The sequence below is a fragment of the Lycorma delicatula genome, chromosome 8, assembly GCF_047948215.1.
Source record: "Lycorma delicatula isolate Av1 chromosome 8, ASM4794821v1, whole genome shotgun sequence".
In the NCBI taxonomy this organism is placed as follows: domain Eukaryota; kingdom Metazoa; phylum Arthropoda; class Insecta; order Hemiptera; family Fulgoridae; genus Lycorma; species Lycorma delicatula.
In genome coordinates, this window is record NC_134462.1 from 63472942 (window position 1) to 63612929 (window position 139988).

Sequence of the window (139988 nt, forward strand, 5' to 3'; positions counted from 1 at the left end):
TTTGGTTGTTGGGTTTCAATTAACCACACATCTCAGGAATGGTCGAACTAAGAATGTACAAGACTACACTCATACATATCATCCTCTGAAGATTATCTAAACGGTAGTTACCGGAGGCTAAACAGGAAAAAGGAAGACTAGTTACTATGGTCAGAAATTGCATTTCTTGATTGACAAACATCCGTTGTTATAGTGAAATAAGAAATTTGGCATAATAGAATTCATTAATTTTTTCCTGCTCTGAAAGTTGTAATGCAGTTTTTGTAACAATCTTTAAACCCTTCATCTTCTACAACAGACGGAGGCTGTAAATCTTTGAAAATCATTCTGCCACTAAATTACAAATTTTATTAACTTTCTTTACAGACAAAAATTTGGATTTGCAGAAAATAATACTTTTACTTATATACCGGACCTTAATAGATTACACCGAAACATAATTATAAAATAAGGAATTCAATTTTTTAAATAATTACAGATGATTACTGTCTAGCAAATTTTAAAAACAGCATAAATTATAATTAAACACGTTGCACTAAATAAGGAGACACGACTGTTTATTTAAGCGGATAAAAAGAAAACTATGATGGAATATTAATAATGGGAGGGAATGATTTATTTGTAATTAATTGCACAATGATGAGCAAAGCAGACGTAATCTGAGTTGCGTATGGGTACGCCTTGTTTATTGCTATTTACTGTAAACGACTACGACTAACTATTTAAACTGGTTGTTCCACTCGACTTGGAACATGCTGTCCGACTAATATTAGTCGAAGTAGTCTATTAAAGAAATTAATCAACGGTCCATGCCTAGCTTACACAAACCCGAGACATAAGTACGCTGTGTATTGCCAACAACACAATAAATAAATTATTATTTTAAAGAGGAAATGTTGAAAAAATATAGCATCGTAAAATGTGCAGTATTCACTTGCCGTTATTTACGTGGATATGTTTATTCTATATACATATTTAAATAGATTTTCTTAGATGGATCAGTTAATAATGATAAATTGGTTTATAATTCCATTGAAGAAACTTAAGTACAATATATCTTATTCAGTATGCTGTTGGCATATGTTTGATACAAAATTGTTGAGGCTGTGAAAGAACTTTTATAATACCACTGATCTCTGATTAATGCTCACGTGTCAGCTGATTTCCTAGCCTATATTAAATAACTTATTTTAGTAGTGACTTTTTATTGTGCGCGGTAGAGCGAAATTGTTTTTGTTGAGTGAAACTTTTCCTAATGTTTATTACAATTTTTGAGTAAGTAAAAATGACCAGTATCACTCCTAGTAATAATTGCAACTGTAATGCTTTCTCATCTAAGAAATTGGACGAACAAACTGTTTTGGTTCGGTTCCTAGAAGGATATATGTGTGACACATTAGATAGTTTTAAAAATGAAATATTTGAAAAAATTAATGATCATGAAAAAAAAATGAAAAATTTTATAAGAAACGTAAAACGTGATATAAAAAAAGCGGTATCTTTTAAACAGAATGAATCTCTGCAGTCAAAAAAGAGTATACATTTTTTAAATGATCAGAATTACGGTTTAAAAGTACTTGATAATAATATATGTGATGACATTAGTTATTACTCTGATAACGAAAAAGAAATTGAAGATGAATCTTTGAATAAAAATTATTCGAATGCAAGTCATATTAGCAATGATCAATCCACATCATTGGAAATGATAAATAAGGATACAAACAAGCGTTTATCCAGAGATGCACCTTTAAAAGTGATTGAAGATGATAAACCAAAGGATTTGGAATTGCAGCAATGTTCATTAGAAGGCAATATTACAACTGGGGATAATGTTTTGAAAAAAGAAACAGATTTGAGGGTTAATTTCCAGTTATTACGTCAACTTAATGATAATATAACTAAAATACTAAATTTAAAAATATTTTATCAAGTTCCAGGTTCAAAAACTGATATTGGTTCCTTAGGATCAGTAGAAGTATCTAACAATAATGAAGTTGCAGAAACTAGTTGTAAAGAAGTTATTAATGAAGTAGATACAGAAGTGATGGATGAAAAAAAGACTGGCACTAAGAAAAAAGTGTTAAGTAATGGTTTGAAAAAGAATTCCTTACAAGCCCATGCCAAAGACATTCAAACTGTAGAATCAGAAGAATTAGGAGAAATTTTAAAAGATTTAGCTAGCATTCTTGATGTTAAGTATGAGAAAGCTACTATAAAAGTCCACTGCAAACCAAACAATATTGTTATTTTTTTCCAACATGAGGAAGAATTGGAAAGATGGCTGAAAGCTGCAAAGCAAAAATGGGTAAGCTGCATTTAGATTATACTATTTATTATAACATCTTATTTACAAATGAATTCACTTTTATTTTATCTTTAAATTAATGTAATCTATCTATCCTATTATCTATATATTTTCAGTGGGTTTCCTAATTGTAGGAAGAGATTACATACTTAAATTTGTAAAACATCTTTGTTTTGCTGCTTTGCCTTAAATATTCATATGCTGTCCTGCTCTGTGAAAATTTATATTTTTATTTACTTCATCAGAATTTATTTTTAAAAAATTCTACATAAAAAATGCAGACAAATTTTTTTTATCAATTTTGTATCCAAAAGATTTTCACGACCTGCACCATCTGCTGCCATCGACTTGTTTATGTCTTCACACCTGGGAATTTTATGTCCTAGCTCAAGTAGATGTGCTTCATTTTTCTGATTTGAACTTTTTACAAAATTGAAGGTTGACCACATTTTTAACCAAGATTTTCTTAAACACTACTCAGAGATAGCGTCGCATGATTCAGCTACCCAATTAACAACATCCTTAATGTTCACTTGTTTTTATTTTCCAAAAAAAATCTGAACTTGAATTCTCTTTTGTGAGGTTTCTTTGGAATTTTTTCTATATGCAAGTGCAAGCTTTAATGTTTGCAAAATACCCTGATCCATAGGTTGTAATGAAGGTGTACCGTTAGGAGGTAGGAAGACTGCCTTGATTTCACCACAAATTAGTACTCCGATGTTGTGATAAGATGGAGCATTGTCTATTAACAGAATTGCTCTTGCTGCTAAATCATTTTCTTTATTAAAATGTTTTACTGTAGAAACAAATTGGTTTTGAAACCATTCCTTAAAATAATTTCCATCCATCCAAGCCTTCTTTTGGTTGTTATAAGACACTGGAAGAGTCTTCATATTCATGTTTTTGAATGCTTGAGGCTTTGCAGATTTTCCAGTCATCATTAAAGGTAGCTTGTGATTTCCCACAGCATTACTACAAGCCATTTACATAACACGGTCCTTGCTTATTTTAAAGCACGGGCTTCTTTCTTAGATATCAGACTTTTTGTTGGTAATGCCTTGAATTTCAAGCCAGTTTCATCAGCATTGTAGACTTGTTGGGGAGAATATTTTTTCTGTAATAATAAGTCAGCAAACTGTCTCTCTCTGGTACTCCTGAGCTGCAGTATGATCTGCTGACAGCTGCTTCATTGTGATAGTAACTGGTGAATCCTATGACGTTTCTTCCACTTGTCTAACCAGTTGATACTTGCCATAAATGAATCGTCACCATTTATCAATTTATTGAACTGAATTATCTTCTCTTGAAAAAGGGGTCCACTTAAGTAAGGGCATGCCTTTTTCTCTCTTTTCTGTGTAAACCACAGAAAGGGGGCTTTATAAACCTTTTCGTACTGTGACAGTCTTGATGTATAACATCCTTCAAGAGCTTTTTTATTGAAGAAGATTCACAGAATTGTTCAATTTTTGTACGGTTTTTCTTCCAATCATTAATTGTGGCTTTTCCTATACCAAACTCCCCGGACGATTTTGTTGGAATATCACCTTTATCTAAATAATTAAAAACTTCAAGCTTACCTTTAAGTGTAGTACGCTTCTATTTGCTAGCCATTGTACCAACCACTAAATGTTACAAATGCAGTACGTACAGTAGTCACATAAAGATTAACTTCGATGCTGAAACTAAATCCTACCAACATGTACAAATTTACGTGACTTTAAGGTATATCCTAACTGAAACAACAATAGCAGACTACTGAAGTGATGTATTGGAAAATATCAGTTGAGAGGCCAAACTGTTTTTCTCAGAAAAAAGCAACATTGTTTTACTTCAGTACAAACTGTTTAAATCATTTGATGTACTTTATGTATGTATCATTTCATTTTATACACTGTATTGTAAAAGAGATGCTGTACTGTATTATAAACATGCATGTTATGTACAGTACTGTATTTCTAATTTGTTTTATATTGTGAGGAAAACAAGGTAAAAATAATATAAAAAAAGGTAGTACATAAAAAAAAGTCATAAAACTGTCAAATCTTGTGATAAAATGATCTATGGTACAGTATGATGAATGCAAGCGACTCACCATTCTTGTCACTGACCTTAAGCTGTGTGCATGCACACACTAGTGAACTCGTTTGATTAGAATTGAATGATTTTTGCTTCTTTTCCTTGCTACTGCATTACTGCAATTATTTATATTAATCTGAAAATTTATCAGTTTGAACTGGACTCTGTCTCAATTAGTTTGGATTAGCTGGACTGTACTCATATATATATATATATCGGTAGCATGCAAATTAATCCAAACATGGATTTTTTTGTTGTGGCTATACTGCTTGATCACATCCATTCTTTATGTTGGTTGTATACTTTGAGGTTATTGTTATTTGGTTATTTAGCAGTTTTCAAGTTTTAAATAGTGTTTTTGAAAGTTTATTTCATTTTTTATTACAAAATCATATTTTCATATTTTTTTAATATATAATAATGGACATAACTTCAAGAAAGCATTTGAAAATTGTATTTCTTTCTGAGCATACCAAATACCTTCTGAATGTGTTGTTAGACTAGAAAAAGCAAATGCTATTTTAAAACAATTTAAAGGAACTGGTTCCTTTTCACCTAAAAGTAAAGGTAGATCTGAACATAAAAGAAAAATGCCATAACACAGGATCTGTTATTAGTGAGAATTATTCTCTATTGGGTAGTGTCATCTTTGAAAATGGAGTACTGCAAGGAAGTGTATTAAGTACCACCTTATTTTCTATAGCCATCAATAGTATTACTAATGTGTCCAGCCACCTGTTTCATGTTCTTTATTTGTTGATTTTGCTACATATTGTTGCGTGGGTGCGGTGTGCGTTCCGCATGGCTCGATCAGGATATTAAGAGGTTCTTGATAATTTATAATGTTTATATAATTATAGTTTATTGATTTAAAATGTACAAATTACAATCAACCAAAGTAATAATAATAAGTGACAATAATAAAACAGTCAATGAACACAAATATTAATATAGTAATTACAACCACAATAATAGTGGTAAACGATCAAACAAAGTATACATGACATCAAACAAATCAGAACAATAAAAGATAAACAAAACAAAGATAACAATGAAAGTTATTACATGTAAATAACACATCAGATAGTGATAGTAATAATTATAGATTAAACAAAAAGAGAGTTTAAAATACATAATCATTTGGAATTTATTTTAGGTATATAAACAGAAAACAAGTATTCAGGCCCATTAACAATGAAACTGCAAGTTTTAACCCTTTTTAACCACTAGTCTTATATTAACAAACTGCAAGTTTTAACCCTTTTTAACCACTAGTCTTATATTAACAAACAGTCTTATAAAATTCACTTGCAAATCCCTTTTGTTGTCTACCTAACAGTTTATGAATGAAGTCTATTGCATTATTTCAATTATACACTTATAATTTTACTATAACTCACTGTTAGTACTTTCTTGGTTACTGTATTACTCATGGCGTTACCTTAATCATATTAAACTGGATACCCTCCTCGCTGGACTGACGTCTTGCATACTCATCTTGCTGACTCATACCTGTGATTCCACACTGGACCGTCATTGTACATCTCGCAGACTGGTTCGCAGAACTCTGCCAAACTCACACAACTCACAGCCTATCCTCGCAGAACTGCCCTTGTGGGACTGATATCGTCTTGCAGACTGTTTCATGGATTTCCGCCGAACTGATTTTTAGCTGGTCTTACTGGGCTATTTATACTGTTAGCCTCTTTACCTGTATATAGGATTGGACTCAAGTCCAAGAGTGAGAAGAGTCAACCGAGGCTTTGTTCTCATAAATTCCAAGCTTGGTCTCTTCTCACCATACAACAGGTGTGCATTATGTGTTAGCAGACAGTATAACAAAAGACAATTGTAAAACGGATCTATTTTTTACAAAAAGGGTTCTCCTTTTTGTCCCTATATGGATTCTTACTAGTTAATTACATTTTCTGTTACTTTTATAATTGGCAGGAATCCATTATTCAGGCCCACTATACCGGTCTTGTTAAAATATATATTATGTCCTGTTCAATAGCCACAGCATAGAGACTACTACAGAACACTATATGTCACCTTACAACAGCTTGGTCCAAGGTTTACTGGCTTCACTTTTTCACCTGAGAAAACAAAATTTGTAGCCTTTTCTAGCCTTCAGGACACTTTTATTCCACAAGTCTTTCTCAGTGGAAAATTAAGTGCTATCTCTCCTGATGTCAGATTTTTAGGTTTATTTTTTGATAAACCACCTTATGTGGGTCACATACATCAAAGAATTAAAAACAAAATGATCCAAACTTTTAGATATGCTGCGAGTCCTTGGCAACACCAATTGGGGAGCCAATCGGTCATGTGTTTAATGTGTTTATTATTCCTTAGTTCGTTCCCATTTAGATTACTGTTGCTTACTCTTCAGAGCAAAATACTGGATGCTATACATCATGCTTTCCTTCGGTTTGCTACAGGTATCTTTAGATCAAGTCCTGTTGTAAGCATTCTTGTTGACTGCGTTTGGCCATCACTTTGGGATAGACAGGACCAGGTTTTAGCATCTTATTTTGCCTGTCTTAAAGGACAGCCAAATCACATGGCTTTTTACGCAGTCCTTGGGAATCCTAATTTATGCAGGTATGAGGTATATCCTATTTATGCATGTTATACCGCACCTGTAGGTGTTCGTACTTGATGCTTACTGCACCTAAATGTTGACACACCTATTTGTACAATATATCCCAGTTCATATTCTCCATGAGGAATCAACCTTATCCAGTATAAATTTTATGTTCGACCTTATGATATACAATAAAGAATCAACACCACCTACTGTCTTTCAGCAAATATATCACTATATTCTCTCAAATATAAACCCAGATGCAGTAGTTTACACAGATGAATTGAAACAGATTGATATTGTTGGATGTGCATTTGTTGTTAATGACAAACTTCTGAATATGTTTACTGCTGAATTATACACTACAAATAAGGCTCTGAATATCATGAACCCTAAGTACCATCGTAGCCTTATTTGTAGCAACTCGTGTATTGCTCTCCAAGCCTTAGAAAATTTTTATTCCAGACTCCTATCATCACTGAAATCTACAATGCAATTGCAGAGTTAAACCATCGCAACACCCCAGTGAGTTTCTGCTGGATTCCTAGCCACGTGCTGATTCCGGGTAATGAACGTGCAGATTTTGCTGCTGAGGATGCATGTAATCAACCTTCTTTCACTACTCGTGTTATTGCATCCAACTTTACTAACTATGTAAAACTCACACTTCGCACAAAGTGGCAAGATGACTGGATTGTCACACTAGACAACAAACTTAAACATATCAAAGAAATTGTGTTACCATGGGATTCCTCCCACAGGAGGATGAATTCATTCTTAAACTTATTTCAATTCATTCTTAGTTTTAATCAATATACAGATACACAATTAATATTTAATAGTAAAACTTTATTTATTTATTCAGCATACATAATCATTACATTAAGTTAAGTAATGAATATTAAATTGTATTATAAAACAATGTTAATATTGGTTCTAGACTATGAATAGATAACCTTAGAGTACAATTATAATTAGTATTAGGATTACTCCATTAATTATTAATTTTGTAAAAATGAAAGAAATAAAGTTTGAATTTGAACATAACTTATTTTTATTATGTGAATTGCAGACTGCTTAAGTTAGATACTTTGTGAACTTTGTCAAATTTTAACCAGGGATGTGTGTGTTTTATATTATAATGAATTGCAAATAAATATACACAAATCTATAGATAAAGTGATGAGACTGATTCAATAAAACTTTGCACTTATTTTTTTACTATAAATAATCATCTTGAACTTTGAACTTATTCCTTCAAAGATAATTCCTGTTGGAAGATACACACTGCCGTAAACATCACTCCCATTCTTCAAAGCAGTGCTTGATGTCTCTATCTGGAATCACTTTTAGTTGATCTGCTTCCTCACTTTTCCATCATCACAAAATTGCATCCCTTTAAGTGTATATTTTAGTTTGGGGAAAAGAAAAACTTCACTGATTCATATCAGTTGAATCAACTGAATCAACTGTTGGATCAAGAGAATTTTAATGACTTTTTTTACGTGGGATAAACCAGTCGTTGGTTTTCTCAGTTGGAAGGACGAGAATTCATTAGAGATGTACCCTTTAAAATGCTTTGTGCCACTTTAACACAAAACATACCTGTTTCATTTTTATTAAAAAATTTATCAGCAAGGTTTTACCAAGTTTGGCATAACATTTTATTGCACATCATTGTTCAAAATTACTTTCTACCATTTCTATGACAAAATAAACCAGTTCATGAAAACACACTAATAATAACCTGAGTTTCTTAAAGCTTATGCTGAAGGTCCATGACTAATAACGACACATGAAGGTTGAGCCCTTAGTATTCCATAATATGCACTTTGTGAATGATCTCAGTACATTGTTTACATAAATGTAAATTTCATAAATCATTGTTTCTGTATGATTTATATTCTAAATCTCATTAATAGTTTTTGTTTGTTAATTTTGGTTTATATTTTTTTGTTTATTATACTGTGATATATAAAAAATATGAAGTGTTGCTTATTGATCTAACATGACCCATTGAGATTTCTGTATTTCTCATGTTTTAAATCTCCGACCCCAAAAATATAAAAGTCATGGCTAAAACAAAGTTATTAAATGACTTTTTCAAAATAATGAAACATTTTGCCAAAGAACTCCTTGGAGTTAATTGACAACTTCTTTAGTGAAATTAGCAGTAGCAGTTTTGTTAAGTTGCTTAATTAAAAAATTTAGGAAACCCCTTAAGTATGTAATTGAATATTATATTTAAGCTATGTTGTTTGTTCATATAATATGATGTTTGTGTCAGATTTTACGACTTTGTTTATCATTGTGCTAGTATGTTGAGATTATTGTGTCTTAGTCCAGTAGTTCCACTAAATACTGCGTTAAACAAACTGAATGCACATTCATCCGTAGATGATAAGGAACACATAACAGGCTCTCAGTGCCTATATGTTACAACAGTATTAAACTTTGTAAATCATTTCCATACATAATGCACAGAAAAAAAGACTTTACCATAACAGTTAGTGTATGAAATTCACCAACGTACACAAATTTGACATAAACAGAATATAGTGAAAATATTATTTCATAGGTTATTTATAATTAATACTAACCTTATAATTCTAATTTTATAACTAATTTAACTAACCTTTTAAAGTTAGAAAATTTCTAGTAACAGGAGATATTGACAATTAGCTTCCTAAAGTTTTTTGAAGAAAACTATTTTGATTTAACTTAAGTGTAATCCCTCCTCTATGAATCATGAGACCTTGCCGTTGGTGAGGGGGCTTTAGTGCTCAGGGATACAGAGTAGCTGGACCGAAGGTGCAACCATATCGGAGAGGTTTCTGTTGAGAGCCAGACTAAGGAATGATTCCTGAAAGAGGGCAGCAGCTCTTTCAGTAGTTGTTAGGGGCGTGAGTTACAATGACTTAAACGGCCATATCAACATCACTCAGTCCTCTGAGTACTGCGCAGCTGAAAGCAATGGAAAACTACAGCTTTTTTTTTCCCAAGAAAATGTGGCTCTCTGCATTTTCACGTAGAAATAATGGAGTCGCCTTCCTTGGTAAAATATTCCGGAGGTAAAATAGTCCCCCATTCGGATCTCCGGGTGGGGACTACTAAGGAAGGGGTCACCAGAAAACTAAAAAATAACATTCTACGAGTCGGAGCGTTGAATGTTAGAAGCTTAAATAAGGTTGGTAGGCTAGAAAATTTAAAAAGGGAAATGTATAGCGTGAATGTGGATATAGTAGGAATTAGTGAGGTTCAGTGGGAAGAGGAAGGCGACTTTTGGTCAGGTGATTTTAGAGTAATTAACTCAGCGTCAAATAATGGGCAGGCAGGAGTAGGTTTCGTAATGAACAAGAAGATAGGGAGGAGAGTGGAGTACTTCAAGACGCGTAGTGATAGAATCATTGTAATAAGGATAAAATCAAAACCTAAACCGACAACGATTGTTAACGTCTATATGCCTACAAGTGCCCATGATGATGATGAGGTAGAGTGTGTATACGAAGAGATTGATGAAGCAATTAAACACGTAAAAGGAGATGAAAATTTAATAATAGTTGGAGATTAGAATGCAAGCATTGGAAAAGGCAACGAAGGAAATATAGTGGGTGAATACGGGCTGGGCAAAAGGAATGAAAGAGGGGACCGACTTATAGAGTTTTGCACGAAGTATAATTTAGTAATTGCCAACACCCAATTTAAAAATCATAATAGAAGAATATACACTTGGAAAAAGCCAGGCGATACTGCAAGGTATCAGATAGATTATATCATGGTTAAGCAAAGATTTAGAAATCAACTTGTTGACTGCAAAACTTACCCTGGAGCAGACATTGATAGCGACCATAATTTGGTGATAATGAAATGTAGATTGGGGTTTAAAAACCTGAAGAAAAGGTGTCAGATGAATCGGTGGAATTTAGAGAAGCTTGAGGAAGAGGAGGTAAAGAAGATTTTTGAGGAAGACATCGCAAGAGGTCTGAGTAAAAAAGATAAATGTAGAAGAAGAATGGGAGAATGTTAAAAAGGAAATTCTTAAATCAACAGAAGCAAACTTAGGCGGAATAAAGAGAACTGGTAGAAAACCTTGGGTTTCAGACGATATATTGCAGCTGATGGATGAACGTAGAAAATATAAGGATGCTAGTGATGAAGAAAGTAAAAGGAACTATCGGCAATTAAGAAATGCTATAAACAGGAAGTGCAAACTGGTGAAAGAAGAGTGGATTAAAGAAAAGTGTTCAGAAGTGGAAAGAGAAATGAACATTGGTAAAATAGATGGAGCATACAGGAAAGTTAAGGAAAAGTTTGGGGTACATAAATTAAAATCTAATAATGTGTTAAACAAAGATGGTACACCAATATATAATACGAAAGGTAAAGTCGATAGATGGGTGGAATATATTGAAGAGTTATACGGAGGAAATGAATTAGAAAATGGTGTTATAGAGGAAGAAGAGGAAGTTGAGGAGGATGAAATGGGAGAAACAATACTGAGATCTGAATTTAAGAGAGCATTAAAAGATTTAAATGGCAGAAAGGCTCCTGGAATAGACGGAATACCTGTAGAATTACTGCGTAGTGCAGGTGAGGAAGCGATTGATAGATTATACACACTGGTGTGTAATATTTATGAAAAAGGGGAATTTCCGTCAGACTTCAAAAAAAGTGTTATAGTAATGATACCAAAGAAAGCAGGGGCAGATAAATGTGAAGAATACAGAACAATTAGTTTAACTAGTCATGCATCAAAAATCTTACCTAGAATTCTATACAGAAGAATTGAGAGGAGAGTGGAAGAAGTTTAAGAGAAGACCAATTTGGTTTCAGGAAAAGTATAGGGACAAGGGAAGCAACTTTAGGCCTCAGATTAATAGTAGAAGGAAGATTAAAGAAAAACAAACCAATATACTTGGCGTTTATAGACCTAGAAAAGGCATTCGATAACGTAGACTGGAATAAAATGTTCAGCATTTTAAAAAAATTAGGGTTCAAATACAGAGATAGAAGAACAATGCTAACATGTACAGGAACCAAACAGCAACAGTAATAATTGAAAAACATAAGAAAGAAGCCATAATAAGAAAGGGAGTCCGACAAGGATGTTCCCTATCTCCGTTACTTTTTAATCTTTACATGAAACTAGCAGTTAATGATGTTAAAGAACAATTTAGATTTGGAGTAACAGTACAAGGTGAAAAGATAAAGATGCTACGATTTGCTGATGATATAATAATTGTAGCCGAGAGTAAAAAGGATTTAGAAGAAACAATGAACGGCATAGATGAAGTCCTACGCAAGAACTATCGAATGAAAATAAACAAGAACAAAACAAAAGTAATGAAATGTAGTAGAAATAACAAAGATGGACCACTGAATGTGAAAATAGGAGGAGACAAGATTATGGAGGTAGAAGAATTTTGTTATTTGGGAAGTAGAATTACTAAAGATGGACGAAGTAGGAGCGATATAAAATGCCGAATAGCACAAGCGAAACGAGCCTTCAGTAAGAAATATAATTTGTTTACATCAAAAATTAATTTAAATGTCAGGAAAAGATTTTTGAAAGTGTATGTTTGGAGTGTCGCTTTATATGGAAGTGAAACTTGGACAATCGGAGTATCTGAGAAGAAAAGATTAGAAGCTTTTGAAATGTGGTGCTATAGGAGAATGTTAAAAATCAGATGGGTGGATAAAGTGGCAAACGAAGAGGTATTGCGGCAAATAGATGAAGAAAGAAGCATTTGGAAAAATATAATTAAAAGAAGAGGCAGACTTATAAGCCACATACTAAGGCATCCTGGAATAGTCGCTTTAATATTGGAAGGACAGGTAGAAGGGAAAAATTGTGTAGGCAGGCCACGTTTGGAATATGTAAAACAAATTGTTAGGGATGTAGGATGTAGAGGGTATACTGAAATGAAACAACTAGCACTAGATAGGGAATCTTGGAGAGCTGCATCAAACCAGTCAAATGACTGAAAAAAAAAAAAAAAAAAAAAAAAAATGTGTAATCACATTTCATATCTTGTTTAATATCAAGATACTGTGTTTGTATTAACTTCAGTGTGTACATGCATGCAAACAATTTAGACTGCATTATAAAATTTATTGTGATGTGTGTGTATTGAGGAAGTGATTTAAAAAAAAAATTATACAGGATAAGAGAGTGGCAATATTGAAGGATTTAGAGCAAAATTGAAATTTAGACATTACTGTGCCAATAATTTATCAATCATTACAGGGAATTTGCAGTGATGGTATTGTAGATCACAGCACCATATAGCATTACCATAAAATTTAGGAAGCACAGAAAAATACAGCGTATGAGCCACACTCTGGTCAACTTTCTATTGCTATAAACAGCACAAGTATTGCTGTTGTTGCCATGGTGATCAAACAAAGGTGATGCAAAACAGTGAGAGAAATCAAAAATGAAACCAGATTACCAAAAACTACAGTAATTAAAGGATCAATTGTACAAAAACAGTGTGCATTGTGATTGGTACCACTCAACTGAATGAGCAACAAATAACTGCTTACATGTTATGAAAGGGAAGGCTAGCAGTTCTTGAATCAAATAATTTATCTTGATAAAATGTGAATACATGATTTTGAACTTGAATTGAATTCGCAAAACAGTGCTTGAAAGAGTCTGTACTCTACAAGGCTAAAGAAATGTCATCCGATGCAGTGAAAAGTGAAGCAAATGATGACATTTGTTTAAGATAAAGATGGTGTTATTGCTGCAGAAATAGTATCAAATAATGTTAGTGTTATCTACTTACTATAGGAACTTCATTCAGAAGATTTTGTGATTGAAAGTTTGAAAATGCATCCAGAAAAAGTTGACAATGTACGCCCACTTATTGCAAGTTCTATCATTGATATTTTTATTGATTATATTTGGGAAATGCTTCGCCATCCATCATACAGCTTTGATCTCATACTGGACTTGATCTCTTTCTAAAACTGAAAGTATCACTCTGAGGAATTCATTTTGAAAGAGTTGTTAGCTGCTGTGACCCAGGAAATTTGACACCTCAACAAAGATCGTCTCCTGACATGAATCCAGAAGCTGCCAGACCATTGGCAAGCATGCACTAAGCATGGGGGGGGGGAATTGTATTGAAGGTAAACTTGACTTTGAGTACAAATAAATTTTTGTTTGAGTACTGATAACCGGATTACCATTATTTTTCGGACAGCCTCATATGTGTTTGCTGTGAGGCTGCCCTGATATTAAACATAAAAGTAAAAAAGTTTTTTTTTACTTGTAATGTAGCTCAAGAGCACTGTTTACAGACCTGCAAATGTCAGACTCATAATCCACCTGATTCCACAATTTCACATTCTGGTGACCATGTTTGTAGGAATGACTTTCATAGCTGCTATTTATTCTTTGGTGCAGGTAGTTAAGTGATTAGATTTTTTCTCAGTATACAATGTCTTATACGTAGCCCCCCAAAAGAAGATATCCGTAGGCAACAAATCAAAACTTAGTGGTACAAAGTGAGTTGTCCAGCCTTCTGAGAACCTGTTGTTAATACACAGTCTGCACAACGTTTGCTTTATTCCTACATATTTTCAATCTATGGAAACACACAGTCCTATTACATGCCTTGCAATATTCTTCTTATGGAAAAAAAATAAAACAAAAATTTGAATATGCATGATACCACACCAGAAATTCACTTTCAGACTGTTGAATTCCACCAATTTGTTTGGATTTTCTGAGTCCATACTCAACAATTAGGGCGATTCATGACTCTTATGAACATGAAATGATGCTACATGAGAAAATAAAATGCCAGGTAGTTTTCATCAGCAGAAATGAAGTCTAACAGATCGTTACATATTGAATTTTTTATGGCATGTTGTTATGTTTAATTTCAGTAGCTTCAGTTTACAAGTACAAAGTTTCTGTTGCTTGTGAACAACATCATGGACAGTGCTTTTAGAAATATTTAGTTGACGACTTACACTACAAACTGAATGTTTTGGACTTAATTGGAAAGACAGTAGAATTTTTTGTTTGTATAATTGTTTATAATTTTATTTTAATATTTAGTATTAAAATATAAATATTAAAAATTATTTTTATTATAATTTCTTTTTTCATATTAAATTTTACATCAACTACTCTTTCTCACTGAAATTTAAGTTGTTTTTTCTACCTTAACGTGAACTGTTTTAATACTTTATGACTGATAGTTCTTACACCTGAAAATTTAATCCTAATAAAGCTTAAATTTTAATAATTAATGTGTTGCTCTCTTTAATTAAATAGCTGCAGTTTTCATTAAGAGAGTTATGAAATTAAATAGGCATCATTGCAACTCTTTATTTTAGGTAGTTTTCATAAGAAAGCTACTTATTATAATGTGTACCATGATTCGATTTCCACATTTATCTATCTCTTTATATGTATCACTTTCTTGTGGACATGATAACTGCCATCATTTTGCCCCAGTCACTTTCACATTGTTCCCTAAAAGTATCTTGATCGAGGTAACAGTCAAAATCGAACTATGGGGGTGGAAATGGGGTGGTTTTTTAAAAAAAACAAAATATCACTATAACTTTTATTAAGTAAAATATTGAATTCATTTAAAGTTCCCTACTATTCTTTGGATAAGGGTCTAAAACTTATCTAAGTAAAATTTTTTGATATCACCAACCATTGGCCCAGGGAGTGAAAAAATGTGGTTTTGAAGATACTTACCTAGTAAGGTAAGGTAAGCTACATATTTCGATAAGGTACCTACCTACCTACCTTAATAGGCACAGTATTGAATTGGTTTAAGGTGGTCGTTAGTCCTCTAAACATTACGTAAAACCTTTGTCTGAAACAATTTTTGATATGATCAATCCTTACGGCAAGGGATGACGTAAGAATTCCAAAAACATTTCAAAATGTTGGAATTGTAAGATGGTACTTGTATGCTAAACATTTGAAACTTTTTTCACATGCAACCATTGTTGTATTGAATAAAAACTTAACATTTTTTCTTAACATTTTTATGTCAATTTTTTTATCCCCTACTTAGCACTGGTGAAATACCTCCACCTTCTGGCATGCCAAAAGGGATTTTTTTTTTAGTACAGAAATACTTTGAAAAAGTTTCATTCTCTTAATCAGAAACTTTTCATAATTATATTTTTTCAGTTTAGATTCTGTTATAAGTGTTTTGATTTCAGGAGAAAAGTAAGTTTTCATATAAAGAGTTGTTAGAATTGGAAGATGTAGATGTCATACTTAATACGGAAAAATTTGAGTGTCCTGTCTGTTACACAGAAGTTGGTGTTGGTGAGGGAATAGTTTTAAGGGATTGTCTTCACTTATTCTGCAGGTATTATTTTATTATAATAATTTGATTTAGGCTATATATTCATTATTATAACTTATTATTTCCTGAATTTATGTATAAAAATTATATTTTTATTGTTTATTATAGCTGGTTGCAGCTATAATATGAACACTGTACAACAATGCATCACTCATGTTATGGGTAACAGTGCAATGTGGTTAACTTGTGTTAACAATGTTAACAATGTGGTAACTGTGGCTGATCAACTTTTTGTCTTTTTATTATTTTATGTACAAGTTAACTTAGGTAGTAGTCAGTTAGTGGTGGCAGAGTGTGACACTCTTGTTTATATTTATCTTAAAGTGTGATGAAAATGATGTTTTACTGCTGTAATATTTGTTAACAATGGATTGGTGTTCTGTTTATATTGTAGCTGCAACCTTACTGAATCTTTTTATTTTTAATAGGCAGATATGTTTGACAATATCTTTGATTATATGATCATATGATCAAAACAGGGAAAAGCTATTTTTTATAATAATATTTTGACTTATACACACACACACACACACACACACACACACACACACACACACACATACATAAGGTGAACTGTACATACCATAATATGCATTTACCAGCACACATTAATCTTCAAAAAATATTCTATATTGCTTTGCAGTTTTTAAAATGAGTTTTGCATTAAAAAAAATCACTGAACACATCATTCAAGTTATAATCAAACCATTGTAAATTTTATTTGTTCACCTCCATCTGTATTGTAATATTTATTTTATAAATATAATTTAACCAAACTTAACTTACACTCCCTAACTTTGACTAATTAACACAGTAATGTTTTGAGTATTTAAATGATAAATCCAGTAAATATTTATTATTTAAATAACCAAAACATTACTGTTAAGTAGTCAAAGTTAGCAAGCGTAGGTTAAATTTAGTTAATTTATATCTATAATTATAACCAGTAATGCTTATATCTTTAATATGTAAAATATGTTAATGATCCCATAACTTTGAAGTAGTTTCAAAGTGCAGGATCATTATGGTTATGGTCGATGGGCTAATACGTAAGTACCCATTTTTTTACATTTGTAATTTTTTAGTAAGAACCTGATCACATGATTCTTTTAATATGTTGTACTCTTCTGCTATCACAAAATGATCAAAACCCATTATTTCACAAACGTTAGCAGCATAAATGTTATTTAATGACTGAGGGTCATCCTAAATGTTCATGGTTATCATCTGTTGATTGATCACTGTATTATTACTTAATATTTATTATTTCTTCAATGTTAATTGTTTCCCAAAGCTTTAAGAAGAATTTAATTCTGATTTCTTGCCCATGAATATCAGTCATTTTGAATATGCAAGACATACTACTTGCCTGTGGGCAAATATCACAATGAATAACCACAGTAAGGTGATTCAACCAACAGCAAATTTCTCTTGCATGATGCCACTGCACACTATTATATACTTAGTCTACGGTATCTGTTTTAAGATGGGCATATTTGTGATTTTTCTATTTGATTGCTAATTTTTGCCTTAAAGCCTCCAGAATTCATCAGAAATGATTATGTGCCAGTTGAAAAAGATGTACTTAAATTTTTATTAAACAAAATGTACAAAAAAAATGCAAAATGATCCATTTTTTCCTATTTCCCTAGATAACTCAATAAATGTTCATTTTAGAGAAAAGATTGAGAAAAAAAGGTTTTGTTATTAAATTTTACACACAATATCATAGTTGCAAATAAAAAATACATTATTATTGATACAAAAATAGCAACAACTGTCAAAAAAATCTGATGTGGACACTACCTGTCTTCCTTGTGCACCTATTAAATTACATTACACATTTTTTTTAAATGAGCAAGTACATAAAATTTTATTTCATTAATAACTTACGATATTTTTTCATATATTTTTTATATTGTTATTATTGTAATTTTTTTTTACAATCAGGTTATTAATTTTATTAATAAATCAATATATTTAAATGAAAAAAAAAAGGTTAAAAAAAAGGAAATGAAGTCTGATTTGAACCGATGTGCCTTCCACTTGTAAATATTTCATTAATTAAAATTTTATTTGGCTCTTAACTCTGGAACCAATGAAAATAAGTCCCATGTTATGGTATATCATTGAAAAGCTCTCAGTGAGAACTTATTACTGCAGTTAGTCCAAAATCCAAATTTTTTGGATTTTTTTTCAAAAGGGAAGGTGCACAACTAGATTTTATAACATCCTAAATCCAAAATTTCAACATCCTGCAGCTAATTTTTTTTGAGTTATGCAAGATACATACATACGTACAGATGTCACGCCAAAACTAGCAAAATGGATAGTTCCATTGAAATCTGAAAACCAAAATTTTTCACAATCATAATACTTCCTTTACATCATACAAGGAAGTAAAAAATGAAAAAAAATTGTTTTTGGGAATTTTTTCGAGTGCCTCAAAGAACTTTTTGATATAATAAAGCAACATGCCAAATTTCAACAAAATCGGTCTGACAGTTTTTGCACACTAATTTTGCAATCCAGATTTAAAAAAAATGTGATTTTTCCAAATTGTGTAAAGCCTGAAGTAAAATCTCTGGATACTTGAAAATTTAATCATATATAAAAGAGCACTCAAACTTTCAAATACATTTTGAAAAATTTAAATCTTAATTAGGAGAGCCTAGGGAATTTCTCAAACTTGAATTTTTTTTGCTTTTAAACAAACTGAATATCTTCACAAATTTTTATCTAAATTAATTTTAATAAGCTTAGCTTAAAAGTACTCGGAAAGACGCTTCTTTAAAAAAAAAAGTTTAGATTTATTAATTATCTCCAGAGATACAACCGATCAATGTTGATGCCATTGTACAACTTTTGGAATAAATTAATAGACAGATATCTAGCAATAATTTGTGTTAAATTATGTATGATATTTGAACTTTCTAGCTTACAAGACATTGATTAAAAAAAAAAACACAATAATTTTATTAGTTAAAATTGCTTGTTTGTTTGGAAACATATTTTTGAAAGCATAACGAAATAATAATTTCTGATGATATTCTGGAGGCATTAAAGCAAAAATTAGCATTCATGTATAGAAAAAGTCCAACCCAAAAGAGATACTGCCCTGGACTAACTGCTATAGCAATGGTATCACTTTTGCTTGCAAATTAAAAAAAATTCTGGAGTAGTTCAAACAGACCTTAAAAGTAAAAATCACTTCTAATAATAGATATTGATTTCTTAATTGTCATCTGAGTATGTGAGGCATGATTTTAAAGTAACATCCGTTTTGAATTAGCCAATTATATACACTGTGTAAACAAATGGCACTTGCACAGCTCAGTTATTTCAGTCAATCAGCTACTAACAATAGTTTAGTTATTTTGTTGTTAGTATTTTTATATTCATCCATTTATAATGAGTGGAATCTAATGATTTGAAAAAAATTGACAAATAATTTCTAGAAAACTGGTGCTTCACCATTTGTCTTTTACAATATTTGATATTTTATAATCCTTGATTTATGAAGTTCTGACTGAAAAACTGGGCAAAAAAAAAATTGTGCCGGATGGATGCTGATGATGTTAAACAACACATACAAGAAAAAACATCATGCTGCAGTGCATAAATTTTTATGGCGTTCTGAAAATGAAGATAATGAATTGTTTGATCACATTGTTATTAGAGATAAAACTTGGATTTCTTATTCAAATTTTGAGACAAAACAGTAGTCAGTGCAGTGGTGATATTCATTATCTTCTAGATTGAAAAAGTTCAAACAAGAATGTTTGGTAAAGAGGCTTATGGCTGTGGAGAAAAAGGATGTCTTGTTTGTCAAATCACAGTATTACTGCGAATTAGATATATATTGTGAAACATTAGAAAACACAACTACATGGGTGGTATCCAGGGATTTTATTTTTGCATGATAATGCCTGGCCACTAGATAAATCAGACTGAAGCAAATGGGAGATTTTTATTATAAAATCTTCAATCATCTGCCCTATATCCCTGACTTTTAGGGATTTTTTGATGATCTTGTCTGATTTCTGAAAAAGAGTGGTCCTGATGATGGCAAGGTGAATGGAATGCTACCGTTGACAATGAACTTTGTCCTGTTAAGAACACTATTACCATGGAACTCCTCATGAAGGAATAACTGTTGAGAGGAAGTTATTTGCCATATGCAAGTAGTGCACACTAGGCTCACTCATGGATATCTAGTGACTCAGACTGTTGCACCCATTTGTGTTCACTGCAACTGCCAACTAACTTAACACCACATCCTTTTCAACTGTGTCTTATGTGGCATTCCATGGGAAGTTTAAAGTAGGTGCTAACTTCCGAAATATCTTGGAAAACAATGAGATGATATTATTGAATGTTTTACAATTTCTTAGAGCCATCCGTCTATATTCAAATATTTGATTTTTACTATAGTATGTTTCAGCTATTTATGCAACTTGGCATATGGCAGATGGTGATTTTGTTGTTTTAATTTAAATTATTAATGTAATATTTCATTGTGGTTTTATTACGTTTTGGCATGCGTCATAGACGCTTATCATTTACACCATGTTTCTGTATTACTGGGCTTTAGTTTTTAATTTAATCTTTCATATTTATTTATTTACCGTATAAATATTGTGTTCGTGTGCGACACTTCGTTGTGTGACCAGGAAAAAAGTTTAATAATGATGTAAAGTGAAAAACAGCATGATTTAAGTCATGATGGAATTTCTTGGAGAGGGAGTGAAGAAGTAAATGAAACTGAAAAATGTGTTGAAATGTGTAGAAAAGTAGTATAAACTGATAGTTCTTATGTGTAAGTAATACAATTTTTTATTTTTCAGTTTTGGTTTTAGTTTAAAACAGAACTTTAAAAACATGCTTTGTAGATTTGTAAAGCAAACTTAAATAAATCAAGATTAATAGTGATATCAACCTAACAATTTTTATTATTACAATAATAGTTTTGTTCTTATCAGTATTGCTATGTTTTTTGATAAATGTAATAATAATAATTACATTTATATTTGATTTTAGTAAATATAAATTCAAAAATTAAAAAAAAACCATTAAAAATAATTGTAAAGTTGTAAAATAAAACAAAACTGAAATTAAAAATTTATTTTATTTAACTAATTACATATAGAAAGCAGTGTTATTTTACACTGTATCTGGTGAAATTTAAAAAAGGTATAATTTTTCTAAATTTTACAGTTGCTTAGGAAAACTTCTAGATATTCTCTAAATGTTTAAACAGTTTAGGAGGGAGTGTTGAATGCCTATTAACAAAGATGAAAAAGTATTTTATTTCTATTGTAGGATTAAAGAATTCATTTAAATTCCATGTTAATCCTTTCAAAATGTTGTATTATAGGTCCAGCATATGTGTGAAGTGAAGTTTTATATTAGAATAAATGATATACTTTGTAGGATTTGTTAAAGAAAATAATATTTTTTCTGCAAAAAATATTTTTTTTTTTAACCTTTTCTTGTTACACAGTATTTGGTTTATAAAATATGATTGTATGTGTTTCAATTTTTTTGTTTAAAAATTCTCTTAATCTATTTAAATTTCCAAACAAATTTTATAAAAGATATTCTTTTATTGAAACAGTATCACTCTGCTGAATTTTTAATAACACTAATTAAAAGAGAATTCCACACACTTAATGTTCTCTGAAATAAATAAATAATTTATCAGTTATGATTTTAGTATTTGTATTTTATTTTGTACTGTTTTAAAATGTTATTAATTTTATGTAATAGCTTCATTGTTATTTCATATACAGTATTTCTTTTATTTTTATTTTTTTTTATGGACTATAATACTTATTCAATTTGTATTTAGTAAGTCTGCTGTGATCAAGGTTTTTCATGCTTGATTCATGTAGGCAAATCTTGGAGAACGTCCTATTTGTTATTTATCTTCTATCATTATTTAATACTGCTATTCTATTATATCTTTGTTAACCCTTTGTGTACCACAAACTTTTTTAAAAAACTTGAACTAAATGTGCTAGAGATCACTGTAGATGCATCTCTATGGCTACCTATGTTTCACTAATTTGTCGCATTTTATTTTTAAACTTATTGAGTCATTGATTTTTTTTAATTTGTTCATAGTTAGTTAACAATTTAACATGCAACACTGACATGTTAGGTATGTTTTTGTAGGCTCTGCGAAGTTGGTGTTTTGTTTACGGCTTTAACAATTTACACCATTCATCCTTATTGGATGTTTTTTGCATGGGTTGGATTTGTGTTTTGTGCTAGTAATTTAGGGTGTGGCTCTAGAATTTTTTAAATATTTATGGATTTTTACTGGTGGTTAGTCAGTCTATGGGCTATCCTAGTCAGTAGGTTAGTATACATGGTAGTTTTGTTTAACCATCCTTACTGGAACTGGGCTTGTGCTGTGTTATTGAGGTACTTAAAGGAAAGCGTGAGGCTTAGTTTATTTCATTAGCAACCCGAGGTCTTGTTCGTAAATTTAAAGGAAGGGACTGTGGCAAAGACTAGCAAGCAGATGAAGGATGACTTTCAAGACATCCTGCATGCCAAGAGGTCGAACCTAAGGATTCGGAATATCAGAAAGGGTTGGTTGTTGTCGCAGACAACAAGGATACTGTGAAGGTTATTTCGGACTCTCTAGAGGTTGGTATGTCTGACATGAGAGTTGCCCAAAATGACTAAGGCGCTCTAGAGTTATTATATACGATATCAATCAATGATGGCTATCTTAGGATGAGCTGCTGACTCTTTTGTAAACAAAAATTGTAAACAATTGGCAGTGGTCTGTACACATTGTGGAGATGAAGGGCATCAGCGTGAGGGGGTCCTATTTGCATTAATTGCAAGCATTTTTGCCAGAACCATAAGCACTCTGTGAACTGCAAAGAGTGTCCATGTTATCAGAGATCTGTAAACATGTACTGTAATTCAATAGATTTACAAGGTTAGTTTTGGTCACTTGAATGCACAGGCTGCATATGTTGTTCAGATAGAGCTTGGTGAGGTTGCTCATTGTAGGAATTTGGATGTTGTTTTATTGCAACATCCCTACATTTTTTGATGATTTGCCAGGTTTCTCTCATTTGAAATAAATTTTTCATAGTTCTAATAGTATGTTCGCTGTTCTATGCAGAGGAGTGTTAAATTGTGTTTTTATATGACGGTTCTCTAATGAGCATCATGTTGTCATTTGTTTGGCTATTCTGAACTTGCATCTTTATGCAAGTTCATATTTTTAGTACCATGACCCTGCTGATGATAATCTTGAGGTCTGGGGTAGGATCCTTAGATTCTCTGGTCTGAGTCCAATTCTCATTGGTCAACGCTAAGTCACATTTGTGGCATAGTGGTGAGTTGGTTGAGGGCTTTATAGCCCAACATGGTATGCAGGTTTTACTCAACCTGGTGAGTTGCCCACTTATGCGGTTGTGGTGGATGAGTGTTGTTGTCTGGTGGAATGATTGTTGGGTAAAGTTAACAAAAAACACACAGCTAATATTTGCCAAAAGAAATTGGACTTTATTGAAAGTGAAACAAATGAACTTATGTTATAATCATAACCTTAAAACATAAAAGGAAATTATGAAATTAACATTACTCAATGATATTTAACATAACAGCTGAATCAACATATGAACAATGATGTTAAATGCAAAAATACATGAATAAACATATTTAAATACACAATGTAACAAAGCCTGAAAACAAGAGAACATAAAACACCTTATTGTCAAATTAGATACTTAAAACATAACATTAATAGAAAGTGGAACTGGAAAACAGTTGCACTACTAACATATACTGTACTATGAAAATTAGCAATGAACAGATTTCATTAGCTTAGAAAACATTAATTACAATAATTTCAGTATAGAAGGCGTTAATTACAATATAATCATATTAAAATAAGTAATAATATAAATGGAGTTTATTTTGATAGATAAGCATTCTTGAAAATACAAAAATCACAAAGTCCTAAAACATACCTGCACATCAGGAGTAATTTGCTTTAGGTTAATTTACGAGAAGTATTATGAATACAGTGCATAAGTAGCAAAGAATTAATCTCGGCGATCAAGTTACACAAATAAATTATAGAGTTAATTACAATAACAAATCGTAATAATTAAGCATGTAAAATAGCTAAGCCACCTATCATGATTGCACTTAAGTGAATAAATGGTTTTATTTTAACTAAACTTGAAATCGAAAGGCATAAGGCATGATGAACTGAATGTTCCACAAATTTCAATCATAAAATAACTGTTTGACGTAATAATGAAAATTGAACTTGCCTGTAGCACACAAATAATATCAAGATACGAACTCGTGAATGAAGGTACATGAATACATACAGTAATCCTGGGCGTAGTCCGCACTGGTGTATCAGGAATACAGAGGTGTGATGTGGTTTAGTGGTAGAATAATGCGTAGCGTCTCAGATATGTAGCGGCGAGTTTGGAGATTCTGCATGGATGAGAATATTATCACAAAGTTTGCAAGAGAAAATGGCCATAGGGACTGTACAGAAGGAATGTTGAATCTATTCTGCCGTAAAGATGGCGTGAAAGAAAAGAGGGGGAAACCAGATCCAGGTAGTGGACAGGAGAGAGTGTGTGTAAAAAACAAGAGATGTGTGCATTTATTAGTATGGGAACGAATGAATAACGGGTGTATGAAAAGGTTAGTCAAAATTAATTCGAGACATGAATGCACGCGGTCACTAAGGATGACGGAGGGAGATAGTCTGGCTGGCTCCTGAAGTGTCGAACACCAGAACAAATAATCAAACAGGTACAAATGACAAGCCCAAAAATACGAAACATAGTAAAATTTAACATGCCTGTAACAAACAACAGGACCCAACCCTAGCTTAGAATTCATTGAAAATAACGGAAACTTTACGCTAAATGGCGTAAACAACGATCATTGATGTTACCGTTTGTAGGTATATTCCTGCCAATGTTTGCAACTGGAGAGTGGTTGACAATTGCTCACCACATATACAATTAACCAATGATCAAGATCATTGGTTAATTGTTTATGAGATCGTTGGTGGTTTGCGTGATCGTTAATGATGTAACATTCCGGTTGAGATGGGTCGGCTTCTGCACAGGCGTGCAGATTGGAAGAAGTTTGTTGATCTTTTGTCAGCCAGACTTTGCATTTTAGATCAGGGTTTGGACGTGATTGGAGAGAGGTTAACTACTAACAGTAGCTTTAATGGTGCCACTGAGTACTCTATTCCCCGCAGTTCTGGTCAAGGGAGGTTGGCTCCTTTGTGGATTACAGAGTTATCTAATATGAAGAAAGCTGTCTGTCGTTTATAGAAAGCCTCTTAACGTGAGGGTGATTTTGAGCCGCGGGCAGTTCTTATTGGCGAATACAGAGATCTAACTATTTTCATAAAGTCCAAAGTCCAGACGACCAAGAGGGACTCATGGGATTCCTTTGTGGACGAACTCAGAAACAAGGATCTCTGGGGTTTCGTGTATAGGGTTCTAGGACATAGACATAGAAAGGACGTTCTGTCCGCTCTCTTGACCTGGCAGGACATGGTTTCAGATAACTCCAGAATTTTACACAGACTACTCGATGATATTCTGCCTGGTAATAGTAAAGCTCGAGAGATCGCTTACCATCTTTGGGTATGGCGTGAGGTTGCTCTTTTTCACAGGGATGCATTATCTATGGAGATGGCGCTGAGGCCGAAGTACATCAAGCCATCTGTAGTCTTGGTTGAGGTAAGGTGCTTGGCTTTGATGGACTGACGGTTGGAGTTAATGGGGAATCATCACACACGTGATTAATAAATTATTGTTTGGCGGGTTCTTGCCAGTGTGCTGAAAGAAAGGGATTGTAAAATTATTGTTTAAGGGGGATGACAAAGATCCGACTGTTAGTACATCATATTGACCCCTGACGTAGTTACCAGTTATCGGTAAGGTTTTTGAAGTGTTGTATCTTAATATAAATTAGAGGTTGGCCACATGTGGGTTGCTGGTGGAAAACCAAAGGCACTGAGGATGCCATACTCGTGTGATGTTGGCCAGTGAGGCGGAATATGTCTTTGAGATATTCTTCCTAGACATTTCCACAGCATTTAACAATCTATGGTGGCTCTCTGCCATTTTCCAAATGACAAATGAAAGAACCTTGAAAGATGAAACAACTTTTGTTGTCAATGAAAGAACTTATATGTTTGGTCTACCCGGTATTACGAGTGTGTTACCGCTGAACTACACGCTATAAAGAAGGCTCTAAATATCATTAACCCTAAATATAGAAACATTCTTATTTGCAGTGACTCGTGTAGTGCTCTCCAAGCGTTAGAAAACTTTTATTCCAAACATCCTATTGTCATTGAAATTTACAATGCAATCGCCGAGTTGAATAACTGCAACACAAGTAAGTTTTTGCGGGGTCCCTAGCCATGTAGGGATTCCAGGTAATGAACAAGCAGATTATGCTGCCAAAAAAGCATTATTCAACCTCCTTTCACCACCTGAGTTACTACCTCCGATTTTATTAATCGTGTAAAACAATCACTGGGAGCAAGGTGGCAAGGTGAGTGGACGACTACTGTTGATAATAAACTCCGTTAGATTAAAGATTCTGTGTTGCCATGGGACTCCTGCAGAAAAATTTGACGTGAAGAAGTCAATTGTGGATTGTTTTTCGATTATGGATAGGACATACGAGAGTCACACATGAGTACCTAATGTCAGGAGGACATGCACCACGATGCACATGATGCAACTGCCGCATGACTGTGCACCACATACTAATAGACTGCATATGTTATGTGGCGTTGCGTCGTAAATTTAATCTACCCAGAAACATCCGTGGTATCTTGTACAATGATAATGAAATTTTGAACCGGATGTTTGTAGTACTAGGTTACTGCAAAAAATTTAATATTTTTGAGAAGAAGAGTTTAATCATTTTTTTCCTTACTTTCAATTTTGATTTTTTTGGTGTCTTTCTATGTCTTTAATTTTATTATCCAATTAGGAGGGACCCTTTTGCACTTACTATCGGAATTAGTTAAATTTTATATAGTTTCCTTTTTCTATTTTAGCTTTTATATTTTAAAGACTCCATCTGTGATATTAGTTTTGAGTTTTATTTCACTTTTTTAATTTTTTTTTTAACTTAGTTTTAAATTTTTTATTATAGAATTTATATTAGTTTTAAGCCTTATTTATTTTTATTATTTTAGTGTTATTTTACCTTTTTATAAAAAAAATTCCAGGCGATAATGCACAGGCATTTGTCACCCCCCCCCCAAAAAAAAAACAAATTCCAAATACAAAGATAAGGATGCACTGAAAATGAACTGCAGGTGTTGAAAAGTTATTTCAGTCATCAGGATGTGTTGCTCCATGAAGGCAGTCTTGAAGTAGGAAAGATGTCTAAGGATTGTCCCCAAGGCAGTATGTTGGGTCCTCTCTTTTGGGTGGTGGAGTTTGACTCTCTTCTGCAGCTGAAGTTGTCTTGTTATGTTCTATGTCATATGTAAATTTTAATGTTTCTTGAAAAGAATTAATTTATTTAAAATTATTTTGTGTTCATTATTTATTCTTCATTCATATATAACTAAAAGATTATCTACATATCTGATCCATAATAAAATTTTATAAACATGATTTATACCATAGACAATTTTACTTTCAAATTCTTGTAGATAAATTTCTGACATCGTAGGTAAGGGAAGACCACCCATAGGTAACATTTTCTTGTGTATGACATTTACCATTAAATTCAAAATAATTTTGTTTACAAATATTTCTAATTATAGTTATAATATTGTTAATAAATTTTTGGTCTTCACCTGTATTTATTAATTTGTTTTTTATTAACAAAATTGTATAATCAGTGGGAATACTGAGGTATATGTTAGTTATATCGAAACTTATCATTTTTGTTTTATTTGTATTTAATTTTTTATCTAATTATTTTATCAATAATTTTAGTAATTATAAAACTGGGAATGGTCTTGAAATTAACGGTCTCATAGGGGGATACCTTCTTTACGTAATTTAGGCAGATCAGTAAGTTTTGGGGCATAAAGTTTATATGAGTACAATCTACCATGGTATTTTAATTTATTATTATAATTAAATATTTCTTTGTATTTAACTATGAAATCTTTTGTAATTTTTAGAAATTTATTAGTTGGGTCATTTATTCTATTTATTGAATCATTATATTCATCAATAGAAATAACGGAGTTCCTGTCTTTATCAGATTTACATTTTTTTTTTTTTTTACATTTATTTTTTTTTTAGTTTATATAATTTATTTTCATCCATTATTAATTTTTTTCTTTTTTTTATTAAATTTCTTTTATCAAATTTGTTTTTAAAATTAATTTTATTACTTATATCATTTTTATTTTATCTTTTTCTTCATTAGTTTATATATTATATATATATATATATATATATATATATATATATGTGTGTGTGTGTGTGTGTGTTTTATTAAGAGAATATGATTTTCGTATTTAATTGATTAGTTTATTTTCATTATTCTGCATTCTTTGCAGGAAATTTATATAATTTTTTATTTCCACTTAGTTATTTTCTAAGATTATGATTTTTTTTTTTTTTTAAGTATAATTTTAGTTTATCAGTGGCCTTGGCTAGTGCAGTATTTGATAATTTTCAGATTTTTATTTTGAAGTAATGTTACTTATGATCATAATTAAGTCCTTTTAACATGTTATTTTTTAAAGTTTTTTTAAACATTAAGTGATGTTATCTATATTTTTTTTTAAATACAAGTGCATTTTTTTGTTATAAAAGATAAAAAACAAACAAATCACTATTCCATATTCCTTTATGCATATATTTATGTCTGTTAGATTTGATCTTAATTGATGCTAATAATTATAATAAAACTCAGCTTAAATATTTCACCTGTTTAACCAAAAATTATCCCGTAAACATAACAATTTTACAGGGAACCGCCTAATACTATTTTTCAATGACTCCATGCCATTTAGTATTGATAACTTGTTCACAAAATATTTAATTACTTTAAACAAAAAATTTATTATATTATAAATAATTTGTTTCCGGATAGTGTTCTGAATATGCAACCTGTGATAGCCAAATTTTGTCTTAAGCATAAAAAGGGAGAGAAAGAAATTCTCTTTTAAATTGTATATATTTAAAATAAGATGTTTTTATTTGCTTCTAAGAAGTTTGTAAAGATTAGTTATGAGATCAATTTTTTTATTCTACCCATTATTCAGTTCCATGAAAACAGTAAAAGTACCTTTCCATACCGATAAAAGTTCTCATGCCATTTGTTTTTAAATCTTCTCATGGAGATTTAAAGACTGTTACAGAATTTAATGATGTATCAGTGTTTGGTAAATTATGACCCCTGCCTCATGATGATCCTGGTTGCCACACCACCTAGCCCTGATCCTAGTGCCTAGCTCTTATGGTCGTAGGTCATCTTTTATACCCTCTAACCAATAACACATCATTGCCATCAGTTTGGCCTCTTGTCAGGATGCCACCAATGCAAACTGATTGGCGGAAGTGCCAAATCATTATTTGATTGAATCTTTTAAACACCAAAAATACTATTCTTATACCAACAAAAGAAGTGTTGATTGTAGCAACAACAATTTTGTCTTACAATTCAACCTACTCAAATTCTTCTTGATGAGTAGATAGAAATTTGACTGAGCAGATCGTTAACTTAAAACACTGGCCTATCATTTGCCATGTATTACATTTAAGAACTCAAATTACCAGAAACAATCCAGTTTAGCAACCAGTGTTCTAACTAACTCCTAGAGTTAACCTATTTGCGTGAGTGCACACCACTTATACACTTATAGTGGTGTGTGGACATAGTGACACACACCACTTGCTTCATGTCCCACCGCTCACTTATCATATATTCTAAAATGGGTAGGCGCACCCCATCAACTACTAAAATATATATGACATTCAATAAATTAAATTTATCTTGCCAAGACAGCTGCCATGCCTAGGTCACTGAATGCCAGCAAGTACCTGTCCACCAATATTAAAGCGCTTGGAGCTTTAATTGGCTAGCGGCTAGCCATAGCTCTCAAGTAGCTTCCCTAAAATAAACTACTGATGCCAGTTGAACAAACCAGCGGCATCAAGGAACATCCACACAGTCCAAAAATGCAGCTCACGCCACTTTGACTTGCCACTTATGAGTGGCCGAATTTTCTCCTTGACCTCTAAGTTCAAGGGTGGCCTGAGTTCTGGCCCCCCAAGAGCTGGGTAGTCGAACATCATATGTTCATTTGACTGGACCTCCCCGCAGATGCACAGCTCGTTAGCTGCCAGGCGGAACCAAAATACTGGTTCAAGTTTGCGTGGCTGGAGAGCACCTGGGCACCTGTTGCCCTTAAAAATGGAGGGGCATATCATCCCTTCAAGTCCTGTATAAATCTATACAAGGACCTTCCCTTAGTCGTGGGGTTATTCTTGCTGCTATGCATCCATCGCAAGGCTTTACAGCCTTCCTTGCAATGGATCCAAATAGTCACACACTACGGCCTGTATGGCTACGGGAACATTCCAGCGTTCCAACTCATAGAGGATAGAACACCAACACAAGGAAGGAAATGCTGCCTCTATGTATATAAAAATTGCCAAAACATATTTACAGTCGGCACACTTTTCACCTCGGCAAAAGCATTTAACATGCAATCCTCAGTGCTAACCCCTTTCATGAAGCCATATTGTTCTCGATTTCGAAGAAAGTTCATATCGATGCATTCCCAGAGCCGTTACAAAACCAGCCTCTCTAGCAACTTGCCGATTACCGGCAGGAAGCAGATGGGTCGATAATTGCCGACCTCACTCTGATCCTTTCCTGGTTTTAAGAGCACCCTCACCAAAGCCACCTTCCAAAAAGTAGGAAAGCAACCCCAGCTAAGCGATTATTGAACAAGTTGTTCAGCAACCCCAGCTAAGCGATTATTGAACGACAAGTTGTTCAATATCCGGTGCCTTTCTCAGTGGCATTCGAGAAATCACGCGGTCTATATCCACGGGATCCACAGCCGGCACGACAGGGAGTGGTGTGTCGCCCACCCTGCCACCGACTTCTGCTTCACCCTCCGGAGCATCTGGAAACAGAGTATCCAGGAACGCCTGGTAAGTCGCCACCGATGTTAAGATGTGGTCCTGACACCAAACCCGCACCGAACACTGGACAACACGTGCAATGGTTTTGGCTGGTAAAATGACTTCGCAAGCTGCCAGTTGTTGTGCTGCAATTCGCGCATGGAGTCTTGCCAAAAATTCAGTTTGGCTTCCTTGATGGCACTACGGACGGTAGACACGCAGGTCCTCATTGCGCACGTCATCAACTACATTCCCCGTTAGAGGGTGACCATCATATTTTCTACGCGCAGATCTCATCCTTGCCCGTAGCACACTCAGGTCAGAACCCCCGCCCTTTCCCGGGCCGCCGTCATGACCTCCCGAGAGCGGAGGTCATGATGGCTCCAGACACTCTGATCAGCGGACTGGCCATTACTCAAGGATCCGTCCATTGGCCGTTGCTGCCGTAGGAACCTATCCCAGCCAGTCTTAATGACCCGGCCGAATTGTTCAGCCATCAATTCCACCTCTTCACTGTGCTCCATGCGCCATTCCAACCCCTGTAAGGCAGCCGCGTACTCGTGCCGCAGCCTGTCCCGATCCAGGTTTCATAAGTTATAGCGACCGGGATCTGGAGCTCTGAGACCGCCTCCGTACGCGATCTCATAGGTTATAAGCCCATGATCGCTCACACTGGCCTCGGGACAGATGGTCCAACTACCTGTATACCTAAGCAAATCGGCCGTCACCAAGGTGACGTCGATGTTACTTTTCCCCCAGTTCGGAAGAGAAAGTCGGCGGTTGTTCTGCCTCGTTAAACAAGTAGAGGTTCCTGGCTTCAACGAACTGTTCGAGACCAGCGCCTCTGGGTCACCTCTAAGAAAAGAGACGCCGTTGCCCAGCGGAGACCACGTGGAGGTAGCTCTCAGCAAGTCCAAAAGTTACCCCTACATCCCGATACTTCCTATTCGTTAGATCTCTTACCACCACGTATTAACACAGTCAAATAGTACATGGGCACTAGACTCATCAACTCCGCATTCGTCGCAGAGTGGGCTCTCCTTAAGAAAGAGGTCGAACAATTTCTTATTAAAGTTGCCATAGCCAATCAGGAATTGTATAATGATCCCAATCCTGCCACTTTAACTTCATTCTCTCTGCCACATTAAGGAAAAACCCGTAGGTCACTCGACCAGTAGTCGCGTCATCCCAGCGATCCTGCCAAGTTTGTAGCGTCAGCTCTCGCTGTTCTTTGAGAACCGAGCGCTTAGTCTCACCGTTTTTAACCCTCCTATAAATTTCCGCACGTTCAATAACAAGTAAATCGGCAGGGATCACCCCCAAAGAACTGGGAATGCAGCCGTCAAAGTTGTTTTGTACGACTTGCACATGGTGATGAGAGCGAGGCGCTGAGCTCGCAATAACTTTTCCCGGTAAGGCCTTTTCTTTGCTATGTCACTCCAGCTGTGTGACGCGTACGTCAGTATCGCCTCAAATACTGCACGGTAAATACCCGGCACGCCCAGACTTTCGGGCCCCACTCTCTATTGCACACACTTTTCAATTTAGTAAGGGAACCGATCGCGTTGTCAGAGGTCTACATTGAAGGAGAAACTACATTCTTCCCCAATCCAGACACCTAAGTACTTTACTTTCTCCGCATATGGCAGCGGGACACCATCCATTTTAATATTTCGTCTTCCTTAGGCTGATCAGTTTACTTTTCTCCGGTGGGAACTGGAGCTTAGCCCCGCGGCCCCAGTTCGAGACTACGTATAGGGCTCGTACATGTCCAGGCCTCCATTTCGGCTCTAGTGTCGTCTTCTACAAGCAGCAGTATGTCGGAGCGCCTCTGAGGTCAGTGAGTGGTGAACTCCAGGCGGAAGACTTGGCGTAAGCGTACGGAGCAACCAGCACTCTGATGCCCGAGAGACGGTTCAGAATCCGCCCCAACTTCGCCAACAAGTCATCGATACTCATCCAAGCTGGAAGTATCCCGACACCAGACAACATCGAGCGTACTCCTCGTGACTCGCACGACGGAATTGCTGATTGCTGAATTGCTCATCAAAAAACTGCGGCATCCAGAAGACATCCAACGAGACCGAGCCGACTACGATCGTTCCTCACGAGAATGAATAACATTAACCGTTAAAGCCAACTACCCTATCTACACCGTGTACGGCTGCTGGACCAAGAGGACCTCGAGGTCGTACTCAACAATCCTCATGGCTTCATTGGTGGTCGCCGGGGAACGATGCAGGTTTCCCGGGCGAAAGCGTTCAATATGGTGACGATCGTCCTCGAAAATTTCCCCCAGTTCAGGCGTCGCCATACGCCGTATTATATTCGATCTTGGCCTGGGCTTTATCGTGCGACCTGCATAGTTTGCTTCCGACCTGGTGTCTGGCATCAAAGCTTTTTACCAAGGCACAAGGAGCGCACTTTGCAGGCGCGGTCTTATTAGGGCAGTTAACTGCCCTGTGCCCAGCAAGGACGCAATGACCACACATCTTAGACTGTGCTCTACAGCAGAGAGAGGTGTGACCAAAGACACATTTGAAGCACCGGGGTACTTCTGTATGATCTACGACCTTTCAAGAGGTCCACCCTCTTGAAGGAACAAGGAACCGCCGAGCACCGGCCACCAAGACATGCCGGATCTTAGACAGTCTCAATTACCCAGTGGCTCTTTGAGGCTTCTTTCCGCTCCAACTACCGGACCACCCAGGTTCCCTTGAGGAAGTTCTTGGCACCCATATCCAACGCTGGATTTTGGCTCTGTATCGCCTTGAGCATTTCGGGTTCCTTTGCCCTTGGCAAATCGTACACCAATATTTGTTACCTCTGCTCGGCCAGCAAGTAAGCCTTCAGCCTGTTCTTTTTCAGAACGCCGACCTTCAGCAGCCGCTTCGCCTGCTGCTCGTTCACGACCTCCAGGGCCATTCCATGGTCCTTTGTTTTTGTGACCCGGGAGATCTGGAACATTTCTCTCCGCGGGTCCAGGATCTTTTTCAGGGGCAGCTCCGTCACCGCAGAAGAAGCCTCGGACTAGAGGTTACTGGTGCCACCTTAACGGTGGCCCGCTTAATTTTGTTAGCCGGCGCCTGGACTGGTGGCGGGGGGACTAACCCGCTTAGACCTAGGTGATGCTGTTACCGCAGCGAAGGGGACAGGCTTTTTTACCTTCTCCTCCACCCGTTTCAAAGAAGTGTGAATCTCACCAAGGACCCTCTCCGTTGCCGGTTTGAAGTTCCTGACTCATTCCACCACCTTGCCCGACAACCAATCAACGACTGAATCTAAGACACGGTTAACGCCCTGGAGGCCCTCATATTTTAACGCCTGCTCAGCAACCATCGATCTACATTCAGACAGGTACGATACGACAAGCTGCCGAAATACGCGACTCCTTGGAGGAGATTTTGGACCGTGTGGCCCGCATCTCCTCGATCCATCTAAACTGTTGGGACCCGGCTTCTCCCCGGAGACCTTCCGCTGAAGCCAGACCCCACACCATTGTCATCAGCCATCCTCGACTTCGCAAGAGGACGCACTTCCGACATGGCTCGCCCCTCGCCACCGTGTTCTCCTCTTGCAGTTCTAGCTACCGCCTTCCCTGCAAAACTCGAAGCAGAGGCTAACGCAGGTTTTACGTACTATAATCACGAGAGGCTAGGGGTACCTCCCCCGCGTAGACCAGGGGATTCTAAGCCGGAGCCCGCGGCCTCGGCGGTAACCTGCCGATTGACCTTCGCGATACGAAGGGGTCAACGTCTATCCCAACCCCGTAGGGGAAGAACCTTGTGACGTTACCGGTCGCCATCATACGACCCCTTCGGTTTTAACCCTTGAAGAGCTTTACCGGAGGACGTCTTTAGAACCTCTAACTGATTACATGTCACAGTCATCAGCCAGGCCTTGCCACCGATGTAAATGCCTTGGCAGACATTTACATCAGTAAAATACAAATCAAATTTTGCCTTCACGTAGGCCTCAAACGGACATCTTCACATCCAACCTAACTGACTCGAACTGACTGACTAGGCGCGGATTCGCGGAAGCGCGAACTCCGCGGCTAGTACAGATTTGACAGAACCGTAAGTGACTGAATGCCTCAGAAAACGAACGAGTTGAAAGTTAAATCAGTGCTACGCTCATATCAATCAAAATTATGTTTTACGCAACATAGAAATTCAGACCTACACACAAATAAGTCGATCAATTTAGGTCACGTAACAAGGGGAACGTAATCTCATTCCGGTCTGCGCAGGTGCCAGTGACAAACCCCGCACCCCACCCGGTCCCTTCATGGAGTCTCGTACGGCATTACCAAATCACGATCAGTACCGCCACCGGCGGAACGAAGCCACGCCCCTGATCGCACGGGCTCTACCATACCCCGGCAGCGCAGCCACCCCCACCAGCGAGAGCCCCAAATCGAATCGCAAACAACAACAATATGACCGTGCCACAATGCCAATGCGCCTACCTCCAACCAATCCAATCCCTAGGCTGGAATCCTAGCCACCCAGGATCCTATCATGATAAAATACCTCGATTATACCCCCCCTGCAGACCTAAAAACCGCAAGGATGCGAAGAAAACCAGACACTATAGACCACTCCTCGCGGATCATCCAGTTAATATGGAGATCCAGAGAGGAATGTATCTCTCAAGTTTCCTAACAGCTCGTGAACGTTTGACCTCATATCGGGTACAGATGTAGAGGACGTGATCCACTGTATCATCAGTCCCACAATCATTGGCACTGGCTCGAATCCACCAAACGAAACTTAGTCAAACTCGCCCGAAAGACACCATCCCCGGAGAGAAACTGTGTGATATACCGATTGGAAAGACCCATCCAATCCCACCTAAATCAGACAATATAGGAAATATACCATGCATGTAACGACCTGTGGGGGATTCCTCCCACCTAACCTGCCAAAGAGGCAAGGCCCGGTCTTCAATCTCCTGTTTTTGTTCTGACGTCAATAAGTTATTTACTTTGGAAATGTAGTGTTCGTTATGCTCATTGGCCATGATATCTATTGGTTTGACTCTGGCTATAACACAGACTGTCCCGCAAGACTGTTCTATAATCGCCTATAACAAGAGGAGTCACTGGGCTCGCAGAAAAATGTCCTTGTAATACCTAAAAGCCCAGCGGTGAGCCCATACAGGTGTAGCATATAGCAATAATAGCCTCACTGACACCTTTGTAAAGGATACGCATGATATGGTAATTCAAACTCCAATCGGGATGAATGACTCTATGGATTCATAAAATGCATCAGCGGCCTTTTTTGCCACATGTTCCTTAAACCGAAAATTCTCATCAAGGATAACACCCAGGTATTTTTGATCTGTAACGTACCGAATAGGGAGACCAGCCATCTGAACTCGGATTCATCTGGAAGTAGCCAATTAAGCAAAATCATTGTGGTTTTCTCTGGGTTGAAAATCATCTTATATTGGAGACTCCACAGTTGGGAGTGTCTCACAAGAATGAGCAGCTCAGAACTCTACCTTGTTACGTGTATCCCCTTCATTCAGTAGTATCAGCATAAGCGACAACACGACAACCACATGGCAACCTCAAACGCAGTGTGGAATTGAATTCTATGATCCAATGAATGGGACTCAGAACATTGCCCTGAGGGCATCCTTTAAAGGTCTTATGAACCTCCGAGCTGCCATTATGCAGGGAAATGGTCCAATGGCTGAAATAACTTGAGCACTTTTAATTCATTTTGTGTACACTTACGCTTCTGGTCCCCAACTGAGTTCCCCTTACTGAATTCTGGTCCCCCCAAGAGCTGGGCAGTCGAACATCATGTGTTTGTTTGACTGGACCTCCCCGCAGACGCACAGCTCATTAGATGCCAGGCGGAACCAAAACAAATACTGGTTTAAATTTACATGGTTGGGGAGAGCACTCGGGCTTTTGTTGCCCTTAAAAACGAAAGAGAGGCATACCATCCCCCCAGATCCTGTATAAATCTATACAAGGACACCTTCCCTTACTTGTAGTGTGCCTCATCGCATGGTAGATGTTGCTTTCATAACAAGGTCTACATTTTCTTCAAAATCAGTTTTTTAAATTTAATGGCAAATGTCTCTCCACTTTCACTGTCAGCAGAAAAGTTTTGGTTTCTAATATGTTACCTCTTAACACCCATTTCTTTATTTCTTTTATTTTTCCAATCACCTAATCACCCAAGGTTGAGAGAAATTTCCATTTTCCAACAGTTAATGGTTGAAAATCTTGTCTTGCATAATAATTTTGGGCAAGAAATTGACCAATCCTTTTAATATGTACAGTAGAAAACCATAAATACAATCTCACATTTGTTTTTTCCGATTTAAATTTCCATTTACATCGATGGAATTTGATAGCTTTTTTGAAAATTGTTTCTTTTAACATCATGAGTTTAACTTTTTCAGCTGCATTTTCAGTTACCAACAGTTACTGACATTTTTAGATTTTTCAAAGTAACTTTAAGAGTTTGCCGTAATCTATGGTAGCATCTTATTTTACTCTTAGTACTAATGGAACATAGTTTCTTTAAATTTTAAAATAGGCTAAATACATTTAATTTAAAAAAGAAATACAAAAAAGTGATCGTATAGTGTAAAGTTATATGCATCAGCAGCACTAGATTAAATAAAATCAATTTGAATTTACAATTTTATTTAATATATAAATTTATATGTACTGTATTACATTGAAACTAGAAGCGTTTTTGTTTAATTCATAGGAACAGTATAAACTAAGCAAATGTCAGTATGTATTAGTACTACATATAGCCATAGATGGGTGACTCATTTCCTTTATAGTTAATGATTTCACACTGCGTGATTAAAATTAAGAGATAAGAAAGTATATTTTGTAATTCTGTTATCAGTTAAAAGTAAACATTTATTTAAAAAGGCATTTTTAATAAAAGATGATTTAGATTTCTGATATTATATTGTAATTTTTAATTCAATTTAAATCTTATTTATTGCATTTTAATGTATTTTTTTATTTGAAATTGACAGTCTTTTAAGAAATAAATGTTCTTTTACATTAACAAAAGTAAAAATTCTATATAACAAAAGTAAAATATATATATATATATAAGAAAATGTGATATGACCTAAAGAGTTGTTAATAAACACTTTCAGTTAATCTTATTTAATATGTTATATCTTTAAAGTAAAATTAATTTAGTTTTTGTGGTCAAAATAATTAATTTTTGAAATTCTTATTAGATTATTTTAGAATATGAATGATGCGTGTTTCTTGATCACCCAGGTTTCAAGAGCATGTACAGAAAGAACTAATTAATGATAAGGTAAATAATATTTCAGTATCCAATCACATATAGAGAGAAAGTCATGAACATTAATATATGCACTTAACCTGATTGGTGTAGGTAATCAATTGCCTTATCATTTTATATAGCAGTTATATTATTTTTTATTGTTAACTTTTTATAGTATACTAATAAAATGTTATTTTCAAAACTGTTATTACCTAAGCTTGTTGCTTTGAACTTCTATTAATATTAGTGATACAGAATTAGTGAATTGTAGCTCGTAGTGTTTTGTTATTAAATTATGTTGTTTTAAAATATTAGGTATTTTAAAGTTATAAATATTAACAATAATGAGTTAAGCCAGTATTTTATTTCAGATATTACTTTATTATTCAGTTAGCAGTTGTTTGTTCCCCAGATTAAATCTCTGTCAAAATTGTGAAAACTTTGTTTTAGAAAACTGTAATAAATTACATTCCTTTAATTCTTGCTCCCTTTCCCTCCTATGAAATGATTTACTAAAAACATAAATCAAGTATATCACAAAAACTTGTGATATGCAATTGAGGAATAAATTTCCTGTTTGATATTTCATATAAATTTCTTTGAAAATAATTAACAATTTTATTTTTATTTCATTTTTATCATTTGAAAGTAGAAGTATTACAGAAGTCACGCACTCTGGACTACCATCATCCACACTGGCTTTACTGGACTACCATTGTCATAATTTTTTATTATATTTGTTTTGGTTTGCTTTCCATCATTTTTACAAGGTTGGCACTTGCTTGCAGTCATTCAATAAGATTTCCTTACATATAGACCACTAAAGTTTTACCGTGTCTTTTATACAAACTTTTTGCTGGGGTTTTTTTGTGCATTTTAATTTTAAATGTGCTTTTTTAAGCGTAGTGAAAATTATTCAAGAATATTTTAAGTAATCTAATTTCAAGACACGATGAGGTTTAAATACAAGTTAACTTATCAGGTAAGTAAATTATTATAATTTATTTTTTTGATATGTAGTATTTATTCTTATTATTTTCTGAGATAATTTCTTGTCTTTTTTATTAATTTTACCATAATTTTATATTTAAAAATCAGACTATATTGCTCTTGATTTTTCTTGTACTGTGTTACCTTACTTTTTTCTTTTGATTACCTTATAACTTTTTCAGTTTGTTAACCATTATCATTTTTCAAATAAAACACTGTTTCATTATTTTTAAATTCAATGAATTTGTTGATATAGTATTATTTGCGTATATAAAATTTAGAAAATTGAAATGCAATAAACCTATTAAATCTAAAAAAAAATCAAATTTTTTATATTTGATTCAAACTATTGTATTGTGATACTATTTATTACTTATGCTGTATAATGACATTTATTTACTATATTCAAAAGTGCACAGAAATACAAAAATTTGTCAAGTCTGTTTCATGCTTGCTGAGAATACAAAAACTTATGTTATTGTATAACATGAAAGATAATGCTTTTATTAATAATTATTTTTAGGATGCCTCTTAGACAAGGAGGATTAAAGAGTTTGCATTCCAGAATTCAAAATTCACCACCATTTGAGCCAATAACATCAACATCAGTAGGTACAACTTCAACCTCAATGACTTAAGATTGGATAGAGAGAAATATAATTTGAAGCATCAAAGAACTACAAGCTCTTCTTGAAGAATGTGACGATGGACACTCTCTCTACATGGATAACTACTACAGTAGTGTTGGTCTAGTCCATGAGCTTTTATAAAGGAAACTTAAACTTGGTACAGGCACCTTAAGATCAAACCATAAGGGGAACCCATCCGATGTTTGCAAAAAAATTAAAAAAGGTGACTTAGAAGCCTTGTTTTCAGATGATGCTGTTTGCATGTTGAAGTGGAAAGACAAATGAGATGTCATTATGATCAGTTCTGAATTTGAGAATGAAATGATCAGTGTCCTGAACAAGTGAGGGAGTGAAACCCTTAAACCATAGGCTGTGTTTAAATGTAATGAATTAATGGGAGGCATTGATTGTTTAGATCAGATGACTTCCTGTTATCCAATAGGAAGAAATATCCTAAAATGGTATTAAAAATTGGGAATTCATATTATGCCATCAGATTTTGATGAATAGCTGTTTTTTATTTTTTAAATCACACCCTAATTATTCCTTACAAAAATTCTATGATTCTGTTATTAGATCCCTAACCAACATCCAACACCTGTTCCTTCTCAATGAAAAAGTACTACTATCCTACAACATATCCCAAAAGTTTTCCTTTTTAAATAAAGACAGAAGAGTACCCCAAAAGAAATTTAGGGTATGTGCAGGTAAAAAGATCTACAAATAAAAAGGGTTACCAGCCTTGTGTCTCAGTAAATGTTTTGAAGAACATCACAGATCTATTCTATAAACATTATACCTGTTTTCTGCCTTTTTCTTTCTTTTCAATATGTTGTTTATTGTGTGCTTTATTATAATATCTATATCTTTTCAAGACCCTTTATACCTGACTTGAAATAGACATAAATAGAGCAATAAATTATCTAGATGTTAGTTTTGAAATTAATAAAATTATCACTTCATTATATAGGAAACTCACAGCCAATGAAATTACAATTCATTAAAAATCAAAATCATCCTTGCTCTTAAAAATTAACACTTATGCAAATTGTTAATAGAGCGAACATTTACACAAAAATAATAAAAATAAATTAAACAGAAATAATATAAAACAAATTGCTATTCATAATGGATATAGTAAATTATTAATTGATAATACAAATTTCAAAAATTAATAATATAACTAAAACCAATAAATAATACACAGGAAATTGATAACGTGTATTTAAAATATTCATATACTAATTGCATTATTGAAAATAAAATTAAAGTTTATGATAATAAATTTAAACCTGCATATAAAACAAATAACCAAACAATTAAATATAAAAAATTTATGTGGAATTTATAAAATAAAATGTAATGCCTATGATCACATATATATACATTTTTATATTGGTATTTTTAAACTATTTTTTTAAATATAATTTATATTAGTGTGTGTTTTTTGTATTATGTGAATAAGTAATTCTGTTTTTTTCATTTATTTACAAAGTAAATGAAAATATATATCAAATTTAATTATTACCAAATTATTTTTATTTACATAGCAAATGTAATAAAAAAATCAATAAAATTATCAAAAAAGAATTTGTCAGGAAAAAAAGAAATTTATTGAGCACTTTCAGCCTGAAGACATTTGCAAAATCTATATATATATATATATATAAACTTCAATGTATAATTTACAGTTAAGACATAAAAACATTGATAAATAGTTTTAAAATTACAGGGGAAAAAATTGTTTATTGTTGCATTCACAAAACATTGGGAAGTGTGATGGGTTAGCATGGACCATCAGTCATTGGCTAAAGTTACGAATACCATTGACTACAGATGACCGTCATAGTTCATTATAATAAAATACAAAAAAATTGAAAACAATAATAATAATTGGTTTTATTTAAATTTAAGTATCCCTTTATTGGAAAAAAAAAAAAATAGAAAAAATTAGTAGTCCAGTAAAATTTTTATTTTTTGGCAGTGTAAAAAAAGGGTTAAATTAGATTGCAGTATTCAAGTGTGTACCCGTGAAAAAAATGTATATAATAAGATAAAAGTGAAATAATATGCTTTTGCTTCAGTTGTATAGAACTGATGTCTTTTACGTTTACATGTCTCAGCTGTCTTTCATGTTCACATTACCTTGGTAGTGTGAATGTAAAAGACATTACCTGAAGACAGAATTTACCCATTTATGTGTTATATATACTGTAGTATGTAGATAACAATCTCTATAAAAAATTATCACTACCTATCTATCAAAATTGTAAAGCGATAAAAATTTTATATTAAAGTTTAGATATCTTGAGAATAGTTTATCCAATTTTTGAAGATGAAATACCAAAATAAAGTTCATTTATTTTCTAAATTTCATTTGTCAGGAACCACATAGGTATTTGGTAAATAATGTAATTAAGTTTACGACTCAAAATAATATTACATGAAAAATTACTAAAAATACATTTTTTATAACTTATTGCTAAGCCAATAATGTTGATATGCAGCTAAATTAATGAGTAAAGTTTTGCAAAACCAGTGGTAAAATTCTTAGTGCAAAACCAGTGGTAAAATACTAGATCGTGGATACCGGTGTTCTTTGGTGGTTGGGTTTCAATTAACCACACATCTCAGGAACGGTCGAACTGAGAATGTACAAGACTACACTTCATTTACACTCATTACATATCATCCTCATTCATCCTCTGAAGAATTATCTAAACGGTAGTTACCGGAGGCTAAACAGGAAAAAGAAAGAAAGAAAGTGGTATAATTCTTATTGGCCGATCAGTTCCTGATTTGGAACCAAACTTTGATTCAAATAAAGCATCCATACAGATATTATAATGTACATATTCACATGCACGTATACATTTTGGTATACATATAAGATTATTTATTCATGTATATTGTTAATTAATTTTTCATTTCACCACTTGTGCAAAGTTTTTATTATGAAGGGTTGATAATACTTTTTTTTTTTTTATTTTATCTTGGAGTTATGTATACTTTATATTTCCAGATCGCCAGAAAACAGTGTTTAAAAAAATTTCTATTCATCATTTTCAGTTTTTAGTATGATGCTTCTCTTTGAATTAAGAAAAATTAAAATTTTAATATTTACATCCAGTTTAATTCAAAATCACAATGCCTTCTAATTATCTCATTTCCAAAATTTCTGGGGACTGGTCTGAATGAAGACTGTTAAAAAAGAAACATCTGTGTTAAAGTTACCACTGTAAATACATCACTTTTTCACTAAATAAAGTGATGGGGATATATAAAATTCCTCCAACAAATAATTCTGCACCAATCTAGAAGAATTTTTCAGCCCAGAGTGATAAAACATTAAAGTGGGTATATCCTATATTTAATTAAAAGCGAAAAAAATAACATTTTTCAAAATTCATAAAAACAGTGCAACCATATAGATGTCATGGACATGAGCCACATGTCAAAAGGTTGGTCTAACCAACAATGAGCTACTAACATTTTTCATGAAGATACTTTTTTTTTTTTTTTGAGTTTTAAGATTGAGGATTACTATTAGAATTGGTCATCATAAGAAAGCATCTGAAATTTTTTGTTGGAAACTAAAAAAACATTAGTTCAAGGGTGTTTGTAATGGAAGATTCTCTAACTTGACCAATGGGGGTGTTGGCATGTTGCAGAAATCAAATCTCTTTTTTGAAATTGCATTGGTGGGAAACCAAACTCATCCGCAATACATCCCTAACTTCACCCCACTGATTTCCACTGTGGAAAGTTAAAGAAATAATCAAAATATTCTTACAGGAATTGAATAAAAACTTTTTTGCATTTGATGAACTCGTTTACCACTGGGACAGAAAGTTGGTTAAGTTTACTACTAACAAGTTTTGGTGATCATATAGAAAGTGAAAAAAAGATTTGTATTTTAATTTTTATTTCCTTGTACGAAGTAAAGGAAGTATTCCAATCATGAAAAATTTCAGATTCTAACAGAAATGTCCATTTTGACCATCCCTGAATTCATTTTGACTATTATTCAGCATGGCATCTGCCCTTAGGTATGTATTCTTGCATAACTCAAAAACAATTAGCCGTAGAATGTTGAAATTTTGGAATTAGGACTGTAGTAACTTCCAGTTGTGCACCTCTCCGTTTGAGTGCAATCAACTTAAAAAATGTGTATATGTGATTTAATAGGTGTACAAGAAAGTGATGTGGTGTCCACATTTTTTCATTGATTTTTGTGTATATCAAATAAAAAATGTAAATTAAAAATGAATGATGAAGTAACTTTATTTCTTGCAAAATAATTTAAATCAAGCTTAATTCTAATTTACATGATTTGAAATTAGAAACTTGAAATTATATCCAAAAGGGATACATTTAAATATTTACATTTTAATATTTTTTTGTTAACGCTACTCTTAAGAGTAGTTGATTTATTAAAGCTAAAAGTAGAAGATATAGTGAGAAATTGGGTACTTCTGAAGGTACTTGTATATGGAATACCGGCAGCATGAATTCTGCGTACACCGCACAATACTAAAATTTAATGAATTTGTATTTATATTTCATTGCATATCATAACTGTACTTGTACATTATTCCATTATACCAACAATCATGCACCATAGTGGTTACACTTCGCCTTATAATTAAATTTTGTTCATATTAAGGTGGAGAATAGAACAAAAATGCAGTTTGAGAGTACTAAATCAGATTAAGACAATCATTTGTTCTCAAAGTGGGCGATAACATCCCTTTGTGGGTGCTGGAGGCCTTCAGGGGGGTTGGTATAAGGCCCACAGAAAATTGGGAGTGTTCAGGCGGTCTAGGAAGGCCTGATTAAGAAAAATAAAGCAAAAATTATGTTTACCTGATCATTTCAAACTAAAATTAAATGCATACTACACTAGTACAAAAAATTAAGGGAACCTCTATATATTATGATAAAGAATGACTATTGTATTAAACTACTTTAGCTTAGTTAATGTAAGTGTAATTTTTCAATTGAAAGCTTTGTTTTAATTATTGTATTGAATATGCTATCACTATTGTTATATAACTATGTGGATACAATTGTAATTTTTTTGAAAACAACTTTAATAAAAATACTTCCAAATATGATTGTGTGTTTATCTCTCATTCCTCTCATTTAAAATGTAAGTTTCAATTCAGAAATAGGATAGCCACATTTAAAAACAATAATTACAATTGCCATTTTTAAGAGCGCACCTTATAAACAGAAAGTGAAATTATTATTTTTAACAGATGGTTTAAAAATTTTGAGGTGTTGGAAAATTTTTGATTCTCAATGTGGACGGCCGGTGAAATGCTTGAGAATCGATGCTCTAGACGATAGAAAACAAAATATTTTGATAAATTCTAAATTGGGTATTGGGTGAGACTAGATAATTGTGAGAAAAGTAATTCATTATCATTACTATCCAGAAGCCATTTCTTTAATGCGCTCCTAAAAAATGTATTTGCTTAATGTGTCTTATATTAATTATTTGTGCTACAATTAAGGTCAAATCCCGATTGCAATTTTAATATCATGATTAAGGATGTTGAATTATATTTCTGATAAAAGAGGAGTAAACCAGTTAATTTTTTTTTACTTTACTTTTATTTGTAACGAGTGTTTTATTAATTTTACTATACATATGACTGAACAAAGGATTACTGCACAAAATTCCTGACAGAGAGTCTTATTCTTTAAGACTGGAGGTTGGCTTCCCCATGACCCTAGCCTCTGCAGCTTTTATTCCTATTACACACAGAGTTGTAAAACACTGATTTTAATAGTGTTAAAATGTTTAACTATTTTAACACTATTAAAACACTAATTTTTTATTACACATACATTCTGTGGTGTTGTGACACCTTACAAAACATACCCGTAACCCAAAGTGGAAGCTGTCTTGCCAGTGGTGGATGGCTCTATGTAGTAAGTCTTGAAGATGTCTTCTGGGCACCTGGGCGAACCCAGTTTAGTACAAGGATTCCTTTGATGATTATGACAAGAGCGGTAGCATGATCTACCTACTTGCTAAGTTTACATACCAGATTCTTGATAGCGCGAATGCGCTATCAAGAATATATATGCGCTATCATCACTTTAATATCTGGAAAGCCAAGGTGGCCTGCTGTTCCTTGGTGGGATGAAGACTGCAGGCGGGCACTAAGGGATCAGCATAGGGCTTTACGTAATTTCAGTCGAAGACCTACAACTGAATTGCTCTGCAGCTTTCACAATACAAGGGCTATTTCCCATCGAGTGTTTCGGTGTGCTAAACAAAAAGCATGGCTGAATTATGTTGAATCCATTTTTCGTGCAACACCATCATCTATTCTATGGAGAAAGGTTCAAATCATGTGTGCATCGGTGCAGTTGCCGCCACTAATTGGGACTGCAGAGTGGCGAAAACCTTGTTACTGCACCAGTTGATGTAGCATCCACATTTGGAAGATCGTTTAGAACAATTTTGTTTACATCATCGTACTGCCCTGAATTAGTTAGATATAAGTTGCAGGTAGAACGTATCCTGTTGTTGATTGAAGACTCACAAAATGAATTTTAACATACCATAGCATGAGCTAAGGTATAGCCTTGAATAATTCTCATGACACTTCATCTGGAAATGATAATATCAGGCTCAGTATTTATCACACCTCCCAGATAGCACACTTCAACATCTTTTATGTTTCTATAATAGAATATTCTCTGACCAGGTGTTTCCAGCTTTTTGGTCAGAGGCACTGGTGATCCACATGATGAAACCTGGTAAAGATAAATCATGCCCCATAAGTCATCATCCTATCTCCTTAACCAGTAGCCTGTAAAGGAGATGGAACAAATGGTGAACCATCGTCTAGTGTGGTAGCTTAAGAGAATGCCCTAATAGCCCCAGAACAGTCTGGTTTTTGCCATTGTAGATCATCTATTGATCATGTCGTTGCCCTGGAAGCTGCTATACAAAACATCTTTTTATTCTGCCTTCATTTGGTTGCTGTATTTTTCAATTTGCAAAAGGCATACGACATGGCGTGGAGGACAGGAATCCTAAGTATCCTAAATGAATAGGGTGAACATGGTAATCTCCTCGTTTTCATCAGGAGTTTCCTTAGTATTTGAAAGTTTCACACTAGAAAATGGAGTGCCTCAGAGAAGTGTCCTAACTTTGCAGTAGCCATAAATAGCATAACAAATTGTCTGCGAAAACCAGTTATGTGTTTATTTGTATTTGATTTTTCTATTTATGTAGCATGTAGGTCATCAGCTACTGGTGAGAGGCTGCTTCAAAACACAATAGAATTGTGGTGTAAATTTACTGGATTCATGTTTTCACTGGAAAAAACAAAAGTGCATTTGCTTTTCCTGGTTGAGAGAACATGTTGACCCTCAACTGTATTTACATGGTGAACCACTTGGAGGCATGAACGCAGATTAGATTTCTAAGAATGTGGTTACACCAACAACTAACTTGGCAAATACATTTAAAGGAGCGGATGGTAAAATGTTTAAAAATGTTAGAAATTCTGAGGGTTCTATCTAATACCTGTTGGGAAGCTGATCATATATGCATGTTGAACTTCTACCGACCTCTAGTACGTTCCTGATTAGACTACGACTGCATGGCTTATTCCTCAGTGTGGCTACAGCTCTTAAAGATGCTTGATCCAGTCCATCATTCATATTCATCCATCTTGCCATGGGTGCTCAGATCCCATGGTAAGTCTGCCGGTGGACAGTGGTGAGCTATCTGAAGATGGAAGCAAATGATATATTGCTATGTGGTTCGGATGAAAGCGCAACCTACTCATCCAGCCTTTGATGCGGTATTCTTCAACCAGCGTGTTAATTGCTACCAGCAACAGCTGAGTTCCATTACTGTGCTAGGCATCAGAGCTCAGCGCCTTTTCTCAGCTCTAAATATACATTACCTCCGGTCCTTAGCATTGCTTCATGTTATTACCCCCCTTGGCAGCCTTCTCTTGTTAATTACTCCTTTGAGCTTTGTCAGTATAATAAACAGAACACAAATCCGGTTATTTTGCGAAACAAATTTTATAATATTATAAGTAGCCTTATGCCTGATACTATAGTATAAAACGATTACTCTGTGAGATGTGCTTTTGTGGTTGGCAACAGAACATACATGTTTAGCCTTCCAAGCATTGCCAGTATTTTCATCACAGAGTTCTTTGCAATTAATAAGACCTTAAATATAATTAGCCCAACATTTCAACATGGATTATTTTGCGCTTAATTCCACGAGTGCCTTGCAGGGAATTACTGATGTGTATTCCAGACACCTTTTGTCTGTGAGATTCAGCATGTTATTTTGCGAAAGAACCTCCTTAATACAACTGTGAGCTTCTGTTGGATCCCCAGCCATATTGGGATTTCAGGCATTGATTGTGCTGATAGGCGTCTAAGGAGGCTTGTTACCAGCCTCCTTTCACTGATCACATCGCTTCAAATGATTTCATGAAGAGGGTGTTCATGATTCCTCATGAGAGTGGCAAAGTAATTGGAATACTACCATGAATAACAAACTTCACCCAACATCTCACCATGGGGCTCCTCATGCAGAAATAACCGTTGAGAGGAGGTTATACCTGCCGTTTGCGAATAGGGCACACTAGGCTCAAACAGCCTATCTGGCTCAGATACCATAGGCAAACAGCCTATGGTATCTGATGACTCAAACAGATGCACCAGTTTGTGCTCACTGCAACTGCCGACTGATAATGCACTACAAGTTGTGGATTGCATCTATTATGCAGCGTTGCATCGTGAGTATAAACTAGGGACTAACATGCAAATATTTTAGGAGATAATGAAATGTTTTTATCTTATCTAATTTAATACAAAAAAAAAACAATGGTTCATAATAGATTAAAATAAACTTAAAAAACTATGTTTCATGGTTTCTTAGGTCTGTCTGTTTATACTCAAATATTTAAATTACTGTAGTTTGTTTCAGTTATTCATGCCATTTGCCATATAGCAGTTGGAAATTTTAATTGAGATATAAAATGTGATATATGTTTGTTTATATCAATAAATATATCATGTGTGGGCAATAATAATAGAAGCATTTATCACACAGAATAAAATCATTAAAAAAAAAAACTACGCAAATATTGCATACACTACCATGTATTTACATTTGCAGACTATTCAAGTGGTGACATTACTTTTTTTCATCTGTTTTCAAGAAAGCTTAAGTTCTATTGATATAAAATGTTGTTCATTTTGTAAAATGAAAAAAGAAACGGGTTTCCACTTTCAGGGTTCAAGTTACAAAATGTTTCAATCATAACTTTTCCAATTTTGATATAATTGTTTTGGTTTATTGTAATATAGATCACTTAATTTTGTTCTTATTTTTATGCAGGAAAGAAATTTTTACAAAATTTAAAAAAAATAGCTAAGTTCTATTCTCAAATAAATCAACAAATTACGCACACCCTAACCTATGATTGTACAGTTTGGCTAATCATCACAACACAAACATGTTGTATCTATATCAGCTAACCACAAAGAGAATTAAACAGTAGAATATATAGTACTTTTTATGGCTACACCACACTTAAAAGGAAAACATTACATAAAATTTAGAACGAAAACACAAAAAGTACTTAGTTTTACTTCAAACATCATTTATATAAATTACCTTCACTTTATGGAATGAAAAGAACAGTGTTGATTTCAAAACTACAAATTAAATTCATTAGGTTACACAAAAAATTAGCATAGCACCCAACAACTCACACACATAACAATCCAGGAGCATCTAATTTTAACTGCATGAATCCATTTAACTGGTAGATCAAAGGCACATTCAATTATAGGTATGATCGTATAAGCATTGTAGTGTGTTTTAGAAACAGCACAATATTAGAATTAATCTTTGCAAATCATATATGTACATGTATTAAGATAGTCAGTTATACGAGGTGCTACAATAAAGTAATGAGACTGATTTTTCTTTGCAAGATGTGGCAACCCTGCAGCTTGCGTAGGCACACCATCTTTGACCTTGGTGTATAAGCTACTTCTAGTCCAAGCGGCACATTGATGCAACTGCTCAGTCGTGAATTGTCCTGTAATAAGTGAACACGTGTTTGTGTCTCTCGTCACAGTAATGAAACTGCAAAATATTGCGCAACAGTATGCCATTTCTTTTTGCGTTAAATTGGGTGAAAGTGCAACGACAACTTATGTTAAGCTTCAGAAGGCTTTTGGAGAGGAGGTTATGTCAAGAGCTCAAGTTTTTAGGTGGCATAAAATTTTTAGTGAAGGCAGAACGAATGTTGAAGACCGCAGTGGACGACCATCAACCTCACGGACAGATGTCAACTTGACCAGGGTGCATGAAATCGTACGATCTGATCGAAGATTATCCGTGAAAATGATTGCAGAAGAACTCAACATCAATCGAGAAACGGTTCGTCTAATATTAACTGAAGATCTTGGTATGAGAAAGATTTGTGCAAAAATGGTCCCCAAAAAACTCACACAACAACAGCAAGAAACACTGAAAAAAATGGCAGCCGATCTGTTACAGCAAACGGAAATCAATCCAGATTTCTTGAGCCGTGTTATCACTGGTGATGAAGGTTGGTTTTTTCAATACGATCCAGAGACAAAACATCAAAGTTCGCAATGGTGCTCAAAGGGATCACCCAGGCCAAAAAAAGTTTGCATGTCAGAGTCAAAAGTGAAATGCATGCTTGTGTGCTTCTTCGATTCCAAGGGAATTGTTCATAAAGAGTGGGTGCCTCCTGAACAGTTAACCAATATTTCTACAAAGAAATTTTAGAAAGACTTCGTAAATGAGTTCTTCGTATCCGTGCCAACATTGCTGATAATTGGATTCTGCATCATGATAATGCGCCATCCCATACTGTTCTGTCAGTAGAGCAATTTTTAACCTCAAAACAAATTTCAGTACTACCACAGCCACCTTATTCACCAGATATCTCTCCGTGCGACTTTTTTCTATTTAAAGAGTCAAAATGGTGGTCAAGGGACACCATTTTCAAACCACACAAGATGTCCAAAAAGCTCTGACGAGGTACACAAACACATGTTCACTTATTACAGCACAACTCATGACTGAGCAGTTGCATCAATGTGTCGCTTGGACTAGAAGTAGTTTATAGACAAAGGTCAAAGATGATGTGCCTACACAAGCTGCAGGGTTGCCACATCTTGCAAAGAAAAAAAATCTCATTACTTTATTGTCGCACCTCGTATATAAAATAAATTTTATATATAGCTCAAAAAAGTTGTTAATTCAACTTGCTTGAACTCTTTTTTGTTGAGCCTTTTAACTGATATTTGGTTTTCTGTTTGTTTAATATCTTATACATATATTTTATTTACTTTTGATGACTAACTATGATATATTATCTTACAGGAACTGTATTGAAAATACAGTGAAACATAATACTGAAATGGAAGTTTTGTGTCCTTATGCAGATAACGACTACGTGTGTTCAGGGGTTATTCAACATCGAGAAATCAAACAGGTGTAGATAATTGTTACAGTTAATTTATTGAAACAGTATTATATTTATTTGTATATTATTATTATTTAATGTTTTTTTACTGCTTATTTGACTGGTTTGATACTGTTGTTAATTATTTACTGTAAATTTTTAATATCTATAAGTCTGCATTGCATTCTTAGTCATCTGTCTCATGATTGCAGTCTTTGTCCCCAGTTTTTAATATCTACAATTCCTTTTTCAATAAAAGCAGGTATTGTGTAACTTTTTTTTTTTTAAAGTAATAAATCAATATATTTCAATTAAAAAAAAAAGAAAGACGTTGGATTCAAACCGAAGTGCCTTCCCCTTGTACCATCCAAATATTTCATTAATTAAGATTTTATTTGGCTATAACTCTGGAACCAATGAAAATAAGTATCACTTCTGATATATCGTTGAAAAGCTCTCAATGAGGGCTTGTTATTGCAGTTTAAGAAAAAGTCCAAAATCCAGTTTTTTTTATTTTGGGCTTTTTTTTTATTTTGCATTTTTTTTATTTTTTTTGGGCCCATTTGATTGCAATCAAAAGGGGGGGTGCACAACTAAATGTTACAACAGTCCTAAATCCAAATTTTCAACATCCTATGGTTAATCATTTTTGAGTAAGGCAAGATACATACGTATGTATGGATGTCATTCCAGAACTAGTCAAATTGGATCCAGGGATGGTTAAAATGGATATTTTGATTGAAATCTTAAAACCGAAATTTTTTATGATCACAATACTTCCTTTACTTCATACAAGGAAGTAAACAATTATTGTCCTTTATTTTATTTGCATCAGCGACTACGCTGTGCATGCCAATCAAACACCACAATCAAATGGACCAGCATGAAGATCATGACATTTTTGATTGTATTGTATTTAGTGATGATTAAACATGTCATCTTGGTGAAAAAGATAACACGCATATTGTCCATATCTGGGAGTCAGAAAATAACGATGAACTCTTATATTGCAAATGCAACTCTCCAAAATTAAATGTTTTCTTGCAGTATCCCAACAAAAGATTTACAGATTATGTTTTTTCTCGGAAAATAACCATGAATAACAATGCAAATGGATCTTCCTTAAAAAATATTTTCTGTAATATCCGCACAAAAATTTACAGAATTTTTTTGCTGAAGCTAGCGTAACATGATTCGCTTATTTGGATATGCAGCATAGATGGCTCTTTCCTCAACTGCAAGATGGACCGAAGAATTTTATTTGGCAACAGGATTGGTTGTATGATATTTTCTTCAGTCGCCGAATCGGTTGATATGAACCCAATGATAGAGCTATTGCGGTGACCTTCAAGATCACCCGATCTGACCCCATGTAACTTTTTCTTTGGGTTTTATTAAGGATCTTATGTATGTGATTGTGCTACCTACTGATCTACCCAATTTGAAGCTCAGGATTGAAACAGCTGTCACTTCATTACTTCAGAGATTTGGTTAAAGTTTGGGACGAACTCTCCTACCAGTTGGTTGTGTGCCGCATGACAAAAGATGCTCGCATTGAAAATTTGTAGGGTAAAACTGTAAAAGTTGCTCTTGTTTTATTTATGATTCATTATTATAAGTCAAAGTTTAGAGATTTGAAAATCTCAATATTGTTTTTTGTATACCCCGAATGTCATAAAACGAATATTTGTGTAATAGTTTAAATTAAACAATCCAAATAAGCAATAACATATGGAGCTGGTCATTTAAAATTAAAAAATGAAATGATTATTTTTGTTTATTCTTTCTTCAGTCTGTATCATTAAAGATATTACAATAGCAAAATGTTATTTATTATTTTTCACTTACATTTACTACTGAGGTAATTATTAGGAATATTACACAATTTATTTTATCAAATAAAATGGTGCTTGACTTTTTAACTACATACTAATATTAAATCTATAATTATTAAATGATTAGAGTTACGACTGAAATTTGATCAGATAGTATGACATTTAAAAAAAAATTAAGACTTAATATTTTAATGAAAAAAGAAATGAATATAATATTTTTCTTTTTTTCTCTTATATATTTTATGTTAGGTTTACAAATAAAACAGGTGTAGATTCATAAACATAGTTATTACATTTATTTACATATTTTCCTCATAGCTTTATGAGTTAATTACTTCAAAGAAATAGAATTGATTTACAAAAAAATGCACCAAAAATAAAAAAATTGTTTTTCAATTCTTTAAATTTAAATGTTTTTAAATTGACACTTCAAAATTTGAAATTTAGAAAGTCAAAAAAGCATTACTACCATTACTTAAATTTTCTTTTTTTTTTTTTATCTTCTGTCATTTGACTGGTTTGATGCAGCTCTCCAAGATTCCCTATCTAGTGCTAGTCGTTTCATTTCAGTATACCCTCTACATCCTACATCCCTAACAATTTGTTTTACATATTCCAAACGTTGCCTGTCTACACAATTATTTCCTTCTACCTGTCCTTCCAATATTAAAGCGACTATTCCAGGATGCCTTAGTATGTGGCCTATAAGTCTGTCTCTTCTTTTAACTATATTTTTCAAAATGCTTCTTTCTTCATCTATTTGCCGCAATACCTCTTCATTTGTCACTTTATCCACCCACCTGATTTTTAACATTCTCCTATAGCACCACATTTCAAAAGCTTCTAATCTTTTCTTCTCAGATACTCCGATTGTCCAAGTTTCACTTCCATATAAAGCGACACTCCAAACATACACTTTCAAAAATCTTTTCCTGACATTTAAATTAATTTTTGATGTAAACAAATTATATTTCTTACTGAAGGCTCGTTTAGCTTGTGCTATTCGGCATTTTATATCGCTCCTGCTTCGTCCATCATTAGTAATTCTACTTCCCAAATAACAAGATTCTTCTACCTCCATAATCTTTTCTTCTCCTATTTTCACATTCAATGGTCCATCTTTGTTATTTCTACTACATTTCATTACTTTTGTTTTGTTCTTGTTTATTTTCATGCGATAGTTCTTGCGTAGGACTTCATCTATGCCGTTCATTGTTTCTTCTAAATCCTTTTTACTCTCGGCTAGAATTATTATATCATCAGCAAATCGTAGCATCTTTATCTTTTCACCTTGTACTGTTACTCCGAATCTAAATTGTTCTTTAACATCATTAACTGGTAGTTCCATGTAAAGATTAAAAAGTAACGGAGATAGGGAACATCCTTGTCGGACTCCCTTTCTTATTATGGCTTCTTTCTTATGTTTTTCAATTGTTACTGTTGCTGTTTGGTTCCTGTACATGTTAGCATTGTTCTTCTGTCTCTGTATTTGAACCCTAATTTTTTTAAAATGCTGAACATTTTATTCCAGTCTACGTTATCGAATGCCTTTTCTAGGTCTATACACGCCAAGTATGTTGGTTTGTTTTTCTTTAATCTTCCTTCTACTATTAATCTGAGGCCTAAGATTGCTTCCCTTGTCCCTATACTTTTCCTGAAACCAAATTGGTCTTCTCCTAACACTTCTTCCACTCTCCTCTCAATTCTTCTGTATAGAATTCTAGTTAAGATTTTTGATGCATGACTAGTTAAACTAATTGTTCTGTATTCTTCACATTTATCTGCCCCTGCTTTCTTTGGTATCATGACTAACATTTTTTTTGAAGTCTTGACGGAAATTCCCCTTTTTTGTAAATATTACACACCAGTTTGTATAATCTATCAATCGCTTCCTCACCTGCACTGCGCAGTAATTCTACAGGTATTCCATCTATTCCAGGAGCCTTTCTGCCATTTAAATCTTTTAATGCTCTCTTAAATTCAGATCTCAGTATTGTTTCTCCCATTTCATCCTCCTCAACTTCCTCTTCTTCCTCTATAACACCATTTTCTAATTCATTTCCTCCGCATAACTCTTCAATATATTCCACCCATATATCGACTTTACCTTTCGTATTATATATTGGTGTACCATCTTTGTTTAAGACATTATTAGATTTTAATTTATGTACCCCAAACTTTTCCTTAACTTTCCTGTATGCTCCGTCTATTTTACCAATGTTCATTTCTCTTTCCACTTCTGAACACTTTTCTTTAATCCACTCTTCTTTCGCCAGTTTGCACTTCCTGTTTATAGCATTTCTTAATTGCCGATAGTTCCTTTTACTTTCTTCATCACTATCATTTTTATATTTTCTAGGTTCATCCATCACCTGCAATATATCGTCTGAAACCCAAGGTTTTCTACCAGTTCTCTTTATTCCGCCTAAGTTTGCTTCTGCTGATTTAAGAATTTCCTTTTTAACATTCTCCCATTCTTCTTCTACATTTATCTTTTTTACTCAGACCTCTTGCGATGTCTTCCTCAAAAATCTTCTTTACCTCCTCTTCCTCAAGCTTCTCTAAATTCCACCGATTCATCTGACACCTTTTCTTCAGGTTTTTAAACCCCAATCTACATTTCATTATCACCAAATTATGGTCGCTATCAATGTTTGCTCCAGGGTAAGTTTTGCAGTCAACGAGTTGATTTCTAAATCCTTGCTTAACCACAATATAATCTATCTGATACCTTGCAGTATCGCCTGGCTTTTTCCAAGTGTATATTCTTCTATTATGATTTTTAAATTGGGTGTTGGCAATTACTAAATTATACTTCGTGCAAAACTCTATAAGTCGGTCCCCTCTTTCATTCCTTTTGCCCAGCCCCTATTCACCCACTATATTTCCTTCCTTGCCTTTTCCAATGCTTGCATTCCAATCTCCAACTATTATTAAATTTTCATCTCCTTTTACGTGTTTAATTGCTTCATCAATCTCTTCGTATACACACTCTAGCTCATCATCATCATGGGCGCTTGTAGGCATATAGACGTTCATTACTTAAAAAAAAAAAAAAAATTAGGGCTTATTGCCTTTTTATTATTTTCCAGTAATACCAATGTTCCACTGATAACTGAATCCAAGGCCACGTGGAACCCATATACCACTATCACCAACCTCCCCACAACCCACATAAGCAGCGTTGCCAACTGAAAATGGGTGACATTAATTGCCACATCCTCCTGTACATCAAAAAAAGGAAGGCTTTCAAAAAAAAAGTATACATTATATATTTCGTAAAAGAAAACTTTAGGAATAAAAATTATTCTTTGAAATATTGTGTGTTGTCTAGAAACTATATAGAGAAACATCAGCAGTATTAAATGTTTAAAAATTACATTGATTTTCAATCTGTCAATTTTAAAATTGTTGTATGTTTTTTATATTTCATAACTTCATTATTTATTTTATTTTTACTTTAGATAGTTTCAAAAGAAATCTACGAACACTACTTAGATAGGACTTTTACTATTGTTGGAAATAAGTTGAGTAACACGCTACATTGTAACATACCAGATTGTAAGTATTTTTACATTTGTGAAGAAGAGATTTCAGAGTTCAGCTGTCAGAAATGTGGACAAATTAATTGTGTTCCTTGCCAGGTAAGATTACATTCACTTAAATGTTTTTTTTTTTTTTTTTTAAATTAGTTGTTATTAATTATTGCTTCATATACCTATAAAATAAATAGATTAAATATTATATATGGGAAAAGAGATGTGTATTAGGAGTTGTTTTACAAAGTAACTAGCATAAATAGCACATCGCAGGAATGGTCAAACTGAGACTGTACAAGATTACACTTCATTTACACTCATTCATCTTCTGCAGTATTATCTGAAAGGTAATTACCGGAGGCTAAACAGGAAAAAAACTAGCATAAACAGTATTTTCCTCCTATGATAGAATCAGCTTCTAGAATGAAGCTGATTTTAAAAATAACAGAGTACTCAGCTTGGCCATAAACTGCTATAATCTAAATACACCAATACCTTTACAAAGTATGTATTTTTATAGGAAAGTAAGCTATAAGTCATTGTATACAACATATATATCATCTGTTTGTTTTTATGCATAATTTTTAACAAAATGAAAACAGTTTTCTTTTTCATGAATTGTTTTATCCAGTGTACTTCATAGAAATGCTTGTAAAGGTTAACCTAATAAAGAAGGTAACAGAACTAACTATATATGAGATATGTAACATGTGTATGTGAAGAATAAGTATGTTTAATTTCTACATTCAACGATGGTATAGAAAAGAATGAAGAGATCAGAATAGAAAGAAATGTGAATTATTTATTTTATAATATAGGAAATATATTATGATGTTTTAAGAGATGAAGCAAAGGATATTTAATAGATTGTTTCATTAGAAGACCTTATGAATAGAATATGGCAAGAAAGTGAATGTTATGGAAACAGAAGCAGTGAAGATAGGGATATTGTGTATCTATACAGAAAAAATTAATGGTTAAATTATTAGTAAAACATTGTTTGTACAAGTTAGTTACCCTGTTAAAAAAAAAAAAAAAAATTGAAAATGAAATAAAAACCTCAGTATCAGTACTTGAAAAAAAAACTTTAAATAGAAAAAAATATGTATTTTATAGTAAATTGATGTTAGTTTTGTAAAAAATTGTGTAAGAAAGTACTGAATATACTTCTGTATGGATGCAAACATTGACCCTGAATTAGAGGAAAATAGTAATAATGTGTGTTTGATTTTTCAGAATGCCAATACAATATATATTTTTAACATGCAACATAACATAATTTAATAGAGTACAGAATTCATCACTTTTTGTAAAATCCATCTGTAGGCCTAAGAGAGGCTTAGTAGAGTTCATCTGGTGTATGCTAGTTGAACAGTTATACTACTAAAAAAAAAAAAAATGGCTTATTCTCTGTAATCTTTCTACTCATCTACCAAAAATAAAAGAGTGAAGCTCTTTGTAATATAAATATGAAGAAAATTGGAAAAATGTAGTGGACAGATGGAGTGAAAAATGAAGAAAGTAAATAACAGTAGGAACTTATTCAGTGTAAGAAAGGTAACGGGCTGAGACATGCAAGAGAAGAAAAGTTTATTAAAGAAGTGCTGGAAGGATTAGAAAATAAGGTGCAATAAAAGAGGATAGAAATGAGAAAAAAATACCATCTAAAAGAATGTGAGCTATCAGGAACTTAAAAATTTAGCAAAAAAAAAGAAGAGAATGCAGACAAACATAGTCCAAAAGATGCAAGAGATCTGTATGTGATTATGATATGTAAATATATTTTTCAAACTTGCTGTTTAACAATTACTTTTTATTTTTCATAAGATATAAACTCTTTTTTTAAGTGGAAAAATTATGCTTTTTTTTCTATGAATTTCAAGCAAGAAACTAATATTATTATTTATGTTGCTCAAAGATTTATAAATTTTAAAATAAAGAAAAATATCTGAGTTTTTTATCACATTTCAAAAGAGATTGAAGAAAACTAGTATTAATTGAACCATAACTACGAGGGGCGTCGGAAAAGTTCTCATACTGACACATAGATTGCACAGTTATGACCAAATGACTATGATCCTTTAGATGGCATGCTGAAAATTTTCAGATAATCAGATAAAGCAAATTAGTTTTGACATTTTCTGATAAATGAACTTTGTTTTAAAAGTTTTAACAATAATGGACATACAGAAAGCAATAGATTCCACCTTAAAGTATTCTTCTTTTTGTTTTTCACAATAAATATGTAGGCTGCTGAATGGATGGACATATATCCATTTGATAAAGAACTTTCAAGACCCCAAAATCCACTGTGATTCCAGTGAGTTTCTTTGATGTTTTATAACAGCAAATTAAACATTGATTTACCATTACACACCAAAGATCAATCAGTAAGGGAGCGGTGAAAGTGCACTAAAGAAAAAGAAACGAGATCCTTTTGCAGGAAAAGTCATGGCTGTAGCTTTTTGGGATTTTTGTGGTATGGTGCTCATAAACTACATGGCAATAAGCAGAATAATTACAGATGCTTCACTTCTGGACTGAATGCAGGATGCTAGTCAGGCTGAACATCAACATCTGCCCAGAAAAAAGTACTCCTTCACCAAGATAACGCATCTGCAGACACGTCTAGGTTGTTGCTGCAAAACACCATCACGTATGCTTCGAAGGGCTTTCACATGAACCATATCCAGTTCTTCGTGATTATTTCTTCTTTACAAACCTGAAGAAATAGCTTGCTATATGAAGATACACTTCAAACAGTGAGACCTAAGCTGAGACAATTGCTTATTTTGCAGAGCTGGATAAATCGCATTATAACTGAGTGTTTTTAAAAGTTGGAAAGTCGTTAGTCTAAATTTATAGAATTGGAAGGTGGCTATAGTGAAAAATAAAAATTGAGAAAAATTACATTTTCTGTGTTAGACCAAGAATATCCTGAACAGCTCTTGCATATAACAATTAAAGTGTACTTTTTTTATAAAAAACATTTTATAGTTTTTGAGTAGTAACAAATCTCTTTCACAAATATACAGACTTTAGCACATTTTATGATATTTTTATTGTAATGATTTCACAAGTTTAATAAATATATTAAATACAAATTAATGTTAATTTTATATTTTGTTTATTTTAATACAAATTAATTTTTTGTTTAAATTTAAAATAAAATTAAATATTTATTTAATTTTCATGAGAGATACTTACTTGACTAGGTTTAAATCCTTCAAAAATCACAAAGAACTAGAAAAGATGGTTATTGATTACAAATATTCGTTGCTGCCACTACCAGATATCAAAAGCAGTTGAAAAAATGTATATGCTTCCTTTATATATATAAAACTGCATATATGAAGAAAACTGTACTCTCAGTTGTCAGCATAGACCTCTTTAGCAATCTGTTGAAACGTCTGTGTAAAACAAAACTTATTATTGTAATTTTACTTTTTTTTATTTTATAAAATGCTTTATCCCCTGTATGTTTAAAATGCTGTGAGACTGTTAAATTTTAATGAATTTAGTTTACTGTCTAGCCCATTACTGTAAAACTTCCCAGCTTGTTGCAAAACAAGTTTCATATTCATCACTAAATTATGAATTAATAATATTGATGATGTATTTTTTTCAGGCAGTGCATACAGGAATGAATTGTAAAGAGTACCAAACTGAACTTAAGTACCTCTCAGAAACTGATCATAATGCTAGAGAAACTCTTAAAACATTTGAGGTAATTTCAAAATGTTAATTGTGTGGTTAAGTAAAAAGTGTTATTTTGTTTTTTATTTTATGTGACTATTAGAGTGAATCAGGCTACTGATGTTGATGCTATTTTAGATGAATTGCATAATGAAAAAATGAATAACTAGAATGTAGTAAAATCATATCAAACCTGTATATCATTTTATTAAATCAGTTACACTTATTAGATTTGTCAAAAGTGTATTTTTCATTTCTTATCTAGAAATGTTATATACCACAAGCTAATTTACTGTGCAGTAAATGAATTGGAGTACTATACATCATGCTCCTATCTGCTATTAATAATTGTTAACAAAGCTATTAATTAATAGTCTTTAACACTAGAAACAACCGGCACTCTAAAGCTTAGATTTTAGTATTTTAATATTACACACCAGTTTTTATAATCTATCAATCGCTTCCTCACCTGCAGTGCACTTGTAATTCTACAGATGTTCTGTCTATTCTTGGAGCCTTTCTGCCATTCAAATCTTTTAATGCTCTCTTAAATTCAGATTTCAGTATTTTTTCTCCCCTTTCATCCTCTTCGACTTCCTCTTCTTCCTCTATAACACTATTTTCTAATTCATTTCCTCCGTATAACTCTTCAATATATTCCACCCATCTATCGACTTTACCTTTCGTATTATATATTGGTGTACCATCTTTGTTTAACGTTCGATTTTAATTTATGTACCCCAAACTTTTCCTTAACTTTCCTGTATGCTCCGTCTATTTTACCAATGTTCATTTCTCTTTCCACTTCTGAACACTTTTCTTTAATCCACTCTTCTTTCACTAGTTTGCACTTCCTGTTTATATTATTTCTTAATTGTCTATAGTTCCTTTTACTTTCTTCATCACTAGCATTCTTATATTTTCTACGTTCATCCATCAGCTGCAATATATCGTCTGAAATCCAAGGTTTTCTACTAGTTCTCTTTGTTCCACCTAAGTTTGCTTCTACTGATTTAAGAATTTCCTTTTTAACATTCTCCCATTCTTATTCTACATTTTTTACTTTATCTTTTTTACTGAGACCTCTTGCGATGTCCTCCTCAAAAATCTTCTTTACGTCCTCTTCATCAAACTTCTCTAAATTCCACCAATTTATCTGACACCTTTTCTTCAGGTTTTTAAACCCCAATCTACATTTTATTATCACTAAATTATGGTCACTATCAATATCTGCTCCAGGGTAAGTTTTGCAGTCGACGAGTTGATTTCTAAATCTTTGCTTAACCATGATATAATCTATTTGATACCTTGCAGTATCGCCTTGCTTTTTCCATTAGTATATTTTTCTATTATGATTTTTAAACTGGGTGTTGTCAATTACTAAATTATACTTCATGCAAAACTCTGTAAGTCGGCCCCCTCTTTAATTCCTTTTGCCCAGCCAGTATTCACCCATTATATTTCCTTCCTTGCCTTTTCCAATGCTTGCATTCCAATCTCCAACTATTATTAAATTTTCGTCTCCTTTTTTGTGTAATTGCTTCGTCAATTTCTTTGTATACACACTCTACCTCACCATCATCATGGGCACTTGTAGGCATATAGACGTTAACAATTGTTGTCGGTTTAGGTTTTGATTTTATCCTTATTACAATGATTCTATCATTATGCACTTTGAAATACTCTACTCTCTTCCCTATCTTCTTGTTCATTATGAAACCTACTCCTGCCTGCCCATTTGAGACTGAGTTAATTATTCTAAAATCACCTGACCAAAAGTCGTTTTCTTCTTCCCACCAAACCTCGCTAATTCCTACTACATCTACATTTATCCTAACCATTTAAATTTTCAACTTCTAAAATTCCATGCTCCAACTCTTAGAATGTTATTTTTTAATTTTCTGGTGACCCCTTCCATAGCAGTCCCCACCCAGAGATCCGAATGGGGGACTGGTTTACCTCCAGAATATTTTACCAAGGAAGGCGCCTCCATCATTACTATATGAAAATGCAGAGAGCTACATTTTCTTGGAAAAAAAGCAGCTGTAGTTTTCCATTGCTTTCAGCTGTGCGGTACTCAGTGGACTGAGTGATGTTGTTATGGCCGTTTAAGTCATCCTGACCTATGCCCTTAACAACTACTGAAAGAGCTGCTGCTGCCCTCTTTCAGGAATCATTAGTCTGGTTCTCAACAGATACCTCTCCGATATGGTTGCACCTTCGGTCCAGTTACTCTGTATCACTGAGCACTCAAGCTCCCTCACCAACGGCAAGGTCTCATGATTCATAGAGGAAGAAGAGCTTATTAACAATATTTAAATAATGATAGTTCATTTATATTTGTGTCGCATAATATTAATCAAAAAATTTTACTAAATTTTATATCAAACATTGAAAAAAAGATTATCTTTGATAATTTCCTCTAATAAGTATATAGGAAGAAAACTAAAGCTGAAGACCTCACAGTTGATTGATTGAGATCTTAGAATGAAGTCATATATGAATCTGGGAAGGGGGAAGAATATTTCTGGAGGTAGTGGATTTAAACATGAGAGAGAACAAGTGTGTGTGTGTGTGCACGCACGCTTGCTTGTGAGATTACAGTTAAGTTGTCTACTACCTGAATGAAATGACATATCTGTTTATTTTCATGAATGAAAATGTCTGATAATCCTCCTTGTCTGTAATAAAGCACTAGAAGAATAAAATTCCCAATAATGCCTAGCACTAATAAAAACAGTAATGTTTATTTATTTATTATCAATTTGAGTAAATTTAAACAGATTACAGAACAACTGTAAAATTAAAAGCTGAAAATTTTTCTTAGTTTAGAATCTTGGAACGGAAACGATTTCATTTAAAATACATTATGTGGTAGGGAATGAGTGGGGGGGGAAAGGTTATTAATGAAATTGTCTCTTTGCTGTATTAAAGCATTCCTGTGTAGATTGTTATTCTAAAAAGATTTGTATTTCTACAGAATTATTAAGTTTCTGTAGATTGTCAATTTTATTGATTTTATTTTGTTTTATTTTTCCACTTTATTGAAAACACTCAGAGATGTTTTCCAGGCGTATGAAAATGTTGCCAATCTTTTTACATCACTTCACATTCAGTCTGTAATTCTTCAAATTCCATCTAACATTCACGATCGCTGGCAGATTCCAAGAACTTAAGTTTACTTCATTATTAAATTCACTTAACTTAAAACATATTTCGTTGTAGAAACAGGGTAAACAATACCTGCCACATAATAAGTTGATCCAGTAATAGTAATGATTGTTACTATAATTAGTTGTAGTTGACAAAATGCAGATTCTTGTGGTACAGGATTTAATTATAGTTGACTTTTTTTATAGAATAATCCAAGAGATATGATTATTTTATAAATTGTAATAAACAGTGTGCCATAATCAGATAACTGACGTGAATATTTTTACGTAACAAAGAAGAGTAAATATTACCAGAAAAATAATTTTCTAAAATGTTCCCATGATAAGACAATGTAAAAATTTAACAATTGGTTGTATAAAAAAATTTGTACCATTTCTTTTGAATATATATATGTATATTATATATATATATATATATAAATATATATATGTATTTTATATATATATATATATATAATATGTATATTTAATAAAGTACCTCCCTTACCTGAAGAGTTGTCATGTACCAGATGTTGTTTGGATATGGGAAGTATTATATTTAAAGAAATTGCCACTCAAAATGCAACCTAAAAGCAAATATATGGTTGGGAGTATTTTAATTTTAAAATCTGGTTTTCAGGTGCATTACTAATGCTCATTGTGATAAAGACATAGTCTAATCGTTTGCTCTAGATACAGTAAAATCAGTTGTATTGCTCATTGTATTTGATTACCTAACCCTAACCAAATGTAAACAGAACCTGTACTGCTCTCTTATCCGGATAAATGATGTGCTATGTTATGCAGTAAGTATAGGCAATGTTTTTCATACAAATGTATAAATTTATATATAATTTACGTTGATAATCATTATTATTATTATCATAAATAGTTAAGAACTGTACTATAAAGAAATTAGACAATACAGATATTATAATATTATTATCACATTATATTTATTAATTTTTGTTTGTGGTTTCAGGCAATGATTGCCAGTAAAGAAGCTATGAATTGCCCAGGTTGTTCAGTAGTAATTATGAAATTGGAAGGCTGTGATTGGATGCAGTGCTTAATGTGCAAGACTGAAATATGTTGGGCTACACTTGGTCCTCGTTGGGGACCTGAGGTATGACTTATTATTGGAATATTTACTCTGCTAAAATATATAGTTTGTAATATTTATAGATTGTAATAACAGATGCCGATATTTATGATAATACAGATATTTACAAGGTGTGGCTTAAAAAAAAAAGGATTAGTGCTACAAAAAACATTATCCCCTTCAATATACTCCCCTCCAAGATCCCTAAACTGCTTCATGCGAATTTTCCATTGGTCAAAACAGTGTTGGTCATTTTCAAAAAGCATGTTCATGGTCTCCATTGCTTTGTTTTTCACAGCATCAACTGTCTCAAATTTTTTGCTTTCACTGCTGATTTCACCTTGGAGAATAGAAAAAAGTAAAATGGGGCAAGATCTGGTGAGAAGGGTAGATTTTCCTACACAAGGATCCCATGCTTAGCTAAAAATGTCTTGACAAACAATACAGTATGAGCCGGGGCTTTTCCTGATGAAGAATCCATGACTTGTTTTTCCACAGCTCAGGTCACTTTCTTCTTACTTGTTTATGGAGAGTAGGTTGGACCTCTTGGTAGTAGTGTTGTTGATTCACAGTTTGACCTTCAGGTATCCAATTTATGTACACAACCCTATGAATGTCGAAAAACATGGTTGTCCTGGGTCATATTCTTTCTCTTCTCATCCCTCTTTGAACTGTTTAAACTATTCAAAAACCTGAGTGCATGATAAACATTCATGGAGAGAGGGGATATCACGTGACGGCCATGTGCCATTTGAGTTTCATGAGTGCAGTGTTTGTCTACAGATTGATCAGTCTGGTTTTTTTTGGCCACACCTTGTATATAGGAATGTAGCCATTTAGAAGTTAAAATTGACCCCATGTTGAGCAATTAATGAATAAAATGCTAGTCTCCTTGGCTGAGTAGTAGCTTTTCAGCCTTACATCCAGAAGGTCGTTCAAGGTATTTCATATGCAACAAAATCTCATTAGTGTGGTCACAAAAAAAGAAATTATTGTAAGGAACAAGTTGGAATTCATTTTTTTATATACCTCATATTATCAATTGCGGTCACAGATTTTGTATTGATATGGTTGTATGCAGGATGTGAATTGAATAAACAGCATAATTTCATGATGTGATTTTATTCTATTATAAGTAAAAAGGTTTTAATAAATGTTTGTATTAAAAAGGTTTGTTTTCTATCAGTTTTTTTTTTTTTTTTTTGTAAACAGAAAATTACATTTTAATTTGTTCAAAAAAACAAATTAAAATACCCTACTATAATTCAGTGTACATGTTATGTCTGGAATTTTTTACAAAATCAATATCTCATATTTTTAAATGTTCAATATCATGGCCATTTTTGATTTTTTAATTGTTAATGACGACTTTATATCTATCATTCTACTCAAATTATGTTCTGTTAGTTAGAATCTGAATCACTTTATTTTGAAGAAAACAGCAAATCACTTTATAATTTCAGAAATTTGTTTTAGTGTGTCAGTGCTCCAATTCCAAAACAGTTATAAAGTGAGATTGAATGTTGAAGCAGATGTCATCTATCATAAAAAAGCTACTTAATAAATGAGCTGTGTAAACAATTTTTTCTTCTCAGGAATCACAATTGCTTCAGAGGATGAGATGAAATGGCAATTTTGCTATTTCATCATTATTATGAAAAATGCCATGCCTGACAGGATTCAAACACGTGGCCTTTGGTTGAAAGGGCAAGACAGTAACACTTGTGCCATAAAGGCTGGCTGTAAATGCTTTGAACTTTTTTAAAAAAGCCATTTTTATTAATCCCTAAATGTAAAAGTTCATTTCTCTGTTAGTATATCATCCTATTTGACTATCCATGTTTTTTCTTAAATTTTGAAACTAATAAATATTTTTCTCCCAGGCTCCCTTGCAGAAAACTCAAACAAGTAAGCCACTTTTTATCCCGTTTCCTTTCTTAAAACCAAACTGATAATTTACTAGATATAATCATTTATATTGTTTTCTTTGCCAAAGAAAAAGGAAAGATCTGTAATTAATAATTTAATTTAATTAAAAATTTCTCTTGCTACTATACCATTTTGCATTTCTTGGAAGTTCCCAGACTACCACAGTTTACTCTGTTCAGTACTTCTTACTCTCATTACTGTACATCCTAAGTCTTTTCTTATCATAGTGTTCTTGCCTTATCTCTTTTCCTAATGCCGTGCTTCGTGTATTTTCTCCATTGATGAACATTATTATTTATCTGTTTTCATTATTCTCTTTTTATTTTTACATTTGTTACTTATTATTTATTTTTATTTGTTATTTATTATTTATTTTTTATTTGTTACTTATTTTTACATGTTTTTTATTAGTTTATATATTGGTAATGGATTTTACACTCATCTTAGTTTAATTTTTTCTTCTGCTTGTGGATCCTTTTACAACCACTTGATTCTGTTACCTTGTATGCCATTACTTCCAAAATTGTTTTTATGCCTCTTGATTGTTTGAATTCTTTTTGCAATTGTTTTTCAATTTACTTCAACAGTTTTGTTGTGTTTTTTGGCTGATTATTAATCTCTCTTGTCTGTCTGTAACCAGTACCCTTTTTCTTAACTTCTATTTCTGAATTTTATTATCTTATCTATCAATGACTTTTTTGTTGTATTCTTGCTTTTTTTTTACTTAGTTTCTTAGTTACTTATTTCTTAGTTTTTCCTATATGTATGATTTTTCTACTATTCTACATTTTCTATTTCTTCACGTAGTTCTTTCATCTATTCTTCCTGAATCTTATATGCTCTTTCTTAGTACATTATTTTCTTTTCTGTATTGTTCTCATTGAAGTTACTCAAAATTTTTAAAACAAATTTCATTTATTTCTTCTGATTTTTGTCCTCCATCTCCAGCTCTTTTTAATTGCTTCTTCAGTACTTTATAGATTTCTTTCTTTGCTCACTCAATTGATCTAAGAAAAATTTGCAGTTTTTCTTTTCAGTTCTAGTAAAAGATGCTAATATTCATTTTACTCATATTCTATTTCCTGATTTGTCCTTTTTCTTTGATACAAAGCTTAATTTTCTTTTATGTCTGCTATCTGCAAGTTGTGATCAGTTAATTAGCATCTGCTCGAGGTAAGGTTGTAAAAATGTAAATGTAAAAAAATAATTAAGAAAGGGTAGGCAAGAAAATTGAACACTACAACCTTAAGCTTGTTTCTGTCACTCTTTGAATCAGTATTCCAGAATGTTTTGTTATTACAATCTAATAATAGAATGTAGCTGGGAACAGTATTGAAGAGCCAATAATGTTTAACTATATTGGTTTAGCTGAGTTCAAACTGTCAATCCCCAACATGGGAAGTTTGAAAACCTCTGCACTATCTGAATGTGCTGTTATGTCTATAATCATTAATGTCAAGAAATAATTTCTGAAACTAATGTTTTAGATTTCAGTTAATTTTTTTTTTTCATCTTTTATGACCACACATGATCACTTTTACTCTGTCCATTATCCATATCTCTTTGTAGGGACTGTGGGCCTTACAGTCAGTCCTCCCAGTATTTTTTCATATGTTCCGATCTCCATGTCTTTTCTGATGTTAAAAATGTTTATGTTGTGAGTTTCTTTCTTGTGGTTGTGAAGTGAGTGTTTTTACCTTGTTTTTTCGTTTTTTTTATCATTGTGGTGACTGATCCATCTGCATCCTGTCTTGGTGTTTTTAGGTAGATTTCATAAGAAAGCTACCTATTGTAACGGGTACCATGATTCAACTTCTGGAAAATTTTGACATATCTTTGCGTTTCACATCCCCCAGACCCCAAAATCACTGTCAGTTCAAAAGTTTATATATACATATATTTCACTTTCTTGTGAACACGATAACTGCCATAATTTTGCACCAATCAATTTCAAATTGATACAGAAAATATAACGACCCAAAATGTCAGTCAAATCCATTAATGAGCAAAATCGGACCATGGGGTGGAAATCAAGAAGGCTTTTTTGAAAAAAAAAACAAAATACACCTGTAACTTTCTTATTAAGTAAAATATTGAATTTGTTATAATTCTTTGGATAAGGACCTAAAGCTGATCTAAATAAAGTTTTTTGATATCACCAACCATTGGCTCAGGGGTTGGATTAATTAAGGTTTTGAAGACAAAAAATAAATTATACCTCCCTTAATAGGCACAGTATCAAATCAGTTTAAAGTGTTTGTTAATCCTCTAAACATTACCTAAAACTTTTTTCTGAAACAATTTTTGATATGACCAACCCTTGTGGCAAGGGATGACCAAAATGTTGCTGGAATTGTAAGAAGATGGTGCTTGTCATATGCTAAACATGTGAAACTTTTTTCACATGCAATCATTGTCATATTGAGTAAATTTGAAGTTTTTCTTAACTTTAAGGTGGAAATATTTTTCATCTCCTACTTAATACTGGTGAAATCTACCTCTGCCTTCCAGCGTACTAAAAGGGATTTTTTGAGTTGAGATTGTACTGTACAAACTGTTTCAGAAGTCTCAAATCATATGTCCAAAAAATCCTACTCTCTTGTTTTGCATGGTATCAGTGATGAGTTCTAACTCTTTGTATATGACTTGGTTGGGCACAATCCACCACTCCCTGTCTTTCTGGTACTTTTTGTTGATGTAGGTTCATCCAAATCTTTCGATTTTCTGAAATTTGTTGGTCTTAGATTATTTGTTCAGGTAAAAGAGTGTTTCTGCTGCATATGTGGCTTTTGATTTTATAACTGTGTTGCAGCATCTTATTTTTGCATGTATGGATAGACATTTTTTGTTAATATTATAAATATATATTTATGTATTTAAAAATACAAAATATTTGAACAATATTTTGTAATATTATAAATGACATTCAGTTAATATTATAAATGGATCAGAAGTTTTCCACTCAATAAGAGAGCTTTAAAATTATTTTTTTCAGGGTCGTGGTGATACTACTGGTGGGTGCAGATGCAGAGCTAATGGTGGTCCACCATGTCATATAAATTGTAGAAATTGCCATTAAAAGAAAGCTCCATTATTGTTTAAGTAACATGTAGGGATATAATTTATATTGCATGTCAACAGGTTTAAATTTGTGGGCAAAAAGTTTTTTTTGGAACAAGTTGTTTCTTTCCCAAAAGTTTTATAACTAAAAGTGGTTATCCCTTCTTTTAAAATCTTAATTTTAAAGATTTTTTTTTAATTTTTATCTCTTATTTTGTAATAGTGTAAACTTACTTTTCTTTTTAATTTGCATTACATAAGATATATCATAGAGCTTACCTTTTTTTAAATAACAAAATGTAAAATATGTTAGAGGCCTAAATTAAAAATATTTGATTCATTAAATGAAATCTTGTTTTAATGTTATTATTAAAGAAATTAGTACCTAAGGCTATAATTATGATAGAAACAGCATAAACAGTATACACCTACACAATGCCTTTCAAGAATATTTGTATTATTTTTTATGGGAAATAATTTTGTGTTACTGTGATATAAGCAGGGTTTTCAAAACCGTTACTCACAACTGGTGTAGTCGTGCAATATTTTTTTCCTAAAAATATAAAACAAACCTGTCCCTTATATATACAGCCAAACTAAGTAATTATTAAACTTTGCTAATTTAATTGCATATCTATATTATTGGTTTTCTTCAATGAAACAAATAGCATATATTTAATATGGTTTTATATATCTGTTTTAATCATTTTTAATGATCAAATTATATGAACAAATTTATTAAGCTATTTTTAACATCTTTTTTTTCCCTATTGTGAATTAATAATTTAAAATGATTAAACATTATAAATAGTTGGTTTATCCATTATCCTCTTTCCTACCCTTTGTAGTAAAAAATCAAATCAATTTTTTTGTAAAAATTAAAATGAGATCTGGATGACAATGAATATATAGATTGAGACATATATTGATAAAATTTAGTAGAGCAGGAAGAGCATTTCCTGCTCTTAATTTTGAAGTTATGAACCATTATGTAGTCAGTTTATCAATAACTTGTCTTTATATTTATTATTTTTTTTTTTAGATGAAATTACAGATTAAGTTAGGGCTCCAAAAAAATTGATTTAACTGCTAATTATTTTTCTCTTTAAAGAGCCTTCAGTGAAATTAGAAGAGACCTTCTTCAGTGAAATTATGGTGGTACTGTTGTTAACATTCCACATTAACTTCACTGAAGAAGGAACTAAACAATTAACAACAAAAGATCCTTTATGATAACATTTTCCATGTAATTTGACAGTAAATTAATCAACATTTTTAACATTTTATCATACCTTATCTGTCTACCCTCAGCCAGAATTTATCCTTGCAAGCTCTTTATCTTTTTTGGTGAATTCAGCTTCGTACCTGGGTCAGACAGAGCGCATATAATCAGTGACTCTACACTCTGGACACAAGCCTGAATTAATCAAACCAACTATGGCTACATATCTCAAAAAGCACAATGTCTAGAAACAAACTGTGTAATATGCTGATTGGGGAAGATCGGGATAATCTACCTACCTGCATACTTCTCACATCAGGAAAAATGCCATGCGTGTAATGGCCATCGGACAATTCAGTCCACCTGATCTGCCATAAATGAAAACCTTGGTCACCTATTTATTTATGTGCCCAAAGGTAAGTCAAGATAGGCCAGCTTGACATTATCCATCTAGCCTCAGCCAATTCTTTTTTTTTTCACTCAAGTAATAGTCTCATTTCAATTTTTCATTTCTATCCTATGTTACTTTATCAAGGCTATAATTATGATAGAAACAGCATAAACAGTGTACACCTACACAATGCCTTTCAAGAATATTTGTATTATTTTTTATGGGAAATAATTTTGTGTTACTGTGATATAAGCAGGGTTTTCAAAACCGTTACTCACAACTGGTGTAGTCGTGCAATATTTTTTTCCTAAAAATATAAAACAAACCATCTTGATGTTACATCCATTACCTGTCCCTTATATATACAGCCAAACTAAGTAATTATTAAACTTTGCTAATTTAATTGCATGTCTATAATATTGTTGTGTAATGTTTCTTTTCCCTTAAAACTTTATTGTATGCTGGAAATTCCTTAAGTACAGCTCTTTTATATTGAATAGTTTTTATTTTTATTTTTTCAATCCATTAACTACTGCTGACAAATTAAGAATGATTTATTATGTATATTTATTGATTTATAGTTTTATATATATTATTTCAGGCCAGCTCAAAAAAAAAATGGAAGAAAAAATTTAGTTTTAATTGATTTTACTGTTAACAAAAATTCAACATAAAAATGTTAGATACAAATGGCAAAATGTCTAAAATTGGACCTGTAATGAATTTTAAAATGTGTATAGGTACAGTAACTTCATTGTCCCTTACTGGTTGTACTACAGTTAATGCATGTTATTTTATCCATTTAAGGGTTAATTTAACTTTTTCTTTATATAATGTTATGTTTTAGATCAGGGAATCATCTGTGTCCTTCACTTGTCGCCTTTGCAGCTTATTTATTAAGCTGTAAGATTATGTTAATAATTGAATTTATGTAAGCGATATTGGTTTTCTTCAATGAAACAAATAGCATATATTTAATATGGTTTTATATATCTGTTTTAATCATTTTTAATGATCAAATTATATGAACAAATTTATTAAGCTATTTTTAACATCTTTTTTTCCCTATTGTGAATTAATAATTTAAAATGATTAAACATTATAAATAGTTGGTTTATCCATTATCCTCTTTCCTACCCTTTGTAGTAAAAAATCAAATCAATTTTTTTGTAAAAATTAAAATGAGATCTGGATGACACATATTGAAATGAATATATAGATTGAGACATATATTGATAAAATTTAGTAGAGCAGGAAGAGCATTTCCTGCTCTTAATTTTGAAGTTATGAACCATTATGTAGTCAGTTTATCAATAACTTGTCTTTATATTTATTATTTTTTTTTTTAGATGAAATTACAGATTAAGTTAGGGCTCCAAAAAAATTGATTTAACTGCTAATTATTTTTCTCTTTAAAGAGCCTTCAGTGAAATTAGAAGAGACCTTCTTCAGTGAAATTATGGTGGTACTGTTGTTAACATTCCACATTAACTTCACTGAAGAAGGAACTAAACAATTAACAACAAAAGATCCTTTATGATAACATTTTCCATGTAATTTGACAGTAAATTAATCAACATTTTTAACATTTTATCATACCTTATCTGTCTACCCTCAGCCAGAATTTATCCTTGCAAGCTCTTTATCTTTTTTGGTGAATTCAGCTTCGTACCTGGGTCAGACAGAGCGCATATAATCAGTGACTCTACACTCTGGACACAAGCCTGAATTAATCAAACCAACTATGGCTACATATCTCAAAAAGCACAATGTCTAGAAACAAACTGTGTAATATGCTGATTGGGGAAGATCGGGATAATCTACCTACCTGCATACTTCTCACATCAGGAAAAATGCCATGCGTGTAATGGCCATCGGACAATTCAGTCCACCTGATCTGCCATAAATGAAAACCTTGGTCACCTATTTATTTATGTGCCCAAAGGTAAGTCAAGATAGGCCAGCTTGACATTATCCATCTAGCCTCAGCCAATTCTTTTTTTTTTCACTCAAGTAATAGTCTCATTTCAATTTTTCATTTCTATCCTATGTTACTTTATCAAAATAATTACAGCTTCCTCCTGTTCTTTTCCTGTTACTTCTATATCTTGTTTTTTTTCATCATAATTAATTTTAAACATCTCTAAAAAATCCAATCATTAAAAATCTTTATCGGTTATTTATTGCTTAAGTTTCATTTATTTCTAGTGTTTAGTGAGAATAATTATTTTTGTTAATGCTTTTAAATAATCTTTTATCATAATTAATTAGTGCATGTGCCATAACACTTATTTTTTGATGATTATTTTCTTACATAATTTAATTGGATTAGATTAATTAAGAAAATTGATTCATGTAAACTGTGTGTATAAAACAATGAAACTATTATCCCAAATTTATATAATACTTAATCAATTTAGCTTTCATGGTAAATGGTTTTGAAAGGTGCACTTCTATGAACTGTCTTTCTAGTGATGGCTCAGTAAATAATGACCAATAGTTTGTACTTCATCTCTGCTCACCTTCCCTTCACATTTACTGAAGGTACAAAATTGAAGTTCATTCAGTATTATAAGGCAAAGTAATCTGTAAGAAATAAATGCATCTTTAAAAACCAGATTCTTTAGTGCAAATGATGAATGTATGTAGAAATGCATAAAGATCTACTGATCATACATTAGCTGCTGTAAGCTTTTTTATATGTATTATAATCTTTAAAAAAAAAATAAGAAATTGGCAAACGGTATGAATCATTGGGCATTTGTGAGTTTGTATGTCTTATGTGCATGCATGTATGTGTGTGAAGAGAGAGAGAATGAGTGTATGTAATGTATTAATATATTTGTGAAGAATATTTTATAGTCTTGTGTAAAGTTAACATGGTAACTTTTTTTAAGCTTCCAAATAAAATATGTATGATATTTGTATTTGTGATAATAAAAATATAAAAATTTTGATATTTTTTTTTTTTATAAATTGTTAGTTTATATTAATATGTTAAAATTTCTTTATTCAATCACTATCAATTAGACTTATTGTTATACATTCATTCAATTTTTAAAGAAAAATAAAGTTTTTTAAAAATATACTAGTGCTGATATTGGACTTAAGTTTTTAACCTTTCACTAGCCATACATCTCCAACTTTTCTTAGGTCATTTCATTTCCCAAAAGAGGGAACGCATATTTTTTTGTTTTTTCATCAGTTGTGTGATCATCTTTTTCTGTTTTATGCTAATTTTTTAATTAAATAAATAAATAAATCTTTTGTTTATAGAACATTATATAGCTCATATCAAGAATGGTTAGATATGCTATCCCATGGATAAAAAAATGAACTTCCCTAACATTTGCCTGGATGGATTAAGGGAACCATGATCGTAAAATCTTATTCAGAGTGCCATCATAAAATACACAATTATAAAACTAAAAATAGATATGATTAAAGTGGATATTAATTATTTAAAATATAAACAAATGAAATAATATCAAGGTAAATACATGAAGATACTAAATATAAATAACTATAAAATGAATCGCAATATTCAAAAAAGTGTTAACAAAAGCTATTTTAACATATATTTGTGTACATGTTGAACAGAGATGCAGAGTAATATTAATGGTCTTTTTAAAATAGTATTAAAAAGGATTAATATTGATTCTGTGAAAGAAATACCTTAAATTTTATTTTAAATAATTGCTGGGAAGTGATTCTTAAGTTTAAAAATAGCAGTAGTTGCATAAATTCATAGGTAAGTTAACAAGTTCATAATTTTCTAAGTGGCAAATTAATCTTCAGCCTATTGTTTTCATTAATAGGAATTGTACCCATACGATTAGCAATTTTACACCTATCTGAGATGTTAAATGCAACAATTTTTTTCCATATTTGAAGTTAGATAATTACAATTCATTTAGTGAATAATTTTGAACTATTAACATAGTATTTTCAAGTGTATTTAAATAATTATTTTCAAATGTATTTAAATAATTATTTTCAAATAAAGATATAGATACAGTTACATCATGTGAGATTTACAATGAATGGTTAAAAATTTTGAGGCAAGTCATTAATAAACAATAATCTCAATATAGTTATTACGTGCTACACACTCAATTATATAAAAAAACAATGTTTGTCTTAGTTTACAGTTTTTACCATCTACACATCCCTCTGTCACTAAATTAACTTAACTAGATGCCTAGTTTCCCTGTATAAGATCACGTTGCAAATTTATTTCTTCTCCTACTCATACCAATGTTTCTTCATTTCATATTTTATACCTAATTTTCCTGTAAGTGCATATATTCTCTTTCTTGTGCTATTATTGTCCATATTTTGCTTCCATGAAAGCTACACTACATAAATACATTAAAAAATCTACAATTTTTAGAAACAATTTTAGTCTACAATTTTTAGTTTTTTAGAAACCAGCAGCCTTCTTTTCTGTATAAAAACTATTCTAGAAAAACTTTTTTTCTTCCTTATTCATCCATTCTTTGTAATCGTATTGTCCAGATTATAAAAATCTATATTTTATGAAATACTATGTTTACCTGTTTTTAATGTTTAATAACTCATTTTCTTCCTTTCATTGCCTTTGTATTGCTCTTATGTATCCTTACTGTGAGAATGTGTTTTAACTTATTTCTTGTAAAACAAACCATTGAAACCTCATTCAGAGAATTAAAAAAAAAAATTGATAGTCCATACCCCTGAAATAAATATACAAATAACTGAATGATATAAATGTAAATATTCGTACATTAAGCCTATAAATGTTCATTTGGCATCACCAGATCAGAAGTCCGGATCAGAAAATTAACCTATCTTCATCAGCATTGCTTGACTTGCATAAATAATTAACAATGCAAATAGTCGTGAATTTATCAACAGCAGAAAGATTAAAGTATTCAGTCAAAATTAACCTAAAATAAAAATTAAGTAAACATTATTACCTAGTAACTACCCTACAGAGATGGAGATTTGACAAATCTGCTACAGCAAGGACTAGACTGATGCTTCAACTACCCCATTACTAGGTGTTAGTTGTTGCAGTTCAAAACTATTTTAATGTTCATTCATTTCTAATTACAGTTTAATAAAAATTGCCTTTGGTGATATTCTTGTTTATTTATGATTTTAACTCTTGCCTTCTTCATTATACTAATCAGTTTACAGTTATTTGTATTTATTATCACTGCAATTTGTATCAACACATTTGAGAAAAAAATTTTTTAATTTACATTTGTTAAAAATAAATAATACTAATGCCAAATCTATTCACAATCCAGTCTAGTGATTGTATTTGCAGTTTGCTATGATAAAATCTCTTTTTTTATTTTATTGTTGTATTATTTCAAAAAAATTTTTATAGTGAATTGCAGATATATTTTACTAATAATGAATCTGATTTTGGTGAAGCAGTTTTTTGTCAGAAGATATATGGGCGGGTGGTAAAGGTTATGGTGATATTGAGGTTGTTATATTATGGTGATATTCTAATTACCAAATCTGAGACATTTTGAGAATGATTGCTTTGCTTCTGAAACTACCTATTAACAAGTTGCATGAATAACCTAGTGTACAGTATGGGAACTATTAATGAATAAACATAAAAGTAAAGTTAAATTATCAGTTTAATTTATCTTTACACAGACACGTACACAATATAGAAGTACAAGTAGATAAATAGTACAACAAAATTAATTTACTGAATGAATAAACTTGCACTGCTTAACCTAGGTAGGTGAATTTTGGAGGATACATCTTTTTATAACGTAGCCATGCACTAAGGAAGGAATGTAAAAAACTCCATTTATAAGGGAACGACAAATTTTTTAATGAGATGTCTATATAATTTGAATATTTAAAGTGTTACAGTTGTGAAACTAGTATTTAAACATTTTTAATAAAATTATACGATTTAACAATTTCCAAAAATCCAATTTGGGGGTGGCAAAATATTTCATGAAATTACCAAAAGTAATCACTTTTTTTTAATTTCCACATGTTTCACAGTTTTTCAAAAATTTAATTTATTGGTTAAAGGTAAGGACCAAAATTTTGTATGAAAAATCTAAATCTCAAAAATATGTGAATGAATAATGATTGCATTCTAGGAGTTTAATCTGGTCCACTTATTTTTTTGTGAAAGTTTCAGTTATACTTGCTCAGTGTTTTCTCTTTGGTAATGTTTTCAATGTGTGTATAATTCCATGGTATGATTCAAAGTCATAAATGTTTGCAGATACGTACAAAAACAAATTATATTTGATGTGTCTATTTATATATTTAAAACCTACAGAATTGTAGAATAAAAAATAATAGTAAATTTAAGTATGCTTGATTAAAATGTTTTTGTTTTAGTTTATAAAATTTGATAATATCACATGATTTGATATATTTATGACATTATATATATTATATATATGACATTATATATATTATATATATGACATTATATATATATGATATATTATGATAGTCAATTTAATTTGTCTATATAAAGAAATAATAAAAATAATTATTTGTTTAATTTAATAAAGAAATTCAGGCACCAGATTGTAAGTAAAAACCCTCCAGAGATATGATTGAGGCTACAGTGCTAACTGGTGTTACAGTCAAAGGCAGTCTGCATTATTCCACAAATACTTCTTTGTTCTGAGAGGATCTGATGGTCTGGATTGGGTAGTGATTATAAAAGGGAGAAAAAGAAATAAGCACATCATTATTTAAAGTTTGTTAATTTTATAATTATACCAGAAACGCAAGAAGAGTCTATGCATAAACTATAATAAAGGAAAACAATATGGTAAACAACATTTATGCTACAACTGAAATAACATTACATTCATTAACATTACATTATAACTGAACAAACATTACATTCACAAAATTAAAAAAAGAACAGGAATTCAAACACATAATTAACTTACAACACAAAAAAACATAGCATGACCAGTCTTACCAAGCACAACATTTTACTTAAAAAATAATCAAATTTTAGTATTTACATATTATATCTGACAATACAGAAACAGCCACGAGCAGTAAGTAAAAATTAAATAAAGTCTTTAGATAATTTAAATCTTGTAAAGAGCTTGATCCGATGATTTAATAACAAAAAAACAACGTACACAGTCAGAATTGTAATAATAAACAACCTTGGGTTATGTTGTTTAAACCCACCAGGTTGGTCTAGTGGTTAACGCGTCTTCCCAAATCAGCTGATTTGGAAGTCGAGAGTTACAGCGTTCAAGTCCTAGTAAAGCCAGTTATTTTTACACGGATTTGAATACTAGATGGTGGATACCGGTGTTCTTTGGTGGTTGGGTTTCAGTTAACCACACACATCTCAGGAACGATCGAACTGAGAATGTACAAGACTACAACACTTCATTTACACTCATACATATCATCCTCATTCATCCTCTGAAGAATTATCTAAACAGTAGTTACCGGAGGCTAAACAAGAAAAAGAGTGGGTTATGTTGTTTATAACATTCACTGGTTTGTTGACAGATCCTAGCCCGTTATTATGAAATCGGCAAAACTGTAGTTTCTCAAACAACGTTGTGTCTGCGACCTTGACAAAAAACTGAACACTTCTTATACCATGAGAATGTCTTTTTGAGTTCAAAACACTAATTTCCCCTAAAGCTGTGTTTTTCCATAAAAATACAGCTTTAGGGGGCAGACTCTGAAGGTGACAGGAAGATTGCTTCTCTCATGAACAGTTATACTTGGCCTCTTCAAGAGAGAGATCACCTGTTAGGTCATTCTTGCACCTAAAGGTAAAACCACTAATGTTTACAAAGTGAAGTTTTTTTTAAGTCTTTTTTCTACTTTCCCAAAAGAACACATGAATGCTAAAAACATTGCTAGTCAACAAAGTGTCCACCATACAAACATTCCCAGGATAAAGCCAACCACTAGAAACAATTTGAAGAAACCAAAATCTTTTCAAAAGTAAATATTTAGACATTTGTCTACTTACAAACATGATTTTTGTTTTTAGACAGCTAGTAAACAGATAAGCCTGTTAGGTTTAACTACAGCACTATAGTTTGATACATGTCTTTTAATTATGATGTACTGATAGTACAGATTTAATCATCCTAATTTTTAAGTTGTATTTTCCTAAGCTTAATAATCAATAAGAAATAATTCAATCTTTCTTTCATCCAGATTTATTTTTTTTTAACATTATTCAATATATAGGATATGTTGTCTGCTTATAAACTGTTTATAAAGAATAATTTATTATTAAACATCATAGCAGTAGAATTATTATAAACAATCATTTATAATAAACATTTGTTTTACTTGTTTTTTTTTTTTAAATAAGCTCCAGATGTCAAACTTGGCTCGCTAAAAGATTTATGAAAAAAAATTAAATTATTTGGGTTTCAGATCAGGTGCATTACAGTGTTGTGTAGCTGTAAAGTTGCATTCAAAACAATTTTAGTTGTTTACAGGTTTTAACTCTTATGAACATCAAATTTAGTGTTTATTACATTTAAAATTGGCTGGATAAGGGAACATACTATTGTGCCAATCATAGAAACTTTAATATAATTACAATACTTGTTAAATGAGTAGTTTATTACTTATTTGGTGATTAGTAATTAGTTGACTTAATTTCTTTTAATTTTTGGTCCTTGATTGAGAGAGCATCAGTCAGCCTAACAAATGTAATGGAATTGTAGTAATCTACTATGAAGCTATGTTTTCACAATTTTAGAAATCAGCCATTCACTAACAGCATGAGATTTAAAGAAGCTTGTTACTACACCCAGTGTAAAATATCCCATCCATATTAAATTACATTTCTCTTCCCTCCTCAGGTTTAAAAGCCAGTGTAGGTGTTTGTGTATTAATTAGACTAGTTTGTTCTTTGCAATAAGACAACATTTGTAATATCAATACTCTAATCCTTATTCATTATGAAAAATTAAACAGCATTAAAACCTGTGCCAACTTGTACAAGTGTTTTACAATCATGCAAATGAAACCTACTATTCTAACTACTGTATATGTAAAAGTAATTAAAAACATTTGCCAAAATAAAGAAACATATAAGATAAATTTATGTTAAAAGTCTGAAAGAAAATGTGTGCACAGGACACATGTTCTGTTCCCTGTGCATAGAACAATTGTATTTGTTCTGTGCACACAGAACAATGCTCATTTATATGATACAATTAGTCCACTTTTTAGAATGTTTGTATAATTAGATAACATTGATTCACTTTTTTAAAGCTTTTTTCTAAAGCATCAAAAATATAATACGCAGTTCATGAGGAAAGTGACTTCAGTTATAATTTAAGGGCAGAAATTATGTTTCATACACACATTTCTTTCTTTGTAAGTAGCTTCAAAAAAAGGTTCTTAAGCATGAATAACCAAGCAGTAAATACAGAATAAATATGTTAAGCATAATAAAATTACAATCTATTTAGTTTACGTTGAATGAAATTTATATTGTGAAATCAAGAAAAATATAAATAATTCAGGCAAGTGAACAAAAAAAACATAAGTTAATATTAACAAGCAGATACATTATAATTATTCAGTTGGGAGTATAATCACCAAAATTAAAGTCTCATCTTAAGTAACCAGTTTTTCAGTACTAAACCCAATTTTGCATTAGACTAAAAAGTACATTAATAACCGTAACGGACATTAAGATATAGATTAATAAAAACGTAAATTCCACCATTTCACGCCATCGCGTGGAATACTACTAACGTTATTTGCGGGTAGCCTTTTATTCGGAAGAATGTGGGTTCGTATCCCGGCCAGGTCTGACTTTTTGAGAGTCAAAAAGTCATTTCTCGTCGTAACAGCCTTTTCCTGCCAATACAAATACATGATGCCAGTTACAACGCTGCAAACGTGAACTAGTTTTTGTTACCTGATGTTTATTGTTTAAAATAATATTTGTAAATATGCAATAATAATGTGTTACTAAATAGTACTAGCAAATATTGTAAATAAAAATACATATACGTCTTAAATTTAATCACTTTGGTCTGTTTATGAGTTTAAGCATATTTCTCATATTCATCTAAATATTATGTAATAAAATGATAAACCTGCTTAAATAACTAATTATAGGTATAATCACGGTAGCAGTTGGTAAGACGTGCTGACGTCTACACATCAGCTGTGCTGTGATGATTATGTTATAGATTTTTGTAGTCAAATTTTATTTTAGAAATGTTTTTTAATTTATTTAGGTAACTTATCATAAATTTATTTTACTAATTATCTGTCCTAAATTTAAAGCATTCCATCATAATGGCGAGCCCAAGGACTAGATGTGTTTTGCAGGACTTGATGCCCAAAGATGAAAATTCTGTAAGTAATTTATCGAAGCCTTGCTATGATATTGTAATGAAAATGTGATTACGGTGTTAATTTATCTATGTTTTCGAAAAACTATGAGACATAATTTAATTTCTACATTTACGGTTTGTTTGAATTAGATGGAATTTTCGTTCTTGTTTCACGTTGATCGTATTCTATTGAGTAGAAACTGTTCTTCAGTCTACTCTTTTGATACCGATTATGTTTTTAAAGTAAATAATCTATATGATATTATTATATTAGTGTCTTTTTAACCCTGAAGTAGATGAAGCAAAATTTTGTTTTAGGCAACAATACAGTAATTTTGATCAGTATTTTTCACCTTCAATTTTTTCATATTTTAATATACCATAGTAGCTTAGAATCAGGAAAACAAGATCTAAATGTCAGAAAGCAGGTTTGAACTGCTGGTGATACGTGCAAAATCTGCATCCCATTTTCAGTAATATAGTTAATTATCAATCTAATTTTGATAGTTACGGCGACAGATGCTAATCTAATGTGTGGGAGAGGTTTGGATTGGTAAAATTTAAGGTTAGAGTTTTAATGGAGTGAGGAATAAACCGTAAATTAACCTTAATAGTCTTTCAGGTCAGACACTAAGTCAACCATTGAAGATGATTGATTGTGCTTTTTGGAAGGTGATTGATTATTTGACTTAACACATGAGTAACAACACGGAACATTGGCTGTACTCTACCTCTGTAGTGACTACATTTCTGTTTAAACATAAATTCTCTCAAGTGTTGTATGATTTGCTCTTGAGTGCTACCTACCTTTGTAATTTATCCCAAAGTATGATGAACACCTCTCACTAAAGCCTAACCTTAACCAGAACTCTAACCTTAACCTTTCTCTACAGAATGGATTAGTATCTGAACAGATCTTGATAACTCAACAGAACAGAGAGCTAATTGACTGAGTATTGATAATGTGGCGTTGACTTTAACCTTGTACAGGTCAGCAAATGTCAAAACCTGTTTTCTGACATTTAGATCTTGTATTCTCGTGATCGTAAGCATATCTACCATGGTATAGTAGAAATAAAATTGATTAAATAATTCAGAATTGCCGACATTAATGTTTTGAGATGTGACTATTAAGTTTAAGTTGTGGATTACTACTAGACCTATTCCCTAGTATTCAGTAATATATTAAAGTAATGTAAAAGTGCTTACATAGTAATAATCATTTAGTTTTTGGAAAGTGAAAATGGTAGTGTTACAAATTCAACAAAGTTCTGAGTGTGTGTTTAAACTCGCATGGCATGGTAGTAGATGATTTAGTTTATATTTAAGCAGCCTTGCAGCCTATCTATAATTTGAAAATCCTAATCATTTGATATCAGAAATCTTGTTGTATTTATTTTTTCAACAGAGAGATTAGTCATTAAAAATAACTAACTGTAGAGATTTTAAGTGTTTATGATATTATGAGTAGTGAATGAATTGTATTAAAATTAAAATAAAAGAGAAGATTGGGTAGTGAAATAGAGCCCCTGTTATTATTATTATTATTATTATTAAAAGTCTCTGATTTTTACTGTTTGTCCTTTACTGTTTGTGTTATACTCCATTATTCATTTCTGTTTAGTCTATACATTTGCATACTTTCTGTTACTGTATCTTTTTTCTGTTCTATATCTTCTTTCTCTTCCATTTTTTCAATTATCTTTGGTACTTCTTCAGAAATATATTCTTCTCATTCTGGAAAAAATTCTTTGTTTTGCTTTTATTTTTATAGTATATTACTAATTCAGCCAAAATTCATTTGCATTGCTGCAGTTGTATTTTTTGTATTTCTGCCCTTCTGTGCATGAACTACTTTACCACCTGTTTTTCAATAGTTATATTCTTCTAGATTATGTTTATTTATTTTCTTCCTTTTTTTATTCCAGTGCTAGTTATATTTCTACAGCTAAAAAGTACCTGACCAGTATCTACTCGTATGTTAGCTCCTAATAATTTGTATGCCTTTTTAATCACATTTTTAAAGCTTTTTTCTGTGATTATATTATCAATTAGATATCTGCTTTCGTATCTTTGTGTTTTCCACTTGTAGAGTCTTTTTTTTATGGTTTTTAACCAAGTTTTTGTTCTATAAATTTTATGTAACTTACAAAACTCAATAAACCTTTCTCCTCTTTCATTCTGTGTCCCCTGTCTGTACTTTCCCAATTCTTTTATTTTCCTTCTATGTCCTTACTACAGCATCACAGTTTCCTTTATCGTACTACAATTATTACTATCCTCTTTCATAAGTTGCTTCCTTTGGGTGTTATATACCCAGGTATGACAAGGAATCATATTGCTTCGCTCATTAGGACAAATAAAGTTTTTTGGTGACTGCTTACCTTTTATGCAGTATAAAGAAATTGTATAATTCAAAATTCCCTGAAACTGTAGCATATATTTTAACACATAATGCACATTTTTGCAAAATAAGTGATTAAGCAATACTACAATCATAAAGTATTTTCATATAAATTGAAAATGTGGCCAGAAATTAAATATATATATATATATATATATTTAACTTACATAAATACACACACATTAGGCATGTTCAAAAAGTAATGAGAATTTTTGTTTTTTTGAAAGAATTTTATATATTCATTTACAGTAATGTTATCCCCTTCCAAATAGTCCCCATTAGATATTATACACTTATTTCAGCACTTTTTCCAATCCCCGAAACACTTCTGGAACTCACTATTCCAAATAGTTTTAGCTCTTTCAGCTATTTGCTCTTAATCTCATCTATGCTTGTAAAACGACAGCCCTTTAAGGTTTCTTTATTTTTGGAAATAGACATGGGGCCATGTCTGGCGAATATGATGGTTGGGGTATTATTAGTGTTGTTTTTGGCTAAAAATTGATGGAACAAGCATTAAAGAGTCAGCAGGCACATTATCGTGGTGCAAAAGCCATGAATTGTTTCACCACAAATCTGGGCATTTTTAGATTGCTTCACACAAACGACGTTGAACTCGTAGGTAATACTCCTTATTGATCGTTTAACCTTGTGGCAAGAAATCATGATGCACTGTGTCATTAAAATTGAAAAACATGGTGAGCATAAACTTCACATTTGATTACTAGTCAAGCTTTTTACAGTCTTGTTGATCCAGAATGCCTCCACTGGGACGATTGAGCCTTAGTTTTGACATCATATCCGTAAACCCATGTTTCATCACCTGTTATGACATGTTTCAGTAGTTCTGTATCATTGTTGACTTCATTTAGCAACTTCATTTGCCGCTGTTTTCGTTTGAAATTCAACAATTTTGGAACAAATTATTTGTCACACGTTTCATACCAAACATCCAAAAAAAATTTCATGGTGTGAGCCAGTTGATATCCCAACTTCTCTGATTGTGATTCGGTGATCATTCATAATCATATCTTTCACTTTTTCCATGTTTTCATAGGTTGATGTGCTGGAGTATCCGGGGCACTCGCCATCTTCAACATCTTTATGACTTTCTTGGAAACACTTATACTATTCGTAAACCCTTTCCTTACTCATAGCAGACTCACCAAAAGCAATATTTAACATTTTTAAAACATTGTTACACTTTATTCCATTATTATAGCAAAATTTAATACAAATTCTCTGATCCATTATTTATACAAATAAAAATTGTAGATTGTACTAAAACACGTGTCATCCTTTTGACAGCTGTCAACAGACTAAACATCCAATATGGCTAAAAATGTACAAATACTTTTCAGATATGTTTACCAATACAACAATGACAAAAATCCTGAGAATCGGACTAATATGACCAGCAAAATTTCAAAATTCTCGTTACTTTTTGAACACATCTCATATATGTCAGTCAATCAGAAGGCTCCACCTCCTGGACTTCTGATGTGTTATCCTCATGGTTCTGAGAAACTTTTGCATTTATGTGCTTGTTCAACCTCCAGAAGCTGATGTCTTTCCTCTTTGATTTCTTGTTCTTATGAAACCTCGTAACGCTTAGTGGCACTTGATGATGGTCCTAGATTTAGTCTTTTCTTAGAGGGTATAAGAGAAAGATTGAAAAACTACATAGAAGGAAGAAGAAGGAAATGAATGGGGATGTTATGTAGAAAAAAAGAACAAGAGAAGAGGAAACTATAAAAAAGGAAATACTACAGATGTTACAAATATGTATAAAAAAACACAAAATTACAAAACAAAAAATAGTAGTAACTGTAATAGTATAGTATTAAATATTTTACAGATATTCATTTAAGACAACTAAATTAGTCATTGTACTTCATTATATTTCTGTTGCCATAGTGACAGAAATGTAAGGTTATCCTCATGGAAGGGAGTAAAGGAATAATTCTTACTTCTTTAATGAATATCTTTAATTCACAAATTCACCCTTAAGGAGGTGAAATTGTGAATTAAAGCAATCGGTTGGTTGGTTCTTGCATAATGCTGTTGTAAACAAACAGACAGATCTGCAACCTTACGCATTTGTATATAAAATATGAATATAGGATTTATGGTCAAAAAAAAATGGACAATACTTTTTTCTATTTTACAATCAAAAGTAAGCTAACCACTAAATTCACAATAATGCTGTATATCTGATTTAGGGTGAAAATTATCAAACTCCAAATATTTTAGTTGAGCACAGTTTTACAAAAGCAATTGCAAGTATTGTTTTGAAACGTGTATTCATTTTTTTTGTTAAACTTTTCATTAATCTTCTGTTAATTGGATTGTGTAAAGTTCTTTTTCTTTGTTTTATGTATATCAGTCCATAGAAGTTTTTTAATGAAATTTCAATCTTTTTTGCTCATTGTATGACAGTGATATATTAAGTTTTGTATACCAATTTTTAGGAAAATACATACTTTCATATACTTACATCAGTGAAAATGAGGTTTCCATTACTGCTTGGCTTGGTGGTGGAAATTGTACATTAGGTTACAAATTTTAACTGATTTTAATAAAATTCAAACCAGAATATGTTTGATCAGAAATCCAATGCTGTGTATCACCGAGTTATTGCCCTGAAGATATTAAGCAGTTTAATTACTGTAATTGTTATTGTGTAAATCAAGTTGAAAATTAATACCTTTATTATGTATAGGATACTGTGATATAGTAATTGTGTGCATGTGTAAGTATATTTAGCAAATAGTCTGAGATAATTTTTTATGAATGGAGTTATAACTGATAATAGGACTTGGCATCTAGCTTTTAATGATATAAAATTACATAGTTCTGTTGGTAATTTTTGGCTGACAGTTATGAGGAGTGAATAGTTGTGGCAAAACCCAGAAAAGGAATGAGCTGTTCATGTTTACAGAATTTACTTAGGAACCAAATACATAAACTACGGTGGTTTTCATTAAGTGTTGGTGTAATAATGCAAGTGAGAGTTAGTGTATTTTGCAATAATATCAAAGTTTATGGTAGCTCTTTGAATTTATTGTTTTTCAGACACGGATTTAAATTGATTGGATGGAGTTTTAATTTGAATCACTAGAATTGGATTGAACATGCCATAAGAGTTTTTTTTAAATTATTGTATTTTATGATTTCTATGGTGTATAACTTTTCAAATCATGTTGTTAATTTTTTTTAATTTTTACAGAAATGTTTTGAATGTGGAACTCACAATCCGCAATGGGCTTCTGTAACTTACGGAATATGGATTTGTTTGGAATGTTCTGGAAAGCACAGAGGGTTAGGTGTCCATTTATCATTTGTTCGTTCTATCAGTATGGATAAATGGAAGGACAATGAATTAGAAAGGATGAAGGTATATTTTTTCATTTGATTTTAGTACCTCATCAAACCAATTTTTTTTTTATAAATTAGTAATTCTCATCTTTCAATTTCAACATTTATTTTAATTTTTTTTTTACCATTTAAAGATATTTTTACACTAATTTTTGTTTTGATACACTAATGAACAGATAATTCCCTGATAAATTACAGATGACCAGACATTCCCTGAAAAAAGTGCACTGCAGGAAGGATTGAAACGTGCTACCTAAGATGTCATATATATTATCTTGATCGTTCGTGGATATTAATGAATCAGGTTCTTGTAACTTCTTGTTATATCAGTATTACCAAAAATAGTTCTTTTGAATTTTGAAACAAAGAATTATCTAACGTTTAATAAAAAACCATTTCAGTAAGAAACAAGTACATAAGTAAATTTAATTTTATTGTAGAATGTGGGAAAGGTCACATATGGGGTGACATGTCTATTATCTTAATAATAGATATGTTACCTTTGAGAGATCGTATCTATTATCTTGACCACTTCCCACGAAAGTCATTTACGTTCATAGATTATGGTTTAGATTCATAGATTATAGATGACGTTCATAGAACACAATTAGTTTTCCTTTTGTTATCTCCTATGATGTAAATTCTGATATCGTAATAACTTACTATAAACCACTTAACTGCTTTGTTCATTGATGTATTACTTTATGTTATGTACCATTATTGAACCTGCACGTTACTCTGTCAGTATACTTTCTCTTTCTATCAGTTTTTTTTGTCAGGCTGTGGAATATTCTTACTAAAGAACAGGCTGTTGTTTCTTTTGCAAGAGTACAGAATTCTTCCCTGTATTGATATGGAAAAATTGTCATGAAATGAAACTGTACTTCATTGAATTACAGTTTTGGAAGTGTGATGTCAAATTGTTTAAGCGAAAAACTGGGATTCATGTGAAGAATTGGTTGGAAGGTTCTCAGGGTTTGTGTGTCCATGTCGTACATTTTATTTACTGTCAGTGGAAGAGCTTACCTTATTTTTCTGATCGTCAGCTGAATATGTGCAAAGGAATTGTTGTCAATTGGAATAAGTATTTACACAAAGAATGTTCGTACGCCATTGCAAAAAAAGGTAATGTGAAAATTGGTCCTGGATGAGTTGTCAAAATTGATGAAAGTCTATTCACTTTCTGAAAGTCAAATGCAAGCAGAGAAATATGTAGAGAAAAAACAAATTGCTTATTATTGAGATCACCAACCAGTTGGCTAATAACTTACTTTTTATATTGTCAAAGAGAGAATAAAAGAGGGTTCTACAATCTACTCTGACTGTTGAAGGTTTATAAATATGACAAATTTGAGGCAACAGGTTTCATGCTTGAAACAGTTAACCATAAATCTAATTTTATTGATCTGGACAGTGAATCCTATAGCAGTGATTCTCAACAGTTTTAGCTTCCCAACTTCCATAAATTAAAAAAATATATATATATAATGAATATTTCACAACCCAATAAAACTTAGTTAAAACTATTTAGCTCAGTTAGCAGTAGATTGGATTTTAACATTTACGTATGTAGTGCACAAACAACATAAACAGTTCACAGGTTCCAACTTGATGTATATGTTCCTTGTAATTTGGTCTGCTTGCATAATATTTGCAGTGACAGCATCATTTGAACATGCATATGGTATGTTTGCACATGACTGCTCTCAGCACTATAAAAGAGGTGTAACGAATTGCAGAATGTCAGTTTACTTTCGAATGCTAAGCATGCGTGTGGTGCCTTAAGTTTTCAGAAGCGTAGTTTCATTGAGGTTTCAGTTTTCTAATGTGCAATCAAATCAAATGGTGTAACTGTTTTTATTTTTTTTCAATTATTTGATTCTTATCCAGAATGGATAAATTTGTGAAAAAATGAAGTAAACCATCCATATTCAATATCCAATTTATGAATTCATAAATTGGATTTATCCATATCCAATTTATGAATTGGTAAAAAGACAAAATTGTGATATGACAGTTGTTTAAATTATGGTTTTACTTCATTAGAGAAAGCCACACTGCCTTGTTTAATTTCAAGTTCTTTTCGATGAAAGGATGAAGCCATCAAAATTAATTCAACACTTAAACTAAAAATCCAGATAGTAAAAGCAAACCTTGAACTTTTCAAAAGAAAATTAAATACTTCGAGAAATCAACAAGCTTCTAATTGTAAATCAAACCGTACTGATAAAAGTACACTTGAAGCATCTCATCTAATATCATTAAGAGTATGGTAGCTAAGATGTCCAGACTCCATACAATCGCAGAAAACCTCATTGCCTGCTGCAATTGATGAGGTCAATGTTTTAATAGTTGTGGAAGAAGCCAAAAAATTCTGCTTTCTAATGACACAGTATCAAGGCGAGTTGATGACATGGTTGCCAATGTTTGCGATCACATAATTCAGCAAGCGAGTATAAGTGAATTTTTTTGTACTCAGTTTGATGAATCAACAGATATGGCAAATATTTCTCAGTTCTTGTGTTTTGTGAGATATGAAGGCAATAGGGACAGATCATTCAAATAAAATATGTTGTTTTGTAAATCAGTACCTGGTCATGCAACAAGACAATGTGTCTTATTAATGTTTTTTGTGGAGCTACTAAAACTATAACATAGACTGAACAAAAAATGTTGCAGTATGTATGTAGTGATGGTCCAAAGACATAACAGAAAAGAAAAATTGATTTCTGAAAAAATTAAAAGATTGTCTTATACCAAGGGCAGCATGGACACACTGCTTTCTTCACTGAGATTCTCTTGCTACAAAAAATGCGCTAAAAAATCTCAAATAATACAAAGCTGTAAAAATGGTTAATTTTACTATAAGTTGACCGTTACAGAATAGGCTGTTTGCTAAATTATGACTAATTTACTTACAGAAACATTGAAAATATTAATTCTTTTCACCATGTTTTACCTTTGTGAAAAGGGTTTTCTTCTGTGGTTGTGCAAAAGATGAATGTAGGAATTGTCTTATCAGTTGAAAACAATTTGCTTTTCTGTATGTTTCTAATATAGATCCAAGAATGGATAAACTTTAAATTGAAAAAAAATGCAATCATTTAATTAATTTATTTTCTTTATAAATGTAAGTAAAATGTTTATAATACATTTTTTTTCTCATAAAATGATTTCATTCTTGTTTATGTGTAAAGTTGAAGGCTAATTTTGGAAACCCCGGGTTGAGAAACTGGCCTATAGAATGTATCTGATGCTCAGTTAAATAGTATTATAAAAAACACTGTGACCTGACACAGCACCATATTGAATTTGTATCTTGCCAAGTTCAATTTCATCCTAAACATTCCAGCAGTAATATGTTCAAAAGGATCTTACAGTTCATCGCCAAATTTTTTCACCTCCCATTACTGAAATTCATGCTAAGAGAGTTGACTTACTTATTCCTGATGTAGTAGTGATGTTAATGCTTTAATAGTGGGTTGGTCAAGATATAACTTGTTGCCTAGGCACACATGTCTGTTTATCTTGAACCTTGGTTACGTTGCTGAATAAAAAGCAGTTATTATTATTGTTAAGGTACGAAAACCGCTTTCAGTAATTACTTTTCAATTTAAAAAATATCCAAGTTTCTGTTAATGTGAAGTGTTGATAATGTTTATTTTATGAGAAAAGAGGCTGAGGATTTAGCTAATTGAAAAGTCCTACTTTTTGAGATGTTTATCGTATAGAAATAATTTTATTTAACATTTTAAAGATTCATTAGGGTTAAGAGTAAGAAAACTGATGAACATGAAAGAATTAATGATGCAGGAAGTAGTGGCATCTCTTGAATGATTTGTTGTAATTAACAACTACAATTAACAGTTACATTTACAATTTGTAGACCCATATGAACTAAATGTTATTTCTTTTACAGGACTTTACTAGCTCTGCTGGGATACTTTTAAATTTGTAAAGTTTTGTTTATTTTTAAAGACTGAACCAGTAAAAGGTTTCTCATAATTATTTTCATTCCAGTTGTTAAGAATTTTGGGTCTGTTAGTTTTTAGAATTCTCATCCAGTTAGTTTTCAAGATTCTGATTCTGACCGACATTTAACGTATTATATTTTTTTTAGGTAATTCAAGCAAGCACTTTTAATATTGTTCATTACAACTGTTATGTTTAATTAGTAAATCAATCTGTGTTGTTTTTATAAACATAAACATATAATATGTTAACATTAACATTTTATACTAATCTGAAATACAACACGATTGTTTTTATTTCAGTTTTGTAATTGGCTTTTTATTGATTATTATTTTCAATTTTTCAATTCTGTTAGTTGGAAAAAAAGTAACATTACATTTTTTTTTGTAATTAAATTTAATATTTTATTGAATTTTATATACAATTTATATTCTTCATGACTTTACCACATGTATTCTTTGGGAATTGCGCTTGCTGGAGGGCTATTAGGACTACTTAGGGTTATAAGGGTACTTCCTTTTATAGTTTTGACATATTTACTGTTGCAGTCAGTATCATATTCATATGGCTATTGTAAAGAAATTTGTGTTGAAATGTAGTAGACGTATATTAGATTGCCCTTGCCATAGTAATATTTATTTTTGTATACTCTAATCATGCAAAATTAAGAAAAATAAAATATGTCTAGGTTAAATTGAGAATCCCTTCCTATTATTGAAGTCTGTTAAAAAAAATAAGAAAAAATGTGTCAAATAAAGTTATCAACACCATTTATACTTTTCTTTAAAAATACACTTTTTGTTTAAAATTTGCAAGTAGTTATATAAAATGTGTTTTTATTATTATCTGGTTCAAAATGGTTGAGGTACAGCATGTGAGGTAGGTGTAATTGATAAATTTTGTTGTTTTAATGTTATTGTTGATCACACATAATTTGTTAAGTTTACTTGTTTAATTTTTTAATAATACATATATCAGTTATAAATGATTTTGTTCTTATACATAGAGTGTACAAAAAATAATATAAGGATTTTAAAAATGTTTAATATCAATTTTGACTTAGAGTGATGAATCACAAATAAAATGATAGAGTAACTCTTGCAGTTTTTCCTTATAAGTATTCAATATGAGCATATTTTATTACCTTGCACACCTCCAACCAATAGGAGAGTTTGTCCCTTACTTTAACCAATATTTTGGAATAATGTAAGTAACTGTTTCAGTCCTGCATCTCAAATTGTGTAGATTAGTAAGTAGTGGAGGCACATACACAAAATCTTTTATAATATTCCAAGGGGAAAAAAAAAATCACATCGGGAAATCAGGTGATCTTGGATGCTACTACACCAGAAACATTTAATTTTGGAGAGTCTCTTTCACTTGTAAAGAGTTTATGATACTTTTCTGATCCCCAGATACAGATTTTATGTGTGTTAACTTTGCCACTAAGATGAAATGTTGACTCATCACTAAACACTATGATCAAGAAAGTCCTCGTCTGTATGCTACAGCATTTTGATTGCATATTTGGCATTCACAGCATAGTCAGTAGGCATTAAAGTGTGTAACAGCTGTAAACAGTACAGATACATTTGTAAGCATTTCCTTAAAATATTGTCATTACCAGTGTTGGTAGATCCTGACTGGCCTTCCAAACAGATTTTTTAGAACTACATAGGAAAGTCTCTGATGTCCAACATTTTCTTCAGACACCCTCAGTTGTCCTGTATGCATCCTTTACACATACATCCGATTGTTTCAAACTGATTATGCCATCTGCAAATGTTAGTTTCATTTTGAGGATCATAATTAAACGAGCAATGTTGAGCTGTAACTACAGGTTCATATTTAACAAACTGCAAAACACAGAAGGGTTTCTGTTCAGGAGTCACTATCTTTGCTGGTGGTGCTGTAGAGCAGAAAGATAGAGATTCTATCTGTAGTCATGAATGGAACTAAAACTGCCTTTTTTGGTCTTTGATTTTAGCCTTAATAAATCAACACTACATTTCATCCATCAGATATTACAATAAATTTAAACCAGAATATTTTTTTTTTTATGTACACCTGTTCTTTACCAAATTAAAAAAAAAAAAAATGTTGAACTTTCATTTACATAAATTAATTTTTATGATTTTATTTGTATTTTTTTATAGGTGGGAGGTAATCGAAGGGCTCGTGAATTTTTTGAATCTCAACCTGATTGGGATGATAGTATGTCAGTACAGAAAAAATATAATACTAAAGCAGCCGCTTTATATAGAGACAAAGTATGTTAAAAGTATTTATTTTGAGAACTTTTGTAGGGTAGTTAATAATGGTACCTAACTGTTGCCTTTATTATCTTGGTGATTTAAAAATTGCATAATGTAAAACTATTAAGTTTTACATCATTCTGAGCTCAAGGTGGCTTTTTACTAAACAGTAAAGTACAAAGTATTTTGACTTATCTGGAGTTTAAAGACCATGAGATAGATTAAAAATTGCATTTCTGAATGTACTACTAAAAATAACATCTTAATAGGCTAACATATACAATATGGTTTCTTGCCTACATCATTTTTGGTATTGTTGTAGATTACTAGAATAGGCTATTTGACTGGTATCTAGAAACCATCACAGATTATTTAGTGATGTTTATCGAGCCCACAAAAAGGGGTTACTTTTAATTCTTATATGTATTTCTTCAAAAAATAGCAAATAAAAATGCACTATTTAAATAAGCCACCGAAACACTATCTTGAGCAGTATGGCGACGCACTGGCTTCAGTGACATCACATGTCGGTAAATAAACATCAAAAGTCACAAGTTGAGTAAGCATTTTGCTGTTTGTTTTATTTTTTACTGTGATTTACCCAAGAAAATGAGTTACAAATGGTGTGTCATGCCAGCGTGCACAAATATGTCAATGAAGACACCGAAAAAACTATTTGTGTGTGTCAAAAATGTCAAAATTTAAAAGTAGTTACAACTTGCTTGCAGAAATCCTGATGAAATGACTGTTTTCTTCTGTGAAGTCCACTTCAATGTAAGTAAACATATTGTCATTAAGGAGTATTTCATTGTAAAGGCATAATATTTAGATTATGAATGGTCTATTTTACCAATCTGTTTGAGGTTAGAATTCAGTGTAGTCTTATTATTATAAACACGAAATTGCCGCATAACTAACTTATTATAACCTATGATATTTTACATCATCATAACAACCCAAATTTATGCTGTAGATACTTACTATTTCAGCTTAACAGGTTTATGGCAGGTTACTAAGTAAGTTGGTAAGGTACTTACATTGCTATTTTTGCATTTCTAAGCTTAGCAGCATAAAAATAAGGGTTATTTTTAAAGAAAACTCCGACCATAATGGCATCAACTTTAGGCAGGTTTCCGCTGTTTACTTTCATAAGGTTGCTTCCATGATCGGATAGAATACAAAAATGTGATATGGAAATCGTAAAATATCACTCAATATTATAATTAATAGTTTCAAAATTGCAAGACACCAAGGAACCGGCAATCAGTGATAGTCGTATTTACTGATGTGTGATGTCATCATAGATTCAGCCAATCCAGACTGCTTTCGATCACATGGCGCCAGCTAAAAACATTAAGTTTTTCAGGGTTTTTTTGGATAAATAAGCCATTATTTTTTAGCCAGATTATTGCAACTCGCTTTTAAAACCCTAATCTATGTGAATATCAATAATTATGACACTATTTTTCATACTGTCAAATAGCCTACTGCATTTTAACAGATAATTAACCAAATCTGGGGAATGATCACTGGTAAATCTGGTTAATGATGATTAGAACATCTATTTTACATTTATAAATAAATTTTATAGTAATGAATATGTATTCTATAGAGCCATGGAATGTTTATTTTTAATCTTATAGATTGTAATCCACATATACAAATTAATGCCTTTTATATGAAATATGCTGGTATTGCATATCTAACTACTAGTAAAGGGTTTTTCTTATATTTGTCTTTAAGTCTTCTAAGTGTTTATTTTCTTAAATTTTAAGTCTTTTATGTGTTATAAAATTACATTTTTTATTTCATTATAATTCTTTTTATTGCTAAAACCAAAGTGTTTTGTTCAATAATTTATTAGTATTGAAATATTTCATTCAATTGAGATCTGTATTTTCATTGATGATGCATTGTTATTCTGTACAAGTGTTTAATATCCGGATATGTAAACAGATGATAAAATTATGTATGTATAGTTTTATAGGTAACTTAACTATGATGTAATTTATCTGTGGTTGCTATTATTTTTGATTACATCACATGGAAAGTTTTAGAAAGATTACACATTACATTTGTTTTACACAGTACACTACCTCAAATTTTTCAGAAATATTTTTTTTTTAATCTTTTAAGCTGCTTTGATTTTTTTAAATTATTTTGACTAACAAAATAAATTTCAAAAGGAAATAAGTCATAATCATTTCAGTAAGAGTTTAGATTCAGCTTCTAAATTCAGATTAAAGCACTAAATTCACTAATTCATTGATTTTGTAGGATTTCAGGTTTATAAATTAGCCCTAGAAGTACAGCAGTAGTAAAGTACTATACTGATAGGCATATTTATTGGATATTGCAAATTTTTTTTTATATATAAATTATAAATATAATTTACTTCAGTTATTTAGTATATTACACATCATTTAAAAGTTATTTTCTTCAATTGGTATTTAACAATAACTATATGAACATGAATCTCTAGCTTGTTAAAAAGTAAAATACATATTGACTTAAGTTGAAGAGTTTACACTTCTCTATATAGTTTTTAAAAAAAATATATATTCACATAAATTGAAGAGATTACTCTTCAATCTCTTTATATACTCAGAAACTATACTCTTCGAGATTTCATTTTATTGAACTTGTTTTTTATGTTAACCTAAAGTTTCAGAATAAATGAGAATATAAAAAATAAACTATACACAAAATAATACTTTTCGGGTAACATGTTTATAAAATTATCATCTTTGTGTTAAAATCTGATCTTATATAACTTTTGGTGGGATTATCTTGTTTCAAGTATAACTTGTTACAGCAAATTTACTACTATTATCTCATAGATTCTTGGTCTTGTCTGGTAAAACATCTCAAATTTGTACAGAAGTAGTATGGAATACTTAACCTTAGCTCTTTTCATCTTTGCTAAAGTGCAGAAAATCTGAATTTTTCTTCATTATTACTAAGTCAGTGTAAGGTATAGTTAAGTGTCCTTTTTTTCTGATTGCTTTTTTCTTACTCTTTTCAGTGTAATCCTCCTGCTTTTATTAATATTTTCTCTTAGTTTTTCAGTGTACACGAGGTCTGTTCAAAATAACCAAACTTTATTTTTTAATCTTTATAATTAATTTTACAGATTATTGGTTCTTGTTCCCTTTAAAGTACTCCCCTCCCCTATTTGCACACTTTTCCCAGTGGTGTTCCCGGATTACAGATGTGGTTATGTGGAACACAACGCAGCCCCGCATGTTGCTAAATATCTCCATTGGCGCGTAATTAAAAATCTTCTATTATTTTTCTGAACATACTTTGTATGTTAAAAAAATGTTAATTACAAACAATATCCTTATCTCACTCCTCTTCTTATGTCCATCATCTGTTTCACAGTCTCCTATTTTAACTGCCACTTTCTGTTTATATACAGTTTCTTTATTAATTATTTACAGTAAATTATTATTTTAATATTTTCATAATTTATTGTATGTTGAACCTATTTTTTCTTTTTTTTGTGGAGAAATACCATTTTCGTACCCCCCACAAGTGGGGGAGTGTCAGACTTGCACGGGTTTGGCTAGATGTTATTATTAATAAGCCTGCACCCTGCTGATTAAATCTCCTAGTTCACTGTTCCTCCCCACCTGAGGTTTGATTAGCAATTGAGCATAGCACGACCCCAGGGGTGTCTTTGAGTTCGGGGGGTCAGGAGTCCCCGTGCCTCATCACACCACCCGTCTGCACAAGTGCAGATGAACAGCAGCTCCACAGGGAGCTGTCCATCACCCCTTTGCCCTCCAGTCAAGCTCTTCACCTTGTTTGCAGGTCTTTTATCTGTATCATGGTCTCTGTGTATCCTTTTGCTTGTCCCAAACCCCTGGAGGGGAACCATACCTGACTAAGTCAATCCCAGACGCCCCCACCCCAGCAGCTAAAACCATCCTCCACCCCAGGAGGGGAACCGGGCCCAACTATGTCGTTCCCAGAAACCACCCCGAATTTATCTGCTCCGGTCAACATAACAGTTATCACGTTATCGAGATCTATTATTCCTGTTATGGTGGTACATTCTTGCCTTTCCTTCTCCCAATGGACGCATGAAAAGAATACATGTTCCGCCATCTCTCTACCGCTACAGTAAAGGCAATCTGAACTCTCTGACCTTTGCCTCAAAAACAGGTATGCCTTAAGAAACCATGGCCAGTCAGGAATTGAATGAGCCAAAAATGCAGCTAGCCAAACCCCTTCCAGCCCTCTCTCTTTAATCAGTGTCGGTATCCATTCACCCATTCTTGCTGTCATCCATCTATTTTGCCATGCTACCAGTAGCTTTCTGCGGGCATTTTCCTTGCTCAAGCCTTTAGCTATTTTTATTCTTTCTTCTGCTAATTGTTGTAATGGCGGCACACTTGTGATAACAAATAAAACCTCAGACACTGAGGAACAGGCACATGCTATCCTCAGTGCCACTTTCCTCTGAATCCCTTCTAAATATCGCCTGTTTCGGAATGCAGAAAATGTGCATACAGTCTACGTATTGATGTTCGAGGGCCAATGGTTGTTCTCAGAAGCTTATTTAGGTTCTTGACTATTTCCTCAGCTTTAGTTACAGTCTTCTGCACGTGAAAGGTGAAGTGAAGGATCATCTGTGGTCAAGCTACATCCCTAGGTATTTTAAACTTTTAGCTGACTGGACCGGTCCTTCTGCCATTCTAATCTGGATCAGGTCAATTTTTCTTCTGCCAGTCATTGCAATCATTGTGGTTTTTTGGTATGATATCTGTAGCCCTCTGATTTTCATCCAGTCACCGACCACAGTTATTGCCTCATTCGCCGCTACAGTCATTTCTTCACTCTTACCACCAGTGCCAAGTTGGAAGCCAATAATAACACATTGTGCACATTAATTAGCACCACTACAGGAATGCAATGCATCTGTCATGTATCCTCAGCTGCTGCATCTACTAGTCTCATAACTTCCTTCATCGTGTCAGTTGTCAATCTGCTCGACCAAAACTCATACGAGATTGAGAAAATCCTCCTCTTTCTTCAATAAATATTCTTAACCTGGCCTCAATCATTCTTTCTAATAACTTGCATAAATTATTAGTTATGCAAATGGGCCTATAGTCAACAGAACCTTCTGGACCATTCAGCTTCTTAATTGACACTAATTGAGAAGATTTTCAAGAAGCAAGGATATAATCCCCCTCTCAACGATCTGGTTCATAATCTCAAGTATGGTTGTTGGGAACTCCTCGACCAGTATCTGGATGACCTCAACTTGTATGCCGTCTGGTCCTGGACTCTTGTGAAGTTTCATTTCCTTCCCTGCCATCTTCAATTCTTCCATAGTAAAAAGAGGGATATTGTCTGCCACTAATTCTTTTCTGACCGGCTCAGGTTGCACTGGGAAAAGTGCCTCTATATATTCCCTTACCTTTTCCTTATATATAACCGGAAGTCTGTGACCAAGTCTTCCAGTCACCAATTGATATCCCCTTCTCCATGTCCTTATCAATGTTCTGACACAGTTCGGTGCAGCACCTCAACTTGGCTTTGATTGCCGTCGTATATGTTGTTCTAGCCTTAACGTATTTTCTCTTAGCATTTTCTTTTCTAAGCTGGCCAGACTTTTTTCCATAGTATTGTTAAATCTGGTCCCCACCAATATGTATTTTTGTGGTACTTGCACTGTTATCCTCGCTTTTTCACATTCTTCAATGACTACTTCTGGTAATTCCTCCAGATCCATTACGTTGGCAAGTCTTCCACTGATAACCTTGAAAAATTGGATACAACCCCTTTTAGAGATTACAACCTTTCCAGGTGTAGCTAACTTAGGTTCAGATGTCAAGTCTGAGGAAATCATTAGATGGTCAGAGAGGTTTTCCTCCTCTAATACCTCCAATTATGGACTGTTTGTGCATATTCTTCGGTAACAAAAGCTAGGTCTATCGCAAACTGGATTCCCTGTGGCAAAAAGTCAGCTCGTCCTTTAACACACGCAAGTCCCGATGCGTAAGTATTTGCAAACTTTGGTGATTTAGCATTAGTCTCCCAGTAATATCACTTTTTCCTCCTACATTTCAGGATATCTTCCCCCAGCTCTCAATATCTGTATTAAGAGAGTGATATATGGCAAAATTAACTGTATCACCAAAGTCTGTCCATACAAAGCCATCTCTGCTGCTACTAGTCCCTACTGGGGTCCCCACAGAGGGAAATCCGATCGCCGCTGCAACCGTTTTGTCTTTGATCCATTCAAGTTCATTTACTACAGATAAATTTGGTTTGGCCATTACAGCAATGTCGGTTTTCATTTGTAACACTACCTCCCAGCACATGTCATGTGACCATCTACTACAGTTAGTATTTATCTGTGAAATTTTCATTTGGAGGGTACACATTTCCTAGTCAAGCGGCCTCCGAAACATATTGTGCGTCATGGGATCCTTACACTGTGCACTCCTATAGCCCGCCTTACTACAATTGAAACATAAGTGGGTCTTATCTTCACCCAAGTCGCAGTGACATGGCCTGTGCCTCAATATCTAAAGCACCTATCCTCAGGCACTCTGATGTATGCACAACAGTGCACCCACCTGTATGTATATGTGCCTCTGTAAGTTTTAATGCCAGTCGATACATAGTAATCTTTGTTGTGTTTTTTGTTTCTCCATATGCTTGTCTAATTGAAGAAACTGTAAAATCATATGTCTCAACAATAACCTGGGCAACTGCATCTGTAATTTCCTGTTGTGAAATACTTAAAACACTGTTATTATTTTTTTTCTAAGAGAAACAAAAAATAAATGAAATATAAATATTTTGTTCATTTTGTTACTAATTGGATCTCTTCTTACAGCTACAGTGCAAATGTTCTAATGTGCTATCTGTAATAGCAGTCTTGCTTATTTCTCCGATTTACTCTGTGAAACTGCAAGATACTATTTTAAAATTATCATAATTGAGTAAAAAAACCTGTATAAGTTTTTTTACTCAAAAAAAAAATTGTAAGAAGTTTATACTAATTATTTATTGCAAAATGTAGTAAGCCCTGATAAATACATCTATTTAGGTTGGTGGACCAAGCATCCAAATAATGGAATATATAAAACAGACAGTTCAGGATGTAGAATGTAACAGACATATATAAAATATTAACCCAGAACAGTAATACAAAGAGTAATATTAAACCAGTCAAATTGTTGACTCAAAAACCATCAAAATAACAGCTGAAAATTATTTCTAGTTTCTAATAAGTTATTTCAGTACAAAGTAGTAAATCTTTTTTTAGTTAATATACATACATTATTGTATTTTTTTTACTTATTTTATTTTATTTATTCAGTGAATAATTTTTAATAATTATATTAATTGAAGATGTCTTTAATTAATTGTACAGATATCAACTTTAGCTAAGGGTAATGAATGGAGTATATCTAAATCACCAGCACAAAATTACTGTTCAAGTCAAATGTAAGTACTATATACATGTTGCTGATCATGAGTATATTAATGTAAGAAGTATTATTTTTAACTAACTTTGTTTTAGTAATAATCATCTATTTAAAAATCAAGAATATACACACATAAAAGACATTTGCTAAATCATTATCCATATGCAGGAGACTTTTACTCTTGGTTTCCAGTTATAAGCTTGTTTACTTGTAAAAAATCAGAAATACACAAATTACAGTGTTGTTAATTCTACACATATGTAAAAAAATAGCCACATCCTAACGTACTTGAATGGTCTGAAATAATCAAGTGCATAAAAATCCAGAACATTAATATAATTTCAACTGAACAGATAAAGGTTTTTTTTGAATCTATTGAATTTTTTACCATTCATTTTTGAATGTGTTTCTTTCTACCCTCAAAACCACCAAAAATAAGTATCAGAAAAAAATTACTACCACTAAGAAAATCAGTTCCATGATATTAACAAAAGGTTCATTGAAAGTTTTCTGACAAATAAAAATATACTGTTAAAAATTAATTAGATTTTTTTTTAAATTAAAATTACTGATTGTTTCATATAATCTTTACTGCTAAACTTCATGAATAACAATATTTTACAACATATATTCATACTATTGTGCATTTTACAGCTGGTGATTCTGTTTTTTTATAGAACCCTTATTTAAAATAGTTTAGTCATTTATGTGTTCGATAAACTTTTGCTCCGTCATGTTTATGATAAACATAGTACAGATTTTTCAGTTGTTTTTTATATTATTTATTAATGCTGTTAAAAAATGTAAAATTGATTTTGCTTCTCCAGATGAAATTTTTTTGAATGTATTTTTTTCATTTGGCTACAAGGTTGTAAAAAGATCAACCTCAATAAAAGTACAAAAATGAATGATCTGGATTTATTCTGTAAAATCTTGAGTAAGATAGAGGTCTTATATGACTGATCTTATGGTAGAACTACAAATGGTAGGAGGCTAAAAATTACCCTCTTTAAAGTCAAGAAATTAAAATGTGTTTTGGAGGTAAAATGGTAATAAAAATTTAAAAATACGCTGATACAATTTTAACGTAAGAAAAGTGGAATAACTAGAAATCATCTTTCTTTCTTATAATTTTGCTTATTTATTTTTTTTATAGATTACTGTTCCATAAACCTAATCTAATTTGAACTGGAAAATTGGTAGGTTTTAATTTTGTAAATAAATAAATAAACAAAATTATAAACAGTAGTAATTAATAATAATAAAAAAAAAAACACAAATATGTATATGAACAATAAGTGATCTATTAGTTTAATGTTGCATTTTAGTAAGTTTTTGTAAATGCAATAATAATAATGATTATTTCATACAATATTGACAAAATACATCTTCATAAAAAGATAAAGTTTATGTAAAATCATATTACAAAAACTGATATATGTATAAATTATCAGTGTAAACATTATATTATTTGCAACAACTGCTACCTTAGAAATCAATTTATCTAATTGATAATGTATTACATATAGGTGAACATTGTTCACGAAAATAAAAATAAACAAGAAAATTTCAAATATATTTGTTTGGTGAAATTAGTTATCCTCTGAACTAAAATTGCTGTTTATTAATTACCATCACTGAAATTAATAATTTTAATAAAAATAAGCAAAAAATATTTCTTATATATGTTGCAGTGATTTTTAAATTACCAAAATTCGTAGTTGAACATCCTAATTAAGGTATATAAATCACAAATAAAAGTCAGATAGTTTGTCCTGTGTAGTTTAAATATAATTAAAGTAAATCCTCTCCTTAATTGAAATTATTCATTTTGAAAGTTGGAGCTAATCTTTCATAAGTGTTTGCTTATTGTTTGATCTTACAATCAGTAGAGTAATATATCAGTAGGTGAGGTATGGCATGCTTCTGATTTTAATTTAGTGTGAATTCTGTTGCACTCTTAAGTAATTTATTTAAGTTTTCCAGTGTAGTGTTGACTTTTTGTTCATGGATTGCCGAATTGTGAGGTGTAATTGAATAAAAACTGGGAATCTAAAAATGATTATCCACCGACAAATGTATCAGTCTAATATTTATAAACAGTTATGCAAAATAACACACAATTGCTTAGAACAGTAAATGATCTTTTTTTCTTCCCTGGTAAAAAAGCAAGTCATTGTATTGACTGTATGGTGATTTGAGGTATTATGTAATCCAGACTGGGGTGAGTCACAGTCCTAAGTCAGTGGCATGAATTGAAACTTAGTGACCAAATTATCATTATCATTCAGATGTAAATTAAAATAACTGCTTGTTCTGCTGGATTTAAACATTGTTCCTGCAACACCAGATGAACATTTTGCTAACTCCTGATACAATTGCTGAATAATAATATTTATATCTGTAAACAGATTGAAGTAATTACTTTCATATTCAATTAAATTATTTTCTGTCGTAGAATTTATAAATAATCTGTATGTATTTATCATTTTCCTGGATTCCATGAATGTTTACAAACTTTTTTAATAACATAAATATGCCCTTCTTTGCCTGCCTGTCACTAAAAGTTTGATAATACAGACTTAAAGTTTACATATTAAGGTCATTTTATTTTAAAGAAGATTTTGTGTAAAGATTTTGACACATCCTTGAGATCTTTCATAGTAATTTTACCTGTGTATTTTTCTGTTGTTTTTATTAAAGGCCTTATAGCAGCAGTACTTGCTATGCGGCCTGTGGACGTTTGGAGTCATCTGTCAAGTTTCATGACAACCTTTGGAATTATAAAGGAAAAAGAGTATACAAATATTAGTTATCCTATATAAAAATGAAAAAAGTTACGATGTTAAATAGTGTTTCACTTTGCCAATGAAACCAACCATAGTGAATTGGTTAGTGTGATGTCTTGAAATAAATAATTTTTAAAAGTTAATCACCTTATTTTTATTAATATTTTTGATTGAAACTGATGAGTATAAACTTCCCAAATTACATTCATAATCTCTTTTTTGACCATTTAATTTTAGGGCTCTTTACTAATACGACTAACAGATATTAAATAATTAGTTATCGGTTTCCTGATGATTATTGCTGATTAAGTCTATAGAAATTTTGTTTTGGCTGTTACTTTTGTGTTTAGTTCATGAATTGTCTGCTTTCTCTATTATCTGCATATATATTTTTCACATTCTAATAAGTTACTTTTAATAAATTATAATTTTAAGTAATCAGTAAAAATACTTTTGTGTTAATAATCTTAACCCAGAAGTCTCACTCACATTGCATTATAATTTACTTTATACTTGACAGAGAAAACACTTGTTATGTGTTTTATCAATTTCTTTTCGTTATCATACTTCAAAAAACAGCATTCTAAATTTGGTTTATTTGTAATCTTTTTTTCATGCATTCAGTTAACTAAACTTCTTGGAAAAAGATTAGTAATTCATTAATTTTTATTTCATATGTATTTCCTGATAGATCTAGAAGTTGGGAGATGATGGAAATTCTTACATTTGTGAGTTTCCATCATCTCTCAACTATTTTTTGATATTTTTTTGAATAGTTGAAAATTGTATATCACATTTATTAATTAAAAACAAGACATTATCTATAAAGACTGAAATAAAAAGTGAGTATTCCTTCCACGTTCAGTTGTTGCATTTCTGAAATCTGCACAAACCATATATTATTTATTTATTGTGTATCTGGAAGAGTGATGAAATACTTAATTTATTTCACTGTATAATGTTTAAAGTCAGTTTTATTATATTATCATTTTTTAAGAAAAATATTTATTTCATTTTTATTTAATTATAATGCTCCTTACAGACAGTCACCACAGCAGAGCTCTGGAAATGGATACGTAGATTCTTCAAGGTATTCTTTCGCAGACAATAGTGGATCGTATGGAGATACGGGAAGTTATCAGAATATGGATTCGCAAAACTTTAAAGATGAAAAAGAACAGTTCTTCACTAGAAAACAGAATGAAAATGCATCTAGACCTGAGTGAGTAGTTTATTAAATATTTATAAATCTGTATGTTTTTTTTTTATAGTCTTCAAAATATGTAAGAAGCTTATTAGAGTTGCTTTGTTTTATGGTAGTGTGCATGAAATATGTGATAAATGTTTATTTAATAGTGTTGCAATGGATAATAATTAAATAGAAACAGTGAAGCAGCAATGTTGGTATGAGACTTAACAGCAAACTTAATAACCTGAAGCAAGAACTAGATTTATATTTACTTTTTTTTATTAATTTAGTACTTATTCAGTATGAAAGAATAAATTAGAAAAACATGTATGAACTATGTAATCAAAATGATATAATAACAGTTGCATCAGCGGCTTTGCTATAATTGTTGGGTTTTTTTTTTATTGTTTCTTTTGCAAAAAAAAAATATTCATTGAGATATATGTATATATATACATATTAAACAAAATACATAAATAAATTGTCCTATTTTTAATTTTACAACTAGCAGAATTCCTGAACCAAGTAGGTCTCCAAATACCTTTCAACCTCCTATTGGAGTTTGACTGTCCAACTATAAAGACAATTTTATTGATAATCATTTCATATCAGGCTATGTATTTCAGTATTTTACGTTGTCACTAGTAGAGTGTAGTAACTATTCGCAATGCTTATTTTTCTTTATTAATTTTTAGTAGAATATTAAAATTATACAAATGTATAAGTTTTTTTTTGTTACTTTTTATTTTCTTGATTTTTTCTTTTAAATTATTTAATGAATTTTATTTATAGAATACTTACTACTATGTACTATGTAATCTACTAATACTTCTACATATATTCAAGATTGTGTTACAGATTAAAATTATTTTACCTTTACAGTGATGTACCACCTAGCCAAGGTGGCAAATATTCTGGATTTGGTTATACAATGGATCCTCCACCTAAAAGTTCATCTCAAGAATTTGTTGATAATGCTTTGTCATCTTTAGCAAGTGTAAGTAATTTTATATATTTATAATTCTTATCAATCATTCACTTCAATACCTGTACTAAAATAAATAACCCGTTGTTATTTCCTTCATCCATTTTCTTAGGTCAGGTGATAAATCATCAATCAGTGATTAACTTGTTCATATCTTCTTTAGCTTTTCATTAAGTATTTCTAGGATTCTCTCTTGGTATCCAATTAAAAATTTTTCGATACAGATGTTGTTTTATCTATTGGCTATTTATATGAACAAATCATTCCAGACTGCTCTTTTCAGTGCTCAACCTGGAGCAATGGAAACTTCCTTGCACACACACCATTGTAATCTGCTTTGTGCCCTAGGTTTTCTAAAGACTTGATTGTTGTGTATAACATTTTCATAGTATATTGAATCTATATTTTCCGAATAGTATATTTATAAAAATAAAAACTGCACAGTAGCCCCTTGTATTGTGGCTGATAAATTTCAAAATGTGTAATATACATAAAACATACTAGTAATTAAAAATCCCATCTTATCAAATAAAAATTGTAATAAAGAAACTATAGATGCTTTCAATTGTTCATGCCACTGTCTGAAGTATAACAGATACTTAAAATTAGTTTAAATACTCATATTAAACATTTGTATTTGTTTTTTTTAATTATTTAAAAAATATAAATGCTGTCAATAAAAACTATTGATAAATCTAATTTTTACAAAAATGTATTGTTGATAATTGACAGAAGTTTAATCCAAATAATTTATTGAAGTATATTTTTCAAATTGTAATTTTAACACTAGAATTTAGAAAAAAACATATTTATCTTAACAGTAATATATTAATGAGCAAAATTGGTATTTGAAAATTACATTTTATGTGGACAAGTTTTAAATAAAAATAAACATTAAATAATCGATAGATTGGATATTAAAATTAAACATTCATATACTTTATTTCTTAACGAGATAAGTTTTATTATTGAAATATTTATTAAATTTATGTGGTAACATTGTTCATTTCATTTAAAATTTATCTCATCATTTGTTTGTTGTTTTCATCATTTGTTGTCAAGTTGTTTGAGTAATTTCAAATATTTTATTCTCCAGATGATGAATGAAGATTCAAAATCGTTCAACCAAGAGTTGAGTTTATAGGTTTCTAAGAGATTATTTTTGATTATTAACATATTAATTATACTGATTATGACCACGTTTGATAAAGTATGAATAGTGGATACCTAAAATAACAAATCTATATATTGGTATATTATTTCCATTTTCTGTAAACAGAGTGAATTATGAAGTTGTCCTGGGACTTTAATAACCTATTCTATTTGTGAAAATAATTGAAAAGATTCATATAAACATATGTCCTAAAATGCTTCATTTACTAGTTACAGCTAGTGAAAGATTTCACTTGGATTTCAACACCCATTGAAATGAGGTCATACTGAAATTTTTAGGACATTAATTAAGTGGCAGAATTAGTAATGTCTTTTGGTTTTAAAAGAGAAAATTACTTTACAGAATATCGGGACTATGCTACAGACCGAACAATCATGGCACATAGTGTCCACAAGCTGGTTAAGCTCATCTGAACCAGGTTAGCAAAAGATAGTGTCGAGTGGGAGATCTCATAGTGTGCTACATGTATGCTTTTCCCTCTGTGATTTTTGATAGGTTTTTGGCTTTTATTTTTTGATTTGTGTTAAGGAACTGTCGGTGGAAGTTTGTTGGATACGTATATAAAATTCGGTGATTGTTGGATATAACGGGTTATTGTGCTATTTTAATTTTTGTGTTTTTCCTATATAAAACTATAGTGAATTGGACATATTTAACCTTAAATACATGAAGAATATTTCCAAGTAAATTAGCTTGATCACACAGGTGAGTGGCGTCACTATCAATAACGTAAACAAGGACTTATATTTTCATAGTTTACTCTTGAACGAATATATTTTTTAAGTCCAACGAGCTTTATAAGGAGGATTCATTTTTTTTCCCCCCAACCACCATCAATCTGGTATACCCAATTTTGTTTTTGGATCCCCCAAGAAAGGGGTGTTGTTGGATGCGTTTTTGGGTGCTGACTTCAAAGCAAGTGCTGAAACTAAATTTGGACGTTCCTGGAAGGAGTTAGGGGGTTATTAAATTACTAGATTTTGGGCCCTGAACTTTATTCCATTCCTGATTTGGAATACCTCTTTGTTGGAAAGAGATATACACAAAAAAGGAATAGATCAACGATCTGATCCTTTCAAGCCTAGTAAGGTGTTAGGAAGATCACCAACAAGAGGAGAACAAGAAATAATGAGACCAGAGGAAGAATCTCAGGGATTGATGACACTATCTACCAGCATGGAGTCTGTGAACATTGCTGAAAGAAGAGAAGAACGAAGAGGTGTGAAGTCAGAAAGCGACGAAGACCCCCCCCAAGTACATAAGACAGAGAACCTGAAGGAGAAATAGTTAGGTTAATTACCAAACTAGAAGAACTTGCTACTATGCTACATGGTAATATACATAAAAATACTAAGGAGGTGAAACAGGTTGAGAAACGATTGTGCAGCTTGGTGTGGCAGATTGCGGATTTTAAGTTATTGTTGAAGAAAAGGTATGTTGAGAAAAACACAACTGAGATAACTAAATAGACTGATTTTCAGGAAGACCGTGAAGGTGTGCAACAAATGTTAGATCGAGATCTTGATGAGGAAGAGTTGACTGAATTGTTGCTCAGGAGGTGACCGGCTGAGGCCTGCAAGTATGTGGTAAATTGTAAAGATCCATGTTTGGAAGTCAATGCTGTATATTCGGTGGTGGTTATTGATCTTGCATCACTGGAGATGCCATTTGTGAACTGTGTGTATAGAAAGATACCTAATTTGTGGTTACACACCGGCAACAAAAAACTTAAGGCAGGGCAGTTGGTGGCTTTCACGCCTGCCACTAAGGTGCTCATTGGTGAGGATTTGATGGAAGCTGAGAAGATGATATACGTAATAGTTGTGGACTCGGCATTAGAGGTACGTAGAGTTATAGCTGACATGAAGAAGTATATTGGTAGGATTTTTCAAATGGGAGATAAGTTTGTGTTTGGATCAACTGGTGATAAGGCAGCAGGATTATTAAAGAAAAATTTGAGAGCGAGGTCTATGAAGAGGCCTCGTGGTCCTCCCCCAAGACTGTTGCAATCAAAGCGCAAGGTAGGAGCTACGCTGATTTCTTGAAACATGTCAAAAAGGGTGTAGTGGGTGAACTGCCAGAGATCCTGTTTGTAAGAAGTGGGCAGACAGGTGAAGTCCTAGTCGGGATAAAGGATGAGGGAAAGAAGGTTGAGGACTTACAAAAGAGAGTCACTGGATGAGGCGGTGGGGGTTAAGGTTTCCCGTTTGGGCTGAGGAAGATGCAAGAGGATTGTAATAAAAGACATTGATGTGTTACAATTGATGAAATAATTGAATCTCCCTTGTCACAGCTAGGGCTGGGGGCTGAGCAGTTTTAGGGACATATGTCAAGACAAAATCCGCTACGTTGTTGGTACCCGCTGATATGGCTGAAACCATGTGTAAGAAGGAATGCATCAAAATTTGATGGGTATCATATAGAGTGATGTTGGGTACAGAAGTTGAGAGATGCTTCAGGTGCTGGACTATGGGGCGTAAGGCGTCTAGATGTGATGGTCTGGACCGGAGTAGGTCCTGTTTTGCTTGTGGTAAGGAGAGACATTTTAAGGTCGACTGCCCTGAAAAGTCTAGAAAGATAACTGATAGCACTGGAGTTATGGAGTGCTCTAAAATGCAATTTGCTTAAGATACTACTGACTAATGCTAGTAGAAGTGATCTCTCACATGATCTTGTTGACATCATTGCAAGAGAGAATAAGGTGGACTTTATAGTGACCTCTGAGCCTAACAAATATACTGTGGCCAGTAATGTGTGGTGTGCTGATGCAGCAGGTGATGTGGTTGTCAAGGACGTCAGTGGTAGTTATGGATGGAGTCTATTCTATAGGGATAATGGCCTGGTTGCAATTGATCTTGCTGAAACTATAATTGTTGGTGCATATATTACGCCTAATTGTGAGATCTCAAGGTATGCAGAGTTTATTGACAGGTTGCATCAGCTGGTTAATAAATCTGTAAAGAGAGGCATAATAGTTGGTGACTTTAACTGTAGGGGTGTGGCTGCCGGAAGTAATGTCACCAATAGAAGAGAAGAGATCCTAACAGAATTTCTGCAGCTGACGGGTTATTACTGTCTGAATGATCAGTCTCAAACATACCGAGTGAGGGGAGATAGTTTTATATTGGATCTTGGCATAATGGAAGATGGAGACACAATAATTGTAAGTGGAGGGTGCTTCAAAACGAAACAGCTAGTGACCATCTTGTGTTGTTATTAGAGATTGCAGATTTACACATCAGAATCAGAACAAGAGAAATTCCTAGGTGGCATACACAGGACTAAGTGGAAACTGTTGTACAGAAAGTCGCCAACACAATCAGAGTCACTGCTAATGCCAGAGATATTCAGAGACATTGTCAGGGAGGAAATAGCCAGGATAATGATAGGTAGTATGGGCCATAAACCTGTCTATTGCTGGTCTCTTAGAATCGGACAACTGCGACATGAAATTCAGCACCGAAGAAGGATTGCTCAATGGCTGGTCAGAAATATGAAGCCTGAATTTGAGGAAGCGTTGCATGAATATAGGGCTGCTAGAAATCTCCTTAACTTTGAGATAAAAAAGTTAAAATGGAGAGCACTATGTGAAGAATTAGGTAGTGATCCATGGGGGCAAGCCTACTGAATCGTGATGAAACGATTTGGTAGGCATCTGCCGGTGTTTCCTTAGGTTTTAGTGAAAAGAAAACTGGTGAGACTATTCCCATGTGAGGAGGTGGTGGTTGAGTGTCCACTGGAATTTGAGAGGAGAAGACTCAGTCTAGAAGAAATTGTGGCAGCTGTGAATGCACTTGGGAATAATAGAATTCCAGGGCGAGATTGTTTCGCAGCTCCAGTGATAAAAGAATTGATGAGGTGTTTGCCTGGTGAGATGCTAGAGATTATTAACAGACAAATTGAGAAAGGGGCACCTGGAGGACAAGGGACATTCCAGCTCTAGTGTTAGTGGATGTCAGAAATGCCTTCAGTTCAGTTCCTTGGAACGTTGTCATGACTGCGCTGAAAGACAGAGGGATAAGCGATTACTTGTTAGGCAGATAAGTCAGAATTTGAAGGATCGCTGGGCAGTAGTGGAGACGTTAGAAGGTAAATTAAACCATCAGGTATTTGGAGGAGTACTGCAGGGGTCTGTTTGGGACCCCTGTTATGGATTGTAATGTTTGATGGAGTGCTGAGACTACAACTTCCTCGGCAGGTCGACGATGATGACCAACCTCGACAGGTCGGTAATGATTATCGGCAAGATAGAGGATGTAATGACACCTGTGAAATGACACCTTGTCGTGTATTTCAGAGTGGATGAGAGTGCACGGGTTAGAATTGTTGCCTGATAAGTGTCAATTTATCACATTGACCGGCAGACATAGGATCAAACCTATTAGACTAAAAATTGAAGATTGCCAAATAAAAGAAGTTTAACAAAGCTAAATATCTGGGGATCACAGTGGGCAAAAGCTCCCGATTCTGGAAACTTGTGTTAATTGTATGTAGTAGAGTTGAAAAATTTTTAACTGTGCTGAGTAGGCTAATGGGTTCACATGTGACACTGGATTATTCTCTCTCAGAGATTAGAGGCAGGCAGAAGACCGTGGGAGCTGACCTGCCATGCCAGACTTTCAGTCGGTATATGGGGAGGCCCCCTTAAAGTAACAGGACACTCTCCTCGACTGAGCTTTACTTAATTGAATGTCCGGCCCAGGGGGAAAAAAAGTTAGCAGAAGATGTCCAGGGGTGAATGCCTCTGAGTCTCCCTGGTCCATAGAAGCGAACGCAGAATACTAATAAGAAGGCGTGGTGGAGCAAGCAGTAGAGGCAGAGTTGGATATAAGACACGGAATGCTGTGATAATACTGCAAGGTGGCCCAGAATCCCATGTTGCAGAGGGGGAGGAATTTTAGTGTCCACAAGAAAGAGTCCCACTCTATTATGGAGTATAAGACCACATGATGCCTATAAAATATTACCCCTCCTCCAGGGGGGAAAAAAAAAATCAACAACATTCATAAAATTATCATTCTTCGAAGTACACATCTTACTCTGTTTTTTTACATAGTTCCCATTACTATTGAGGCACTCACTTATTTGTAGTATTGAATCCCTTTGTCATAGGTAGATGGCTTACAATGCAAGCCACATATTGACTTTTCACCTCATTGACATCTTGGACTTGTCAGCCAGCAAGGAAGGTTTTAAGACACAGAAACAGGTAGTCATTTTCTGTAAGGTGTGGGTTGTACAGAGGCTGATCCAACTACCCATCCAAAGGTCATGAGGAGACATTGTGTTATAGCAATGTTTAGGCGAGCATTGTCATGAATCATCACAATGCTGGGGTAAGGATCACAATACAATTTTTCAGTTTCACAATAAGACGTGAGTATTGATTGTGCAGCCTCAAGGCAAGAAGTCTACAAACAAAACCTTTTGTTATAAAACCCAGTGGATCTGACCTTCCAGTTAGAAAACATTGTTTTGTATTTTGTCTTTCAGGATATCAAAGTGTGTCGCCATTCCATAGAAAGTCATATTATTTCAGGCATTAATGAAACCCCCCCCCCCAGGGTTATCCCTAGTGACTCTATAGCTAAAGAAGTCATTGTCATGTTCTTTATACAGTCAAAAATTCTAACACACTATTAAATCATTTCATTTTGTGGTTTTCCGTAAGATCTTAAGCTCCCAACATGCACACATTTTCCAATAATCAGTTTCTCAGACAGTTTCATGTCTGTATATATGAAATTTTTTTTTGTTTAGCCTCTAAAACCACTGTAGGGTATTACTTCAGAGGATGATATGATGATATATGTATGAGTGTAAATGAAGTGTAGTCTTGTACAATCTCAGGTCAACCATTTCTGAGATGTGTGGTTAATTGAAACCCAACTACCAAAGAACACTGGTATCCATGATCTAGTATTCAAATCTATATAAAAGTAAACTGCCTTTACTAGGGTTTGAACCTTAGAACTATTGACTTCAAAATCAGCTGATTTGCGATGATGCCTTTACCACTAGACCAACACAGTGGAGTGATAGTGTGTCATCTGTTCTCGTTAATCTTTTCATCAATTGAAAACCATAAAATTTTCAGTAATCAAAAAGTTGACTTCTGCCTCTGTTCATCAATGTGTACATTATTGTGTCCATTAAACAATTCCACCCATCTCTGTACTATCAGATTATTCATTTAATTTTCTCCATTAATGTCCCAAATCCTGACATTTATTTCAGCGGTTTAATATTTCTTGCATTACGAAACGGATCACCACAGTCTGAATTTCCCATGCAGCAGGTGTCTCAATTTTCTTAAGCATTCATTATAAACACGTACACTAAGACGCGTACAGACTAGGTAGCTGAATAAAATTACATCAGTCCATTCCTAACATACTAGATAACTCAGCACACATTCAAACAGTCAGAATCAGTGTTTCAGCGGCAACATTTAAAAATGGAACTTAACTTTCTGGATATACCTTGTAAATATAAAGTCTAATTCATAAATTATTAACAAGATATTATTTTAAAGATATAGTAAAATTAAACGTTAATATCAATAATTTGATACTGCTTATGTAACATAATGTGAAACTGCTCATAATTGCTGCTTTCATAGTTTTGTCTGCAAAAGTAATTTTTAAAATATATTAAAATGCAGTTGGACTTTTTTTGTAAGTTAATGAATAAAATATAATTGCAAACAAATTATGTTGATGTAATAGTTTTATATTAAAGACTAGCAAAAATATTCTATAAAAAAAAAAGAATTCATTGTGGGTGAATAATTTTTTTTCAGGTTTTGAAAAAAATTCAGACTTCAAAAGTAAAAGTAATTTCCTCTTATTTTTACTGACTGTAAATTTTGTAGATGTATTTTTCTGAGCAATTAACTTATAATCCCTTCTTTGATAACCTTTCTTTATAATTTCCATTTATTTATATGTTGCATTAGTTTTTATTTTAAAAAAATTATTTTTTATTTTATTACAAATGTTAGTTTTTTAGCTTTGTTTCAATTAAATGGCAAATCAGTGTTGAGGTAGGTATACAACTTGAACTACAATAATAGTTGTTAACTTATGAAAAAAGAATAAATTTTCTAAATAAAACATTGTATGTTCATCAGATAAAACATGATCAAAACATGTTAACAGCAACATCAATTTTGCCATTTTTTTCTTTTTTAACAAATTGCTTTCCCTGTTGCCTTTCATATAATAACTTGGGTCTGTAATGGATTTTTTTTTTGTATTATGGATCAAGATCATCTGAAAATTTATAACAAACTAAATAATTTCAAGAGTTACATTGTAGGATAATTGTATTTGAAAACTTACAAAAATTTTAAACCATTTTCCAAAACAGTTTTCTTTGTTATTCTCATTTTTAATCCTGCTCTAGCTATTTTTTCCTTGTTATACTTCGTGGGTGTACACCTACCTTATTTCAAAGCAATGTTATTTATTTGTACAACTATTTCAGATTGCCAGTTATACTTTTGAGCTTAATACTTATATGAAATTCTAACATTTACATAACATTTTTCACAATTGATTTGAAATCTGTGTTCATGACAAAAAAGATTTAGTTTTTCTCCTATGATATATAAATATGATGATATATATATGTTCATTTTGGAACAGTATCTGGACTGATTTGAGTCAGTTGGGGTACAGATGCTAAATAAAAGGTACTCCTGAGTTTTCCCCAGAAATGTGAGTATTCATGACAAGAAACTTCATTTTGCAAATACTTGATTGTTTAGAGTTCATTAAATTTAGTTTTTTCTTATTTTTCTCCACTTATGGTTATACTTTATATATATATATATATATATGAATTTTTTTTTTTTGTAAAAAAAATTTAATATGTTTAATTTTGTTTAAGGGTTGGACTTTATTTTCTTCATCAGCCGCTAAAATAGCAAGTAAAGCAACTGAAAGTGCCATTAAAGTTGGTGGAATTGCATCACAAAAGGTAGCTGAAATTAGTGTATCTGTAGGTGATAAGGTATGTTTTTTTTGTTTTTTGGGGGTTATTTTTTAAATTTTTACTTCATTTAATTTTTATTTGTTTTGGTGTATTATATTTTGTGTTCGCATATAAAAAATCATTTATTATTTAAATAGTTTAATTATTTTTGTTAAAGAAATGATGGCTATTAAGAGCTTGAGGACTACTATTTTTTTCAGTTTTATGTTTGCATATTGTAATTCACTATTCATGATAATATGACATTAGTGCGTGAAATTTATAATTATGCCATATTTTTGTTATTTTTTGGGGTTATGGAAGAATGAAATTTATTACAAAAAAGAACACGCACAAAGATACAATTTATACTGATGTTTAATGTTAATTCTGAATACCTAGAATTTGGAATTTCTGCATTAAAATTTATTTAACTATTAATCGGCTGGAAGAATTTTTTTAAGTATTTGAAATATAAAATGCCAACAGTTAAAGCTACAGTCATTGAACTTGTTCTTATATATCATCCATCCTGACCCCATAGGGGAAGGACCCGCCTTGTGATGATCCCGGTTATCACAACACCCCCTCCATTTCTAGCCTTGATGGGCTTTACTGGAGGTCATCTTCTAGAACATCAATAACTGATTACGTATTTCAGTCATCAGTTCAGCCTCTATCAGGATGGCACCAAGGCAAATGCCTGAAAAGACATTTCCATCAGTGTTAAAACCCATCAACTAACAAAAGATATTTTTCAAACCACCCAAACCGAATCAAAAAACTGATAACCAATAAAAATTTACAAATTGAGCTATAACGAAATATTAATCTCATACACTCAAAAATTATTTGCAACATCACAGTTTTGACCTACCATACCAAAGCAACCAAAATTACCTGTATCAACCTACAAACATACCATACAACAACCGGGCACAATTACCAAATGTGCCAACTTGGCAGAAAAGCACCCAAACAGATCCTTAGCCACCCAGGCTACTATTCTACACTAAACACCCTCTGCAGTACTTTCAAGTGCTAAAAACTTCAAATTTTTTCAACAATGCGGCACTCATCTCTAACTTTCTAGTTAGCCAGCAGATCCATACTCGAACCAATACCCTCAAGCTCACTAATTACCTCTGCATGCCTAAATTCATATTTTGAACAGTTGTACAGCACATGGTGTGTATCATCTGATAGTAAGCATTGAGGATATTAACTCAAACAGACAAGCCAAATCAAGCCTGTCCTGAAAGCACCATGCCTCAATAGGAACTGAATCACATGCCAGTTTTAGAAAATCCATGAGGCGACTGCCTCGAAAGGAACTGAGTCACATGTCGGTTTGAGGAGATCCATGAGGTGACTTTCCAACGCCTTTATGTCTCGAAAGAGAGTGTGAATATACTGCCAATCTGCCAATTCATCCTACCTGTCCTGTCAAATACCAAAACCTCCTCCTGTATTTCTTGATTACACTGCATTGTCAGTTACCCGACTTCTTCACAGCGTAATGTACTGACGTTCTGAGGCAAGGATGTCAGTTGGTTTAACACCCGCAATAACAGAACTTCAAAATAGTCCTATAGCCCTCCATCAGAGTAACAGGAGATTTATTTAGCCTCATTTTATTTAGCCAAGCAGGTGCTTCATAAAGCATAATTGCCTCACATACAACTTTATACAAAATGTTCATTGTTTTAAAATTTAACCCTAATTGGGATGGACCATCCTACAAATACTGAAGAAGCGACATTCTGAAAGTGCTCCTTGAATCTGAAATTCTCATCAAGAAGTACATCTAAATACCATTGCAACAAGACATAACAAATAGAATGGCCGGTCATTGAAACATGGAGCCCATATTAGCAGCCAGATGGCCCTTCAGCAGCATCACGGTGGTCTTCTCAGGGCAAAATATCATTTTGTGTTGATTGGTCAACACAACTACTACTCTACAAGCTTGAGATGGTCAGAATTTGACCTCGTTCTGTGAGTCTCCTTTGGCCAGCAGAAGCCCATCATCAGCATAAGCGATGACACAACATCCACTGGGCAACCTCAATTGCATGAGAGAGTCAAACTTCACTACCCAAAGCAGAGAGCCCAGCACACTTTCTGTATACACCCCTTGGACAGCTTTCTTACCTTGGTGCCACCATCACAAAGCACTACATATCTGTTACAAAAGTAACTTTGTTGCACCCAATGTCATCATGCACACATACTTGCCATTGTAATTGATAAAACGCAGAGAGCCATCACAAGTTGTTAAATGCTCCAGATATATTAAAAAATAAGGACATACGCAGAGTTGGAGTTAGTAACAATGCCATTCACTTTTAAAATTGCATCCACTGTACTTTTCTCCGGTCGAAAACCATAACTGATCCTCCATCAAGAGATTTTGTCAGGCTGACCATCCATTAATCCGCAAATACAGTACCTTCTCAAACATCTTGCCAAGCACTGGCAGAAGCATCAGAGGCCTGTATGATGAACTCACAGTAGGATCCTTGTCACCATCTTTAAAAAGAAGCTTAATCACACCTCTTTTCCAACAAAGCAAAAAATAGCCAGCAAAAAGCATTCTATTCAAAATCTATGCTTACAGATCACTAAATTGTGCACCTATGCTTACACCCAACAAGCAAACAAGGAGTTCCACAGTGATTCCATCATACCCAGGAGCCTTATGGCTTGCAAAACTGCAAATAACCAGCCACACCTCAGCCTCAGTAATTTCCAAAGCTATATCTGAACAAAAAGAAGTGACCTCATGCTTAACATGCAGATGATACTGACACTCACCCTCCACATCTTCATCTAGAAATAAATTATTCAACAATGTGCAATATTTCTGACCTGTCAATCAGTACACCTTGCTGGGTTGTAGACTCTCGTCCACCACTGAGCAATTCTCTCCCTACCAGAACTACACGAGATAGTGTTCTTCAGCATCCACATAAGCAAGAGAAAGCTTCTCCGCCAACTCCTCCAAATCCATAACTTCCAAACTCTGGTCCAAGACACAAAGTCTGGGCGATAATATATCAATAGATTTTTGCCAGACCGCCCTCCTGTATAGAGAACCACCGTGCTGAATAGGAACATTACATTGGTACACTTCACCATGGACATATGTGATGTGAAACACAGTCAAATGGTGATCTTTGGAACAGTCTTCCACTACTTTCCATTGACAGACAGTCCCAGAAATATTTCTTCTAACCGCCATTGTGCCAGCAAACAACCTTCTACCATCCACCATTCCTGCAAAGGTTGGCAACTTACCCAAAACATTATAAACCTCAAGATTGTGTTGTACAACAAAACTCCACAAACTCCCCTTTGCAACATATAGTTGCAAGTCCCTGATTACCAGCTTCACAATAATATGGTGAAAATCAGAGAGCTGCTGAACAAAGACCCAATCCAGACAGATATCTCCAGATAGAATAGCGGACATACTAGCAGGACCACACAGAAACTTCTGCCAGCTACTAAAACCTAACAGATCACCTGCCATAACATAAGGATGCTGCAAAAGAACGACATCCAGATTCCTTGGATATACAACCTCAACTAATTCAATCTGAGCAATGTAAGCAACTGAGCATTCAACTGCTTGAAATTAACCATTCAATGAATTGAGTGGTTAGGCTCTTTGCGCAGCTTATTAGAATTGACACAAATCAATCCCTCATTCTTCTTGGAATAAATCCTCTCATTTTCCCTAATAAAAGCAACCTGAAAATCATTTCTTATTTCCTTGGCCTTTTGCCAAACCCTTAGGTTTGGCAAAAGATAACTTACAGCTGCTTTCTTGACAGGCTGGCCTCATACTTATCCTTCAAAACCTCCACGTAGCGCTTCCATCAAGGTTCCACAGGCCCAGAAGCTACAGTAGGAACTGCCACTGTTTCATTCACAATCCTCCTTTACTTGAATTGGCTTAGAAGCCAGTGCCTCTAAACCATGAGCATTGAATTTAAGGCAGAATTTAAATTCCTTATTTAAGGCAATGTTTCTGCCTTAAATTCCTTTATATTGGGAATCCTACTCTTACCCAAAGCCGAAGTGCTTCTATAAAGTGCTCTATAAAGATCATTAATTGATCATACTGATTCTCAAAGTACTTAACCATGGGGACAGAGTTACCTGCCCTCCACTTAGCCCTCAAAACTCATCAAGCAGATTATCTCGTGAAACTCTGGTGAAAACACCTGCCACTGCGTTATCTTCCTCACCTGAGGAGGCATAGGAATCACTGATTCATACCTCCGTCACTTGACCAGACCTACTCCTTTTGGGCTTGGGCTGTTTCCTCAAATCATTGGCTTCTGACATTTCCACCAGATCACCCTACAAAGTCAAACTAACAAAGACTATGTAAATCTCTCTTTTTTATTACTGCTAAAAATGGGCAAGCCCACAAATGTGACAGTTGCTCGCACCGAGCTATGGACAGCCAGAGCTATAAATCCTCCTGTCACTTAGCACCTCTTAGCTGCTACTGGATCGATCTTGTAAATACCTGTTACAGTAAGCAGTCATGAGACCTTGGATTATGGCCCGCACCCAAAGCGTATAAGCAGGACACTAGGGTTTGGACTAGAGTTAACTAGGCCCAATCCTTGCTTATAACAGGTACTAACAACCAGCAGTCATTGCTATTTCTTTGCCAAGTACTTTTCAAAACCAGAACAAATAAGCATTGAAGGGCCCTTGATGAGGCAGATGCACGTCAAATCTAACCTGAGTGCCACACTTAACGAAGAAAGGCAAACTATGATTTTGTGTTCTATTAGGATGCAGATGTTGCAGAAATTTTAATCAACAAACAACCCAACACTAGTGGTGATACACACTCAACCATTAGCTCAAATTATAGCCAAAAACAAGCTCAGTGCAACAACTCTGGACACATCAGGAGGACCAAATCTATAAGAACTTTGGTGTTCTTATCACCAAAGTTGTTAGATGTAGTTTCATTACATACTGTTGGCATTTATTGGTGTATATTAATCATAGAAAATTTTATGTTTTTAAGCATTGGTTAAAAATTAAAGTTCAGCATATTTGTTATTCAAAAGTATACCATGCTGAAATTTAATGGTCCATCAGAGTTTAGAAAAGAGTTTAACCATAAGCCTATTCTTAAAAGCAAACTACCCTTTCATCACAGGATCTCCTGAACCCATGGCCATAAAAATGAAATGTTTTCAGGAGGTTTTAGAGGTCCTTATTATCTACTGCGAAAATTTAACAGTTAGCTGTACTGTTCAGGTAGCAGAACTTTTAATCAATATGCATATGATGTTGTTAAAGGTATTCAGCTACAAAATAAATTTCACTTCTAAATTTGTTTAGCCAGTTTATTGCTTAAATTTGGTAGTTATTACTCTCCCTTTAAAACTAGAACCCAGTATGAGGTTTAGCAACACCTGGAAGTCTCAGGGACTGTGATTTTGAGAAAAACATTCATTTCTTATGAAATGTAAACTGAAAATACATAATCAGTCATTCCAGTTGCATCTTCTTAAAGATGAAAAATTCCTTAATATGTTGTTATGTAATTTTGTAGTTAATTAGCATCTCAACTAAAATTTTATTTTTTGTTTAGCGAGTTAAAAATATTCCATGTAAATTAAAGACTCTTCTTTAGAATTGTTCTATAAATAGTCTCATAAAGCCTAATTCCAGATTCATTTGCCTATCCTCACCAATCGTGTTTCATCGTTCTACCTGACATTTATTCTTTGTGATTGTTTTTTTTGGAGTAGACTCAGAATTAACTTCATTTAAGTACAATTGTAAAATAGAGTATAAAATCCAAATAGTGCAATTTATGCCCGTTACTTTCCATTACATTACTTTTTTTGTTTGTAGATGTGATGTAAAGTTTGAAGAAAAAATCAAAAATGCCATGTTTCAAGTTTCTACTCCTTCCTGTCTCAGTATCCCATGTAAACCCATATTTTATTTATCTACTTTGTTGTTTTTAAAGTAACTATTGCTTGCACTCCCTCAGACCCCCTTTGAAATAACTGTCAGATTTCAGTTCAGTAGCCATTCAGAAAAACTACGGTTTATTTGTGAGTGATTCACTGATGATATCATTCCCACTTAAAATATATAAATATATTTTCTACCTTATTGTTGATTGGGAAAAGTTCATGGTGATAGCTACTCCATAAGATAAATAATATAACTGTCATCAGGTTTTAAGTTGTCAGCTCTTCCAGTCTTGAAACCTTTTTCAACTTAATTTATTTATCCCTATAACCCTATAATAGTTGCTAATCAAAATAGTTTTTTCTTACTTTTTTAGATAACTTGTAGCAAATAACTATACCAAATTTCAACTTTCTGTCTTTTCAGGAAGTAGGGTATAAACAGTGTTAAGTTAGCAAGGGTTATTCTGTAAACAAAACAACCCCTAATTTTGCCGGATTAGGAATGAATAAAAAAAATTTATGTAGTTTACTCTGTAATGTAAACTTACCCTCAAAGTTTGAAATTTCTATTTTTTGGTTTCCATCCCATACTTAATTAGTACTTTAGAATTATTTTAATCAGTAATTTTCCCTTAGATTTCCTAGACACCTCTGAGGAAAAATTATGCAAAATTTCAGCCTTCTCTCTTCTCTTTCAGGAAAATGGGAGAAATGGTGATTAATGAATCTGTGAGGGCTTTCAAATTTATGCATTTGTGTAGATGTAACATTTCATAATAAAAATCAAAAATAAGACTTTATTAATTATTCATTCATAAAATTAAGAATAGAGTTCTTATTCATAATTCAAGTAAAACAGCTTAGTCAAGCATTTTAAAAATTTCATTCTTTACAGTGCTTGTTCTTAAAATTCTTTGTTTGTGTTTTTTTTCCTTCTTGTTTGTCATTAAAGTGAGTTGATGTGAAATAGTAGTTCCTCTTAAACATTGTATAGCCATGCTCAAGAACCCATGTCTTTTGCAAACTAGGAAAACCGAGAAGTGAAATGATTATTTTTTTATCTTTTCATTCTGTGTAGTTTATTCTTGTTAGATATTTTGTTAAAATATGATTGGCATTATAAAATGCATAAACCTTGTCAAGTTATCTTTACAAAATGATTGTAGTATTACAGAAGCTCTTATAACATAGTGGAATTTGCTAGCAACCAAATAATTATTACCTTAAAGGCTCATAACTTGCACTTCATCTTCACTAATCACTTGTGAAGATTACTGCTCTACTCTAAGTATTCACATGATTAAAAATAATTATTCTTCACTCTTTTCATTTTTTCTCATTTATTTATTCTTTTGTTATTAATTTTTATTTGTATTTTTTTTAAGTTTTTATTTTTTATTTGCCTTGTTAGGTAAAAGAAGGGAATTTATTAGAAGATGTAAGCTCTCAAGTTTCTAATATGGCATATAAGGTACAATAATTCACTGCATATTATTTACAGTTTATTTAATCTTTTACTGTTTTAAATAGCACTTGCTTAATCCTTAATTAATGCAAGTGAGTTGTTTTCATTCTTGTGTAAATGGAGATGAGATTTTTTGAATTGTGTTTGGTTAAGTTGAAAGTAAATGTTTTTAATCGCCAACACACTGTTAAAGGAAATTGTAGAATTACACATTATTTATGCTGAGTGTTATGACATTTAAAAAAAAATTAAATTATAGTTTAGGTTTCAGATTATATGTACTTGTTTTGTGTTTCTTAATGATCAGTATTACTAAACATATTTGTTATAAAATAGAAACTATTTTCAAGATTTGTTCCTCATATTATTTCAATTAACTTATTCACTTTTTTACCTTTTTTTGACTTATTCAAAAAAGGAGGAAGGGGAGACTTTCAATTCTACTTTTTTCTGTAGAGAAGTATAACTCTTCATTGTGGAGGTGGAATCCTGTTGTAAGATTTCCCTATCACTGAAGCAAGACAATGTGTAATGAAAACTTGTGGTGTTTAGTGCAAACAATAATTCTAATTTTATAGCATTATAATTTATTATGCTATTAAAAAATGTCATGTGGTTCGGAAAGTAAAACCTCCATTTGGCTATAAATAAAAAACTTGCATAGATAAAAAATATTTTATTATATACAACTTAAAACTACAGCTTTTAACTATTTTTCAACAGTTGCCATTTAAATTAAAGCATTTTTTATAGCATTTCACTAATTTATAGGTAAAAAATTTTTTACTGTTGTTTTTACTTAGTATTGTATTGTAACTTTATTTGAGCAGAAAAATTACTAAAATTTAACAAGACTACTTGTATTTTTTACACAAAAAGGCCTTCAGTCTTTGGAAAAAGCAAAGAAAATTTTGTAAAAACCCTTTTCATAAATTACACATCTGATTAAACTTTGAAATGTGTACAATATTTCACAGTTTGTAAAGTGTATATTTGAGATTGAGCTTTGTGTATGAATTTGGATTTTTCAGTAATTTTTGAACATCAAAATCAATTTTTCAATTTATAACCTTTTTATACACCTGGTGATTTAAGTTTGGAAACAGCTTTATACTGCATAGTTGAGAGGTATTTGGAGACAGAAAATAATGTGTTGTACATTTTTAAAAGATTTTTTTTTTAAATCCATATTAGGGTAGAGGTTTTCATTTTTATCCACCATATTGAATCAAACTTTTTTTTTTTTTTAAATAAGAATGTGAACATTTAATATATGATTTTGATTTAACATTTTACATGAAAAACTGATGAAACCTGTTTTTCTGTTAATGCCTTCAATATAAAGTTATAAGCATTAAAGTTGCAATGACAGAATCATGTTTACAATAAAACGAGGTAAATCACGCCACAAGAACAATTTTTTTGCAGTTTACATTCATAATTCATACAATAATGAAGTTCAAAAGTGCTATAATATTGATAATAATAAACAATAACTAATAATTAACAACACAACAAATTAAACAGTTACATCAACTGATATTATTTACTGTAAATGTTGCAATATTTATTTTAAAATTTTAAATAAATTTTTTGGACTCCCTTTTGAAAGCATGTCATTCTACAATAAATGTTCAAAATGCTTCCTCTCTACTGCTTGCCAGTGTGCTAACCACAATTACTGTTTAAAACATTAATGTTTTTTAATGTTACACTTATAACTTATTGAATCATGTCTGGTGGTACATGAGCAGATTTATTATTCCTCTTTTCAATTCGTCAATTTTAGGATATTTTTCCTTCATAGAAACTGATAAATGAATTTTTCTACTTTTATGAATTAGCTGTACATGTTTTTCAAATCATTTTATTTACCAGTTTTATTGCATTTGTTTGTATGGTTATGTATAATTTAGCATTTCTTTATAATTCAGTTAGTGCTTCAAATGAATTATAAATGTTTCACAAGAGTGAATAGTATTATTTAATAAATATACAATAATGTTTATGTGTTTATTTTATTAAATATTAAGCATTTAATTTAATTAATGGATTATTGTTTAAAATTATGCTTCATAGTAAGTTGACTTATCAGCTAGCCTTGAGTTGGATAGCTCATGAATGTCTAATGTTATTTTTCTTCATTCATATGTCTTAATCACAAAGAAACTCATCAAAGTAACAGCATTGCTTATTGTAATAGATGTTTGTTTAACAATATAAAAGTCTAATGTAATTTTTTATTTTAAAAATTATATTCATAAATGGCAAGTGAAGGGTAGGATATATATCGTAGACTGAAAATTTTAAGAATATATGCAAGTATTGATTTGTATTTATATTTTTATACATATTTAAAGGTAAATTGTTGATGAAGAAAAGTGATCCAAAAAATATTTATGGTTACATAACAAATCTTGTCTGGTCTTTAAAAAGTTGATTTAATTTTGATGAATAGCTTTGTCCAAGTGTTTTGATATGTAATGCTTGTATAGACAAAGATTAAGTTGTAAAAAAAATTTAATTAAAAAAATTAGAGTGGTACAGAAGGGTCAACTATGGTGTGTTGGAAGTGAAGAAGATTTGTTTACCCAGTTGTAATTACTTAAGAATGAAGTTGTTATAAGATAATACAATAAAAATAAATAATGACATGAACTAATTTAATACTTGACATAGTTCTTAAGCACATCATTTAAAATGCTTTTAGGTCGGAGATTTCAGCAGACGAGGCTGGCAAGATTTATCTGGAAGCAATATTCCTACTCCTCGCTCACAGCCTACTACTCCAGATTTTTCAACTTCTGAAAAATCCTCATTGTTGGTAGAAGGAAATGCAGCACAAAAGTAATATTTGCTTTAATATTTTATATTAGTGTTATAATTTATTTTACACTTTGAACAGACCATGTCTTCCATGCTTGTTTAAAACATTAAACCTCATTAAAGTAAACTAAACCCTTATAAATTACACTCATGTTTGAATTACAACATGAATTACAAATGTTGTGAACTACAAACAGTGAACTTAAAATGTTAAAGCTATACATAGTACATATAACATTAAGATATATTGTACTATGTTTTGCAGATGGTTTATTCATACTCCTTTACATTATTCTTCTCAAAAAGTAATGGCAACTGTTAATTTTATCAAGTCAAGTAAAATAAAGCCGTTTTTACAAAAATTGTACAGCTGTATTTTTATGGTCCAATTAGTTAAATGCAGTCAGATAATTAAATTTAACCCACCGGGTTGGTCTAGTGGTGAACGCATCTTTGCACATCAATTGATTTCGAAGTCGAGAGTTCCAATGTTCATATCCTAGTAAAGGCAGTTACTTTTGTACGGATTTGAATACTAGATTGTGAATACCGGTGTTCTTTGGTGGTTGGATTCAATTAATCACACATCTCAGAAATGGTCGAACTGAAACTACAAGACTACACTTCATTTAAACTCATATATATCATCCTATTCATCCTCTGAAATAATACCTGATGGTTATTTCTGGAGGCCAAACAGGAAAAAAAGATAATAAAATTTAACTTATCAACTTACCATTAAATGTAATACATTTATAAAAAATATAAATATATAATGTACTCAGTAGTATAAAAATAGAATTAAAATAATAAATATAACTTTACATGGATTATTACCATAAGGAAGAATCGGTTGTGACTAATAAACTTATGGTGAAAATGCTTTTGTTGTTTCTTGTATTAGATATTTATTCAGCTAATGTCTAAATTTTGTAAAGCTTGTTATTAAATTTTAATTTCTGGGCAAAAGTGCTTATAGAAACTGATTCTAGCATAGTAAGTTGAATTTTTATAAGCAGACACATTTAATGCTACATCTGGGGTAGTTTGTATTTAGGTTATTTCTTGTATTATGATCATAATAGGTAGCAGATATTTGAATCTAGAATGATTTCTGTGGGGAGAAATAAGTTAATGGTCAAAGGAGGACATAACCTCGTTATTTAAAAATTGGACAATTTTTAAATAACTAATTAGAATTGTAAGAAAGGCTTACCATAGCTTAAAAATGTTTTTTCATGCTTAGAAAAATAAACATCATATAAAGAAACTATATATTTTTTTTATTTTAATTTGCAAAATTAAACTCTTATTTGTAAAATGTTTATTGATCAAAAGCTTTCTTAGCTGTATTAAAAAATTGTTTATATATTAAATTAAATTTAAACCACAGAAAATAGATAAGTTAAATTTACCATATTAATTCCAAGAATCGATTCTTGCAGCTCCAGTTTAAATTCCACACTGTCATTATATACATACATACAAGGAACATTTAAAAAGTTTTTGGCTTGAAAAAGATTTTTCTGAAACTTTTTTTTATTTTTTAACACAATCACTTTGCAATTCTATACATTTAGACCAATAAATTGAATATCACCTGAATTTCAGTAGTTTTGGTACATTAATATACAGCAGTCTAACCACCTCAGTGAAGAAGACAATAAAGAATCACATCACTTCTAATTATTCCTAAATAGCTAGAGCAGTTTGCTTCTTATTTTTAAAAATGGGTGTATATTTCTAGAGTAGTCTATCACCCCCACTGAAACAGGTTAGGCGAACAGTAGATAGCTGTTCCCAGAACTTCCTTCCAGAAGTAGATTTTTAATAGAAGTAATTTTTTTTTTCTAGAAAAATTTATAAAAAAATTAAGAAAATAAATGAATAACGGATATTAAGCATTATCCTTAATAAACGATTCAATAATAAATCTTTTTTTTTTAGTAAATTAATAGTTAATCTTTTATATGTGATTTAATTTACAGTGGTTTTTTTTTAATTTACTCACACAAAAATACTTTACCATATACGAGGTCTGTTCAAAAAATGCGTAGCCTAACATAAAACAAAATTTACTTTATTTAGAAGTTACTTGTCTGCTTCCCCTTCAAAGTACTTTCCTCCCTGACGCACACACTTATCCCACCAGTGTTTCCACTTTTGGAAACAGTCCTGGAACGCTTCTTTTGTGATGTTCTTTAGTTCCTTCGTCGCATTTGCCTCAGGCTTGGGAATCGTCTCAAATCTTCTTCCTTTCAAAGGTGTTTTGAGTTTGGGGAACAAGAAGAAGTCACAAGGAGCGAGGTCAGGTGAGTAGGGTGGGCGGGGAAGAACAGTGATTGAGTATTTGGCCAAAAACTCATGAGTTCTGAGGGCTGAATGAGTTTGTCGTGATGAAAAAACCAGTCACCACTCTTACACATTTCTGGCCTTTTCCGCTGGATAGCATCCCGCAGACATTTGAGAACTTAAGTGAACTCGATGGTCAGACATCGATTTGCCTGAACCAGGGTGTTGATTTTGTCTACGGTGTGAGTCATCAGTTGAAGTGCAATGATGTCCAGGACACTCATCGTATTCAATCGACTGACAACCATCTTTAAAACGTCCATGCCACTTAAAACTTGTCACATGCTTCATAGCAATGTCGCCGTAAGCCGTCTTGAGCATATCAAAAGATTCACTCGCAGATTTTCTGAATTTAACACAAAATTTCACAGCAACTCTTTGCGCGTTCAAGTCACCCATTCTAAAATTCGCCAAATGAAAAAAAAACACAATTCACCAACAGCCGTGTAGATAAGCAACCAATAATGATATTAGCAATCAAAAAACTGGGTTGTTATCAACTGATCTGTATGAACTTGGCGACGCGAAGCAGATTTGACTGGAACCAACTGGACCCGTGCAATTCAAACAGTCTACATATTTTTTGAACATACCTCGTATCTTTGTTTGCTTTTTATTGTATAACATTCATACTAGCTTTATTGCCTTATTGTTGCTTTAAATTCCTACATGTGTTGTTAAAAATCTTCTTTTTTTCACTTTATAGATTCAGAATAGAAATTTAAACTGGAAAACATAAATGGATTTAAATTAAAAAATTAATTAAATTGGGTTGTTTAGATTAATTACAGCTTAGATGATAACTTTTATACATCTTTTTTTTCATTTATTATTTTTTATTTCTTTGAAGGAGCTCATCAAAACAAGAATGGGAACAGGATACTTGGAATGATACATCAAACACGACTAAGAAACGGCCATCTGCTGGAACAGATTATAGTAAAGACTGGAATAATAAATTAGAAGATGAGGCTTGGGAAATGCTTAACAATTGAGGTTATTTAATTGTAAAAATCTGTTGATTTCCTTTTTTATTTTTGTCTGTAAGTAAGGAGGTATTAAGTTATTTCAGGGAGTGAATATCAGTTGAGGTAGTAATGGTAGAAAAAAATCTTACCTATTTTCACACCTTGAAACAGTTTGAAGTATTAAAAAAAAGAACACTGTTTTTTTTGTTTTTTTTTTTTTTTTTATATAGTCACCGCAGACAACTAAAAAGAAGATAGTTTACCATATTTATTATAGAAAAATGAAATAACTTCAGCACAATTTTATGAATAGTGTTATTTATTTTTGTTTATGATATTAAATTTGTAAATAGAAGTTGAAATTTCTGATTCTTAAAATAAAGAGAATAAAGTATTTTTGATAGAAAATAGAATATGTATACAAATTGAAATACATAAATTAGTTTTTAAGAACTCGTAAATTTACTGGACAATAATATTTAAGATAATGAATTTTTTTAAGTGGAATTGAATATTGCAAAAAACACGACAGGAAAATAAGTAGTTTACAGAATTTAAAAATATACATTTTTTTACTCTATTCTTATTTGTAATTAGTTATAAGTAGTATTATATTAAGTTAGAAAAAAATGTGATCTTTATTTTAGTTGGACTATTATTTTTATTTATATAGAAAAGGCTTGAATATCGTTTATTATTATAACAAAATTGATAAACTGTGTTTTGCTAAACTTTCTTGAGCCGGTTATTATAATATTAGAATTTGAAATAAATATATATATTTTATTATTTAAGAATATTGAATGAAGTGAGAGCCTCAATTATATTATCTATTATGCTATTATGTTTAATGAAAGTAATTTGTTTAATGAAGTGTATAACATACTTTGTAATTAGATAATCATTCCATCAACCAATTTTATTTTAGTGTTTTATCAATAAATCTTTGAAGACAAGTTGTTGGGTAATAAGTGTAATAATTTGTTTTTTGATGTACTTACAGTAAAATGTGAATACACTTTATTCATGTATCATATGTAAAACTAAGAAAGAAAAAAACAGTGTTATGCATTTATATTTCTTTATTATTAATCTTTGGAAAAAAATTAATTCATTATGAATTAAAATGTTTATTTATGTCAGTTTGTATACAATTAATGTTTTAACTCAAAAAATTTTAACTTATGTTATTATCAATAGTATAACATTTACAGAATATTTTATTATTATGTAGACAATTAATGTAATTAATTGTTATATAAATACAACATATGAATGAAGGAAATAATGATTAAAACTAATTAATTAAACTTGATTCCTGCGCTTCAGAAATCTTTCTACTTCTAGGACGTTCCACCTGTATTCTTTCCAACTATTAAATGTTATAGTATTTGTTTTGAAATCCTGCTTTCCTCGATCCTATTAGTGTTGCTAATATCATTTTTTACTATACTCAAAAATCATTTATTGGGTTGCGTAGATTTGTAATAACTTTCTAAAGATTGTCAAAGTTTCTTATACAATCCTCTTATATCCATGGGTCCAACTCAAGAATTTAATTTCTGCTGCTTGTACTTTACTACAATTCTTTTAGATCTGGTCCATGTCTTCACTCTGAAATAAGAGACTGTGTAGAAGTAAGAGACTTTTTCAACGAAAATGTTGGTATATTCAGTAATTGCATGGCATTCTTAAGTAATCTTCAAGAATAACAAACATCCTTTATCAGCCTTACTAGAAAAAGTGGGAAGTAAGTCTTGTCTTCTTCACTGAGCTTCACAAATATTTTCACACGTGGACCTGCTAAGCCCCTGAATTGCAGGGGCACATCTTATTTTGTTCAACATAGGAACTGGGTAAGAAGTGAATACTTTTAAAGAAAGCAATTCTCTCTAGAGAATTGGAAATGCCCCTCAGATACTTTCCATGTCATAGCCACTATAAAAGTGACTGGGTACTAACTTAATTTATTATTTCTCAGAATGAATGAACACCACAGGCGTGTAGGGTTCACAATGTAGTGAAAAAAGTAAGTTTCATTTATTAGATTAATTGGCTCCTACCCTCCCATTATGTTATATACTAATTGGAAATGCTATATTATGCTTAATGAAGAAGACAACAGGAAACCATTTTGCTCTTAACATGTGGTGTCTGTTGGAACTTAAGCATGTTTATGCTTTTTTAGGTACATGTTGTGTTTGTCTTGTCAAATTATCTTCAGTCATTATAGTTATAGCAACAACAGATATTAAGGATTTTAGATGATATTTTTTTTATGAACTTTTTTTGTGTCAGCATGTTGATACTTTGATCACTAAAACTTGTTTTTGAAAATTGCACATTTTGTGAAATATAGTTTGTTAGATGTTGAGTAATTGATATTTAGTATGAAATTGGGATAAAATTGTGGTTATGAACTAGAAGAAACTTTTTATACATTAAAGGGAAAGCTGGAAGGAATTGTTCTAGACAATGAAACTGAGATGGAATTATAAAATATAATGTGCAAAAAAATCAGAATATATAATGTAGTGTTAGTTGAAATTCTTGTAACATGAATGAAATTTTAATTATAATAGAATTTACTGTTTTGACACTTTTATTTCAGTTGAGTAACTTTAGTTACACTGTTATAACACCTATAAGTGTTTCAAAAAGGACACTACACAAAAAATTTGCATAAGTAAATTTTATGTTATTCAGTACATCAGATGGTAAGACAATATTCAAGATTAGTTATACAAAATAGTTTAAAAAAACCTTGCTATGCACTAATATTTATTCCTATATGTTTTTGACAGCTATGTCATTCATCTGCAATGAGAATGTTTATTGTAAACTTAAGTTTGCATATAAATCTGTCAGATGTGTGAGGTAAGCTTCAATTAAAATCACCTGTCTACAGTTTCCAACAAATCAATATTTTGTTTGTTAGATAAATTATATGACATTAAGAAGAATATACAGCATCAAAAGGGTCTTGTAAACCATGACAATTAAGTGTTATCTATGGAACTTCCATAGAACTTAACAGAATGTTTTAACTTTCACTCAGGAAACTTAAAACTTATCCTCATAGGCAGGTTTGTCAGCAGTTATAAAAAAAGCTAGTATAAGCGTCATTCTTTTGTTGAAAAATGAGATTAAGTTACTGAATCATGTTTATTCTAGTGATTCTTATTTTAATAGTTATATGAAGAATTGACAATTGCTGAGTATGGAGTAGTGAAAATCTTTTAGCAACTGACTGCATGCTCTGGTGTACAATTTTTTTCTGTCGCTGTTACAGGTATTTAATTTTTTACAATTTAATATTGTATGTATCACAATCTAACAGTTCCACTGTTAAAACAAACAAGCATGCTGAAATCGGCAAAATGAAAGAAAAAATTTCAGACAATCTACTGTCATTTTGCTAATGAAAAGATATAAATTTTTTGGCCATGATTTTGACTTTTGACAATCAAGATCTGGAGAATATTTTTCCTTAAAATATTAATATCCTTTAAGAAGATATAAAGAAGAAGATATTTTTCTGTAAGAAGATATTTTAGATAACTTTTCCTTTGAGAATATTTAGAGTAGTTCTTTTTTTAGAATATCCTCATACACTTTACAGCCTAAAAATGAATACTAAGAGTGAGAGTTCAAACTAAATATTAGTAAAGTTTCTAATGTACTAAAGAAAAAACTTTAAAAGGCCTACAGCCAGGTTAGACAAAAGTTTTTCAACATATATTGTGAAATCAAAAGATGTATGATTTGATGTCGTGTACTGCTGCTAACAAAGACATTTAAAATGAATTCACAATTCATCTGAAACGCATGAAAGTATATCCCACTCAATACTAGCAACAGTATTTGTGATGTTATTTTAAGGCATCTAATTCAACAAGAAGGAACGGAACAAATTCTTTGTCTTTTATAAAATCCTCCAGAAAGTACTTCAGGGCATTAAGTCTGTACTTCTTGGTGGCCAAAGTATAAACATATCCAGTTTTCGTTGGTTCACGGCCAGTCCAACATCTATGAACCTCAATGTGTATGTAAGGTGGAGCTCCTCCATCCTGTACGAAATGAAGTTCACAGTGGCTTCTTCGAGTCAAGTCATCAGCTATTCATGTAAGTGTTAAGAAAAATTCCTTCTGTTACTGTGTGTTTGGGAAAAAAATTTTTCATATACCTTTTCACAGGAAATAACAAAATCACGTTCACTTTTGGCAAAATATATGTGTTACATAAGTTGGCTAAGATTTTCTATTTGTTATATTAATACATAGTGTTTATTATTGACCTTTCTACTAATTGTTTATGCATACTTGTCACTAAAACTTAGGCTTTGATAAAACTATCTTCTTTGTCAACAAATTCATGTATGTTCACACAGAAATTTTTATGTAAGACTTTGTATAAACTATAATTTATAAGGTTTCATTTTCAACCATTTTTGCAAAATTTTAAATATGGTTGGTTGCAGAATTTGTAATTCTAAACAAGCTGATCCACTCAATTTAGATTGAGCGCAAACATGACCAACTTGTTCTGACAGGAGGTCTTCCAGAACTTTACTTTGTACGCAGACATTGTGTTTTCTAATTGTTTTTACCGGTTGTAAATGGATTACCTTGTTAGTGATCATTTATAATACTCTCTTCTGAAACATCATTACATGATAGTAACAGTTTGTTTTGGCTAATTTGAGCATGCAAAAATTTTTCTCCATAGAAGTAACAGCCATATTTTCTTACTGGATATGCGACACAATATTCAGTATTGACATCAACAGCAGTTGTGTAATTTAAAAACATTCCCTGTAAAACCATCTTAGTTGCATTCTTTATATAAAAAATTAACTTTTTTATAAACCATAAGAAGTATCTTATTTAATATGTCGTATCAGTATGTCATCTTATTTAAAGTTTGTATATGTTTATTTGATATGGTTCTTGGTGTGGAAAAATGGTACAAATATATATTGCCCAAAACTCGGTTTTGTCGTTTTTTAAACATTCTTAATGTATCAACAATTGGAGAATTTTACTGCATAAACATAGCAATTATGTATTTGTGCTTACTTGAGAAACATAATATTATATATAGGAGACTGTTCACTTCTTGTATTTTTATGTAAAAAAAATATTAAAAGCTGTAGTGAGAGTATTATAAAATTTTGGGGATGCATAGTAATTATTTAACATATCTTCAACTGTTGTAATTTTATCCACCTTATCCCCCTTTTAATTTCAGAATTACACTTCATCAGATGTGAAACAGGATGAAAGGATACTGTTTGCCACCTTGCTCAGCTCTCTTAGATACATAATGATTTATACCTCTGAACATTAACATGACACATAGTATGTTTGTTAGTAACATAGTATGTTTGTTAGTCAAGCATTTTTATGTATAATAAAATTGTTCTGTTTCTAAAAGGGGAATACATAAACTTAATCGTATTGCTGAAATTTGAAAAAGGCCTGTCAATAAAGGTGTGAGTACCATCCCCTACCACTTCATTAACAAAAATATAATATTCAAACTGTTCTTTTACAGAATTAATTTAACTTCAATAACATATCAAAATCATAGTGATCCCTTCAGTTAACAAGAATTTACTATTGTACTGTTCTTCCTACATTAAAAAAGAATTATGCTCTTTGAGTTAAAAAAAACACAAAAAAGACTTGTAAATAGTATGCACTACAGATGCTCCCTTCAGTAAATGAAAATGTGTAATTTTTATGCAATATTTCAATCATTTGGCTGCAGTACATTTCCTGAATGCATTCCTAAATAATATACACTATTCAAATATTATTGTATTAAATATTAATCATGAAAGAATTAATATTTGTAAAATCTATGCACACTTTCCTATGAAATATGGTTTTAACAAAATACCTTTCTTATCCTTTTCATGTTTGTTCCTGCACAAACACTGTTCAAATCAGCATATTATCTTGACAGCTGATTTTAATAACATAAAATGAGAGATTAATGTTAACCATATATATATGTACATACATACATACATACACACATGCACAAATATATATATATACAAAATTACAGATGAAGAAATACTGGGCAGCTCGGAAGAGTAAAATAACACGCTTTTCTCAGAAAAGATCCAACTAAAATTGACTTAAGTGGTCCCATGTTGGCCGTAAAAGCATAATAATAATAAATACAAAAAATAAATTTTGTTTTTTATTTTTTTAAATACAGTGAGAATTATCTGAACTATTTTAGTATTGAGTAAATAATTTATGTATCAAGATACAAGAACAGATTTTATGAATTTAGAAACATTAAAACTGTAAGTTTTTTTTACCTATAATCAGACTTTCAGTTGTGCACCATTAGTAATTTGTAAAATATCAATTTCATGCCATGTTTGTTGTAATATATCCACACATACACATTCAAATGCATTAATCCTCTCCTTAAGGTCATCAGTATTCACAACATGAGTTTTGTATACATTATTCCTGATCACATGTTGTTATATCCAATGATTGGGGTGGCCAGTTACGGTCTACTACGTCCAATCCAGCAATTTGGGAATGTATTGTTGAGAGATTCACACATTAATAAACCCCAATGCGGTGGAATATGATTTTTAGTTTTAATTCTTCAAGCCAAAGGTAAACAAATCCTTATAGCAAGTCTAGATAGATATTTGCATTAACTGCGTTTCTGCAAAGAAAAGAGTCCAATCACACGATCTTGAAGCAGTCTTCGCCAAATGTTGACTTTTGAGCTATCTTTAATAGTACAATCAAGTGTAACATGTGGGTTCTCTGATCCCCATGTTCGAACGTTCTGAGCGTTCACATTTCCAGAAATGTAGCTTCATCTGAGAACATAACTTTTCAATCATTTTCACAGCAAATTCCTTTCTAGCAGTGTGATATTATGGTATAAGGTGCTGCAATATTTGTAATTTATTAGGTTGCAATTTTCTTTCTTCAAATCGTCATGAATGGTAAATTGCAGAAGATTTAATACGTGCACTGCACTCTTGAGTCAACTTCCCTGGGCTGCAAACAATCTAACTTTTTTCATTTGATGTTCTAGGTCTGCCTGCTTATGTTCAACACTGCCGGATTGTTGAAATTTATCATACCATGAGTGAATACTTGTTCTAGAGTGGCTCTAGAACAATAGTTGTACAGACTCCTAAAATTGTGCATCTGATTTTGTTTCAATAAACCTCTCTATGCATCATGCTTTCATCTGTGGATTCATGGTGACTGATGTATGTAATCACAGCACAGTTATAGTATTTGCCTAAGGAAACTTTGAGTTGCCTGTTAAAAGATTAACCATTCATTAATAAATAGACTAGTACTCTTTTCTAATAAGACATCAAAGTTCAGATAATTATCGAACACCCGGTACTTAGGTAGTTTAATTTTTTAATCATAACCAGTGTACATTTAAACAAATAGTTACAAAACATTTTTTTGTTAATTGCCTATGCAAAGCCAGCAATTAAATAAGGCAAAGAAAACAAAAAAATAAATTATTGAAGAATGCAATTCAGGATGTAGGCAATACTGTGATTATTTCTACGTTACTGCATTTGTTAGAAGTACAAAAACCAGTTGAATATCTGCAGAATAATCAATTATGTGAATTTTCTTGATCATTACAATTTTTTAAATTATTTTCAAATAGTAATGTGAACTAGATAAGTGCAATTAAAAAAGTGTAACTAAAGATTCTGTTCCTTTCAATGGTCTTGTTTGATTATCAGCTTACTTGTTATAAGTTTGTAAACTCATGTTTGAGGTTGTAATAGTAAAAACAATTTCTGATGTATTATGAGAAATTAAAAAAAAAACCTTTTAATTACCAGGAAAAATAGAGAATGTATCGTGAAGTTCTCTCAAGACTTTGATAACATATTCTACTCATAAAAATAATAAGTCATTTATAAATATATGTTCTAAAATGATTTGTGAGTTACGGTTAGTGAATTCTTTTGGCGATTTCAAATTAGTGATTTCTTTTTTACTTGAAAAATTGAGTAAAATAGGTTCCACAACCGTAGATTTTGAGAAATCTGGAGAGAAAAAGCAATAAATTGTGGCAAAAATCCTTTTTTTATGTGTGATGTACAACTTTGTTAAATAAAATAAACCTATGAAACTTGTAGAAAATTTAATTCTGAACAAAATTGTGTAAAATACATTGAATAAAACAACAAAAAGTTAGAATTTTATTTAGAAAAGGTACATTACTACATTCTTCAGAAAAGTACTTATTTACTGTAAACAAAAACCAAATTCTTTATTGGTGATGTGAAAAATTTGAAAAAAAATAACTGTTAAAGAATAAAAACTGGAAATTACACAATAATTGTATTTTTTATTAATGACAAATAGAACTTATTTGAAAATTTATTTCTAAGTGTAGTAAAATAACAGCTGATCAACAATGCACAATATTATATTAGAGTTTAAGTCATTCTGTAAGATACATTAAGTATAATGGTGGTGTGGACTGTGCTGACGTTAGCGAAGGTTTTCTGTGAATTTTAGTTGAACATGATCGGTTTGCCATTGACGTAACGCCGTAGTTATTTACAACAGAGGAATACGCTGATATGGTATTCATTTTGGGTGTGTGTAATAGTAATACTGCAGTAGAATATGAATAAGTTTTCAGGATTCCAGATCCCGAAACGATTAGCTGGACTTTTCGCATTCTTCGGGAAACAGGTTCACTTCCTAGTATACGTACAGTAAGTAACTTGAAGGTTTGCCCGTCATTTTGTCGGCGAGCGGGTTCATAGTAACATTTAACTAGATATAATCTGATTACTAATGACGTGACATAGAATATAAAATGCAAACACAACAGACTATAGTGTATGTAATGTCTGATGGCGGCTCAGTAGTGCGCTGTGGTATCCCCTCCACTGCTATTAGTATTTCTCGGTGACTTCTTTACCAGCAGTCGAAGTATTGTATTCGATAAATCACATTCATTAATATCCAATGACTTGCACCGTATCCAATTATGACGTTACTGTTGGTAACGAAATATGTTCTGGTAGTTAGTTATTACAAATGAAATCATTTAAGTCTAATATTTTATTAATGTATATGAAGTAATTTTTTCTTCAAAGTACATGTTTTTTCAAGTATATTAAACTACGGGTTTTCCATAAATAAACAGAAACAATGACGTGTATACAAAATTATATGAAATTAAAGGCTATAAGGTTATGATTTTTTTTCACGTGGTGTAGTTATTTACGAAAATAATTTTTAAATTGTACGTACACATTACTTTTGTAGGAACCAGTAGCAAGAGTTCGCATGCCGGGTTGTAGGAGTGGTGTAGAGGCAGCTTGCAGGGAGGACCCTCCTTTAGATTTTTACATACACTATAATGCAATACAATGACTCGGTACCCTAGACGAAACAGTTGGCGAGGGACAAATTTTCAGCTCATGTATTGTACCAGCTACGAACGATCTATCCAACACGACGCTGTTATTGATGAACATCAGTACACGACGTCTTTCTAAGCGAATCGGTGTTTCACATTCGATGGTTTGAAGACACCTAAATAAAACAAGTTTTATCCTTATCATTAATAGCCGGTTCAACATCTACATCCAGGAGACGGTCCGCTTCGCTTGGAGTTCTGCATTTGGTGAAATACAAATTGACAATTAGAAGTTTAATGCTCACTGACGAGATAAATTTCACTCGACATGGCATCATCAACTTACGCAGTGAGCATATATGGGCAGAAGTAATTCTTCATTAAACTGTGGAAGTCGCCAATTTTCAACCCCAATTGAAAATTGCCGATGATTGTTAGCGTCAATATACGGTGTGGCTTTCTTCACAATCAGCCGTTTGGACCGTTTGTATTACGTGGCCGCTTAAATTCTGAAGTCTTCTTGCACTTTCTTTAAAAATTTCGCAGATGCTTGAAGATGTTCTTCTAGTGCTGAGAAGCAAAGTATATTTCCAGCACGATGGCACGCCTCCCCACTTCTCTTGCAACGTTTCCACCCACTCAAATCATCATTTCCCTGATCCTGTGGAATTCCCATTCCTGGCCACCAAAATCGCTTGATCTAACATTTTTAGATTTTTTCATTCGGGGATGGATGAAAATATTGTATAAAAAACAAAAAATACATTCTCGTGAGGAATTAATTGTCCGCATTATGGATGCGGCTGAGAAACTAAAGGACAGCCCTGGAAAACTAAAAAGAGCAACAGAAGCGCGCCAAGAAATGTTGAAATTGGCGGTCTCATTTTTGAACATTTATTATAAACTGGTACGTATAAATGCACTTTGGTCTAGTATACTGTTTCTATATAAAATTTGATTTTTTCAAATGTTTCGTTTTATTCAATTTACCTTACACTATTTCATTCAGAATTAAATTTTCTAGGAGTTTTGTTTATACATTTTATGTGTTTATTATCCATTTAACAAAATTGTATTTCAAACATAAAAAACAGGAATTTTTGTCCCCAATTATTGGTTTTTTCTCCCCAGAATTCTCAAACCTACTGCAGATACAGATCTGGGACCTATTTTATTCGATTTTCCAAGTAATAACACCATAAGAAATCACTAATTTTGTCCCTAATTAACTTCTTAAAAATTTCAATACGACCTCATTTCACTGGGGCA

The 139988-nt window shown here is 32.2% G+C and overlaps 2 protein-coding genes across 5 annotated transcripts; both read left to right on the forward strand.

The window, feature by feature from the left end:
• Window positions 1-1121: 1121 nt before the first annotated feature.
• LOC142329417 (uncharacterized) lies at window positions 1122-74902 on the forward strand. The gene is made up of 7 exons (XM_075374010.1): window positions 1122-2308; window positions 16176-16327; window positions 51807-51918; window positions 57188-57367; window positions 60891-60989; window positions 65093-65236; window positions 70137-74902. Exons 1-7 carry the CDS (start codon window positions 1286-1288, stop codon window positions 70218-70220), a joined length of 1794 nt encoding a protein of 597 aa, XP_075230125.1. The 5' UTR covers window positions 1122-1285; the 3' UTR covers window positions 70221-74902.
• A 7051-nt stretch (window positions 74903-81953) lies between these two features.
• On the forward strand, window positions 81954-130453 carry ArfGAP1 (ADP-ribosylation factor GTPase-activating protein 1). 4 transcript variants are annotated; one of them, XM_075372942.1, is made up of 10 exons: window positions 81955-82179; window positions 87791-87958; window positions 94068-94181; window positions 101566-101639; window positions 105452-105631; window positions 106481-106595; window positions 115651-115773; window positions 123112-123171; window positions 125876-126012; window positions 129194-130453. In XM_075372942.1, exons 1-10 carry the CDS (start codon window positions 82120-82122, stop codon window positions 129336-129338), a joined length of 1176 nt encoding a protein of 391 aa, XP_075229057.1. In that variant the 5' UTR covers window positions 81955-82119; the 3' UTR covers window positions 129339-130453. The 4 variants fall into 4 exon arrangements, with proteins under 4 accessions (XP_075229060.1, XP_075229061.1, XP_075229057.1 ...); XM_075372943.1 differs by having other exon boundaries at window positions 115651-115740; XM_075372945.1 differs by lacking the exon at window positions 123112-123171 and having other exon boundaries at window positions 81954-82179.
• Window positions 130454-139988: the final 9535 nt, after the last annotated feature.

What these genes read in the sequence shown, in the direction of transcription:
- LOC142329417 (XM_075374010.1), top strand. Translation starts at nt 1,286, where the DNA reads ATGACCAGTATCACTCCTAGTAATAATTGCAACTGTAATGCTTTCTCA. An exon ending in TGTCTTCACTTATTCTGCAG is followed by an intron (nt 16,328 to 51,806) that starts GTATTATTTTAT and finishes ATTATCTTACAG; the next exon opens with GAACTGTATTGAAAATACAG. An exon ending in GTCCTCGTTGGGGACCTGAG is followed by an intron (nt 65,237 to 70,136) that starts GTATGACTTATT and finishes TATTTTTTTCAG; the next exon opens with GGTCGTGGTGATACTACTGG.
- ArfGAP1 (XM_075372942.1), top strand. Translation starts at nt 82,120, where the DNA reads ATGGCGAGCCCAAGGACTAGATGTGTTTTGCAGGACTTGATGCCCAAA. An exon ending in TGCCCAAAGATGAAAATTCT is followed by an intron (nt 82,180 to 87,790) that starts GTAAGTAATTTA and finishes TAATTTTTACAG; the next exon opens with AAATGTTTTGAATGTGGAAC. An exon ending in TTTCTAATATGGCATATAAG is followed by an intron (nt 123,172 to 125,875) that starts GTACAATAATTC and finishes AAATGCTTTTAG; the next exon opens with GTCGGAGATTTCAGCAGACG.